Consider the following 140,892-nt stretch of genomic DNA (forward strand, 5'->3'; position numbering starts at 1 on the left):
GGGTGCCAGGGTGGCTTAGTCAGTTAGGTGTCTGACTCTTGATCTCAGCCCAGGTCTTGATCTCAGGGTTGTGAGTTCAAGCCCCACCACATAGGGCCCCGAGCTGGGCATGAAGCCTACTTTAAAAAAAAAAAAAAAGGCTACCTCTGGCCTGAGTTTGTCCTGCTTTATCACATTGTCACATGGTACAGTATTGTCACAGTTTTCTTGCCAATCTCACATTTTAAACTTCTTGAAGGCAGTCTATGTTTCACTTATCCTTGTTTATTTCACTCTGCAGTTATCTCAGGGCCTGACATAGAACACACCTCAAAACAATTTTGTTAATGAAAGAACAACCCCTGCTCTTCCAAAACCTGATCTTGAGTACAGAGCTTAATTACTTGCTCAGTATGGAATGAGACTCACTTGTCTGTAGGAACACCCCCCCTCTAACGACACACCCAAAATCTGCCCTTTGAATGAAGATCACATAGCATTCTCCTGATCCCACAGGAGATCATCCATAGTAACTTTTTAGGGTTAATCCTGAATGGAATGACAAAATACAGAAAATTGGTTTTCACAGGTTCCTTGCTCCATCCTGCGTCCTTAACATGCCATTCACTCTGTCCACCTCCCAGGACTACCTTGTCCATCCCATCAAGTCCCCCAGGAGCACCTAGTGTTTCTGATCCCTGCTGTTGTAGTACTTACCCATTGATGCATAACAAATCTCAAAACGTAGTGACTTAAAACATGAATCACTTCTCATGATTTCTGTGGGTTAAGAATCTTGGAGTTGAGGCACCTGGGTGGTTCTGTAGGTAAAGCTACAGGTCTTGATTTCGGCTCAGGTCACGATTTCACAGATCATGGGATCGAGCCCCACATCAGGCTTTTTGTGCTGGGCATGGAGCCTGCTTGACAGTCTCTGTCTCTCTCTGCCCCTCAAAAATAAACGTTTTCTCTCCCTCAAAAAATAAACGTTAAAGAAAAAAAGAATCCAGGGTGCCTGGGTGGCTCAGTTGGTTAAGTGTCCGACTTTGGCTCAGGTCATGGTCTCGCTGTCTGTGAGTTTGAGCCCCGTGTCGGACTCTGTGCTGACAGCTCAGAGACTGGAGCCTGCTTTGGATTCTGTGTCTCCCTCTCTCTCTCTCTGCACCACCCCACCCTCGAGCTCCGTCTCTCTCTGTCTCTCAAAATAAATAAACATAAAAAAAAAGATCAAAATCTAGGGTGACTTGGTGGCTCAGTGGGTTAAGTGTGGGACTCTTGATTTTGGCTCAGGTCATGATCTCACAGTTTGTGAGTTCCAGCCCCACATCGGGCTCTCTGCTGTCAGCACACAGCCTGCTTCAGAATCCTCTATCTCCCTCTCTCTCATGACCACTCGCTCTCTCTCTCTCTCTCTCTCTCTTTCAAAATAAATAAATAAACTTAAAATCATCAATGATCTAAGTTCCTACTTTAAAAAGTTAGAAAAAAAAAAAGTAAATTAAACCCAATGTAAGTAGAATAGAGAAGAAATCAATGAAATAGAAAACAAACAATAGAGAAAATTAACAAAGCCAAAAGTTTGTTCTTTGAAAACACTAATAAAATTCATAAATCATGAGCAAGACTGATAAAGGAAAAAAAGAGGAAAAAGCAAATTACCAATATTATTAATGAAAAACGGGGGCACAATAGATCTTTAGACAGCAAAAAAGTAATAAGGGAATATAATGAAAAACTTTAAGCCAACAATGTCAACAAGTAGGTGAAATAGACAAATTCCTAGAAAAACAATTTACCAAAAATAACAAAATAAAAAATTTGAACATCCTTATCTATGTAACAAATTGAATTTGTTGAAAGCCTTCTCACACTTTAGTTAATAAAAATGTATTGACATTGGTGACAAAGATTGACATTGGTGACAAACGTTACCATATTAGTGTAAGATGTCAGCAATAGGATCTGGGTGGGGTTAGGAACTCAGTTACCTTCACAACTTTTCTGTAGATCTAAAACTATTCTAAAACAAAAAGTCTATTTAAAAAAAAAAGTCTCCCTACAAAGAAAACTCCAGTGTCAGGTGGTATTTTGGTGAAATCTATCAAATATCCAAAGAAGTAATACTAATCCTACACAAACATTCAGAAAATAGAAGACGTAAGAGTACTTCCCAATTTGTCTTATAAGGCAAAGATAACCCTGATTCCAAAATCTGATAAAGACATTACAAGATACGGGGCGCCTGGGTGGCTCAGTCGGTTAAGCGTCCGACTTCAGCTCAGGTCATGATCTCGCGGTCCGTGAGTTCTAGCCCCACGTCGGCTGACAGCTCAGAGCCTGGAGCCTGTTTCAGATTCTGTGTCTCCCTCTCTCTGCCCCTCCCCTGTTCATGCTCTGTCTCTCTCTGTCTCCAAAATAAATAAACGTTAAAAAAAAAAAAAAAAAAGACATTACAAGATAAGAGTTACAGGCCTATATTCCTTACGAATATGCATACAAAAAAAAAACCCAATCCTGAACAAAAATATCAGTAAATACAATCTACCTATGGGCGCCTGGGTGGTTTTGCCTCAGGTCATGATCTCCGGGCTTTGTGGATTTGAGCCCTGTATGGGGTTCTGCACTAGCAGTGTGGAGCCTGCTTGGGATTCTCTACCTCTCCTCTCTTTCTGCCCCACTCCTACTCGTGCTTTGATCTCTCTCAAAATAAACTTAAAAAAAAAAAAAAAAAAAAGAATCCACACAAGAATGCAAGGTTAGCTTAACTTTACAAAGATCAAACAATGACATAAACCTCATGAACAGACTAAAAGAGAATAACTATATGATCATCTTGATCCAGGAAAAGTATTTTATAAAAAATGTTTAATAAAATTATTTCATAATAAAAATGGTTAGCAAACTAGGAATAAAAGTGAACTTGGTGGGGGGGGGGGGTGCCCTGCTGGTTCAGTTGGCGGAACGTGTGATTCTTGATCCCAGGGTTCTAAGTTGAAGCCCCATGTTGCATGTAGAGATTACTTAAAAATAAAATCTTAAGGGGCGCCTGGGTGGCACAGTTGGTTAAGCGTCCGACTTCAGCCAGGTCACGATCTCGCGGTCCGTGAGTTCGAGCCCCGCGTCGGGCTCTGGGCTGATGGCTCAGAGCCTGGAGCCTGTTTCTGATTCTGTGTCTCCCTCTCTCTCTGCCCCTCCCCCGTTCATGCTCTGTCTCTCTCTGTCCCAAAAATAAATAAACGTTGAAAAAAAAATTAAAAAAAAATAAATAAATAAAATAAAATCTTAAAAAAATAAATATAAAATAAAAAAAATAAAAATAAATTTTTTTTTAAAAAGTGAAACTTCTCAACCTGTTAAAGGATATCTCTCAACAATAACTAACACTATACTTAAAGGTAAAAGGTAAGATAAATCCTTCCCCACTAAGATAAGAAACAGGGCAAGAATACCTTCCCACCACTACTAGTAAATATTATACTAGAGAACTTAGTGAAATAAAAAATGAAAAATAAGGCATAAGATTGGGAAGGAAATAAAACCATCACTATTCATAGACAACATGAGTGTATATGTAAGAAAATCTAAAAACAAGGCTACACCCAAAATACTAGCACTAATAAGTGAAATTAGCAAAACGAAAGGAATCAAGATCAATACATAAAAAGTTGGCTTATTGTATAACAAGCAACAAACAATTGGAAAATGAAATTTAAACAAAATACCATTTACAATAGCATCAAAAATGTCAAATATCTAGGGGCACCTGGGTGGCTCAGTCATTTAAGCAGCTGATTTTGGCTCAGCTCATGATCCCACATTTGGGAGTTGAAGTCCCACATCAGGCTCTGTGCGACTGCTCAGAGCCTGGAGCTTTCTTCATATTCTGTGTCTCCCTCTCTCTGCCCCTCTCCTGCCCACACTATCTCTCTCTCTCTCAAAATAAATAAACATTAAAAAAAAATTTTTAAGTCAAATATCTAAAAATAAACCTAACAAAAATCGTGTAAGTCCTGTATACTGAAAACTGCAAATATTGCTGAGAGAAATTAAAGAGGACCTAAATGAATGAAGGGAATGTATCATGTTTATGGATTAGGAAACTCAATATTGAAAAGAATCCATTATCCCTAAGTTGATATATATATTCAGTGCAATTTCTATTTTAAAAAAAAATTATCAGATTATTTGGAAAAAGTAGGTATAGTAATTCTAAAACATACATGGAAACAAAAAGGATGTAGAATAGCAAAAAAAATCTGAAAAAAGAACAGAAACAGCATTGATATTACCAAATTTTAATACTTACTGTAAAATGACAGTAATCAGGATTGTGGAATAACAGTGTAAAGACACACTAATAAATAAATGGAAGAAAATAGAGAACCCAAAAATAAACCCACACTTATATGATTATTTGATTTTCAGCAAAGACACCTGAGCAATTCAGTGGAGAAAGGACAGATGTTTTAACAAGTGGTGCTGGAATAAATGGATATTCATGTGAAAAAAATGAACTGTAACTCTTACCTCACACCATATGCAAAGATTAATTCAAGACGGATTGTAGACATTAACATAAAAGCAAAACCCAAAAAGACTTGTGCAAAACATAAAATATCTTCATTACTCAAAAGGTAAACTTAAAAAAAAGCAATAACCATGAAAGGAAATTGATAAGTTAGACTTCATCAAAACTAAAAATTTCTACTCATCAAAAGACATCATTAAGACAATTAATAGATAAGTCATCAATGTGAAGAAAATATTTATAAAACATATCTGACAAAAGGATAGTATCCAGGATATATTAGTAACTACTACAACTCAGTAATAATAAAGACACATAACCTAATTTAAAACTGGGAAAAAATATAGATTTTCCAACAAATGATGCTAGAATAATCCATAACAAATAAAAAAGAAACTCAACCTAAATTTCATACAAAAATTAATTCAAAGTCGGGGCGCCTGGTTGGCTCAGTTGGTTAAGTGTCGGACTTCAGCTCAGGTCATGATCTCAGGTCATGAGCCCCGCATCAGGCTCTGTGCTGACAGCTCAGAACATGGAGCCTGCTTCAGATTCTGTGTCTCCCTGTCTCTCTGCTGTCCCCCGCTTGCACTCTGACTCTCTCTCTCTCTCAAAAATAAATAAACATTTTTAAATATTTTTTAAAATTAATTCAAAGTAGATCATGGATTCAAATGTAAGACATAGGGGCACCTGGCTGGCTCAGTCAGTAGAGCATCTGACTGTTGATCCCATGGGCATAGAGGCTACTTAAAAAAAATGTAAAATATAAAAAACTATAAAACTTACAGGAAAAAAACATATGGCAAAATCTTCAGATCTAGTGCTAGGCAGACTTCTTAGATTTGACAAGAAAAATATGATCTATAAAATTTTTAAAAATGGCGGGGCACCTGGGTGGCTTGGTCGGTTAAGCATCCGACTTCGGCTCAGGTCACGATCTCACGGTCCGTGAGTTTGAGCACCACGTCGGGCTCTGTGCTGACAGCTCAGATCCTGGAGCCTGTTTCAGATTCTGTGTCTCCCTCTCTCTCTCTGCTCCTCCCCTGTTCATGCTCTGTCTCTCTCTGTCTCAAAAATAAATAAGCGTTAAAAAAAAAATTTTTTTTTAATTTTTTTTAAAATGGTAAATCAGACTTCATTAAAATTTAAGTATTTTGCTCTGTGAAAGACCCTATTAAGAGTATGAAAAGACAAGCTACAGACTGGAAGAAAATGTTTGTATATCACATGTATGACAGAGGACTAGTATCTACAATAAAGAGTTCTCAAAACATAGTGATTAAAAAAACACACAATGGGGCACCTGGATGACTGAGTTGGTTAGGCATCCGACTTCAGCTCGGGTCATGATCTCACAGTTCGTGAGTTCAAGCCTCACACTGGGCTCTGTGCTGACAACTCAGAGTCTGGAGCCTGCTTCACATTGTGTGTCTCCCTCTCTCTCTCTCATGCTCTGTCTCTCTCCCAGCTCATGCTCTGTCTCTCTCAAAAATAAATAAAAAACATTAAAAAAACTAACACCCCCCCCCACACACACAATTTGGGGCGCCTGGGTGGCTCAGTCAGTTGAGCATCTGTCTTCAGCTCAGGTCACGATCTTACTTTTCGTGAGTTTCAGCCTCACATAGGGTTCTCTCCTGTCATTGGGGAGCCCACTTTGTATCCTCTGTCCCCTTCTCTCTCTGCCTCTCCCCTACTCATGCTTTCTCTCCCTCTCAAAAATAAACATTACAATTTTTTTTCAAAACCCATACAATTTAATTAGAAAATGGGCAAAAGACATGAACAGACATTTCACCAAAGGGGTATACAAATGGTAAATAAATACATGACAAGACATTCAGCACCACTATCCATTAGGGAAATGCATATTAAAACCAAATGAAATCTCGCTCCTCACCAAGAGAATGGCTAAAATTAAAAATAGGATTAATATTAAATGCTGGCAAACACGCAGAGAAACTGAATCACTCATATGTTGCTGGTAGGGATGTAATTTGGTACATTTTACCATATTCTCTGGAAAACAGCTGGACAGTTTCTTAAAAAATTAAACATGCAACAACCATATACAAACCAGCAATTGTAACTCCTGGGCATTTATTTCAGAGAAATGCAGATTTATGTTTATTCAAAAACCTGTACATAGGGGCACCTGGGGGGCTAAGTCCATTAAGTCTGACACTTGATTTTGGCTCAGGTCATGATCCCAGGGTCGTGGGACCCAGCCCTGCACTGGGCTCTGTGCTGATCGGCACATGCATATTCTCTCTCTCTCTCTCAAAAAATAAACATTAAAAAATTAATCTTTTAATTTTGAGATATTTGTAAATGTGTATGTTGTAAAGAAAAAAATAGTACAGAGAGACTGTACTTTTATCCAATTTCTCCTAATGGTAACATCAACATCTTGCAAAACTACATCTTTTTTTTTTTTTTTTGAGAGAGGGAGAGAGAGAGAGAGAGAGAGAGAGAATCTCACGCAGGCTCTATGCTCAGCACAGAGCCCGACATGGGGCTTGAGGCTTGATCCCATCACCCTGGGATCATGACCTGATCCAAAATCAAGAGTCAGTCACTTAACTGACTGAGACACATGGACGCCCTGCAAAACCGTATCTTAAAAATAAAATATTGCAAAACACTATCACCACCAGGATATTGATATTGATACAGTTAAGATATAGAGTATTTCTATCACCATAAGGATCTCTCTCTTGCTCTTTATAGGTCACACCTACTTCCCTCCAACCCAATATCCTTCTTAACCCCTGGCAACCATTGGTACATACTCCATTTCTACAATTTTGTTATTTCATAAATGTTATATACAGGGAATCATATAATATGTAACCTTTTGGGATTGGCTTTTTTCACTCAACATAATTCTCTGGAGATCATCCATATTGTTTCCTATTTCAATAGTTTATTCCTCTTTATTGCTTAGTAACTAACATTCCATGGTATGGATACACCAGAATTTATCTAACCTGTCATTCATTGAAGGACATCTAGACTGTTACCAGTTTGGGGCTACTGGAAATGAACATTTCTAGTACATTTCTATAAACATTTATGTACAGGTTTTATTTTTTTAATGTTTATTTGTTTATTTTTGAGATAGAGAGACAGAGAGAGAGGGAGGGACAGAGAGCGAAGGGAGAGAGAATACCAAGCAGGCTCTACACTGCCAGCACAGAGCCCTATGCAGGGCTCCATTCCATGAGATCATGACCTGAGACGAAATCAAGAGTCGGACGCTCCAGTGACTGAGCCACCCAGGTGCCCCAAAAGATTAATTTCTTGAATGTTCAATTTTATTTTTTTCCAGCTTTGTGGGAAGTATCATTTTAAAAGCTTTTAAAGTTTAATTTTTTTTTTAATTGGGCAAAAGGTTTAACAGATATTTCATTTAAAAAAAGATGTAAGGAATGGCCAATAAGCACCTTAAAAAAGTATTCAGGGGCACCTGAGTGGTTCAGTTAAGCGTCTGACCTCAGCTCAGGTCATGATCTCGGGTTTCATGAGTTCGAGCACAGCATCAGGCTTTGCTGAGAGCTCAGAGCCTGTAGCCTGCTTCAGATTCTGTGTCCCCCTCTCTTCTGCTCCTCCCCCCGCAAAAAATAAACATTTAAAAAAAAATTCTTTTAAGTGTTCAACATCATTAGTTGTCAGGGAAGTGCAAAGGAAAACCACATGAAATATACCAGCATGGCTAAATTTTGAAATAGTTAAATGAAAAAGACTGACAACATGTGTTGTTGGGAGAATGTAGAGCAACTGCAACTCTTATCCATGGTTGGTGGAAACGTAAAATGGTACAACCACTTGTGAAAACTGCATGAAAATTTCTCAAAAAGTGAGAAATATACCTACCACATGACCCAACAATTCCACTTCTAGGTATTTACCCAAGGGAAATGAAAATATATAGTCCCCGAAAATTTGTATAAGAATGTCCATAAAGCCAGGGGCACCTGGGTGGCTCAGTCGGTTAAGCATCCACCTTCAGCTTGTGAGTTCAAGCCCCGACTTCTTGCGGTTTGTGAGTTTGAGCCCTGCATCAGGCTCTGTGCTGACAGCTCAGAGCCTGGAGCCTGCTTCAGATTTCTGTGTCTCCTCCTCTCTCTGCCCCTCCCATGTTCATGCTCTGTCTCTCTCTGTCTCTCAATAATAATAAATAAACGTTAAAAAAAATCTATATAAAAAAAAAGTTAGCGACATCCCAGAAGGATGTTGGCAACCATCAATAGAAGGGTGGGTAAACAAATCAAGGTGTAACTATACGATAGAATATTATTCATCCACAAACAGGAATGCATTATTGATAGATACATCAACATTGACGAATCTCAGAAACAGTAAAAATAAGCCTCATACAAAAGAGTCATACTGTATAATCCCATTATAGGAAGTCCTAGAACGGGGAGGACTAATCTAAGGTGAGGAAAAAAAACAAACAAAAGAGAACAATGGTTGCTTTGTGGGTATGGATGATGGGGATTAACTGGGAAGAAGAATGAGGGAACTTTCTAGAATGATGGTAAAATTCTATTTCTTAGAGGTTTGGGTTACACAAGTCCTGTTTTCACAACCCAGTGAACATATTCTTAGGATTTGTGTTTTTCACCTGTGGAAATAGTATTGAGCTATAACTAATAATATCCATGCTGAAACATTTAGGAGATATAGCACTTTTTTTTTTAATGTTTATTTACTTTTGAGAGAGAGACAGAGCACAAGCGAGGGAAGGACAGAGACAGAGAGAGGGAGACACAGAATCTGGAGCAAGCTCCAGGCTCTAAGCTGTCAGCACAGAGCCGGATGTGGGGCTCAAACCCATAAACCGTGAAATTATGACCTGAGCTGAAGTCAGATGCTTAACTGACTGAGCCACACAGGCGATGTGGGGACAAAGTACTACTATCTGCAGTTTATTTGGAAATGAATTTTAAAAATAAGATGTAAACAGGGCACCTGGGTGGCTCAGTTGGCTAAGTTGACTCTTGATGTGAGTTAAGTGACTCTTGATCTCAGCTCAGGTCTTAATCTCAGGGTCATGAGTTCAGGCCCCACACTGAGATCCACACTGGGCATGGAGCCTACTTAAAAAAAAAGAAAAAGAAAGAAAGAAAAAGAAGATGTATTAATGGATGGATATATGGATGAACAGATGGAAGGATAGCAATAAGTGAGAAAACATAGTAAAATGTTAATGGTAGAATGTAGGTAGTGGGAATATAAATATTCAATAATGGATTTTACAGTATGTGGCTAGATTTTCATAAAATGTTGGTTAAAAATGGACCTCGACCTCTATGCCACTCCATACACAAAAATTTATTTGAGGTCATAGACCTAAACATAAAACCAAGACTCTCAATACTTCTAGAAGAAAGTATAGGAGAATATTTTCATGACCTCAAAGCAGGCAAAAATTTCTTAGAGGCCACAAAAAGCACAATCCATAAAAGGAAAAACTTGATTAATTAGTTATAGCCTGCTCACCAAAAGACACCATTAAGAAAACGAACAGACCAGCCTGGAAAACACATTTGTAATACATATATGTGTGACAGATGATTGGTATCCAAAATATGTTTTTAAATTTATGCAAATTGGGGCACCTGGATGTATCAGTTGGTTAAGTGTCTGACTTCAGCTCAGGTCATGATCTCATGGTTCATGAGTTCTAGCCCCGAGTCAGGCTCTGCACAAACAGTGTGGACCCTGCCTGGGACTCTCTCCCTCTCTCTCTGCCCCTCCCCTGCTCGCTCTCTCATTCTCTCTCTCTCTCTAAGTAAATAAATAAACTTAAATGGAAAATATAATTAAACAGATGCTTCCCAAAATAAGACATAAAAATGTCCAGCAAGCACATAAAAAAAGTGCTTAAGACCATTAGTTATCAGGTAACCATCAACAAAACTACAATGAGATACAAGTTCACACTCAAATAGGTAAAATAAAGACGACTCAAAACAGCAAATATTGACTAGCTAGGATATGGAATGACTGAGACTCTCAAATAATTGTTGTATAGTGGTTGTACAATGAAACTGAGGAAGTATTTAGAACATTCTTATTAAGTTAAAAACATGCCTAGTCCTAGATATTTTATCCAACAGAAGTGAAAACAAATTTACACACACACACACACACACACACACACACAAATTTGTACAGGAATGTTTGTGGCAGTCCTATTCTTAATAGCCTCAAAATGGAAGTAGCCCAAACATACATCACTAGGAGAGTGAATAAATAGCGGCATATTCATTCAATGGAATGCCACTCAATAATAAAATAAAATGAGCTAGGGAGGAGGAGGAACAGGATAATGGAGTACTGAGCTCATGTCCTCCCACAGACAGGACCAAAGCTACAGCTACATGTAGAGCAACTCTTTCTGAGAATGACCTGTAGACTAGCAGAACAGCTCTTCCACAGCTAGGGATATAAAGAAAAAGCCACATCGAAAGGCAGGAGGGGCAGAGATGTGGTCTAGTCAGGACCCACAGCCTGGGCACAGGGACCCACAAACAGGAGGGATATCACCAACGCAGAGGTCCTCCCTGAGGAGCAAGGAGTTCAAGCCCCACGTGAGGCAGCACTTCCTGGAGACCTGCACCAGAAAGAGCCCACATAATATCTGGCTCAGGAAATCAGCAGGGCTTAATTCTGGAAGAGCAGGGGGCCTTAGGAAACCAAGACTCTGCCCTTAAAGGTCACGTGCACAAACTTAATCATTGTGAACCCAGCAGTTCGAAAAGTGTCTGGGCCGTATGAGAAGGAAACTTATTGACTAATTTTAGGGCATGCGCCAGAGGGGCAAGGATCGGTAGGAACTTTCTCTGGGAATGGAAGCACTGGCAGGCACCATTTTTCTTACTCTCTTTCTACCTAGCTGGATTGGCACTGGTAGGCACAATTTCTCTATCTACCTTGCTAGTACCTCTCACCCTGCTAAGTATTCCACAGCTTCAGGCGGGACTGGCTTCTGTGGGGAGTAGGGGGCCAGCCCCACCCACCAGCTCACTCCAGCACCAGCATCCAGGCATCACAGCCAGCCAATGGGGGGCCAGCCTCATGAGCCAGAGCACCTGGTTCTGGTGACCAGGACGGACTGAACTTCTGAGCCCCACAGGATGCCTTCTACATAAGGCCACTCCTTCAAGACCAAGAGACATAGCTGATTGGCCTAATACATACACACAAACACAGAGAGTCATGCAAAATGGAGAGACAGAGGACTATGCTCCAAACAAAAGAACACGATAAAACTTCAGAAAAAGAACTAAATGAAAAGATGAACAATCTACCTGATAGAGTTCAAACTAATGGTCATAAATGCTCGCCAAACTCAGGAGAGAAGTAGATGAACAGTGAGAACTTCAACGAAGAGACAGAAAATATAAAAAAAACTAGTCAGTCAGAGAAAGACAAACATCATATGACTCCACTTATGTGTGGAATTTAAGATACAAAACAAATGAACAGAAGGGAAGGAAAGCAAAAAAATATAGAAACAGGGAGGGGGACAAAGCACAAGAGACTCTTAAATACAGAGAACAAACTAAGGGTTACTGGAGGAATGTGGGTGGTGGAATGGGCTAAATGGGTAAGGGGCATTAAGCGGGACACTTGGGATGAGCACTGAGTGTTATACATAGGGGATGAATCACTGGAATCTAGTCCTGAAATCATTATTGCATTATATGCTAACGTGGATGTAAACTAAAAAAATAATTTAAATAAATAAATAAGGAAAAAAAAGAAAATATAAAAAAGAACCATTCAGAGCTGAAGCATACAATAACTGAACTGAAATATACACTGGGGCGGGGCACCTGGGTGGCTCAGTTGGTTGGGTATTCGACTCTTGATTTTGGCTTGGGTCATGGTCTCGTGGTTCATGGGTTCATGCCCTGCATCAGACTCTGTGCTGACAGTGTGGAACCTCCTTGGGATTCTCTCTCTCCCTCTCTGCCCCTCCCTCAATCTCTCTCTCTCTTTCTCTCTGTCTCAAAATAAATAAACTTAAAAAAAAGTTATAAAAAGAAAAAGATACTGGAGGGAATCAACAGAAGATTAGAGGGTGCAGAAGAATGGATCTGGAGACAGGGTAGCAGTAATCACCCAAGCTGAAGAGCGAAAGGAAGCAAGAATTTTACTTTACTGTTTTAAGTGTTTATTTTTGAGAGAGAGAGAATGCAAGCAAGGGGAGGAGCATAGAGAGAGGGAGATGGAGGATCCAAAGCAGGCTCTGCACTGACAGCAGGTAACCTGATGTGGGGCTTGAAGTCATGAACCGTGAGATCATGACCTGAGCCGAAGTTGTACACTTAACCGACTGAACCACCCAGATGCCCCAAGAAAAAAGAATTTTAAAACATGAGGATATTTATTGTAAGGGACCTCTGGGACAACAAACATCGAGTGCGCTGACATCGGCATTATAGGGATCCTAGAGGAGAAGATAGAGGGAAATGGGCAGAAATAGCTAAAGGGAATTAAGAGGTACAGACTTCCAATTTTATTTTTTTTAATTTAATTTAATTTTATAATCGTTATTTTTTTAGGGTTTTATTTTTAAGTAATCTCTACATCCAACGTGGGGCTTGAATTTACAACCCTGAGAACAAGAGTTGCACGCTCTACTGACTGAGCCAGCCAAGCACCCCCAGACTTCCAATTTTAAAATGAGTAATGGGGATGTAAGGTACAGCATAAGAAATACAGTCAATCATATTGTAACAATTTTGTATGGTGACATATGGTAACTAGACTAGGGGCGCCTGGGTGGCTCCATCAGTTAAGCATCCAACTGTTGATTTCGGCTCAGGTCATGATCTCATTTTCATGGGTTCGAGCCTTGTGTTGAGCTCTGCTCTGGCCACATGGAGACTTTCTGGGATCCTTTCTCTCCCTCTCTCTCTGCCCCTCCCCTGTTCATGCTCTCTCTCTCTCAAAATAAATAAACTTTAAAAAATAAAAAATATATAATACATAATTCCACTTATATAAAATCTATATAGAGAGGTGCTTGGGTGGCTCAGTTGGTTGAGCACCTGATTCTTGATTATGGCTCAGGTTATGATCCCAGGGTCATGGGATGAAGCCCCATGTCGAGTTCCACATTCTTTCTCTCTCTCTCTCAAATTTAAAAAATATTAAAATATCACAAAAAAATGGGAATAAATTTAACAAAAGACCTTGCACTACAAATTACAAAATTTTGTAGAGAGTGAAGAAGATCTAAATAAATGGAGAGAGATGTCATGCAAGTGGATTGAGAGACTTGATTGACATGGTTAAGGAGTCACCTCTCCCCAACCTGATCTATGTATTCAAAGCAATCCCAATCAAAATCACGGAGAGCTAATTGGTTTGGTTTTTTTTTTTTTAGAAATTGACAAACTGATTCTAAAATTTACATATAAATGTAAAACGTCAGTAGCCAATACAATCTTGAAAAAGAAAAATGCTGGGGGACTTATCTGACTAACAGTCTAAAGCCAATAGTAGTCAATGCTGTGATTCTGGTCTTAGGAAAAACATGAAATTATACAGAAGAGAGTCCAGAAATCGATCCACCCTTATACAATCAACTGACTTCAATGAAAAGGAAAAAATTTCAACTAACGGTGCTGGAACAACTGGATATTTGCATAAAAAAATAAAGAGCCTTGATTCCTACCTGACACTATACACAATAATTAATTCAAGATGGATCATAAACCTAAGTAAAATTTAAAACCATAAAACTTTTAGAAGAAATCATAGAGAATATTTTCAGGGCCTGAGGTTAAGCAAAGATTTCTGAGTAGGACCCAGAAAGCAATGACAATAAAAGAAAAATATGATAAATTAGACTTCACCAAAATTTTAAAATTCTGTTCATCAGAAAATGGATAGCCATGGGGCACCTGGCTGGCTCAGTCGGTTGAGCATCTGACTTCAGCTCAGGTCATGATCTCGAGATTTGTGGGTTCGGGCCCCACGTCGGGCTCTGTGCTGACAGCTCGGAGCCTGGAGCCTGCTTCAGATTCTATGTCTCCTTCTCTCTCTGTCCCTCCCCCCCTTGTCCTCTGTTTCTCTCTGTCTATCAAAAATAAATAAACGTAAAAAAAAAAAAATTAAAAAAAATAAAAATGGGCAAAATAGTGGAATAGATACAAAGAAAAATATATAAATGGCCAACAAGCCCCAGAAAAAGTGGTCGACATAATTGGTAATCAGCAAAGTGCAAATTAAAACTACCATGAGAAGCTACTACATCTATTTTGAATTTGCATAATCATGCAAATTCTTTATAATTTCTCACTTTATACACCTCTATTAGAGTGGCTAAAATTAAAAAGACTGGCAGTATCAAATGTTGAGTTAACGGGAACTCTCCTACATTGCTAGTGAGAATACAAAATAGTACAAACACTTTGGAGGGCTGTTTGGCAGTGTCTCATAAAGCTAAATATATATCTACCTAGTAACAAGGCAATTCCACTCCTGGGTGTATTTACCCAGTGTGGTAGGCAGAATCATGGCCCCCCGAAGAGGTCCACATCCTAATCCCCAGAACCTGTGAATACATTGCCTTACACAGGAATAGAGATTTTGCAGAGGTTAAGTTAAGGATGTCAAGTTGGGGATATTGTGTATTATCTGGGTGGGCCCAATGCAGGTCCTTAAAGGGGAAAGAGGGAGACATGAGATTCAGAGTCAGAGATGTGGTGATGAGAGTAGAGAGCATAGAGAGAGATTTAAAGAGGCTACTCAACTGGCTTTAAGATAGAGGAAGGGGCCACAGTATGCAGGTGGCTTCTAGAAGCTGATGAGGCAAGAGAACAGATTCTCCTTAAAGCTGCCAGAGAAAACGCAGTTCTGCTGACCCATTTTGGACTTCTGACCACTGGAACTGCAGGACAATTTTATATTGATTTGTGGCCACTAAGTTTGTGATCATTTGTTCAGCAGCAAATTAAGAAACTAATACACCTAGCAAGAATGAAAACATGTTCATAAAAAAACTTTACAAAATGTTCACAGCAGCTTTATGCATAACAACCAAACAACACGTGTGTCCATGGGACAGTGAAATGTTCTGGATCTGACAGGGGTGTCAGTGCCCTCCAGCCAAAGACCAAGAACACACTTGTAGTTGAACAAAGTTGGGTTTTTTGCTTGTTGCAATGAGGGAGAAATACATACCATTGAAAACCATGGGGTGTCTCTGGAAGAAGATATTAAGAATGACTTATTACAGGGGTGCCTGGGATGGCTCAGTCCATTAAGCATCTGACTTCGGCTCAGGTCATCATCTCACAGTTCATGAGTTCGAGCCCATGTCGGGCTCTGTGCTGACAGTTTGGAGCCTGGAGCCTGCTTCAGATTCTGTGTCTCCCTCTCTCCCTGCTCCTTCCCCGCTTGTTCTCTCTCTCTCTCTCTCTCTCAAAAATAAATAATAAATATTTTTTTTATTTTTAAAAAAGGATGTATTGTAGGATTTGGGTTTATGCTGGGTGATTTTGGGGGAGGTTTTAAGGAAGTAGGGCTTTGCTCTGGATCAGATGCTTTCAGGAAGCAGGATGATTCTGTAATTGGGTATCTTCAAAAACCTTACCTAGAAGGAGGCTGGAATGAACACAGCTAATGTGATAACTGGTAGAGAAGCAGTAGTCACTCCTGTTAACTGGGAGAGAGGATCTTTGGTATTTCAGTGGTTTTCACAGTGAACTTGTTTTTGTCTGTCTTTAGATAAGATTATAAAAGTCTTGATTTTTTGTCTACTTTATCAGAGTCACAAAGCGACCTTGTCTGATGTTGTTGTTTGATGATGCTATTGATGTCCAAGAGAATGACATGACCTCACTATGAATGCCAGGCCAACTTTAAACATACCAAGACCCAGCTGTAAGGGTGAGGCCAGTTCCTGGATGTCAAGGGCTGGTTTTCTCTTTCTCAGGGGTGTGAGTTACATGGTTATAGCTATTTGTCAAAAGAATGGAGTTAAGATTGGCTTATTTCAATTTTTACCCACAAATGTCTGCATTAAAAAAAAAAAAAAACAACTCACCATGACTGGGTGCTTGGCCTGGCTGGCCTAGTCGGTAGAGCACGCAACTCTTGATCTCAGGGTGATGAGTTCAAGGCCCAAGTTGGACGTAAAGCTTACTTAAAAAAAAAAAAAAAAAATCAAGATGACTACACAAAGCGTAGAACATCCACTCAATGGAATAGTACTCAACAATAAAAAGGAATCAACTATGGATACATGCAACCTCATGGGTGAATCTCAAAACATTACATACACTGAGCGAAAGAAAGAAGACATTAGATAAATGGTTGCATTTGTTTCTGTAATATTCCAGAAAACTCAAAATTGTAGAGACCAAAACAGCAGTTGCCAAGGTGTTGACCACAACGGGTCAGCATGGGGGATCTTTTTAAGGTGATAGAAACGTTCCATTGCTTCACTATAGCAGTGTGGTCACTGTGCAGAGCTAAATTCAGTCTACTATTTCCTGCAGGGATTCGACTCCTTGCCACGTGGCCACCATTTCTGGTCACTCCTCTCTCTCTGCCCTCAACTTCCGTCATCGCATCTCTGTCTCTGACTCTCCTGCCTCCCTCTTTCCTTATAAGGATCCTTGTGATTGTACTGTGGCCACTCAGATGATACAGGATAATACGACTGTATAGGATACACAACTATCCCTGTTTATCAAAACTCAGAACTGTACCCATATAAAGGATGGATTTTATTGCATGTAAATGATCTCAATAAGCCTGACTGTAAAAAAACAATTGAGCTACGGGTGAGAAGGCCTGGGTGTGGGGATGGATATAACACAGGAGGCAGAATGTTGAAGCTCAGTGGTGGGTATATGGTGGCTTATTATACTCATATGTTTATGTATGCTTGGAATATTCCATAATAAAAAGTTGTTGCTGTTAATTTTGATGGAAGGGGAAATTATGTGATGGAGGCAAAGATGTCACAGAAGTCAGCTGACTATTCATCCCCCCAGGACACTTTTTGCACATTAATGAACTGATGCCCCTAGATTCTCAAACTGACTTCCTGCTTTTCATGCACTTAAATAAGCTAGAGCTTATTTACTTGGACATTTTTTGCTGGTACTCCTCAAAAATGTTTAATGCCATTTGATTCTGAGCTTTCACAATTTTTCACCCTGTTTTAAGATCTCCTTATTCCCTCGGCTTGGGTATCCTCTGCCATTTAATATTTATTTATTTTTAAAGATGCCCTTTTCCTCACAATGGCCTCTTTGATATGTCAGTAAACCATTCAGGGCTTATTTTTCAAGTGGCTGTTCTTTTGGAGTTGTGCCATGCATTTATCACAGGCTTCCAATAAAGCACTTTTAAAAAGAAATAGGCTCCAGGCTTTCTATGGGCTGTAACTTTTTAAACAATTCCTTTCATTTCTCCCCCTTAATGCCCTCCTTCTGTCCTAGTTTCCCTTTCTAAAACTGAGCAATCAAATGATGGAGTTCCCCCCTCCCTTTCCCGTTAGCAGGCTGAATGTGTATTGTGGTCACTATTGACCGAGTGGTTTACCCATGACCACTCAGTGCCCCAGTGTGGTCACTGTGTAGACCCAGATTCAGTCTACTCTTTCCTGCAGCAGGTGGTTAAGTATTTGCCAACCAGCCAGCATTCCTGGAAGCATCAGTCCTCACCTTTCTATTGTTAATTGGCTCTCTATCATCTACAGGACAAAATCCAAACTCTTGATAGCTATAAGAATGGCTAAAATAAAGACTGAACAGACTAAGTACTACTGATGAAGATGAGAAGCCGCTGAAACTCATACACTGTTGATGGGAAATCCACTTTGGAAAAGTCTCGCAGGCCCTCAAAATGTTAATCATAGAGTTACCATATGACCCAGCAACTCCATTCCTAATTAGATACCCAAGAGAACTGAAAATACATGTCCACACAAAACTTGTACATGAATGTTCGTAGCAGTGTTAGTCATAATAGCCAAAAACTGGAAACTGCTCAAATGCCCACCAACAGGTGAACGGAGTAAAAATGTGTGTCTGGAGAGTTCGGGTGGCTCAGTTGGTTGAGTGTCTGACTTTGGCTCAGGTCATGATCTCAACAGTTCGTGGGTTGGAGCCTCACATCAGGCTTTGCACTGACAGCGCAGAGCCTGCTTTGGCTTCTTTGTCTCCCTCTCTCTGCCTCTGCCCCGCTCGCATGTGCGCTCTCTCTCAAAAATAAACAAACATTTAAAAAACGTGTGGCATATCCACACAAGGGAATGCACACAGCAGTAAGTACTGATGCAAGCAACAACACTGATGAATGTCAAAACAATGATGCTAAGAACCCAGACTATACAAGAATGCATACTGTAAAATGCCATTTTTATAAACCTCTAGAAAATGCAAACTTCCCTATATGACAGAAAGCAGATCACCGTTTACCTGGAGATGAGTGTGGGGTAGGGTGAGGGATTACAAACTAACAGAAGGAAACTCTTAAGAGTGATTACCTTGATTTCTTGGGCATATACGTATGTAAAAATTTATTGGATTGTATGTCCAAATATATGCCCTTTATCAAATGTCAATTATACCTCATTAGAGCTGAAAAAGAAAAGAATTGAAAATAAGGCAAGTCCTAGACCTGGCCAAGGAAGCCCCAGCCTTCTCCAATGCTCAATGGGGCACCACTTGGGTCAGCCACCATCATTGCCTCATACTGTCTTAGTCCAAACTGTAAGATTCAGTTCAGATGGTCATGGGGACCCACTGGTCACAGAAGACCCACTAGCCTTCCCCTGAATAGTGTTTGCTTCCCTCCTCCCTGCAGGCTACCAATTAAACTCTTGCCATTGCCACCAGGCCATTTACTATTTGGTATTTATTTCTAGGTCTGCCTTCTCTAATTCCGGCAGAACCTCTGTAGTAAGGCTGTGTTTCAGCTACTTTCATATTCCTAATTTAGGCTTGCAGAGATTTTTGTTTTTAACTTTACAAGTGTTCTTTGCACATAAGGAGACAGAGTCTCAGAGACAACTCTTTAGGGACATCATTCATACAGCTAACAACTACAAAGGAGCTACTGCGTGTGAGGCCCTGGGCTGGGCCCCTGGAGCAAGGCTCAGTGTCAGAGAGGAAATGAACAAATGTCCAAGCAGTTGCAACACAGCCTAAGTGAGAGATGACGCGGGCACTAACAAGAAGACACCAAACTGGATGTTGAAGTAGGGGTGGGTTCTGTCAGGAAAAGCTTCTTGGAGGTGGTATTTAATCTGAACAATGAAGAATGAATAAGAGTCCTGAGTGGGGTGGGGTGGGAGACTTTCCCTGTAAATGGACCACTGCATGCTGAGAAAGAGAGCAAGCTAGTTTAGCTGGATGCTGAAATTTGGAGGCTTGATTTGGTAGGCAGGTGAAGTTGTGAGGGATCCGTCAGGCCATGTGAGGAGTTTGGCATTTGTTTAGATTCTAGAAGACTCTGGAAGGCAACATAGAGCTTTTGAAAGATTTTAAGCTGGGGAATATCTCATTCACATTTGTGTTTCCAAAAAATAACTTTGGTAGGGCAAAGCTAGGGGCAGGGGACCTCTTGGGAAGGGACTGCAGTGGTTCTGGGGAAGTTATTGGCAGCCTGAGGCACCAGCAAGGAGGGAAAGCAGGAGGAGCTGTTATACTTCCACTCCCACTCCCGGCCCAGTAAGCTACTTGCCCGTAGACCACCGGCTTCCTTCCATAGCATCCTAAGACCAAGTTCTTGTCCTGAAAGCCTAACCAAAAAACGCCATCTCTCCCCAAAGTCGCTGATACTTCCTCTGGGAGCCAAGGGTGCTTCACACTCCTTGGAAATAGGCAAACCTTGTCCCAAGACTGATCAAACCAAGATCTCCCTCACCTGTGGGCTTTGATACAAATGTCCTAATTAGTGCTTTCAGCAAGACTTTCTCCCATCTTTCTCCAAGGTCTAAGAAGTAAAAGGGCTGATAAATCCATTCTAAGGGTTCAGCATTAAAGCAGCAGCAGGAGCCCATGACCCCTCATTACTGTGGGGCTGCTACTGGCTGCTACCTTGGGGCACAGTCTGGGCATTAAGCGGGCCTTGGCTTCTGGATGGGGCTTGGGATGGGGGAACTCCTAGCCACGATGGACTCATGCTGCCCTACTGGAGGCCCATCCATCCATGTAAGGAGTGTTCCAGCGGGTCCTCATGTCTTCAGGATGCATCCTTCTCAACATCTTTGTCTCCCAGCACCTAACATAGGTATACGATAGATCTAGTTAGGACTTTAAAAGCATCACAGAGACTTAAAGCTGCTGTTGGCACTACCACAGGGGAACTATGCTTCAGGGAGAGGTGGTTTGTGTATCGGGAAGTTTGTGTTAAATTGGAAAATGTCTCTTCAGCCGCGTTTCCAAAATCCCTTACAAATCCTTTGAAACCTTTGTTGGTGGCAGTAGTGGCGGTGGGGCTTAGCTGGTGAGCTTCGGGGCCAGTGGGCAGATGTGAGGCCATGATGGAAACTGACCCCAAAACTGTCCTAAAGCTTTCAACCACTGATAGATGTGGCCATGGAGGCCTCTCCCTGCACCACCCCCCCGCCTTTTTTAATGTTTTTATTTTTGGGAGAGAAAGAGAGAGCACCCTCGGGCGAGAGGGTGAGGGGCAGAGAGAGGGAGATACAGAATCCAAAGCAGGCTCCAGACTCTGAGCTGTCAGCAGAGCCCAAGGCAGGGCTTGAACCCATGAGCCCAAGTTGGATGCTTAACCGACTGAGCCACCCAGGCATCCCTCTCTCTGTCCCTTGTAACCAGCCACCCCAGATGACCTTCCTAGGCACCCGTAATAATCAACATCCATTTTTACCCCAAAACCCTCAAGTTTTTATAGGAGTTTCATAACCTGACACCATCTGACATCTTTATTTTCCAGTAAATCCTCAAGATGCCCCGACTGTTCTGACCCTTCCCGATCCACAAGCCCACCTGTGTGTCACTTCAGCTGACATTCATCCGTCCTGCCCTGCACTTAGCTCTGGACATAAACATTTACCTCTTATGTAGTACTTGGCATAGGGACTTCTTTCAAAAAGTAAGCTCAATGCCCAACATGTGGCTTGAACCCAAGACCCTGAGAGCCAGCTGGGTGGTGTGCATATGGACTTTTAAGGCTTAGCTTTGGTTTTGTTTTCCTACTTAGACTGTGAAGTTCTTGAAGGCAAATCTTGAGGCTTCTGTTTCCCAGAGCACTTAACACCGATCCTGAACAGCTAATCAATGATTATTGGCCGGCAGTAGCCAATCTACCAGGGGAGGGGGGAGGGCGCTGGCCGGCAGCAAAAGAGCTGCCTCCAACAGCTTGTTTTTATCCACGGGCTATGACTCTACTTTGTAGAATCTTTGGGTTTTCCCAGAGTCCATGGGTGATCTTGGAGAACACATCCTAGGACTAATTGAAATCATGAGGGAGAAGGTTGGCAAGGAGCCCCAGCTGAAAAAGTAACATTTAAGGGCCAGGAAATCACCAGGGCTATAATGGAAACCCATCTGCTTGCTTGCTGGCTTGGGTGGGAAACAGAAAGGCCGGGAGCTACTAACATTTCACAGTGGAATCCAGGTTAAACAATCACAAGGCGTGTGAACACGGGCAAACCACTTGACATCACTTGAGCCAGCAGAAAAATTGGATAAAAAGCAATCTTTGGCTAGGCAGCCAAGGCCGCACTGAAACAGCTTCCCCAAACACCACCTCTTTCTGCCAAGGCAAGCTTCTACTCATTGGTGCTTCAGAATACAAAGCTCATCTCCCGAAACTAAATGCTAAGTGCACATTGGGAGTTGCTTTCGGCTGCCACCTTGTGGTCCAAATTACAACTGCCTATCAAGACTGAAATAGATGGCTACCAGCACAAAACCACTCCAGGAATTTTAAATGTTTACATCTCTTTAAAAAGTTCATTTCTCTGGAGAGAGAATCCCAAGCAGGCTCTGCACCATCAGCAGAGCGTGACATGGCGCTCAAACCCACCGAGAGATCACGACCTGAGCCGAAATCAAGAGTTGGACACTTAACTGAGCCACCCAGGCACACCCCTTCAGGATTTCAAGGTTACAAATCTCACTTGGCTAATTACTGTCCAAATCCACACAATGCTTGGCCTGTAGTAGCTCATAAATACGACTCCCAAGTGTCCACACCCCCTTAAGGTCCACTATTAGTTACCAGTTCTGCTGACTGAAAAACCTTACCTCAGTGGGTGGGCACGTCCAGAAATGCTAGTTGGCCCAGAGCTGCTGCCTCAAACACTTGGGACTCTGTGCCGTGTGCTCACTGCAACCGTCGTCAGTTGTGGTTCCAACTGCAAGCCAAGCCGACATCTCACCCAGCAAACCTGTCTGCAGTATCGTCCCCTTTCACAGGTTGCACCTTCACGGCCCCTGCCCAACACCGAGCCGGCTGTATTGCAGTGCAGGGCCAGACATGGTCCCCAAAAAGCCCTCTTGGTACCAAGATGGCACTTGGCCCTGTTGGAGAACATTGCCGCTCTTATCCATTTACTCATGTCATATGCAGGGTCACCACTTTCAAAGGCTCTAAAGGACTGGACAAGTGTTTCCTCCTTGAAGGAGCCCTGCGAGAGCAAGAGCTCCAATTGCGGTTATTCTGATTACGTAAAGACCAAAAACTCCCAGGGGTCTTCATATTGCTGGCAGTCTCTTTCAGAGGATTTTGTGCAATCTTGACGCAGTTTTCTCCTGATTTGTGTAAGCCCTAAGCTTCGAGAAGGTTGAGATTCGTTAATTCCAGGGCTAACAAAACAGCTACCTTCCTGCCACACAGAGTAGCACCAGCATGGCCCCGTCTAGTGAAGATGCTAACTTTCCAACTACCCCCCAGTATGGTAACCACGCTGGATGGGACTCAACAGGGGAGCACGTGCTGCAACAGACGGCCCATGTCTCAGCCAAGTACTGCAGCTCTAACAGCCACAAGTGATGCCACCCTGGATGAAGACAACTCTTTAGACCTATACTGTCTTGTCCCATTTACACTCTGATCCTTATATCATTCCTGTTCAGCCCACAGAATGCAAACCAAACAGGACACACAAGATTAACTTTTTTCTGGCTACAGATTTATTCAACACAAAACAATCTCCAACTTTACTGAGGTGGCTGACCACGTCCACGACCAAATCCGCCTCTCTGCAAGAGAAAACATATGACATCAATATTAGCAGGATGCCAGACAGGCCTCATTATCCAATGTAAGGGCTCAAGACTTCAAGCTTTAACTCCCAGCCCTGCTCTTTACTAGCTACAAGGCCACCTCCTAGGCCTGTTTCCACATTTGTAAAATGGGAATATGGAGACCCATTCAAGAGTGTGCTCCAGCCACACACACACACAGAAGCACCCCCGGCATGGGACAGCTGTGGCCTCAACAGTGATATGCCAGCACCTGCCCCAAGCACTTTACCTAGATCAATTAATCTCACAAGTACTCGCGACAGCTAAGACCATCACCTCTATTTTAAGGATGAGGAAACAGGCATGGAGGGAATGTGCCCAATATCACACCACCAAAAGGAAGGTGAAGGACCTGATTCCACACCATCTTGGTCCTGGAGCCCAATCTCCAGTTTGTAGTTCTTAACTGTAAGTTTTAGTTCACAAAACTACTTACGGCAGTTAGAATTATGATGCTCATCAATAAAGAAATCACTATGCTCTATGTCGTATTGATTTGGGGTCTTAAGGTTCCAGTAACTTACATATTTATAGAAGTTTGTATGCTGTATCTTAATGTAAAAACCTGGTTCATATTTCTCTGGGAGGGGGCTCCACTGCAACAAGGGGTGGGACCCACGACACTACACCGTATCCCCAGAACTTGCAGACCCCCAGGGCAGAGGCCAGAACAATGACTGCCTATCTACGGAGAGCAAACAGGGGGATACTCACAAACTGGAATTCAGTTGCTGACCCAGCCCCGGCTTCAGCTTTCTTGTCGGCACCAGCTGGAACAAGAAACATCACTTTAGAACCATCAGATGAGGCGATCTACTACAGACCGAGAGAAGCCATTTCAACAATTGCACACCATGAAGTGCAGGTACATTATACCCAATGGTGAATCACTTCTGCCCCGTCCCTCTCCTGTGGCAGCTTTCCTTACGTCATCCTTCAGAACTCACAGTCCAAACTACCGCCTCCTCCAGGAAGGCTGCCCAGACCACTAAGTCTGAATTATGTGCCCTTCATATAGGCCCCCACTTCCCATCGAGTTACTTACATGCTTTAGATCAGCACCTAGCTTACAGACACAGCGCAATAAAGAAGGAAGAGATAAAGAACATAAAGGCTCACAGAAGGAAAAAGTAACTTCATTATGACCACGGTAAAGAACAAAGATGAAAAGATCCGGTGCTGCCCTGTCCTGTGTGGCAGCCACTGGTCCAAACTGAGGTGTGTGCAGAATACATCAGACTTAAAGACTTGAGAGAGTGCAAAACAATGTTTATACAGATTACATGTTAAAATAGCACCGTATTTTATTTTTCTTAAAATTTTAGTTTGAGAGCAAGAGAGAATCTCAAGGAGGTGCCATGCTGTTGGCACAGAGCCCAATGCAGGTCTCAATCTCATGAACCATGAGATCATTTACATGAGCCAAAACCAAGAGTCAGACGCTTAACTGACTGAACCACCCAGGTGCCCCTAAAATAACATTTTTAAAAATACTGGATTTGGGGTACGTGGCTGGCTCAATCAGGAGAGCACACAACTCAATCTCAGGACTGTAGGTCGGAGCCCCACGTCGGATATAGAGCTTAAAAAATAAACAAATAGGGGCGCCTGGGTGGCGCAGTCGGTTAAGCATCCGACTTCAGCCAGGTCACGATCTCACGGTCCGTGAGTTCGAGCCCCGCGTCCGGCTCTGGGCTGATGGCTCAGAGCCTGGAGCCTGTTTCCGATTCTGTGTCTCCCTCTCTCTCTGCCCCTCCCCCGTTCATGCTCTGACTCTCTCTGTCCCAAAAATAAATAAAAAAACGTTGAAAAAAAAAATTAAAAAAAAAAAATAATAAAAATAAACAAATAAAATCTTGCTTTTCTCCCCTCATTCCCCCGCCCCTTTGACAAGCAAGCTATCGTGCTCCCAATGCTGTACTTTTGTTCATGTTGCTCTCACCCGAAATGCTCATTCCCACTCAAACTGGGGCTCAGGCCCAACCACATCCTCTGGAGAACCACTCCCATTCCCCATGTGATGTGACTTTTTAAAATATTTTTTTTAAATGTTTATTTATTTTTGAGACAGAGAGAGACACAGCATGAACAGGGGAGGGTCAGAGAGAGAGAGGGAGACACAGAACCTGAAGCAGGCTCCAGGCTCTGAGCCATCAGCATAGAGAACAACACAGGGCTCGAACTCATGGACCGCAAGATCACGACCTGAGCGGATGTCAGAAGCTCAACTGACTGAGCCACCCAGGTGCCCGGTGATGTGACATCTAATAAGAGCAACCATTAACTTTCTCTGAACTAGGGGCTGGAGAAATTCTTTCTTACTATCCAGTAACAAATTCAGATCAGGTGCTCATGTCTATTTCTTTTATGAAGAATCAGGAACCAGGACACGAGGCAGGTATGTGTGGAAGAAGCTGTCGAAAATTCCTTTATAACCTGCTTTCGTATTACAATTAACTGCTTCTCAACAAAGATAAGGACTCTTTAAGTGGCCCACAAAGCTATGAGACCTACACCCTCATCTGACTCTCCTGTCTTCTGTGGTTTAGACAAGCCAGACCAGGTGCCTTAATGCTCACCCCACAGAGAGCTACTGGCTGACTCCCCATACCTCCTTCAGATGTTTGCTTAAATCTCGCTTCTGTGACTGAAAACCCTATTGAAAACTGCACCATCCCCCTGCTTTATTTTTTCCCTGAAGTATCCACACCAGAGGCAGACTATATACTCATTTTTGCTTACCAGTCTCCTACTACAAAAATGCAATTTCAGTGAGAAAGACCCTTTATCTGTTACGTACGCTACTGTCTCTCCAGCTCCTACAACAGTGCCCGATACGTCACAGAAATATATGTATATTGGTTGAATGAACAAACACCTGTTATTCCAAGACAATGCAAACACCTATTTAAAGACAAGGTTTTGAACCATTTTTGCAATAAGAAGAAAAAGACAATTTGAATGGGCCCTGCCCGCAAGGAGCTTGTGACACAGGAACACAACCACCAACTAACATGTTGCTTTCTTAAAAGTTTTCAGTTTTGCTCTACTTAAGGTCTTCAATAAAGTCTTCCGTGTCCCCAGTGAAAAGGTCTTTTCTCCTAATCCCATCTATCCAATCCCCGGCAAGAAACATAAAGGACTCCAGCTAAAAATGACCTAAAGATTGAAACCAAGAATCTTTCCTGGTCACCTTGGCATTTTTGAGGGCTGAGCCCCAGCCAAGGTGACTGAGAATCCAGAGATCCCACCCCAATACCCCGATACAGATGATGCATTACTCACGGGGCACAGCGCTTCGTCTGTAGGTGTCTCTGTCAGCTTCCCCTCGTGTGAGTCTTGCAGGCCGCTCTCCTTCCAGACCTAGACAAATGAAACCACACTGTGAACATAGAGCAATGTGGGAACCCTGCTGCCTCCAGGCCAAGAAAAGTGAAATTGCTCTCCTGTTCTCACTGGCAACTTAGTTACGATGAGTTCAAGGGGGACAGAACTGACACAGAACTACTGGCCAGAAGTTTTGTCATCACTGACACTGGCTCCTCAAATGTGATGGAGAAAACTCACAATTAAAATGCCACCTATCTGCAAAAGTATTGCTTTCTTCTACTGCACTTCTCAACACAGACACACATCTTCCAAATACTTGGCAAATTAAGCAATCCGACCATTTCTACAAATCTCTGAAGAGCCAAAATTTTGAACTTGACCCATCTCTGAAGTGGAAAATCTCCTGTGCAAATGGGAAAGGAGGTGCTGAAAGTCCCACCTCCAACAGTCAGCATATAAATATACAGGCCACCAAGAACCCTTTAGTCCCTGGGCTGTGGGATATATGTTAAGCCAGATTAACTTATTTCAGAGTTTCTTTATTTTGAGAGAATGAGAGAGACAGACAGAGAGAGAATGAATATGAATGAATATTCCAAGCAGGCTCTGCACCAGCAGCACAGAGCCCAATGCAGGGTGTGAACTCACCAACTGGGAGATCATGACCTTAGTAGAAACCAAGAGTCAGATGCTTAACTGAGCCACCCAGATGCCCCTAGGCAGATTTAAAAGGTACTTTTAAAACATTCTCCAAAACACTAGAAGTTAATCTCATTCTCTCTACCCAGCACCTTAGAACTTTACCTAGAATCTATGATTAGAATATAGACTATAATTGATCTGAAACACATCTGAACTGCAGGGATCTACCCAGACACAATTTCTTTTCATAAACTAAGAGTACACTACAGTAAATACAGAGGCACCTCTAACCTCCACATTGTTCCAAAGGTCCTGTATTTTTTTTTTTTTTTAAGTACAAGAAGTAAGACAACCTGTAGTGAGTGGCTAAAATGCATGCCAGCTCTCATTTATGCCAACTAAATCAGAATCTGTGGGGGCACAGACTGTTCTTCCCCCCGCCGGGGATTCCAAGATACAGCAGAGAACCTTTGCTCTACTGATACATAATCCCACATAACCACCAGAATCCCCTAGGGAACGTTCACAAAAAATAGATTCCTGAGTGCTAAGAAGTCTCTCGTCAGGGGAACCTGGACAGTGTGGTGATTATCTGGTTTTAGGACACTGCACCTCATTACCCAAGCCCACAAACTGCTCCTCCCACAAAATCCCTATGACAAGTTCTTCCATAACCTAAGGAAAGAAAATCATAACCTTGACAAAACACAACTGTGAGCCAGCAGTGATCCCCAGCCAGGAGGTAATTCACCACCCTTCTCACCAGCACATCCTTTCACACTATGATTAGTAGTTTGAATTTTGATTATTTTAATTTTTTTTAAACATTTATTTATTTTTGAGACAGAGAGAGACAGAACATGAACGGGGGAGGGGCAGAGAGAGAGGGAGAAAGAATCGGAAGCAGGCTCCAGGCTCCGAGTCATCAGCCCAGAGCCCGACGCGGGGCTCGAACTCACTGACCGCGAGATCGTGACCCGAGCCAAAGGCGGACGCTCAACCGACTGAGCCACCCAGGTGCCCCAGTTTTGATTATTTTAAATCAAATCAACCAGAGCCCAACATGGGGCTCGAACTCTGAACAGTGAGATCGTGACCTAGGCTGAAGTCGGATGCTTAACCGACTGGGCCACCCAGGCACCCCTTGATTATTTTTGCTCCCATTGCCAAGAGACTCTATAAATAAACTCTCCATTTCTTTCACATGTGGTAAACAGCTTTGTTCTGGACTTTTGGAGACTGGCACAATCTCTGTCCTGGAAAAGTTATTCCATGTTCTACCACATATGCCTGGCCACAGACTATATTCTGTTTAATGGCATCACCTGGAATGGCCTGAAGACCTGGCATGATTGCAGTTCCATTACGAGTCCTACGCCAGGGGACAAAGGTTCCAGGACTTGGCCCATGGTCCAGCTGACACCAATGGTGTATTATAAGAGCCCTTTCGCTCCCCACCGTTTCACATATACCCTTCCTCTGAGAGAGAGAGAAACTTCAGGGCAGGCCTTCATGTGGGCACCATACCTTTGGGCCGCGGCCTGCCGGTCTCAGGACGGCTGCGACGCAGAGTGGCAGGCACGATCTCAGGGGGCAGGTGGAGGTAATCACGAAGATACTGGATACCCTCGTTGGTAAGGTACCAATAGAAATGTCTCCAGGCAAACTGTTCCTTTACGTAGCCTCGTGATTTGAGAGACTGTAAAACAGAAAACAACTGTCAAGATGCAACTAGAGACCCGAATCTAGAAACTTGGTGCAAAAGGAAGCTAAATTATGTAGACAAGCTTTCAGGATGTATCTACCTCAGCGCCCTTCAAGGCAGCAAGCAGCTCTGGCTGTCCTGACCTCTCCTTGGAATCTGCCTCCAACATTTAGTGGAAAATCCCTCCATCTGCACCCCACTCCAGCAGCCCCCAGGCTACCTGCATGGCTTTCATGACGTGAAGATTGGGCACATTCTTGTCTGCCAGCTCAGGGTGTTTAGGCATGTGGACATCCTTCTTGGCCACCATCACTCCCTCCTTGAAAAGGAGTTCATAAATGGCAATTCGGTTCTTCTTGGGCATCAACATCTGGAAGGAAGTGATCCATCAAGAGCATTTCTGGGCAAAATAGCCAGGGTCCAGCAACAAAGTTCATGACCCCAAAACGATCACACAAAATTATCATCCAGTGGGTTGAAATCTCAAACCACGCACTTGAAAATATGCAGGAAAGAGAAGTTCAAACTCCTCAAAACTGACACCCACCAGATACCCTCCTCCACCTGCCAAAAACGCTGGAGGAAGAAGGTGCCGGGACGTTTGGGCAAAACAGATGTGGGGTGGCCCTTCGCGCCAGACTTCATTCTCACACTCACGGAAGCATAATAGGGGGCGCGAACCCTGTACTCTCGGCAGTATTTGGGGGGATTTGGGGAACTGTACCTAGCGCGGAACGGCGAGGCATGCTTTCAGGGACGCAGGACCCCAAACCGAAGGGCCAAGGCCTTCCCTCCCTCATCTCCTACCACTCTTCCACTAGAGCTGCAAGGCTAGGCAAGGAGGGAGCCCGGAAGAAAGAATTCAGGATCGAAACAAAAACGGGCAAGAGGAGCACAGTGTCCTCAAACTCGCCATTAGGGTCGCCGCGACACAAGGGCTTCCATCCTCCCCTCCTCAGCCTCCGCAAACGGGACGCCAATCTTCTTTCAGCGCCCCACTACCCGCCAAAAAGCGCCCGCGGCCCCTCTCGCGACTCAGAAATAGACGCGCGGGAAGCAGGAGAGTGGCCCCTCCGCCCCGACTGCGGGGCGGAGCGGCGACTACGACAACTGGATGGCCAGGATGGAGGCCGATGGAACCCGCACCACGGAGAAACTCACCTCTGCAGCTACTACGTCCGGGACCGGGGCCGAAAAGAAGGGGCATGCGCGGCGCGGCGTCTCTTCCGGGCTGACGTGCCCCGCCCCCTGCGAGGACCCGCGGGCTGCCTGGGGTGGCCTCGGCGGTGCCTGAGGGACTGGTTGGCTCTTTGCAGCTCGGAACCTCGACCGCCTGGGGGACTCCACGCACGTGGGAGCCGACGCCGGAGCTTGTGAGCCTGCGTGTTTTGTCGGAAAATGATCCCTTTTATGCTTGCGCAGTACCTTCAGAAACACGCTAATTCTTTATTTCCCACCGATAATTTAACTTCTTATTGTGGAAGTAATACATGTTTTTTGAGCAGGTAGAGAACATATAGGCGAAACAATAACAATAATATAAGAATAAATACAGAATCCCATGAGCTAAAGGTAATGACTGTTGACATTTTGGTATGTATGCTTCTACACTCAAACGCACCCAAGCAAGTATCTAGATAGATAGATAGATAGATAGCAACAATGGGATGTCTTGTATGTACATTATGTAAGATATGGTGGTGACCTGTGTTTTTCTGCTTATCACACATCATGAATCTCTTTTCATGTAATTGAGGGGAGTCCACTGGTGGATAGTTGAATCAACACTGTGGGTATGGTTTTTTGTTGTTGTTTTCTTTTTTCTTTTTTTTTCTTTTTGAGAGAGAAGAGGGCCCAAGGGAACGAGGGGCAGAGAGAGAATCCCACGAGGGGCAGAGAGAGACAGAGAGAGAAGTGGGGCTCGCCCGGAGCTCGTGTTTTACCCGAAGGGGGACTCGTGCTCATCTGAAGTGGGGCTGGAGCTCCCCTGATGCGGGCCTCGAACTCACGAACTGTGAGATCATGACCTCAGCCGGAAGTAAGATGCTTAACAACTGAGCCACCCAGGTGCCCAGGGATTTTCTTTTTTTTTTTTTAAGTTTATCTATTTATTCTGAGATAGAAAGAGCAACTTGGGGAGGGGCAGAGAGAGAGAGGGGGACAGAGGATCCGAAGCAGGCCCTGTGCTGACAGCAGAGAGCCCAACGCTCGACCTGAACTCATGAGCTGTGAGATCATGACCTGAGTGGATGTCAACCCAACGTTTAACCAACTGAGCCACCCAGATGCCCCTGGATATGTATTTTTAAAATCCTTCACTGTTATAAGTAACAATACCACACACGTATTTGCACCATTGTCCAGTATTTTCTTTAGGATAAATTCCTGGAAGTATAATTGTTGAGCAATAAAGCACACATTTTTTAAAAATTTTTATTTTTTGACATTTATTTTTGAGAGAGAGAGTGTGAGTGGGGGAGGAGCAGAGAGAGAGAGAGAGGGAGACACAGATCCAAAACAGGCTCCTGGCTCTGAGCTGTCAGCACAGAGCCTGAAGCGGGGCTGGAACTTGGGACCTGTGAGATCATGACCTAGGCCAAAGTCAGATGTTTAACTGCCTGAGTCACCCAGGTGCCCCTAAGGCACACGTTTTTAAAAAACTGTTTACTTACTTTTTTATTTGACAGAGAGCGGGTGAGGGAAGAGAAAGAGGGAGAGAGAGAATCCCAAGCTTATAGCACAGAGCTTAGAGGGTGTCCATCTCACAAACCATGAGATCATGACCTGAGCTGAAATCAAGAGTGCCATGGTTAACCGACTGAACCACCCACACACACCAACAAAGCACATTCTACATTTTTGACACATTCTACACTGACTTTCAGGAAGGCATTATCAATTTCATTCTAGCCAGCAGTTATTAACAAGACTCACTTCCCCATTAACCCTGCTGGGATTGGGTAATATTGTTACTCATTTTTGTCAGTTTGATAGATGCTCTTTTAATTTATTTTTATTGATTACTTCTGTGGTTAAACAGTTTTCTTTTTAGGCGTTTGTGTTCCTTCTTTTATGAATTGTTCGTTTCCATGATCAGTTTTCCTATTGAAAACTTTTTTTTCTATTGGTTTGAAATCACTCTTTACATATGAAAGCTATTAATCATTTATCACATACTTTTTCAAGAATTTCCCCATTTTTTTCATTTGTCTTGATTTTCATGGTATTTGGAAGTAGAAGTTTCACGTTTCTTTATATCCAAATCTTTATGATTTGCAGACTTTGGTACAATGCTGAAAACATCACTCAACATCTCATGATTATATAAATATTCATCTAGTTTCTTCAAGTATTTCTGTGGTCTTATTACCTAAAAAATATTTGTCACTTTTTCAAGATGGAAAAAATTTTGGAGATTGGTTGCACAACAATGTGAATTACTTAATGCTACTGAACTGTATACCTAAAAATGGGTAAGATAGTGAATATTCTGTTATGTATATTTTACCACAATTTGAAAAATAAGTATTCATAACATGTTTACAGAAATTTTTTATTTTGGGGTCACCTGGGTGGCTCAGTCGAGTAAGCATCAGACTTTGGTTCAGGTCATGATCTCACGGCTTGTGAGTTCGAGCCCTATGTTGGGCTCTGTGCTGACAGCTCAAGAGCCTCGAGCCTGCTTCAGATTCTGTGTCTCCTTCTCTCTTGGCCCCTCCCCTGCTCCTGCTCTGTATCTTTCTCTTTCTCAAACAGAAATAAACATTTGAAAAAATAAAAAAGAATTTTTTTAAATTTTTGTTTATTTTTTCAAATGTTTATTTTTGAGAGCACGAGTGGGGGAGGGGTAGAAAGAGAGGAGGACAGAGGATGCGAAGCAGGGCTCTGTACTGACAGCAGAGAGCCTGATGTGGGGCTCAAACTCACCAGCCATGAGATCATGACCTGAGCCAAAGTTGGACGCTTTACTGACTGAGCCACCCAGGCGCCTCTGAAATTTAAAATTTCATTTAAAAAAGAATAAACAATAGATTTGACACACTTGAAGAACAGACAATAGATTTCACACATTTCAGTGAAATGGAAGATGGAAGTGAAAAAAATTGACAATGTAGTTCAGGGAATAAAAGAGATGGAATATTTGAAAGAAAGGATAAGAAGTATGACGGATAGAGTGAGAAAGTCTACTATCCAGTGAAGTCTCATAATAGAGTATGTAAGAAGGAAACACTGTCAGAATATTTTCCAGAATTATTGGAAAACAACACACTTCAGATTCCCTGAGCTCATCGAATCCCAAGGTGGATTGCCTAAGAACATATCCATGCCCACAAACAAACAAACAAACAAACAAAAAACCCGAAAACATAAAAAATGTATACATCCGTGCCTAAACATGTAATGAAATTGCAGCGCATCAAAAACAAAGAGAAGATCTTAAAAGCTGGAAAAGACAAGGAGGACTGCTCTCTTCCCAGAGCAGCAATAGAATGCCCTCTGCTGAAATGGAGTCTCCCAGGTCACCTCCCTTGTAATGGCTAGAGTGATCCCTCTATTATATCAGACCATATCATTCCCCTGCGTAAAACCCTCCAATAACTCCCTAGTTCACTTGCAAAAATACTCAGTCTTTTTTGTGACTTAACTGTTTGTGTTTAGATCTTTTATTCTGCAATGTTTTCTGATGTAAAATTTTTAACTCCAAAGGGTTAGCTGCTATCTCAACATCATTTCCTCCATAAGCTACGCTTCTATTTCTCTGAAATCCCGCTGAATTGTTTATGAGAGATGAATTCAGTTTCAGGTTTTGTTGCATTTGTGCCTATGAGACGCACTCATTTGAAATGAGACGCACTCATTGAGACGCACTCAAATGAAATACCAGTCTCATTTTCTTTTAAAAATTTTTTAAAGTTTTTAATTCCCGTTAGTTAACATGCAGTATTATATTAGTTTCAGGTGTGGTTTCAGTAGAGTGGTTCGACCCCAGTATAATTTTAGATAAAAAGCTCAGAATTTGTTCTGTGGGTTAGAGTTGGGTTAGATTACGTAAGGGAGTCATCTAAGACCTTGTAAGTATCTGAGATCATCTAGAGAGGGTGTGGGTGAGGAAGGACCTCACAGAACTTCTCAGCTCACCTGGGAATACCTGTGGATGGTATTCCTGTAGTTGTCTCCTTCCCTGGGTAGATCCCTTCTGATGGGCAAGGACCATGCTTTTCTCTCTGTGTCCTCTCCAGCAGTGAGCACAAAGTCTCACACGTTAGGTATACTTAGTAAATGTTTCCAGGGGCGCCTGGGTGGCTCAGTCCGTTAGGTGTCTGACTTCAGCTCAGGTCGTGATCTCACGGTTTGTGGGTTCTAGCCCGTGTGGGCTCTGTGCTGTCAGCCCAGAGTCTGGAACCTGCTCTTGATTCCGTGTCTCCCTCTCTTTCTGCCCGTCCCCTGCTCATGCTCTGTCTCTCTCTCTCTCTCTCTCAAAAATAAATAAACATTAAAAAAAATTTTTAAGTAAATGTTTCCAGAATAAACAGCAACCTCATGGGGAAGGAGGACGAATAATAATACCCTCTGACTTTATAGAAGACTTCTCTGATGACAGTATATCCTTGATTCACTGAATTCCATGCATCAGTTAGGCACTGAGCGCCTGGCGCTGGGCCAGGTGATGGGGCAAGAGTCAGGGCAGGAACACACATGGATCCAAGCAACAAACACGTCCATTATCTGCTGGAAGCTATGAAGAAAATGATCAGGGTGTGGTGACAGAAAGCAATGGGGAGTAAGGAGGTTAACACCTATGGAGGAGTCGAGCTTGGGTTGAGAACAGGCTAGGGGAGCAGTTCCTACAACAGGTTCTACTGCAGAAGAGCACTTGAGTTGAAAGGCAGCCAGCCTGGCTGGGACAGACAAGGCACAAGTGGCCTCAGGAAGGAAGTAGGATTTTATTCAAAGGGCAGTGAAAAGCAACAGCTTTCAAGAAGAGCGACAGGGGGCTCTTGGTGGGCTCAGTCGGGAGGGCATGTGACTCTCAGGGTTATAAGTTCAAGCTCCACGTTGGGTCTAGAGATTACTTAGAAATAAAACGTAAAAAAAAAAAAGAAAGAAAAAAAGTAGTGACAGGATCAGATGTATGTTTTAAGAAGATTAACTTTTATAAAGATCAACACCATTTTTACCACTGCCATGCTATACTGTGCATAAGGTGTAATTACGTCACCTACCACATGTTAAAGGTTCAGAAACCACAAAGAACCAAAAGCCCAAAACTGAGGCTTAGAGAAACAGATGCTTCTTTCTAGGTTACAAGACTTAGGAAGTGATGGAAGTGGAGTCTCACTGCAGAGCCCCAAGCCTTCCCTGTTGCCTTAGGCTGTCCCTCTGCAACGGGGTCTTTCTACTGGGGTCAAGGTCAGGGCCAGGGAGCCAGAGCCCAGGACTTAGCACAGTGAGAGGAGGGACTCTGGCTCTCCTGGGGTTTGGTCTCACCCCTGCTGCGCATCAGAATAGCTTGGGAGGCTTTTAAAAATCCGTTCACCCAGTCCATACCCCAGACCAATTTAGTCAACTGCTCTGGGGGTGGAGCCCAGGCATCAGTATTTTATTTTGTCATTTTTCTTGATGTGTAATATACACGCGGTAAAGTGCACACATCTTAAGACTACAACTCAATGTGTCGTTACGTGTGTGTACATGTGACTCCATGTTACCTACCATCCAGATCAAGAGACGGAGTATGTGGGGCACCTGGGTGGCTCCGATGGTTAAACGTCCAACTCTTGGTTTCAGCTCAGGTCATGAATTTGTTGTTCGTGAGTTTGAGCCCTGAGTTGGGCTCCGCACTGACAGTGTGGAGCCTGCTTGGGATTTTTCTCTCTTACCCTCTCTCTCTGCCCCTCCCCTGCTTGTGCTCTCTCTCTTTCTCTCTCAAAAATAAATAAATAAACTTAAAAAAAATAAAGAGAGAGAATGGGGTATGACCAAAACCCTAGTCTTGGTCTCCATCGATGCCCCACCCCAATTCCCACATACACACCATTCTGACTGATGGCACCACAGATGTGTCTGTTTGGGTCTGGCTACACCCCCCCCACCCCCCCACCCCCCGCCACCCAACTCCCAGTCACTAGGTCTGTGAGGATCCGTGTCACAGGTATGGGCAGTCTGTTGCTTTTTGTTGCTGAGTGACATTCCGTTGTATAGATAGATCACAATTTGTTTATCTATTTACCAGTTGATGGACATCTAAGTTGTTGCCAGTGTTTGGCCACTATACATAAAGCTGCTGAGGGGCGCCCGGGTGGCTTAGTAGGTTGAGTGCCCAACTCTTGATTTCGGCTCAGGTCGTGATCCCAGGGTCATGGGATTGAGCCCTGCGTCGGGTTCTGTGCTGGACATGGAGCCTACTTGGGATTCTTTCTCTCTCCCTCTCCCTGCCCCTCCCCCAGTCTCTCTCTCTCTCTCTCTCTCTCTCTCAAAGAAAAAAAGTAACAAAGCTGCTGAGAATGAATGGTCTTACACACGTCTTCTGGTGGACCTGGGTGCTGAGTAGCAGCGGTTTCTAAAGCAGCAAACCTTGAGAACCACTGACTTTGAGGAATCTATAAACTCCTTTTGCTATTGCAAAAGATGAAAGTCAGGGTCGGGGTCCCTGGAGCCCCTGGGAGCTCCAGGTTTGAAATGAGGTAACTGTGGCTTGTAAAGATTTTTTTGGTTGCAGTTCCTTTCCTTTTGAGGTTCTGGAGCCTTTAGTAGAATCTGTGTCACAGCAGGAATGGAGGGAGACCTGGGGAGCAGTGCCCCCTATGGCCCGCAGGGTGGCCTCTATTTCTGAGCCTCTGGGAACCCGGTGCACACGCTCTTTCATGGTCCAAGTAAGGTGATGCACTGGCTGTAACAGCAGTGAATCACATGTCACCAACAGACACCTTGGGCTTCACCGGTTCCCTGCATCTCCCTTCGCCACATCTAGAATAGCTTTCTAATCCTGTAGCCTGTTACCTCCTCCCACTTCTGAAGAAACCTCCTCAAAAGAGCCATCTGTGCTGCGAATTTTCATTTATAGCTCCCACAGCATATGTGAGTTTGTGATATGTAGGTAGATGGCTGCAGATACATTCCCGGACACACACACACACACACACACACACACACGCACACACGTACACACGCACACGCATGCATACATGAGTTACCCACATCTGGCACCATGGGGCTGATGGTAGGATTTCTCCTCTAAATGGAGCCTGAACATGCCTTCCACATGTGCCTTATGGACAACCTCTCCCTCAGGGACTGTCATCTCTTTGTATGTCACTGGGGCAGCTCCTCTGACCTCACCTGCATGGAGCAGCCATGATTCGTTCCCCAAATTATTTGATAATGATCAGTGTTGAGACAAAAACGGTAGACAGAGTTCAGGAATGCCACATTTTTTGATTAGATTTTTTTAAAACATTTATTCATTTATGAGACACAGAGAGCACGAGCAGGGAAGGGGCAGAGAGAGAGGGAGACACAGAATCTGAAGCAGGCTCCAGGCTCTGAGCTGTCAGCACAGAGCCCGACGTGGGGCTCGAACTCAAGAGCCGCAAGATCATGACCTGAGCCAAAGTTGGAGGCTTAACCGACTGAGCCACCCAGGCGCCCCAGGAATGCCACATTTTTATAGTCTGTTGGGTCTGTTGCCTTGAGTCCCTGCTCTTGTTGCTGCTGCAGAGATGATCCACATTGCTGTCAAGGTCTGGTTCATCCACTGTCACCTGTAAACCTCTGAGCATTTCTCATATTCCCGTGTTTTCCTTTAAACTGCCTAATTATAGCTTTGAGTACCCGTTTATGGCAGGAAAAACTGATGCTTCGGAAGCTTTGGAATGTCAGCTCCACAAGGGCATGGATTTCTGCCAGCAGTGCTTACAGCTGGTGAGCTGCTGTCCCAGCAGCCTGGACAGTGCCTGGCACACAGGAGGGGCTCAGTAAAGATTTCTTAATAAACGAAGCTTGTGGTGCATTTTGGTTTTGGAATTCCTAACTCAATATCCTCTTCCTACTGAACTTCCTTCCTCGGCTCAGTCCAGTAGGATGAGCAAGGTAGCCACGCTCCTCTCTGGAGTTTCCTCTCCCCGCCCCCACTGGAGCCTGTCTTTCCCTCTATCCGGTCCGCTGCAAATCTCGGCTCTGCCACTGTCACTGTGGGGCCTTGGGCAGATCGCTTCGCCTCTCTGTGCCTCAGTTGCCTCATCTCCTTTGTGGAAATAACAGTCGTACCAACCTTGTGGGGTTGTGGGAAGGATTATAAGAGTTCACACAAGCGATGCATTTGGAGCAGTGCCTCGCACACGGCGTGCACTCAAGACGTTAATTATTTAGTATTTTAAATTTTTCATATTTATTTTTTACTATTCCATTATAAAATAAAACCATACAGGAAACCACAGAAAATAAAGGTACAGTTTCACGATTTTTTTTAAAAAGATTTATTTATTTTGAGAGAGAGAGAGAGAGAGAGAGAGAGAGAGAATCTCAAGCAGGCCCGCTGCTGTCAGTGTGGAGCCTGGTGTGGGGCTCAAACTCACAAACCCTAAGATCGTGACTTGAGCTCAAACCAAGTGTCAGACGCTTAACCGACGAAGCCATCCAGGCTCCCCTAGTTTCATGAATTTTTGTAAGGCAAATGCTCTTGTGACCACCATCCATGTCAAGAACTAGAACTTTGCTGCGCACCCCCCCATCCAGAAGCCCCTCCTTACCTCATCCCGAGTACGGCCCCTGGCTCCCTCCAACAGTGCCCACCAGCCTGGCTCGTAGTATTCACTTCCACGGAGCATCATCACCTATGTGTCCATCTCTAGATGCTGTAGTTCAGTGCCCAGTTTAAAAATGAACTTAATGGAGGTATAATTTATACCCAAGAACGTTCACCAATTTGAAGTGTGCAGTTGGACGAGTTTTGACAAATATATAGTCATATAACCATCAATCATGATAGAAGAACATTTCGATCACCCGAAAAATTCCCTTGGGCCCCTTTACACTCCTCCCTCCTTCCCACTCCTCGATCCAGGCAACTACTGATCTGCTTTGTCACAATAGATTAAATTTCCCTTTTCTAAAATTTTGAAACAAAAATAAAATTTTATATACATGAAATCATATATGGTATATTCTTTTTTGCAAATGGCTTCTTTCACTCAACATAATGGTTTTAAATTTTATTCACATGGGGGGCGGTGCCTGGGTGGCTCAGTCGGTTGAGCATCCGACTTTGGCTTAGATCATGATCTCACAGCTCATAGGTTCGAGCCCCACGTCGGGCTCTGTGCTGGCAGCTCGGGGCCTGGAGCCTGCTTCAGAGTCTGTGTCTCCCTCACTCTCTGCCCCTCCCCCACTTGCACTCTATCTGTCTCTCAAAAATAAATAAAACAATAAAAAAATTATTCACCTTGTAGACTGTATCAATATTTTCTTCCTTATTGTTGCTGTGTAATATTCCACTGAACAAATATATTGAATGTGTTTATGCATTCCGTTTTGATGGGCACCATCAAAACACCATCAAAAACATCAATTTTTCTCTATCTGACTAAAGCTTCTGTGAACATGAATGTACAGTTTTGGTACAGACATATGCTTTTCATTCCCTTGGGTAAATACCCAGGAGTGGGATTGCTAGGTTGCATAAGAAGTGTGTGTTAAAATCTGCATGAAATTGTCAGATTATTCTCCAAAGTGGAGAACATTCTCATCAGCAACGTACGAGAATTCTAGTTGCTTTGCATCGCTGCTAGCATTTAGAATCATCAGAGTCCTTTTTAAATCCGTTGGTTTGTTTCTTTCTGTTTTTTTTAACCTGTTCTATGGTATGTAGGGTATATAGTGGTATCTCACGATAGTTCTAATTTGCATTTCCCTAATGACCAATCATGTTAAGTATCTTTTCATTGGCGTATTGACCATTCATCCGTCTTTTTCTTTTCCCTCCCAGCTTTACTGAGGTATGATTGACAAACAATCATTGCCTATATTTAAGGTGGACACCTGGTGTTTTGATACCTTCTTTTCTGAAAGGTCTTTTTATCTTTTATCTTTTTATCCTTAAATTGTGGTAAAACGCACATAACTCACCACCATAACCATTTTCAAGCGTGTGATCAGTCTTTTGCCTGTTTCTAAGCCTGGATCGTTTTTTCCTCCTATCATTGAATTGTAGGAGTTATTTATATAATCTGGATACCAGTCCTTTTTGCAGATATATGTGCTGTGAATGTTTTCTCCTATTCTGTGGCTTGTCTTTTCATTTTCTTAACAGTGTCTTTTGAAGACCAGAAGTTTAAAATTAATTAATTAATTATTAATAGACTACGTTATTAATTTTTTAACAACCGTGCTTTTTGTGTCCTAGCTAAGAAATCTTCGTCTACCTGAAGTGCACAAGGATTGCCTCCTATGTTTTCTTTTAGAAGTTTTGTCGTTTTTACCTTTTACACTCACATCTATGATCGATTTCAAATTCAATTTTGTGTGTGTGTGAGGATTGAGATTCTTTTTGTTTCCAACGGCCATCTAGTTCTCCCAGTGTATTTGTTGAACGGACCATTCTTTCCACGTTGAATAGCTTTGGCATCTTTGTCAAAAATCAACAGACCATAAATTTCTGGATCTGCTTCTGGATTCTCTTTTCTCTTCTACTGCTCCCTAGGGCTGTCCTGACACCGGCATGACACTTCCTGGATGCCATTGCTTTGCAAAGTCTTGAAATCAGGTAGTGTAAGTTTTCTAACTTCTTTCCTCCTTTCTTTCTTTCTTTCTTTCTTTCTTTCTTTCTTTCTTTCTTTCTTTCTTCCTTTTCTTTATTATTATTAAAAAAATGTTATTTATTATTTTTGAGAGAAAGAGAGAAAGCACATGATTAGGGAAGGGGCAGAATGAGAGAGAGAGAGAGAGAGAGAGAGAGAGAGGATCTGAAGTGGGCTCTGTGCTGACAGCTTTTTGCTGACAGCAAAAAGCCTGACGTGGGGCTCTAACGCATGAGCCGTGAGATCGTGACCTGAGCCAAAGCCGAATGCTTAACCGGCTGAGCCACCCAGGCACCCCACTTTGTTTTTTGTTTTTTTTTTTTTTTAATTTTGTTTTGGTTTGCTCATTAAAAAGATGTTTTTGATAAGCATCATAAGGACAAGGAAAGACTTATACATTCAAGGAGATTAAGGAAAAATAACAACTAAATGCAGTGTGGGGTCCCGGATCAGATCATGGAAACAAAAAGGGACATTAGTAAAAAAATTCATGAAATTAAAGTCAGGTCTGTAGTTTAACTAGTGTTGTACCTGTGTTACCTCCCTACTCTTAGCGACACAGAATAACACTAAGAGAAGCCGGGTGGAGGGTATAAGACAACTCTGGGTACCATGTTTTCAACTTTTGTCTAGGTCTGCAATTAGTCCAGAATAAAAAGGTTTTTTGGGGTGCCTGGATGCTCAGTTGGTTGGGTGTCTGACTCCAACTCAGGTCATGATCTCCAGGTTCATGGGTTCGAGCCCTGCGTTGGGCTCTGTGCTGAAGCTCGGAGCCTGGAGCCTGCTTCGGATTCTGTACTTCTGTCTCTCTCTCTCTCTGCCCCTCCCCTGCTCATGCTCTGTCTCTTTGTCAAAAATAAATTTTAAAAAACCTTAAAAAAAAGATGGAGTCTTAGATAACAAAACATAGTCATGGTAGTGACATCCCATCACTTTGCCATATTCTCTTGGGTAGGAGCAAGCCATAGGTCATGCTTGTACTCAAGAGGAAGGGATTATACAGGGACATGACTCACTCGGGGTCACTGAGGCTATGTTGGCCAAACTCTTCACTCATTTTTTTTTTTTCTTAACGGTGAATTTGTTGAAGTCCTGGGTTGTTACTGTCGAGTTTCCCAGTCTAGATTTTCTGATCGATGCACGGTGCAATTCAACATGTCCCTCTGTCTCCTGTGTTTATGGCAAATCGGCAGCTGGACCCAGAGGATTGATCAGACTCAGGTCAGACTCCTTTGCCAACATTTAGGTGGTGGTGGGATACTTCCTTAGAAGGCGCATGATGTCTGGCTCTCTCTCTTTTTGTGATGTTAGCAGCCATTAGTGCTAAAAAATGCCTATATCAGTTAATTCACAGGCTGTAGCAAAATGATGATGTTCAATTTCTATGATTTCATTTATTGGTTCAATACTTTTATAAAGAGATGCTTCCCCTTATCTGTTACCTGGCTACCCAGTGACATAGTTCATCTTGGGAAGGCAGGATCAATGCTTGGGTCATTTCTTTCATTTACCAATTTCCAAGACAATGAATGGATTCCCTATCAAGGAGGCCAATTATTTTTTTTTTAATTTTTTTAACGTTTATTTATTTCTGAGACAGAGAGAGACAGAGCATGAATGGGGGAGGGTCAGAGAGAGGGAGACACAGAATCTGAAACAGGCTCCAGACTCTGAGCTGTCAGCACAGAGCCCGACGCAGGGCTCGAACTCACGGACCGCGAGATCATGACCCGAGCCGAAGTCAGCCACTCAACTGACTGAGCCACCCAGGCGCCCCAAGGAGGCCAATTATTGTGAGGGTGGGGGGCACTCCACTTGTATTCCCAGAGCCACGGCCACTCAGTGATTTTGTGTGCCAACCCTTTTTCCTTTTTCCTGTAAAGGAAAAAAAACCAACCCCTCTTTGGCGTAAACTTTCAAGAGAAGTGGAGACGCACGTTTTTGGGGTTTCCCAAACTGGCCGGTGATGTGCAAGGAAGGTCAGGTCGTTCGGAGAATCAGGGCATGGCCGATTATTTTATTTTATTTTACTTTATTTAAAAAAAAATTTTTTTTACATTTTATTTATTTATTTATTTTTTTTTTTAATTTTTTTTTTTCAACGTTTATTTATTTTTGGGACAGAGAGAGACAGAGCATGAACAGGGGAGGGGCAGAGAGAGAGGGAGACACAGAATCGGAAACAGGCTCCAGGCTCTGAGCCATCAGCCCAGAGCCCGACGCGGGGCTCGAACTCACGGACCGCGAGATCGTGACCTGGCTGAAGTCGGACGCTTAACCGACTGCGCCACCCAGGCGCCCCACATTTTATTTATTTTTGAGGGAGAGAGAGAGAGAGAGAGAGAGAGAGAGAGCACAAGTGGGGGAGGGGCAGAGAGAAAGGGAGACACAGAATCTGAAGCAGGCTCTAGGCTCCAAGCTGTCAGCACAGAGCCCGATGCAGGGCTCGAACCCATGAATCGTGAGATCATGACCTGAGCCGAAGTCAGTTGCTTAACTGACTGAGCCAGCCAGGCTCCCCCCAATTATTTTTTAATAGCATTGTGAACCCATGGATTTAAGCATATTTGATTGATTTTAATCCATGGTATTTCTTATCCTCATTAGAGCTCACAGGGTCCAGTGGGAACCTCTTCAGACTGGCTCTGAGTCCTTTTGACACGATCCTCTTAGTCTTTGGAGCCTCTGGCTAGTTGGTGCATCAAGGCTCATCACGTACCTTGCACTTCCTACCTTTCTGCTCCAGCCTTGAAGCCAGGCATTTCTCCCATTTTCTTGGGAAATGATATTTCAAGACCACAATCTGGGCTTTCGGGAAGCTCATTGCTGTTGGGTTGATCACTGCATCTAGCCTTTTTGGTGGACAGACTAGGTGCTCTATGTGCTTCCTTGTGAGCTCAGCTGGTATGGAGAAGAAACGAGGTGTTGGAGCCAAGAGGCAAGTAAACTCGTAACTGGCACATCCACTTTTTGTCTGGCCCTTCTCCCTCCATTTCTGTCATCCCTGTCCCACAAGTCAGTTTTATTCCATGACCAGCAGTTTCTCCCCAGTGTGAGATAAATCCCGCCCAGATTCAAGGAGAGGGACACAGACTCCACCTCCTGAAGGCAGCAGCAGGCGCACGCAGAGGGCGATGGATGGGGCCATCTTTGGAATCCCAGTCTGACCCAGAGCCCAAGCAAGTACCATCCCCAGCCCTTGGGAAACTTGCCTGGGGCTAACAGAAGCCTGTACCTGTCACTGTCACTAAGGGGTAACCCAAGGAGGGAGGAATGGATGGCTCCCGGCCTCCAGTTCCAGAAGGGAATCCTGCTGTTCCAACTCCACCGTCCTCCACCCTTTCCACCCAGTTGGGAGTTTCTACCTGGGGCTCTGGGGAGCACCAGGATGGGTGGACCCTCCTCCTGGGGGCCAGCACGGTGAAAAGGGAAGGAAAATTAGCTCTCATCTTCCTCCCCGCCCCTGGCACTCACAGGCCCCCTGAAGGCTGGCAGGACATATGGCCCTGCCGGTGGTAAGTCAAGGCGGGAGCCCTGCCAGGGAGGGCCAGATGGAGCAGGAGGAAGGCACAAACCAGCTGGCCTGGCCGGTGCCATAAATAACACTGCGGGCGTGGTGGTCGCCCTGCAGGCCCATTTCACCGGCCTTGGAGTATCCTGGAGGCGCCCCCTCCCTCGCCTCTGGCCTGAAATGACAAACTGAGCAGCCTGACCCCAAAGCTCCTTGCAGCCTGCAGGGCGAGGCCAGATGAAGGGGAAGGCAGATAATTCCACGTATCAGGGCCACTCCAAAAGTCATCATTTTGTTCCTGCCTTGCTGCCCCTCCCTGTGTGGGACGGAGCCACCTGGCTGAGTGTGGAGACGAGTTACCTCCTGGAGCCCCGGCATTCTGGTGGATGGAATGGCCGGTCATGTTCCCCTCTGATGCCTCAGCTTTTGTTCTGGGGCTGGCTGGGAGGGCTGGCAAGGCTGATGCCATATGGTGGGTCCACTTCCTCAACAATAGAAGTGGGTTTTTGCAAATTGGGAGCAGGCGCTGAGCCGTGTTCCAGCTGCCTTCTGCGCCTGGCTTTTCCCTTCAAGGTGACGATTTGACTTTCTGCCTCCAGTCAAATTCCACAGACTGAACCTTTCATCCTTAAGAATCAGAAACAGGGAGTGGTACCTTCCAGAATTCCCCAAATCCCTTTGCTGTCGGGCTCCCGGTGAGCTACGGTGTCAGGAGGACCGGAGGGGACAAAGATGAGCCAGGCTGGGTGTGGAGCCCCTACCAGCTGTGGAGGCTCTGAGCGTCCCTGCTACTGTCATCTCCTGGTGCCTGTTGTCCCCCTGTGCTTGATGTCCTTGGGTTTTTTTGAACTGGGAAACCTCTTAGCGCTCAGATTCTCAGAGTGTAGCCCTGGTCCCATGTGGGAGTCACCTGGGGAGCTTTAGAAAATGTCAGGTTCCAAGTAAAAATGCAGCTAAATATCACTTCATAGACATTAGCATGGCAATGATAAAAAACCCAGAAGACACCAAGTGCTGGTGGGGATGTGGAGAGGTTGAAACCCTGCACGCTGTTGGTGGGGATGGAAGATGGTGTGACCACTGTGGAAAATAATATGGAGGTTCCTCAAAAAATTAAAAGTAGAATTGCTATATGGTTTGGCAATCCCATTTCCTGGTATGTAACCAGAAGAACTGAAAGCAGTCTCCAAGAGATATTTGCACATGTCATGTTCATTGCAGCCATCGTTCCCAGTAGCCAAGAGGCAGAAGTAACCCAAATGTCCACGGTTCAATGAACAGGTGGAGAAAATGTGGCGTCTACACGCGAGGCAATATTACGTGGCCTTAAAAAAGAAAGAAATCCTGTCCTATGCTACAACGTGGATGAAACTCAAGGACATTATGCCCAACAAAATAAGCCAGTCACAGAAGGACAAATTCTTTATGATTGCACTGATATGAAGTACCTGAAGTAGTCAAAATTATAGAAACAGAAAATAGGTGGTTGCCAAGGGCTAGGGGAGGGAGAAGGGGAAATTAGTGTTTAATGGCTATAGAGTTTTGTAACATGAAAAAGTTCCAGATATCTATGGTGCAGTAATTTAAATACACTTAACACTGGTGAACCATGCACTTAAAAATAGTTCAGATGGCGGGGCTCCTGGGTAGCTCATTCGGTTGAGTGTCCGGCTCTTGATTTTGGCTCAGGTCATGATTTCATAGTTCGTGGGTTCAAGCCCCGAATCGGGCTCCACGCAGACAGAAAGGAGCCTGCCTGGAATTCTCTTTGTCTTCCCCTCCCCTGCTCATGCACTCTCTTTCTCAAAATAAATAAATAAACTGTAAAAAAAAAAAAAAAAAAAAAAAAAAAAAAAAGGTTTAACAAAATAGTTAAGTTGGAAAAATATTTTTTTGGAAAACAAATTTTTCAGTTTTATTTTTTATTTTTTAAAATTCATTTATTTATTTTGAGGGAGAGAGAAAGCTCACGTCAGGGAAGGGCAGAGTGAGAGGGAGAGAGACAGGATCCCAAGCAGGCTCCGCACTGTCAGCACAGATCCTGATGTGGGGCTTGATCTCACGAACCGTGAAATCATGACCTGAGCTGAAGTTGGATGCTTAACCAACTGAGCCACTCAGGAGTCCCTTGGAAAAAATTTTTCAATATTTTATTTTGTTTTGTTTTATTTTATTTTATTTTATTTTATGCCTTTATAAAAAATGTTTATTTATTTATTTTGAGAGAGAGTGCATGAGAATAAATGGAAGAGGGGCAGAGAGAGATGGAGAGAGAGAATCCGGAGCAGGTTCCATGCTCAGTGCAGAGCCCAATGCGAGGCTCGCTCTCAAAACCATAAGATCATGACCTGAGCCGAGGTCAAGAGTTGGATGCTTAACCGACTGCGCCACCCAGGTGCCCCAGGACCAATTATTTTCGAGTAATTAAAAAAAAAAATCCCATGGGGCGCCTGGGTGGCGCAGTCGGTTAAGCGTCCGACTTCAGCCAGGTCACGATCTCGCGGTCCGTGAGTTCGAGCCCCGCGTCGGGCTCTGGGCTGATGGCTCAGAGCCTGGAGCCTGTTTCCGATTCTGTGTCTCCCTCTCTCTCTGCCCTTCCCCCGTTCATGCTCTGTCTCTCTCTGTCCCAAAAATAAATAAAGGTTGAAAAAAAAAAATTAAAAAAAAAAATCCCATGTGATTTATTTTTTTAATGTTTATGTATTTATTTTTGAGAGAGAGAGAGAGAGCTCGTGCATGTACAAGCAGGGGAGGGGCAGGGAGAGAGAAAGAGAGGGAGAGAGAGAGGTGGGGAGAGAATCCTGAGCAGGCTCCGTGCTGTCAGCACAGAGCCTGAAGCGGGGCTCCATGTCACAAACCATGTGATCATGACCTGAGTCAAAATCAAGAATTGGACACTTAACAGACTGAGCCACCCAGACGCCCCTTCCATGTGATTTATTGACTTTTTTTTATGGAAGGAAAGTACACACCAGGTGTTACTATCTAAAGCTCCTATGTTTGTGAATTTTCTTTGTGCTCCTATTTTTACCAAGTATGATTTCCCTGATCAGATTTTGCAGATGTGAATTTTGTCAAGAAGTTTTGATTCTGGGGTAGCTGGGTGGCTCAGTCAGGTAAGCATCTGCCTCTTGATTTCAGCTCAGGTCGTGATCTCACAGTTGTTGAGTTTGAGCCCCAAGTCAGGCTCTGCGCTCACAGTGCAGAGCCTGCTTGGGATTCTCTCTCTTACGAAAATAAGTAAGTAAATTAAAAAAAAAAAAAAAAGAAGTTTCGATTCTCTGAGTCATTTTCATGTTGTTTTGATGACTTTTTGGGAACTTTCATTGATCTTCCTTATTAAAGATTATCCTTGTTAAAGATTATCTAACTCTCAGGTCCTATTATTCTCCATAGTACCATCACTCACCTGACATGACTGTGTATTTGTTTATCTGCTTATTATCTCTCTTCCCACTGGGCTGGGAGCCCCAGGAGGGCAAGGATTTTGCCTCACTTGTTCATGGCTGTATTCCCAGCACCCAGAACAGTGCCTGGGACACAATAGGCCCTCCATACTTGGAATGAATGAAGAAACGAAGTATGGCTTGGATAGAATACTGCCGGTCTGTATTTGTTTCTCAGTGAGTCCGTGAGTGAAACCACGAGGAACCTTATCAGACGGAGAGGCAGAGAGTAAGAGAGAAACAATGCGGGACTGAGAAGGGTCCGGGGCCCAGATGATGGGGCCAAGCCGTCCCACTCCACACTGAGGGTGAGCCAAGTTCCAAGGAGCTCCCAATTTTGCCAGGAGACAGATACCCGACAGAGTAGCCTGTGCCCCACTGTGTGATTGAGCGGTGCTATGAAGTGGTGACACGTGGCTTAGGGACAGCAGGGCACATTGTCAGCACAACCGGAAATGGTGCTGCCGGCGCCTCCCAGGCCATCAGGGCAAAAGGAGAGACGGAGACAGACAAGGAGGTGGAGGTGTGACAACACTCAAGCCGAGCTTCGAGCTTCGAGCTTCTGATGGCTGTCGTCGCTGGAGGCTGTCACCGAGGAGCCGTCCAGAGTCTCTGCCTCTCTCCCTCCCCTCTGCCAATCGAACACTACAGTGCAACAGTGCCGCAGCCAAGAACTGGGCGGCAAGAAGAGCGGGCTCACCGTAGGGCCTCCATTCTGGTTATCCACTGCTGGATGACAAACCAGGCCAAAGCTCAGTGGCTTCAAACAAAAATGTGTTACGTGGTCTCCTGACTCTGTGGGTTGACTCAGCTCAGCTGGGTGGTTTTCTCACTCCCGATCTCTGGTGTGTCTGCAGTCAGACTGCTGCCCCGGGCTGGAGTCTTCTGAAGGCCTGACTGGTCTGGAAGACCAGGACCGCTTTCTCACGGCTGCTCGTTGGTGCTGGTTGGTGCCGGCTGTCAGCCAGAGCAGTGACGGGTAGCAGGGAGCCGAAGATGCAGATTGGTTCAGGGCTACACTGGGAGCTAACAGAGCCTCGCTCCTGCCACGTTGCGTTGGTCCACATAGTCCCTGGGCCCCCGGATTGAAGGCTGGTGGAGAAATAGACCCCACCTCTTCCCGGGGAAACATGCAGGAGGGCATATGGGTGGGAGTCATCGTGGGGCCATCTTTGGGAAGTGCGCTCTGTCACAGCTTCAAAATGCATTGTGGTGCGGTTCTGCCCAGATCGGCAGGGCACTCTCGACTCTTAAAGGGCTTGCATCCCACGTCCATCACGATCCCTGCGGGGGACGAGGACTGGCAGTGCGCAGGAGGCGGTATCACAGTGGGCGGCCAGGCCACCTGGGTCCGCACCCAAGTGCCACTGCTTCCTTCCTTCCTTCGCCTCTCTAAGCCTCAGTTTCCTCATCCGCAAAATGGGATAATAAGGATGCCTCCCTGGTAGCTTCATTGTGACAAGAGAGGTATTGGCTGTGGGGCTCTTGTGAGCGGTGAGCAAGCCCATGTGAGTGGTGATTATGATTATTGCCCCCCCCCCCCGTATTTGTTTCTATCTTCGGGGCGCCTGGGTGGCTCACTCCATTAAGTGTCTGACTCTTGGTTTCAGCTCAGGTCATGATCGCATGGTTTCGTGGGTTCAAGCCCCGTGTCGGGCTCAGCATTGCTGGTGCAGAGCCTGCTTGGGACTCCCCCTCTCTCCCTCTCTCTCTCTGCCCTTTCCCTGCTCATGCTCTCTCTCTCTCTCTCTGTCTCTCTCTCTCTCTGTCTCTCTCTCTCTCTGTCTCTCTCTCCCTCTGTCAAAATGAATAAACTTTAAAATATGTGATTTAATTTTTTGAATTAAGTTAAATGCTTAAATAGTTCACCCATCAGAGAGGAATATGAGGGTCCACAAAGCGGAGTCTTCCTGCCTGGTATCCAGCCACCTTCTTTTCTTCCCAGGAAGAAGACTGGGAAGACTCATTCCAGGTCTTGTGTCCTGCCAGAAATACCCTCTGCATTTACAAGCAAACATGGGTATATATTCTTCCACCACCACTTAAAAGAATACACACACACACACACACACACACACACACACACACACACAATGGTAGTGACTATACTCACAGCCTTGCACCTTTTTTCCCTTAAAGTAGATATTTGGTGATTGTTTTGTATCAGAACATCAAGAGCTGCCTTGTTCGATTTTTTTAAGTGGTCTCCTCACCCAACGTGGGGCTCAAACCCACAACCCTGAGATCAAGAGTCACATGTTACACCAACTGACCCGGCCAGGTGCCCCAGCCCCACTTTTTTTTTTTATCAGTTGCATCATATTCCATTGCTCGAGGGGTGCCTGGCTGGCTTAGTTGGTAGAGCATGCGACTCTCGATCTCGGGGTCGTGGGTTCAAGCCTCACGTTGGACTCTGTGCTGGCCTGAAGCCTACGTAAGATAAAATAAAATAGTTTTCCTTTACTTAAATGCTTATTTATTTTTGAGAGAGCGCGAGAGAGAGACAGAGCATGAGCAGGGGAGGGGCAGAGAGAGAGACACACACACACAGAATCCGAAGCAGGCTCCAGGCTCCGAGCTGTCAGCATAGAGCCCGACGCAGGGCTCGAAATCACAGACCACGAGATCATGACCTGAGCCAAAGTCAGACGCTCAATCAACTGAGCCACTCAGGCGCCCCAAATAGCTTTCCTTTAAAAAGGAACAATATTCCATTGCTTGGCTATGCCATGGCGTTTCTAATACATCCCGTGTGGAGGAGCACTTGGGTAGTTTGCAGTCTGCAGCTCTAACACACTATGCTGGGATCCATACCCATTGTGTTGGTGAGGAAACTGAGGTTTGAGAGGCCACCTGGAGAGTTGGTGGCAGAACCGGGATCAGATTCCAGTCCCCTGGCTCTACATCCCATGAGGGTCTTTTCCTCTTGGCTTGGGCTTCCTGGCTCTGGAATGGGGGGGGGGGGACCAGCATGAAAGGGGACAAGTGGCAGGAGGGTGGGGGTGGCGAGCAGACAAGTCTACCAGTGTCATTTTTTTTTTCTCTTCCTCGGCCTAACACTGGCTGCATGATGAAAGAGAACCAGTTGGAAGGAAGACCCCAGACCCTCAGCCTGGAAAGCAGCAAAGCAGAGACCATGGGCTGAAGGGGGTGTTTTGCAGCAGCGAGCCTCATGCCAAAGCCTTTGCATAAACCTTGGTTTTCCTTCTAGTAGGGTTTGCTTTGGAAGCCAAAACACAGTCCAGGGTTGGAAAGGAACTCAGCCCTATCATTCAGGAGACCTGTGATCAAGACTCAGGCCTGCCACTGACCCATGAAATCCTTGGGCAAGTCTCTGGGCCTGGAAGGTGGGAGTTTGACCCAATGGGGCTTCTCCAATCATAAGATACAGGTTCTGGAGCCACTAGGATTAGGTTCCAATGCCAACTTAATCAAGGCTCCCTTGACAAATCTCATTTCCTCATTAAAAATAGTAAGAGTCAAGGGACGCCTGGGTGGCTCAGTTGGTTAAGTGTCTGACTTTGCTCAGGTCACGATCTCACAGTTCGTGAGTTCAAGCCCTGCATTGGGCTCTCTGCTGTCAGCACAGAGTTGGATCCAAAACCTCTGTCCCCCTCTCTCTCTGCCTCTCCCCCTCCCCCTCAAAAATAAATAAACATTTAAAAAATAGTAGGAGTCAAAGTAGTACCAAATGTGGTAAGAGTCAAAGGAGATAATATATACAAAAGCCCTTAGAAAACTAAAAAATCAACACACCATATACATTCCTCTCCCCTAGGTATTAATTTTGAGGCTGATATTACAAATGGTGAACTCTGCCCATTACCGCATCTTCAATATCAGAGTATTAGTGAACCACGTCTCTCTGTTGTTCAGGACACGAATTAAAAACTAAAGCCAGAACACAAAATCTTTATTGGGTGTTGTTGAACTTGATACCCAGCATCCAATTAGGTAACCTGCCCGCATTTAAGGTACACTGCCACTAGGTGGCGATGGTGTCCAGGCCACTGTCGTGTGTTCCAGAGCAGAAACCCTATGGACCATATCAAAGATCTCCTTTTTTATGCTTTGAGGCCTCATGGAAAGACCTGGCGAAACCTCAGTTTCCTTATCTGTAAAATGGGGATAATAGTACTAAATGAGGTCATGTAAAATCCTTCTGTGCACAATAAGACCCTCAGTAAGTGTTTGCTCCTTTCCTAGCTAAATGATTAAAAGCCTGGCTTTTGGAACCAGATTGCCTGGGTTTGAATTTCAGCTTTGTTGCTTACCAAACTGTGTGACCTTGGGCAAGTTACCTAACCTCTCTGGGCCTTCGTTTCCACGTCTGTAGTAATCGAACCTATCCTCATAGTTAATGTGTGTAAAGTGCTTGGAAAGTGCCTGGTCTAAGAAAAGCGCTCTGACTTTGCCATTGTCTGTGTATGTCCTAGGGTGAGCCCTCTCTCATGCATAGTCTGGGTCCCAACTCTGGGCACCTCCCAAGATTGAATGTCTTGTCAAGACAATAGGTCTTCGGGACATTTTTAACCCCCCTGGCATGAGTCATGAGCAGAGAAAGCTACAATTCCAAGACTCCTGACACTTTGGTCTCCAGATTCAGGGCACAGCTGGCAACAGCCTCTGTCCACCCAGCAGGTGATGGAAACCAATTTGCAAGTGCGAAGCCAGCTGGTGGGAAGATAAGGAGAGGGCAGAAGGGGCTGTGAGGCTGTTTTTACAGTACTTTTGTCCCTTGGGGGTGTCTTGCTCACCTCCTTGCGTGCTGTTGGGAGGCAGCTCAAAAAATAAAACACCATGGGCTCCTGGGCCAATGGCTTCCCCGCTCTGTCCTGCCCCACCTCCGTGCAGGTTTGCGGGGGAGGTAGAGGAATCTGGTGACGACAGCACCTGACCAAAAGTCAGGAGATCTGTTTTTAGCCCAGCTCTGTCACCGATGCGCTGTGTGACCTTGACGAGTCACTTTTCCTCTCTGGGCTTCAGAGTCCTGCTCTGTCAAAATTGGGACACACTTCCTGCCCTTCCTTTCCAACCAGAGATGTGGGGAGTATAGAGAAACTCTTCAAAACTTCACCTCCTCCTTGAAGCCTTCCATATTGGATGGAACAAAAAGGGAATCCAAATCTTTCCCATCTCCCCTCCACCGTTCCCAGGCTAACCATGTGATGTTGATCACTAATCCATTATTCGCTCATTGGTGAATTCCACAGGATTGTTCAGTGCCGGTCTGAACATGTCCTTTTTGTCTTGTCTGCATTGGAAACTCATCCGGGGAGGGCTGTGCCTGCCTCCTTGCTCTGTGTGGCATGCAGAGTCTAGCACAGGAGGCTAGCATGACCGAGGCATGGCTTGGGGCTCTCAGTGGGGAGAAGGGTCCCATTGAATCCCTGTATCTGGAACTTAATGGGACTGAGAACAGTGAATTGTTGGGGAAACAAGAGATGTGAAAAGTGCCTTGAAGAGTGAAACAGATAAATGTATTATTCTCTGGATGGGGCACAGAACAATAAGGGGGGAGAGAGATAGGGGTGGTCAGCTCTGATAAGCATAAGTTTTACAATCAGAAAATCGAGAAGGAAGCTAGTTCAATTTTAAGAAGCATGGAAATTCTGTGTCAATTTCCAAAATAAAATGTTATTTTGTTTACACATGGACCAGTGTGTGTGTGTGTTTTCCACTCCCATTCCCCCCCCCTCCCCCCCCCCCCCCCCCCCGGGCTTGGGCTGCTAGGGTCTTAATTCTAGGCTGGGCATATCTCAACTTCAGGGGGAGTAAGCCCAGCCTGTCAGCCTCTTCACTTCCCTACTGCTCTCTCCATCATCTGCCCCATCAGGTCTAACCCTCTATTCTCCTTCCCACAGCTGCCCTAACTGGTTTCAGCTTCTGTCAACCTCCAGCCCCCTAGCCCTTCTTCCCCTCTGCATTATGACCCCATCCCCTGGGAATACCCATACCCTTCCCACTCTTACCATCCTCCACTAAATGCCTGGCTGCCAAGGGACACCGAGCGTCTTTTATCCGTCAGTGTCCCATGCTCTGGATTTTACTACCTTTTTAAAACATACCAGTCCTGGGCTCCATTCCATCTACATCAAAGCAGGCTAACGTAGGGGAGGGGCAGGTATTGTAGTCTATCCATCCCAGACTGTATTTTAAGAGCTCTTGGGGAATTAGCCTCTTCACATTAAGAAAATTCTAACAGGAACGTCACAGCACCATGGTAGACCAAAAGGGGAGAGATTTGGGGGTACATGTAGTTAATGGTAATAATAGTCACGATTTATTTCACACCTGTTATGTTCCAGGCACTAAACTAGGTGCCTGACATCCTTTGTCTAATTCCAACAACCCTGTGAAGCAAGTGTAATTATCGTGATAATAAAAACAAGAAAAGTCTCTGAGTACTTACGTGCTAAGCAATTCATCTTTATTGTCTTGTGTAACATTCACAGGACCTGTGAGGCAGGTGTTGTTGCCGTGTCCATTTTCCAAACAAGGGAACCAAGGCATAGATCAATTAAGTAAGTTGTCACACAGCTTATTAAGATAAGGAAGTTAAACCTCAGAGGGGTTAAGTAATATGTCCTTTTTTACCCAGCAAACAAGCAATTGAGTGGAGTCCATGATTTCTTCTCTACATGCTCAACACATCTCCTCCTGGCAATGGGCAATTCCAGGTTGATGGGAGGGCAACTGGAACCAGGAACTGCTAGGGTGTGGAAGATGGTGGGATTTCATCAGCTCCAGACATGAACGTATTCCTTACATGGAGGGTGTCCATTATGCTCTGGGACCCCAGCCCAGCCACCTGCCAAATGTCTCCTGGTTTTGCTGGCCTGTCTCAATAATCCTTTGCTGCCTCTTGCCCCATCTGGCTCATCAGAATCCCAGCACACTCATCGGGATACTGCCTCCTTCAGGAAGCCTTCCTGGATGACCCTAAACCAGAGCCCTTTGACCTTCTCTGGGACGTTGTGCACTCACGTGGCTATCCTCTTCATCCTTGGGGTAGGTACTGTCATCTGGCCCCCCTAACCGGGTGTTGAATTCCTCCAGGCTCTAACACCTAACAGGAAATCAGTACTCAGAGAATTCTCATTGAACAAATGCTGCACGTGGGCATTCCCCCTGGTCACTAGGGTCATGAATTTCATTCGGTGCCTCTGGTGAGGGAGGATGGGAGAGGGATGGCAGGAAACATGTGTGATCAGCCCAGGTACAGACAATAGGGAGTGGTGAGGTCTGTGGCTAAGGAGAGTTTGCAGGACCACCTGAGGGGCTTACAATCAAATTCAGCCACCCCCGTTCCCCATAAATGCCTAGTACCTAATCACCCTGTGAACACTCCCATTATCTTCCCCTTTCCCTAGCTTTATTTTCCTACTTTGTGCATACAATCTTAAAACATATTCTTTATACTATTTATTGTACTCAGCATTTTCCCCTCACACATGCTCTGCCTGAGGGTAGAGATTTGGTCTGTTTTGCACTCTACTGGAGGGAGCCCAGCCCTGGTGGTGCCTTGCACAAGATAGGCTCTCAACAGATCGGTGTTGAATAAATCATCAGCCCCTTGCATCTATCTACAGTGAGAAGAGCTGCCCCAGTCTCCCTGCAGTGTCCACGCTCCCCGAAACATTCCCGGTTCAGGGCAAGAAGAGCGAGGGGTCAAGGCAAAGCCGGTGGGGGTTACAACAACCCTCCCCCCACTCCCCGCCTCCCCCCCCCCCCCAGCCCCAAGGAGATGGCCTAGGGTCTATCTTGGGGACAGCACGTCCAACAGGAACTAGGGCACGAGGTTTAATGCCTGCCCCATGGGGTCAACGGGGGCACTTCTGGGCGAAGGTGATGTGGGGGCGGGGGAGGATGGGATGGGGCAGGAGGGGCCGTCCCTCCAGAGCGCGCTCGCTCACACACACACACACACACACACACAAACACACACACACTCACTCTCACCATACACGCACCCGCTCGTACCAGAACACGTAGGATTAGGAGAGGCCAGAAACCGACAGACGGACGGTCAGGGCCGGAAGAATGTCCCAGAAGGTGTGGAAAGGGCAATGAGGGGAGGGGAGCGACGCCCCCGGCTCCGGAGAGCCGTTGCAGGGGGGCTGGGGCGGGGGGGACGAGGGGCGGGCGAGCGCCATCCGGGAGCAGCCCCTGGAGGCGGGCGCCGGCCGGGGACCTGGGGGAGCGGGTCCCCCCTCCGCGGGCGCCTGCTAAGCCGGGAGCTGCCTCCTCGGCACCTGCGCAGGCACCGCGCCGCCCTGCGCCGAGCTGCCATTGGCTCGCTAAAAATGCCTCTCTAATCTGCGCCCATCTGTGCACGCCTCCTCCTTCCTCCCCCCGCCTCCTCGGCTCTGACCTTCCTCCTTCCCGCAGCCCCGGCGCGGTCCGGAGAGACGCGGCGGCGGCGGCGGCGGCGGCGCAGCCTCCTCTTCCCCCGGGAAGTCGTCCGGGCTTGAGGCCGGCCCCAGACGCCCCGCTCTGCCCCGTGGCGCCGCCGATGGTGCCGGGCCCTCCTGCCCCCAGGTAGGGGGTCTGGCCCTGGGAGAGAGGGTGCGGAGGGAGGGGGGGCAGTTAGGGATGCGGGTCTGCGGTGGGCGCAGAAGCTGATACCTCGGGGATTGGGCACTGGAGAGAAGTGGGCGCGCGCCGGGGCTGCCTTGCAGGCACCGGGGCTCGCGGGCATCACCCAGGCAATGCCAGGATGCCCCTGCGCCCGGCCCCTTGGGAAAGGCAGCTAGCAGCGGAGGCCTTTACCCTGGGGAAAACGCAGGAAATAGGTTCCTGGGGAAGCTGGGACCCAGGCCCGGGGGTTCCGAGTCTCTGGCCTGGGGCGGTGTGGTCCCAGCAGGGCGGGTGGGCTTGTGCCAGCTTGGTGCGTAAGCTATTTATGGATCAGAGTGGGCTGGGAGAAACACAGCAGTTGATGCGCCCTATGCCGTGTCTGGTTTACAATTAAAGACATTTTCTTCTGTCTCTCTACCCCTTCCCTCATAGCTGGGATGGGAGTGGGGAGGAGAGAAGGAGGTGATGCTAAGTAGCCTGTAAATACAGCAGAAGCCATGGTCTTTCTGACACTGCTCTCCACCCTATCCCCCAGGCCACTTGCTGCCGGTTGGAACCCTCTCCCTCTTATTTTTGCCTTAGGAGGGCAGGAAAAGATTAAAGTCATCAGGGTGTGAGGGGCACAGTGGCAAACCCCAGAGCTTGGCCAGACCCAGCTTCAAGCCCCGGCTGCCCCCTACCCCCACAGCCCAGCTCTGCACCCCACGTGCAGTGACACATGTGGCCGCTTTTCTCTGGGCACAACCATAAATAACCTACATTGCCCTGGCTCTGGCACAGCCGGGGTGCAAACAGAACCGTCAATGATTTTGGAAGTTCTGTGCCTTCCAAAGGCCCACCTGACCTTCCCATCACATGCAAATCACCACTCACAAACCACCCCCTCCAGGAAGCTTCGTGATACCCCAGGTGAGATCCTTGCCTCCTGCCCTGCATTCTTCAACCTAGTCTGCCTTGTGGTTTAGTTATTTATGTCTTGTCTGTCACCCTCTGGACCAGAGGTGGCTTCAGGGTAAGAATCTGTTCCATTCACTTCTGCCATTGACCCTGAACCTGACCAGGGCCTGGCACCAAGTAAATGTTTGTAGAATGAGTGAATGAATGAATTTGGACTATGGGAAATAGCTGGCAACCTGAAGCTGGGGAGTGAGCCTCCTCTGGGGCTTTCCTTCCATCCTCCAGGACTAAGAGCCACCAAAATCAGACAGTCCCATTTAGGCCCTTTCTGGTCCTGCGGCTGATGGATAGTGATGACATTTGGAGATAGACGTCACAGTCCCAATGGCTTCAGAGGGTCTTTTTGGGCCCCTGGTTTGAGTGCCCTGGTCTAATCTAGGCTTGGTAGAAGGCCTGGTGGAAGTCTGGCTTCCCTCAGGCCCCTGGGTTGGCATTTTCTTCCTGGGGTGCTCAGCTCAGGGGTCTCTGTCTCTGTCTCAGCCTTTGGGAAAGTTCTGGTCAGCTTCAGGGAGTTTGGGAAGTCCCAAGCCAGGCCATCTTCAGCTTCTGGGGTCCTCGTGGCGAGCTCAGAGCAAATCTCCTGATTCCACCGTGTGGAGGAGGAAACCCAGGCCGGAAGAAGAGGCCAGGGGTTCTGAGGTCTATGACGGATATGGACATGTGCAGAGTTTCTTTCTGGCCTTTGTTGCTCCTTTGACAGCCAAGACATCTGCAAGATGTTCTTGTCCTGGCCTTACAGAGGGGGAGACTGAGGCCCAGAGAAGGTCAGCAGCAGAGCCAGGGATGGCACTCAGTTCCTGGCTCCAAGTCCAGTGCTCTCTCCACTGGGCTCCAGGGAGCTGGGGTGAGGCCCCAGACGCAGGTCAGAGTGTGATTGTTCTAGAACCCCAAGGATCCCCCTCCCTGGCTGTCTTGGCTCCTAGTAATGGAGAGGGTAAGGAAGCATGGAGGGGTGCTTCAGGGGTAGGGAGAGGCGAGGGGGGGATGTGTTAGTGCCTGGAAGGGGTTGGCCCTGGGCAGGGGCGGGGGGGTCTCGAGAAGAGGGTGCAGTAATAACAGTAGAAACTACCAGCACACAGCATTCGTCATGTGCCAGGTCCTATTCCAACTATTAACTCATTCAATCCTCACAAAAGCCCAATGAAGTAGGGACGCTATTATCCCCATTTTACAAAAGGGGAGACTGAGGCACAGAGAAGTGATCTGTCCAAGGTCACACAGTCTGAAAGTGGAGGAGCTCGGATTTGAACTTTGGCTCCAGAGCCCATGCTCTTAACTTGTATTCTCTATTGCAAGAGCAAGAGGGCTGTGAAGCTGGCTGCTGGGGTCTTGCTGTCTCCACGGAGATGCAGGTTTCAGGTCCTCAGTGGCTAAAGTTCAGGCGCTGTGGGTGGGAGGTGCAAGATTAAGTGTGACTGGGGGGTTGCGGCTGCTGAGAATACTAACCAATCTCAAGGAGCAGGAGGGTCACCTTTGTAGGATGCACAGCTGACCCTGCTCTGCATCCTTCAAATGGACAAAGGGCAATCTCCTAAAACTGGCACTGTTGCCCTCCCCAAGCCTCTGTTTCCTCTTTCTTTTCACCCTCCCTCTGCCCTCCAGCTGCTCTGAACTGCTCTCAGTTCCTGAAATAAGTCACGCTTCTCTCACCTGCAGGCCTGTGCACAGGCTGTTCCCCCCCACCCCCCCCGCCACTAGAACACTCTCCTTCCTCCTCCCTACACATTTCTTCTCACCCTGGGGTGGCTGAGACTTCGGTTCCTCCCAGAAGTTTCTCTACCTGGGCCTGCTGCTCAGCGCCCCCTCCCCCATAGCACCCTCTGGGGCATTTGGTTGTTGCCCCGCCTTCTCCCACCCCAAAGGCCATGAAGTCCAAGGGCAGGGTCTGTGTCCTGTTCCTAGTGTCCCCAGTGCCTGGCACCGGATAGCCCTAGCTCCCTTAGGGAATGAGTGAATGTGGCCCCTCATGCCACCAACCTCGGGACACATACAGCATTTTTCTTCTCCCCCACAGGAGTTGAGGAAACCACTCATAAATTTGCGTATAGCCCCACAGCAGGGATAAGCTGGTGGTAGAAAGCCTTCACTGGAGAGGTGAAAGGGCCTGTGGACCTGGTGGGACAGGGGAGAGCACTTGGGGTAGGGGAGTTCACCCATTTGGGGGAAGCTTACCCCCGGGAAACAGGATGAGGGGGCAGGTTGGGGGGGTGGGGAAGGAGTGGGTGTGCCAGGTGGAGGAGGGGTGCTTGATTTGGTTTTACATTTTTCTTAAATTAAAAAAAAAAAAAGCTTTTATTTTCTTATTCCCAAAATAATATGTGTTTATTGTGGAAAATGAAGAATGTACTGGAAAGCCAAGCAAACTCCATTAGCCAGCATCAGACCCACCTGATGTAGGCACTTTGTGGCTGGTTTCCAGTCAGGGGGGCAGCAGACTGGGGCAGGGGTGGGGGGAGATGGGGACTGAGGACAGGCCGGGTAGAAAGTGAGGGGGATCAGTGTGTAGGTGACGGGGGGGGGAGGGTGTCCCTGAGCCTTGCCCATGGACACCAGGGAAGGAAGCAGGCAGGATGGGGTGGAGGGAGAAGCGGAGCTCTGATGCAGGCGGCCACGGACAACCTCAGGGACCCACCATGAGCTCTGGAGCTAGAGCAACCCTTTCTTTTTTTTTTTTTTTTTAATTTTTTTTTTTTCAACGTTTATTTATTTTGGGGACAGAGAGAGAGACAGAGCATGAACGGGGGAGGGGCAGAGAGAGAGGGAGACACAGAATCGGAAACAGGCTCCAGGCTCTGAGCCATCAGCCCAGAGCCTGACGCGGGGCTCGAACTCACGGACCGCGAGATCGTGACCTGGCTGAAGTTGGACGCTTAACCGACTGCGCCACCCAGGCGCCCCTAGAGCAACCCTTTCGAGCAGAACTTGACGGTCAGGCAGCTAGACCTCAGCACCCATCAGGCTCTGGGTGGGGCCCTGGGCTTGGCCTTAGGCAGGTGGTTCTGCAGCAGCAGCAATGAGGGGCTGCTAGCCAAGGGTCATGTGCTGGCATCACCCCCCCCCCACCCCCCCCCCGCCCCGGCAGCTGGGACCAGAGACAGAGCTTACCACCAGAAAGGATGGGTGGGAAGGAATCCACAAGGGGAGAAGACCAGCAGGAACCTGGCTCTGAGGGGGGAGGTTGGTGGGGCCATGGGGGGGGGGGGAGGGAGAGGTGGGGAGTGTGCCCGTGGGCGTGGCGGAGAGGTGCCTCCCTAGACCTCTTGGGTGGCAGGGCCAGTGGGCTGCCTGATGGCTGGGAGGGCAGAGGAAGCCTCGGGTACTCTTTAAAAATCACTTGATATTGGGGCGCTTGGGTGGCTCAGTCAGTTTGCCGCAACTCTTGATTTCAGCTCGGGTCATGATCTCACAGTTCGTGAGATCGAGCCCCCTGCCAGGCTCTGCGCTGACAGTGAGGGCCCTGCTTGGGATTCCCTCTCTCTCTGCCTCTCCCCTGCTCTCCCCAAGTAAATAAATACACATTAAAAAAATAAATAAAGTTTAAAAATCACTTCATGTTAAAATGCTGGGGGCAGGGGGTGCTGCGGTAGGCTTACTGGATAAAGTAAATCCAGGATGCCCAGTTACATTTGACCTTCAGAGAAACCACAAATTTGTTTAGTACAAGCGTGCCCTAAATATTGCGTGGAATGCACTCGCACTAGGAATTTTATTTGTTGTTTATCTGGAAGTAAATTTAAGTAGGTGTCTTGCATTTTTAGTTGCTACATCTGGCTACCCTATAGAGGGAATGGAGAGGGGTAAAGAGAAAGAGAGGTGAAGTGTGGGGGGGGGTCCTAATTTTCTCTTCTTTTGTACTGTGGACGGGCTCAATCGCTACTTGTTTGAAGCTGACAGTTAAAAAGAAATTAAAGTATCCCTCTTTTCGAAATCAACGAGACGGTTTCGAATTTTGTGTCCGCAAACTGTTTGTTTACTGTCGAGAGAATAACTCCTCATTTGTGGCGTTTGGTTCTCTGGTGCCGCTCAGAAATACGGGGCCGTGCTCTCATTTATTCAGGAGGCACAAAAGGAGATTCGATGATCAAGGGTGGCGTCACTATAATAATGTTAATGCATTCGAGAAATCAAAGTCCTCATCATACTAAAGCTCTTAGGTGGCAGAGAGTGTGGGAAACAGGAAGTCTCACCTCAGCCGGGGAGAATAGGTGGGCCATAGTAATCAAAGCTTTGATCTGGCAGTTTCTCCCCCAGGTGCCCTCGTAGTGGGGTGCAAAGACAGCTGGGTGGAGACGGTCAGTGTGGCAGAGCCACATCAGGAGGGCCGGTGGTGTAGTTAGGACCTCTCCGGCCCGTGTGATTTTAGGCAGCTGTTCAGTTCTTCCATTTGGTCAGTGAGTCTCCACTGAGTGTCTCCTGGGTGCCAGCCACTGTTTTAGAGGCTTGGAGATCTGACCAGAAGGAACAGATGGTCAGCAGGTATGGCAGGTTGAGGCAAGTGACTTTGTAGAATAGCATATTTAGTATGAGTCCGTTAAAAATATATATACATGTGTACCTCTGTGTCCACACTGCATAGAAATGTCTGGAAGGCTGTGTACCCCGTCGTTATCAGAGCTTACCTCTGGGGGCAGGTATTAGGAGGCTCAGTGCCAAGCAAGATGGGGAATGTTTCCTTTTCGTTTCAGCCATGCCGTGCTGTTTGCCTTTTCTGACAGCAAATGTCATTAGTCATAAAAACATAATTAAGGGGCGCCTGGGTGGCGCAGTCGGTTAAGCGTCCGACTTCAGCCAGGTCGCAATCTCGCAGTCCGTGAGTTCGAGCCCCGCGTCGGGCTCTGGGCTGATGGCTCAGAGCCTGGAGCCTGTTTCCGATTCTGTGTCTCCCTCTCTCTCTGCCCCTCCCCCGTTCATGCTCTGTCTCTCTCTGTCCCAAAAATAAATAAACGTTGAAAAAAAAAATTTAAAAAAAAAACATAATTAAAATTATACTTGATGATATCTGGGGTTTTTCTTAGAAATCTTAAAAAATGAGCGTTTGAATTGCTTTCCCCTTAGTTTGACGGCGTTTGAGTCGGATGCTGCCACTTGGGTTTAAATTTTTGTTTGTGGCTGGTTTTGAACTGGGCCCCTCATGGGACCAGTTTCTCCTGGCCTCCTGGGACCCCTCTTTCTCCTTTCCTTCCTTGTCTTCCTGGGGTGGATGCAACCTGGTGGGATGGGCAAGGGGCTAAGGGAAGTCTGGGTGTCAGGCAGGCAGAAGCATTGCAGAAGCCAAGTCTCCATGAAAGTGGTGTTGGGCACCCACCGTGTGCGTGGTACTGAGGTCTCCTGCGGGGGAGACGAAGGAGGGAGGCAGGCCCTGGACAGCAGTGCCAGGGGGCCCAAGGGGGCCTGAGGTCCACTGACATGTGCCGGGCACTATTTTCTTCATCGTATTTTTTAACTCATTTAGTTTCCTTAGTGACCTTACAAGGTTATACCCATTTTACAGATGTGGAAACTGAAGTTAAGTGACTTGCCTGAGGTCACACTGCGAGTAAGTGGCTGAGGCAGGATTCACACCCATGCGGTCTGGATCTAGAGGCTCCGCTCTTGACCTCTACGCCACGGCACCTGTCGTTAGGCAGTGAAGAAGAGGCATGCTCCCGAAGACCATGGAAGGTCTTCTGCGGGAGGTAGATCCGGAAGGAAAAAGATGGTAGGTTCGTAGAGGTGGAAGGTGCCTTCCAGGCAAAGTGACAGCAGGGACAAAGGTGCATAGGCTGGAGAGGTGGGTTGTAGGGGGCTCTGGGGAGGAAGTCAGTGTAGGAACCTGAGGGAGGAAGTGGGAAGTGAGGCTGGTGGGGAATATGCCAAATATTTGACGCCATTGGCCTCATTGGACTTTCTGGGACAGGTGGCCCAGAGCCCCTCAGCTCCCTTCTGTCCCACCTGGGCCCTCCCAGGGCCACCCACCCTGTCCTTGGCCTGCCTCAGTCCAACCTTGACCAACCACTGGAGAAGAGAGACAGCTGAGGGAGGGCAGGAGCATGGGCTGGGGGCAGGGGCGAGGGGGGGGGCGACAGGGTGAGGTCCTGGCCCTTATACTGACTCATGCAGGGGCCTTGGGCCATTCAACACCTTGCCTTGGGACTCAGTTTCCTCTTCTGTTCTTTACATTTTGAACTTTTTATTATGGGAAAATATAAGCATTTACAAAAGTAGAGAGAATAGCTTCCCGAACCACCATGTACCCGTTGCTCAGCTACAACTCCTATCAATTCATGGCCAGTCTTGTTTCGTTTCTGCCCCCTATTCTCCTTTTCCCCTAGTAATTCAAACTGGGTGGGATCACTCCAAGGCATCAGTTCATTACAAATATACCAAGATGTATCTCTAAGTGATAAAGACTTTTCCCAACATAAGCACAGTACCATTATTATACCTAAGAAGAAACTTTCCTTTCCTTTATATTGTCACATATCCATTGAGTATTCATGTTCCCAGTTATTGCAGACCTTTCTTTCTTTCTTTCTTTCTTTCTTTCTTTTTCTTTTTATGGCTCATTTGACTCAAGATCCAAATAAGATTTACATATTGTTATTGGTTGATGTGTTAGTCTCTTTTTTTCCCTTTTAAAAAATGTTTATTTATTGTTTAGAGAGAGAGTTGGGGAGGGGCAGAGAGAGAAAGAGAGAGAGAGAATCTCAAGCAGGTTCTGCACTGTGAGCACAGAGCCCAATGCAGGGCTCAAACTCACGAACTGTGAGATCATGACCTGAGCCGAAATGAAGAGTCAGACGCTTGGCCGGCTGGGCCACCCAGGCACCCCTGTGTCAGTCTCTTTTAATCCATAGGTTCCCTCTCCATCTTTTCCTTCATCCTTGGCAATTTATTTATAGGAGAAACCAGGTTATTTGTCCCCTGGAATTTCCCGCAGCCGGATTTTGTTGGTGGTATCTCCGTGGTGTGGATTAACATGTTCCTCTGTCCCCTCTGTAAATTGGGTAGTTGGATTCATCTGTCTTCTGACTCCCCTTCATGCTCTGTTCAGTAAGCCCTCCTGACTCTACCTTCATGACGCCCAGAGTCTGACCACTTCTCACCACGTTGTCCATTGCCGCCCTCCCTTCTGAACCGCCACTGTGGCTTTCCCGGATTATTGCAGCAGCCTCTGCCTGGTCTCCCTTGCCTCTCTCCTTGCCCTAGCAGCCAAAGAGACCCTTTCAAAACCTCAGTCAGATCATGTCCCTCCTCTGCTCAAAACTTCAATGACTCCCTCTTGTTTGGAATAAAACCCAAAGTCCTATAAAAAGTCCTGTAACAGTCTACAAGGCCCTGCATGGCTTGCTACTCAGTACTGCTGACCTCATCTCATGCCACTCACTCCTTCCTCACTGGGCTCCCCGCCGGTTTTGGATGTATCAGATATCCTCCTGCCTCAGGGCCTTTGCACTGCTGTTCCCTGTGCCTGGCTGCAGAGGTCAGCATGGCTTCTGATGTTTCACATCTCTGCCCTCGTCACCTCCTCAGAGAGGCCTTCCCAGAGCATCTCACCTAAAGTAGCTGCCATTGTTCTCCACCCTCTGCCCCCTGCTTTAGTTTCCTTCATAGCACTTACCTATCCCTGATGTTACGATGTTGTTGGTTTCCTGTCTGTCTCCCCTGCCTCCCTGGGAGCTCGTGAGGGCAGGGCAGCATGACTGCCCGCAGAGCAGACCTCCTCTTCCCCTTACATGATTCTTGGTCAGCTCCTCTCTCTTCAGCATTTCCTGGAAAATAAAACAATGCTTCAGAGTTTACAAAATACTTCCTGTCCTAGGTCAGATGCGGGAAGCATAGGGAAGCATAATCGGAGACAGAGATTCCTGGGCAAGTGATTTATTGCAGGCAGCTCACAGAAGGGCAGGAGGGAGCCTGCAGAGTGCTCGAGAGGGGTGCAGCAAGTGGCAGGGGTGGGGTTGTCCCGCCTTGAGGCAAGCAAGGAGCCAGGCCACTGTGTACCCCCTTACCGGGCAGTCATTGGCTGCTCCCCGGGGGAGGGCATGACCTCTTGGGCATCTCGGGTGAGGAGGCGCCTCACCCAGAAGCCCCGGCCAACCCCCCGAAGGGGGGCAGCGGTCTAGGGCATCGTGCACACCTCCTCCGTTTTCATACCCATTTGCTGCTCCCCGTCCGGCCATCGGCTGTGAGGGAGGGATCTATTAGTGACCATTATTCCTGTTTGATAGATGAGGAAGTCGAGGTCCTGGGGGTGGGATCGTGGAATGACTTGCCTGGGGTGGCACAGCCAAGAAGGGACAGACCTGGGATTGGAGCTCAGATTCTTCCAGGGGACCCTCTGACTGGCTGGTTAACGTCTTAGTGGCTGCTGGTTCCTAGTTGTCCTCTCACACTTCCGTTCAGCGAGCAGGTTGCTGGCCATTCAGTGACGAGCGAACCCCCTCTCCTGTTGTCCGCACCCTGCTGACCCCCCAGGAGCCCTGAGCCCCAGCCTCTGCAATGACAGCATGGACAACACGCGGTGCCCGTTGAGCACTTCTTGTGTGCTGGGCACTGTGCTAGGCTCTTCGTGTGCATTCACACACCGCAGGGTCACAGCACCCATTTCAGATGGGCAAGCTGAGGCTGCAGAGGGGCCTCAGGCTTCGGGCCAGGGTCCCTCGCGAATGCGTGATAGAGCTGGGACTCCAACAGGGTCTGAACGCGACTCTCACTCCCACCTCCCCTCCCCCAGCTCCACCCACAGCGGGATATCTGGTGTCACCTCTATCAGGAGCTCCATCGGACACCAGGCTGTTCCCCTTGCCTGCTCCCCAAGTGTTGGGTGACCAGCTGCCATCTCACCTGCCCCACTTGGCCGGGCCCCAGACGGGCACTTCTGAGGGGAGGTCTCCCCGACCCTACAGGGCCTAGGGTTCCTGCATCTGCCCTGCATTGCCTCCCAGCCCCTTTGTCACCGTCCCGACTGGCCGGGTGGGCCCTTGGGCCAGTCCCAGCTGGCCTGGGCATTGGGGGCCCCTCCCCCTCATACCAGCTGGCCTGGTAAGCTGCAAAGCTGGCTTGGCCTGGGTGCCCCTGGACAGGACTGGGGGTTGGGCGACAAATCACAGCAGGCTTCTTTACGCCTTACCACCCCCCACACAGGGTCAAGGCGAGCCCAATAGGGAGAAACTGAGTCAATGCCTGAGGGATGTTAAGGGTGGAGAGCCCCCCACGCTGCCTTGGTGATGCGGGTCTGTGAGGCAGTAGGATGGGGGTGGGTGCCCCAACCTGCATCAGCTCCAGATCCTTGAGACCCCTGCTCCCCCTAGGGCCCTTTTTCTACCCCATCCCCAAGCCGCTCTGAAACATTGTTCAGCTAAGCTGGGCACTGGAGGCCAGGCTCTGTCTCAAGCCTCACGCCTAGAGGCTCCCTCCCGGGGCTGCGCCAAGGAGAGGCCTGTGGCCCCCTTGGCAGAGCTCCAGGCATATTTGCGCAAATTCTGGACATGAAATAGCATGCAAAGCACATGCAAATTAGCCTGTCACCCAGTTGGTGTAGCCAGTGGAGCCGTTTCTCTGCTTCCAGCGTGGCCTGCATGGCTGGAGAGCTATGGTCTGCAGGCAGGTGAGGTGCCCCCCACAGCAGCTGGAGGGGTGCAGGGGAGGTGAGAGCCCCCAGAGCCGTGGCCACCCCACCTTTACTGCAAGTTAACGTCTGATTTCTGTCACATTTTCCTCCTCACCAGATGGTGATTTTCTAATTTGATCATTTTGTTTGCATAAGCTAGACTTCTGTAAAGAACTTTGCCTCTTCGTTTATTTCGTTCTTCTGAAATATAGTGTGTTTAGCAGGATAAAGGCTTGATTCTTTCCCTTTGTTTATCAGTTATAAAGTCAACGAGTTCGTGTTCTGGCAACCTCCAAAGGAGACCAGTGAGTATTTTTCCCATTTTAAAATATAAAAGTGTATAAAACAGGTTATACATTTTAACAGATCAATACAAAGCCGGGGCGCCTGGGTGGCTCAGTTGGTTGAGTGTTTGACTTTGGCTCAGGTCATGATCTCATGGTTCGTGGGTTCGAGCCCCGCGTCAGGCTGTGCTGACAGCTCGGAACCTGGAGCCTGCTTCAGATTCTGTGTCTTCCTCTCTCTCTGCTTCTCCCCTGCCCACATGCTGTCTCTCTCTCTCAAAAATAAAGATTAAAAAAAAATTTAATACAAAGCCAACATCCTTGTCACTACCATGTAGGTCAAAAAAAATTGCTATATTTCTAAGAGACCCCCCCCCCCGCACCCCTGTCCCCCACTGGGCCCCTCTCCCAGAGGGACCACCGTTCTAAATAGTTAGTGTTACTAGCTGCTTGGTTTTTGTTTTTACCATGTAAGTATGCATCCAAAACCAAATAGTTATGTCTCTCTTTGAATTTTAATTAACGGAGGGGCATCTGGATGGCTCAGTTGGTTAAGTGTTCAACTCTTGATTTTGGCTCAGGTCATGATCTCACGGTTCGTGAGTTCAAGCCCTGCATCGGGTTATCTGCTGTCAGCGGGAAGCACACTTTGGATCTTCTGTCTCCCTCTCTCTCTGCCCCTCCCCCACTTGTATTCTGTCCCCAAAATAAATAAACGTTAAAAAATTAAAAATAACAAAAGTGAATTTTAATTAACGGAACTATTATTCTTTCATGGCTGTTTTTTTTCAATTAGCATTTTCTTTTTACCATGCATCTAGAGTGTTCTTTGTAGTAGTAATTATTTCATTTTTCTTTGTTGTATAGTGTTCCAATATGTGAACAGACCGTGATTTAATTCTCCAGGCTAGTGTTTACACGCATCCGGGTTGTTTCTGATATGTGGCTATGGTGAAAAATGCCACTCGGAGCATTCTTATTTGTTTTTTTTCTTTTTTTAATGTTTGTTCACTCTTGAAAAAGAGAGAGAGAGAGAGTGCAAGCAGGGAAGGGGCAGAAAGAGAGGAAGACACAGAAAGAGAGGAAGACACAGTCTCAGCATAATGCCTAAGTTGTCCCATCTTTGGCCTGTGGGATGCCTCTGGCATCCTTTTCACACAAAACACACTGTGTTTAGAAGTGTCCTTGCTTTCCGCAATGAAGATGTTCTAGTCTCCGCAGAGCTGCAATCAGCCATTTCTTTGAAGAGCTGTGGGGTATAGATATATATTTTCTAAATTGAGATATAATTCCATATCTATACAATTTTATCCCTTTTAAAAAGTATAATCCGGTGGCTTTTAGCACATTCACAAAGTTGTGCAACGTCACCACTATCTAATTCCAGAACATTTCCATCACTCCAGAAAGGAACCCCATACCCTCAAGCCAATTACTCCTCAGTTCCCCTCCCTCAAGCTCTTGGCAACCACCAGTCTCCTCCCTGTCCCTGTAAACTTAATTTTCCTGGATATCCAGTAAGTGGACTCCTTTGTTTTTGTTTTTTTAATATTTTTATTTATTTTTTGAGAGAGCAGAGTATTAGCGGGGGAGGGGCAGAGAGAGAGGGACAGAGGATCCAAAACAGGCTCTCCGTTGACAGGCTGACAGAGCCCCCAGAGCTCACAAACTGTGAGATCATGACCTGTGCCAAAGTCAGACGCTCAACCAACTGAGCCACCCAGGCGCCCCTGGTAAGTGGACTGCTACAAGACTTTTCTGATTGGCTGCTTTCATGTAGCGTAATGTGGTTCAGGGTCACCGGCGTCATAGTACAGAGCTGCTTCATTCCTTCTTATGACTGAATAATATTCCATCGTGTGGATATACACGTTTTATTGATAAATTAACGGACTTTAATCCATCAATCCATTGATGCATTAATGGACATTTGAGTTGTAATGGCTTTTGGTTGTAATGGACTTTTGGTTGTAATGAGTAATGCTTCTGTGAGCATTTACGTATAAGTTTTTGTGTGGACATATGCTTTCGTTTTTCTTGGATATGTACCCGGGGTCACACGATAAATCGACCTTTAAGTTTTTGAGGAAACTACCAGGCTGTTTCTCAGACTGTGCCGGTTTTCGTTTCCACCAGCAGTGTGTGAAAGTTCCAGTTCCTCCTCATCCTCACCAGCGCTTTTTATCATCCGTCTTTTTGGTCATGGCCACCCTAGCGGATGTGAAGTGGCATCTTATTGAGGTCTTGATGGGCATTTTCCTAATGATTATTGATGTTGAGCATCTTTTCATGTGCTCATTGGCCTTTTGTATATCTTCTTTGGAGAGATGTCTTCTCATATCCTTTCCCATTTTGCCATTGGGTACTTTGTTTTTTCATTGATGAGTTTTAGAGTTCTTGATATATTCTAGATACTAGACGCGTAGCAGATATATGATTTGCCAATATGTTTTTCCCATTTCCGTGAGTTGTCTTTTCTCTGCGGGTCCATTTAATGAGGAATGGCCATTAGAGTCTCAGTCTGGGTGTTAGAGGCTTTATGCTTTATGAATTCTAGAAACCCACCAAAGAACCCACCCATAGCCTCAGAAGCTTTGGGCAGTAGGGCCTTGGGCTATAAGGACCAGCCTTGCCTGATCCCTTCATTTCTCAGGGATACTGAGAGGCAGAGAGGGGAGGTGGCTGCCTGGGGGCCCCTAGCTGCTGTGCGGCTGTGGGGCACCAGAGTCAGGTCCCCAGTTTAGTTCCCATTACTGCTCTTGGAGTCCCTGCCTGGCCACATCCCCCAAACCTCCCAGCCTCAAGCATTCCCTTTACTTCAGTGCCCCCCAGCTCTGCTTTATTGCTCTCAGCCTCTCTTCCTTCCAGGAGAAGCTCGTCCTCCTGGGATGAGCTCCTGTGGCCCCAGGGGGTGGATGGTTGCATTGTACAATGCATTGGATGCATTGTCAATGGTCAAATTTGGGAAAAACCAGGTACACCCAAGGTAAAGAGTCTCCTTTATGCAGGACTCATCCGTGCCTTTAACCTACTATTTTTTTTTAATGTTTGTTTATTTTTGAAGGAGAGAGAGACAGAGTGTGGATGGGGGAAGGGCAGAGACAGAGGGAGACACAGAATCCGAAACAGGCTCCAGGCTCTGAGCTGCCAGCACAGAGCCTAACACAGGGCTGGAACCCACAAACCATGAAATCATGACCTGAGCCGAAGTCAGACGCTTAACTGGCTGAGCCACCCAGCCGCCCCAACCTATTGTTGTTTATTCTGAATGTCACTTGTCAAAACTTAGAAGTAACCAAGATGTCCTGTAAGAGGTGAATGTGGAAATAAGCTGGTATGCCCAGACAATGGAATATTAATCAGGACTCAAAAGAAATGAGCTGTCAAGCCCATGAAAGACATAGAAGAACCTGAAAGACATTAATAAGTGAGAGAAGCCAGTCAGAAAAGGCTACTTACTTTAAGACTCCAATTATATGACATTCTGGAAAAGGCAGAGCTCGCAGAGACCATAAAAAGACCATGATTGGTTGCCAAGGCTTTGGGGAAAGGGAGGGAGGGTGAGAGAGGAGTGGATGGGTGAATGAATAGGTGACTTTCAGGGCAATGAAACGATTCTGTAGTGGTGGGCACACGTCATTATACGTTTGTCAACATCTCTAGAATGTACAATGCCAAGCGTGAATGCTCGTGTAATCTATGGACCATGCTTGGTATTGATGTGTCAGTGTTGGTCCGTTGATTTAACAAATGTGGCACATTGATGGGATGTTGATGGCAGGGGAAACTGGAGGCAGGGGTAAGTGGGGTATGTGGGAATCCTCTGTATTTTCTACTCAGTTTTGCTGTGAACCTAAAACTGTTCTAAAAAGAAAGTCTGTTAATTAAGAAAGTAACATTAGGGAGTGATGAGTGTTACAAAGGAAAAATAAAACGGAAGTAAGGGGCCAGGGAGTGACAGGGCTGGGCTGGCGTTTTAGATGGGTTGGAGGTCGGAGACATGAATTAGAGGCCTGACAAGGCAGGGAACTGGGCCTGTGGACACACCAGGGGAAGAGCATCCCAGCACAGGGAGTGGCACATTCAAAGGCCCTGGGGCAGGAAAGAGCCTGATGTGTGTGAGGGACACAGAAAAGACAAAGTGCCTGGAGGGGAGAAGGGGCCGGGGGAGTGGCCGGGGGTGAGGGTCAGCAAACAGGTTGGGGTCCTGCATGTTCCACCTGCAGGCGGGGCAAGCCCTGGGATCTTTCTCAGGGAGACGGCGGGTCACTGGAGGGCTTCGGCAGGGGTGTGACATGTCAAAGTTAGATTTGTGATTTAAAAGGAGAAGCATCTGGCAAACAGATGGTAGGGAGCCGAGGTGGAAGGGGGACCTGTGAGGGGGCCACACGGTCCTGCAGGCAAGAGGTGATGGTGCTGACACACCGTCTGTGGCAGAGGGGGCGCTGAGTGGCTGGGTTCTGCATATGTTTTGAAGGGAGAGGCAGTGGGATGTGGGGGTGAGACGAGGAGAGGAATCTACATCGTTGGTTTGAGCATTTGGGTGAACAGTGGTGTCATTTTCTGGGATGGAGATGGCCAGGCTTGGAGCTGGTCCCAGAGCAATCAATAGTTCCATTGGGGTGGTGCCTGTGGCTCAGGCCGCTGAGCATCTGACTCTTGATTTTGGCTCAGGTCATGGTCATAGGGTCCTGGGATCGAGCCCTGCATTGGGCTCCATACTGAGCATGGAGCCTGCTTGGGATTCTCTCTCTCTCTCTCTCTCTCTCTCTCTCTCTCTCTCTCTCTCCCCCTCTGCTGCCTTCCCTGCTTGTACATGCTCTCTCTCTAAAAAAAAAAAAGAGTTTCATTGGGGACAGGTCAACCTGTTAGATATCCAAATAGGATGTCGAGGAGGTGGCTGGATATATGAGACTGGAGTTCAGTGCCAGAGTTGGGGCTAGAATTATAAGAGGGGGACATTTAAAGCCACGGGCCTGGAAGAGATCACTTGGAGAATGGGTGCACCCAAGGAAGAGAAGAGGCCGCAGGGCTGAGTCCTGGGTGTGAGGGCACATAGAAGTCGGAGAGCCAAGGAAAGATCGAAGTAGGAGTGTGATGTCAGAAGCAGGAAGGCCACAGATGTGAGGGCTCATGGGGTGGCAGTCATGTGGCTGTGGGAGGGGGTTTGGGGGGGGGGCTGGGGCTCTGGCACTGTGGGAGCCAGCGATGGCCAGTGAGGGCCAGAGCCTGACTGGAGGGTTGGGGAAGGAGTGGCAAAGGGACATCCAGACGGCCTTCCCAGGAGCGTCCTCTATGACCCAAAGGAGCAGGCTCACAGGGCAGACACTGACGATGGTGTGCAGCTCCGGGGGGACCTTTTTTTGTTTTATTGTTTTATTTTTTGTAATTTTTTTTAATGTTGCATTTATTTTTGAGAGAGAGAGACAGAGCACAGGCGGGGGAGGGATAAAGCGAGAGGGAGGCACAGAATGCGAAGCAGGCTCTAGGCTCTGAGCTGTCAGCACAGAGGCTGACGCGGGGCTCGAACCCATGAACCATTGAGATCATGACCTGAGCCGAAGTTGGACGCTCAACTGACTGAGCCACCCAGGTGTCCCCCCCCTTTTTTTTTTTAAATGAGAGAAACAGCACCTTGTTCCCCCCTTTATGGGAGAGATTCTGTATGGAGGGAAACCCCGAGCCCACGGTCGAGGGGGATCATTGCAGCTGGAGAGCCAGGAGGGCAGGGGCTGGTGCCCGGTGCGAGGGAGGCAGAGCCTGGGCTGGGTGGGGGCCGAGCGAGTGCGGGGGTGCTGCCTGCAGACTGCTCGCTCCCATTTCCTCCCGACGACAGCACAGGCGTCAGCTGGGAGTGAGGAAGCGGCAGGTGTTATGAAACATTGGTCTCCGTGGCGGTTCTTACAGCCGCTGTGTGAAGTAGGTGCCACCATCCCCGCTTTTGCAGAAAATGAGAAATGAGAACGCGGGCCCAAGGGTGACTTGAGATTTGAGCGGGGCCTGGTGGATTCCAAGGGCCTTCCTCCAGGGGTGGACACCGGGATGTGAGTCTATACCCTGCCCTTCCAGCCTCGTGGCCTGTACGGCCCTTCACCTGCAGCGTGGACAGCAGGGCCCAGACGGGGGAGGTGACCGCCCCAAGGTCATACGGAGTGACACTGGGTGGGAATGCATTTGTCATCCGGCCTCCATATGTTCCCCCTGAACAGGGGGCCATGATGACTGTTTGGGTCCCTGGGACCTATATCTATCTGGACCCTGTGTCTAACAGTCCTTGAAAGGCCTGGGTGTTCCTCCTTCTCCATGGCTGCTTAGCCGAATAAATGATTGCGTAAGTCCCTCTGGGGAGGGATTGGTAACATTAGCACCACATACATTTGGCCTGGGGTTACCGGGCCCGTCCTCCTGGGGACCTGGTCTCTGCTTCCGTCACTTGGATCCGAAACCTTGCTCGGGTCTGGAAATTGGGCAGAGGATCACGACTTCTGTTGATCGTCAGGCCTTGGTTTCTTTTGATTGTATAGAAGGGGCAGCGTCCTTGTTGGCTGCCCGGGCGGCCTGGCCCTGGGGCCACCATGAGCCACTTCCAAAGCTCTCCGGGCCAGACTGTCCCGGCTGCCGCTCCGACCTTGCTGGCGGTTGTGGTGACCTCACCCGCCTCACTGTTGACGACCCCGCACTGCCCCCTGGCCTTTTATCTGGGGATCCTATCATCTCATCGCTGTTAGGGCGCCTAGTCCCGTAACAACAATTGTAGTCGGGTCTCCAGAGGACACTCAGCCCTGAGCTGGTCAGGCTGCCGGGACCCCTCCCAGCACTGCTTTTCCTTATGGCCTTGGCAAAGCAAGGGTCCATCAGTCCTGCAGGAGGTAGACATCTGGTGGTTTTCTGGCCTGACTGGCATGTCCACCGATCGTGCCCACTTGCCTCAGGCTCTGGCCCCCTCTTCCGCCCTCTGACACGGCTGCCCCGGCCTTTCTGATTCTCAACACCGTGGCCGTTGCCTTCTCCCCATAACCCTTATATGTGGGATTCGCTCTCCCTTATCCAGCCCCGTGGCCCACCTCACCCCTTGATCCAGCCCTCAGATGGCACCCCGCGTGCTCTCCTGGCTTCCTCCCGGGCGTGGTGGCTCTGTCCTGCAGCCAGGCTGAGGTGTGCCTTCTCCAGTCACTGGTCTGGTGGCCGGGGGATTTGGGGGCAGATCTGAGGGGGGATCCGCAGCGTGGTCCTCAACGTGAAGGCCCTGAGGGCTCACGTCCAAGTCCTGCTGTTTCCCAAGCCAGGCCTGACCTTGGTGCCACAGACTCATCGTGGGCTGAGACTTCAACCTTCTCTGACATTCTGCTCCCCTTATAATTAAGCTGTATCTCTATTCCTCAGCTAGTCCCTCCCCTCCAGCTGCGGGGGAGAATTTATATGCAGCTAAGGAGGCCCTCGGCTTTCACCCTGGGCCTTGAATTAGTGATTACTCGCTCTCAGCTTTTCACTGTCTTTCTCCAGGGCACGAGAGCGCCCAGGAACAGCCGCCCCGTTCCGTGGGCTTTATAATGAATTACTGCTCCCCCAGCCTCTCACACTCCAGAGGTATTGCCCTGGCAGCGTGCTCCCTTCCACTGCCAGCCCGGGCAACTGTGAGCAGCTTCATTGCTGCCAGCTCTCTGCCTGCCCAGCCCTGGTCCTCACTGCCAGCCACCGGTGGGGACCCAGCTCCCCACCCCCGCGTTCAGGGGCTGCTTCCTAGAACCACTGTTGGCACCCACTGGCCAGGTTGGGGTTCTGGGGAAACAGACTAAAATGGTCTGTGGACGGTCACTGGGAAGTGTTCTCAGGAACACCCCTGGTAAGAGGGACGCGGGACTGGGCAGAGAGGGAGAGGCTGAACTCAGGCCTCCCTTGATCCCCGGGGGGGCGGGGGCGGGGGGGGGGGGCTCTGAGGCTGTGGTGGCACATCACAGGTGTCCTGCATTCAGGCGAGGGACCCAGGCCTGGTGGCAACCAGTTCGTTTTTGGGTGTGAGTGCCCGCCGGGAAGGGTCTGTAGGTGGAGGGCGGTTCTTGGGGAGGGACTGAGAGTTCAGCAATAAATACTCCCCGCAGCGGGGGAGGGGACCTTTGTCCTGAAGCAGGGCTCTGGGCAGGGTAGCACCATTTATTTAGTCTTTCCGCTGTTGATGGACATGGGGTGGTTTGGGGCTAAAGAGAGTACCACCCCCGTGGGTATTCACGCACGTGTCTTTGGTGGCCGCGTGCACTCATCACTGTTGCCTGGGTACCCAAAAGCGGGAGCGTTGGTCTGAGGCACGCGATGTGGTGAACTGCGGAGGGCACTGGCAAACAGTTTCCCAAAGTGGCCATTTTCGACCCCCACCAGCTGCATTTGCCAGTTCTGGTTGCTCTGCGTCCTTGTTAACACTTGATATTGTCTGTCCTTTAATTTTAGCCATTGTGGTGGTCCAGACAGCACGGATTCTTTTTTCTTTTCTAAAGATTGTTTTTTTAATTTTTATTTATTTATTTATTTATTTATTTATTTATGTTATTTTTTAAATAGAGACTAATAGTTTTTTTTTCATATTTATTTATTTTTGAGACAGAGCACAAGCAGGGGAGGGGGCAGAGAGAGGGAGACACAGAATCCGAAGCAGGCTCCAGGCTCTGAGCTGACAGTACAGAGCCCGATGTGGGGCTCGAACTCACGAAACGCAAGATCGTGACCTGAGCCGAAGTCGGCCGCTCAACCGACTGAGCCACCCAGGTGCCCCTCGATTTATTTTTTTAATTTACATGCAAGTTAGTTAGCATATAGTGCAACAATGATTTCAGGAGTAGATTCCTTAGTGCCCCTTACCCATTTAGCCCATCCCCCCTCCCACAACCCCTCTAATAACCCTGTTTGTTCTCCGTATTTAAGAGTCTCTTGGGGCGCCTGGGTGGCGCAGTCGGTTAAGCGTCCGACTTCAGCCAGGTCACGATCTCACGGTCCGTGAGTCCAAGCCCCGCGTCAGGCTCCGGGCTGATGGCTCGGAGCCTGGAGCCTGTTTCCGATTCTGTGTCTCCCTCTCTCGCTGCCCCTCCCCCGTTCATGCTCTGTCTCTCCTGTCCCAAAAATAAATAAACGTTGAAAAAAAAAAATTAAAAAAAAAAAAAAGAGTCTCTTATGTTTTTGTCCCCCTCCCTGTTTTTATATTATTTTTTCTTCCTTTCCCTTATGTTCACCCGTTTTGTACCTTAAATTCCTCCTATCAGTGAAGTCATGATATTTGTCTTTCCCTGACTGACTAATTTCACTTAGCATAATACCCTCCAGTTCCATCTATGTTGTTGCAAATGGCAAGATTTTATTCTTTTTGATTGCCGAGTAATACTCCAATATATATATTGGAGTATTACTCGGCAATCAAAAAGAATATATATATATATATATATATATATATATATATATATATATATACTTATATACACACCACATCTTCTTTATCCATTCATCCGTCGATGGACATTTGGGCTCTTTCCATACTTTGGCTACTGTTGATAGGGCTGCTATAAACATAAGGGTGCGTGTGTCCCTTCGAAACAGCACACCTGTATCCCTTGGATAAATGCCTAGTGGTGCAATTGCTGGGTCGTAGGGTAGTTCTATTTTTAGTTTTTTGAGGAACCTCCATACTGTTTTCCAGAGTGGCTGCATCAGTTTGCATTCCCATCTAAAGATTATTTTTAAATGTTTGTTTATTTTTGAGAGAGAGAGAGACAGAGCACAAGCAAGGGAGGGGCAGAGAGAGAGAGATACAGAATCTGAAGCAGGCTCCAGGCTCTGCACTGTCAACACTGAGCCCGTCGCGGGGCTTGAACTCACAAACGGTGAGATCATGACCTGAGCCGAAGTCAGACACGTAACTGACTGAGCCAGCCAGGTGCCGCGGACAGCACTGATTCTTCTGTGCAGTCAGGGTGGGAGACCATTGCTCCCTGGCAGGTAGGTGGATGTGAGATTTGGGGAGCCTTGGACCACCCCCACCTGACTGTACCTGGCATCCATTCCCTTCTTCAAATCCTGGCAGACGCATTAAAACGTTATCAGAAAATAAATGACATCCTCATGAGACTTTGGTTTGTCCAATTTCTTGTAGCCTGAGATCAGCTTTCACCATTTTGGGTGATGGAAAGGAAACAGGTAAGCCGGGCTTATGTGGGGTCTCCTGAGGACACCAGGACGCAGCGACGGTGACTCACTCTGTTTAGCGTTTCACAGTTTCCAAAATGCCTTTTCATCCGAGCTCCTTTGGGCCTCACCACAGCCCTCCAGTTAGTGGCAAAGTGAGCCATGACCCCAGCGATGGATCCCAAGTCAAGGACCCCAACTTAACTTCTGCATCTTATTGGCCTCTGCCCACCCCCCTTCCTTTAGACAGCAGCTCAGAGCCAGCTCATTAGCGGGGTTTAACCCCTTCTGCCCAGTTCTGCATTCCCCCTGCTTGTTTTATGAGGTCCTCCTGCCTGTTGCCCATTAATGTTCTCTTAGAAGCAGGCAATTCCCAAGGGTCTCCGGGGCTAAGTGCTAATTGGACCAGAGCTTCTCCAACCTTGATGCGCTCTGGAGTCTCCTGGGAACTTTGTTAAAAGATTCAGGGTCAGGAGGTCTGATGGGCCCAAGATTCTGCATTTCTCACAAACTCTCAGGTGATGCCAGTGCTTCTGGCCCGTGGACCACACTTTGAGCTGTGAGAAGTTAGACCCCGCCCCAGCTGTGGGCTGTGTAGAACGGTCCTTATGACGTGCCTGGCGTCCCCCATGGAGCTCAGGCAGACACTGGTTAGTTACTGCCTGGAATCTGGCCTGAGCATCAGTTACTACAAGTTCAAGCCTCTCTCTGGTTTTCCCGTTGTGAGACACACTCATCAAGCCATTTGGCTCATTTCAAAGCCTGTTACTCTTCATACGTCTCTGGGGAACATCTCTGTCTCCTCCCTCTTCCTGCTCTCTTCTCTTTCCTCAACACTCCTAATTCCCATCCTCCTCTTGCCCCAAACGGGCAGAATCTCAGCTAGACATTCGGCAGAAAGCTGGCTGAGTAAACTTATTTATACTAAAGTGTGAATGACTCACATCTCTTCCCTTAACTCTTCCAGGGGTTAGTTAGACGTGAAAGAGAAGGAGCTGTTGGTTGTTAGAAAAGTTGACAGTGGGGGAAGGAACAGAAGATACTCAGGAATTCTTTCCTGCACGCCCTAACATCTCCCAAGCTTGGGATTATTATTGAAATCATACGAGGGAACTTTAAAAAATAAAACAAGCCAGGAACACTTGGGTTTTACCCCAGATTAATAGACTCCAGAATCTCCAGAGTGGAAACCAGTAATGTGCATTTTCTTTGAAAGAGACCTCATTACCCATCCAGGTTTAGAAACGACTTCCCTAAATTATACCATGGGTGCAACTCGTGATTCCATTTCTCCTCTGTTTCTAGAGGAGAACTGCTCAGAGGGTCCTTCTGTCTCACCCAGGAAACTGTTGAGTGGGGGAAGAAAATGGGGCCCAGATGGTGTGTTCAGGGCTAGCTCCCGCCAGAACTCAGCTGCTTACGGGCCACTCGTCCTCAGTGAGGATGAGCCTCTGTCTCCTCATCTCTGCAATGGGATGGAGCCAGCCATCTGCAGCCCACCCCTGTGGTTGCAGCTGGGGAGTGGAGATGCGGCAGATTATGCCACGGGGACAAAAGGCAGCCTGGGAGAGGGGGAGGCAGGAGCCAGGGCATGTTGGGGGGCCCAGCACCTGCGCTGAAGCCTGGTCACAATGGCTCAGTGGGAATAATTGCTGTGGTAATTATGAAGATTGCACAGGCAAATGGAGTCCACGTTACGTTCTGCTCCTTTGCAAAGGTCATCTATAATTGCCTGACTTCCTCCCCAGGGCGGGTGGGTAGGTGGCTGCGTGGGGGGCCTGTTAGGGGGTCTCTGGGATGCAGGCCCAAGCTGAGGGGGAGGGGGCCTGGGAGCCTCCGGGGCGACCTCTGCCAGCCTGGGGTGGGAGGCAGGCGGGTGAGCTCCCAGTGCAGAGCTGTTCTGGCCCCCCCTTCGGGAAGACGCCCTGGCTCCCTAACTGCTCTGCCCCCTCCTCCAGGAAGACGCCCTGGCTCCCTAACTGCTCTGCCCCCTCCTCCAGGAAGACGCCCTGGCTCCCTACTGCACTCTTAGTTGAGCTGGCTGCAGTTTGGGGCACTCGGTGCTTACTGACTCACAGGGAGACTGAGGCCAACGTGGTGATCTGTCCTGTCCGTCTGGAAGGCTCAGCCCCAGATGCCCCTCAGCCTGATGTGCTATGGGGCTTACACACTGTCACCAACCTTCTCTGGCTGTCTTTCTCTACAAAGCGAAGGAGACACAATGGTTTTGGAAGGCCCTTTCCAGGTCTGGGTTGTAGGGATCCAGCATTTGCCCCCAGGTTCTGTGGAAGATTCGTGCACGGCTTTGGAGTCGGACAGAATAGAGTTTCAGTCCTGGCTCCTTCCTGCTGTGTGCTGTTGGGCCGCTGACTTTACCTCTCTGAGCCCCAGTTTCCTCTTTGAAAAAATAGAGATAATAGTGTACATCTCTTAGGGTTGCTGTTGAGATCAAAGGAGATAGTATTGATGAAATATCTAGTTGGCGTTATTGACCACTGCTGCTGTGTCAAGCATGGTTCCAGGGGCTTTGTCTGTCCCAAGTTGCGTGATCGATCCTCCCAGCTGCCCAGTGAGCCAAGTGCTGCTGCTATCCCCAGGTTAAAGATGAGGAAACGTAGCAATGGAAAGCACGGGCAGACGGGGCCCCCAGCATGTCAGCTGCTCATACAATTACTTCTGTCCTTCTTGGGAAGCTTCTCCAGCAAGGCTTCCCCATTTGCCCCAGGTGTGCTCACCTATATGCCTCTGCTGGAGCTCCCCCTCCTATGAACTCCTCTTCTTCTCTGGCCCTCCAGACTGTACCCCAGCCCTGCCCCCAGGCAGCCCTCCCCAGCAGCCAAACTTCTGATTCTGTGGTGTGGACGTCCTGGCCCACACTGTCTGGTGCCCTGTTACCATCTAGCTCTGTGGTCTCTCCTGAGTCTACCCACGTTTCCCTGGAGCTGACCCATGGCCGGTTCTCGCTTATCTCCTTAGATGCTCCCGGCATAGCGTGGAAGGTGCCGGAGAACCATGTGTTTGAAAAGTTCCGGGGCCAGAATCTCCCGCAGTCCCCCGAGGCCCGGCGTGAACCCCATTGAATACCTCCGTGGGCCACACCTGTGCTAGAAACTGGGCCGAGAGCGATACAAGATGGCCTGGGACTGAGACTTCAGGGCAGTAAGACAGCGGTTCTCAGCCCAGGATGTGTTTGGGAACCACCTGAGAGGCTTTGTTCTCACTGATGCTTGCCCCCCCCACCCATGGAGAGTGGTGCATAGAGAGGGGTGCAGCCTGGCCTTGAGGAATTTTTTAAGTGTCCTCAGTAAGAAAATTGGATATCCACATGCAAAAGAATGAAGTTCAACCCTTACCTCATATCATATACAAAAACTCACTCAAACAGATCAGTGACCTAAGTGTTAAGAACTAAAACTCTTAGAAGCAAGCATGAGGCAGGGGGAGTCTTCATGTCAGCGAATTTGGCAACGATTTCTTGGAAATGTACCAAAAACACAGGCAACGACAACAAAAAATTTAAGTAAATTGTACTTCATCAGAATTTAAGACTTTTGTGCATCAGAGGATACTATCAAGAAAGTGAAAAGAAAACATACAGAATGGGAGAAAGTACTTGCAAATTATATATCTGATATGGGATTAATATTCGAAATATATAAAGAACTCCTACAACTAGGGGTGCCTGGGTGGTTCCATCAGTTAAGTGTCCGACTCTTGATTTCAGCTCCGGTCATGATCTCATGGTTCATGAGATTGAGCCCAGAATTGGGTTCTATGCTGACAGTGTGGAGCCTGCTTGGGATTCTCAGTCTCCCTCTCTGCCCCTCCCCCACTCGTGCTCTCTCTCTTTCTCTGAAAATAAATATTGTTTTAAAAGTTAAAAAAAAACCCCAACAACCTCCAACTCAAAAAACAAAGAACCAAGAACCTGGTCAAAAAATAAGCAAAGTGGGGGTGCTTGGGTGGCTCAGTTAAGCTTCAGACTCTGGATCTCAGCTCAGGTTTTGATCTCAGGGTTGTGAGTTCAAGCCCAGAGTTGGGCTCCACTGTGAGCGTGGAGCCTACGGAATAAAATTAAAAATAAAAATAAAAAAACAAGCAAAGGGCTTGATATTTCTTCAAAGATGAAATGCAGGTGGCTAATAGGTACTTGAAAAGATGTTCAACCTCATTAATCATTAGGGAAATGCAAATGAAAACTACAATGAGATACCATTAGGATGGCTATTATTTAAAAAAAACAAAAACAAAAACCCAGAAAGTAGCAAGTGAGGATGTGGAGAAATTGCAACCCTTCTGCATTGCTGATGGGAATGTAAAATGGTACAGCTGCTGTAGAAAACTGTTTGGCATTTCTTCAAAAAAGTTAAACATAGAATATGATAATTCTACTTCTAAGTATCTACCCAAAAGAAGTGAAAGCAGGAACTCGAACGGATACTGAAACCCAACGTTCATAGCTGCGTTGCTCTCAATGGCCCGAAGGTGAAAACAACCCAATGTCCCTTGGTGGGTGACTGCATTAGGAAAATGTGGCATACGCATGACAGTCGAATATTATTCGGCTTTAAAAAAGGAAGGAAATTCTGACACGTGCTTCAACATGGATGAGCCTTGAAAACATGCTGAGTGAAAGAAACCAGACACAAAAGAACGTATATTGGGGCGCCCGGGTGGCTCAGTTGGTTAAGCGTCTGAGTTCGGTTCAGGTCACGATCTCGCGGTTCGTGGGCTTGAGCCCCACATCGGGCTCTGTGCTGTCAGTGCCGAGCCCGCTTCAGATTCTCTGTCTTCCCCCTCTCTGTCCCTCCCCTGCTCTCTCTCTCTCTCTTTCTCTCTCCCAAACATAAACATAAAAAAATGAGGTTCCTAGATTAGGCAAATTCAGAGGTACAGAAAGGAGAATGGTAATTACCAGGGGCTGGTCGAAGAGGGGGCACGGAGAGTTTATTGATGGGGACAGAGTTTCAGTTTGGGATGATGAAAAAGTTCTAGAGGTAGATTGTATGTAGTGATGGTTGCCCAGCAATGCGAATATACTTAATTGCATACTTACAAATGGGTGCAATGGTAAACTTTATGTTATGTGTATTTCACCACGATTAAAAAAAAAAAAAAAAAAAAAAGTGTTCCAGGCAATTCTTCTGTGCATCTGGATTGAAAAACACTCTAACGGGGCCAGCAAATTGGCATGAAAAGTGAAAGTTACAATTAAATCTTGCAGGTGCTTTGATAGACATGAGTGTGTATGTGGAAAGAATGGGGACGTCTGTGTAGAAAGGTCAGGGGGTCAGGGAAGATTTGTTTCCCATGAGGCAGGCTGCTGTAAGGATTAGGAGGTCAGTTCTAGGGCCGGACTATTTGGTTTCAAATCCCCCCCTAGCTCGGTGAGTTTTGTGCAGTAACTTGGGCAAGTTACTGCTGTGTATCTCAGTTTCCTCATCTGTAAAATGGGGATAATAATAATGCCTGCCTTAGAGGAAAGCTCTGAGTTTAAACAAGGGAATTCATGTAAAGCATTTAAGGCAATATCTGTCCAATAAATGTTAGCTAATGTCATGGTAATATGATTATACCATAATTTATCAATTTCCCGGACTATGGACATTTAGGTTTTCTCCCTTTTCTGATGTAACAATTGCCAAGGACATTTTTGTGTTTGTTTTCTTGAGCATATGTAAGTTTTTCTCAAGAGCCTATGCCACTAAGTGGAATTTCTAAGTTGTAGGTACGGGCCTGGTCAACTTACCAGACATGGCCAGTGTTCCGCAGTGTTGGGAAGACTGTTAGGGTCTCTCTTGAAAGAATGATTTCAATGTGATTTAAATATGTGGATCCTGTCTTCAGGCGTGTTAGCCCTGTAGATGGTAACAGTTGGGATGCCAATAACAGAAAAACCAACTTGGGGCGCCTGGGCGGCTCAGCTGGTTAAGCGTCCGACTCTTGCTTTGGGCTCAGGTCGTGATCTTGCGGTTCATGGGTTTGAGCCCCACATCGGGTTCTACACGGACAGTGCAGAGCCTGCTTGGGATTCTCTCTCTGGCCCTCTCTCTGCCCCTCCCCCACCCACACTTGCCCTCTCTCTCTCTCAAAATAAAGAAGTAAACTTTAAAAAAAAAAAAAAAGAAAGAAAAGAAAAACCAACTCAAAATGGCTTATGCAGACTCTGAATCAGTAGGTCCCAGAGTGTGAAGTGGGACCCGAGAGTCTCCATTTCTGACAGGCTCTCAGGTAATGCTGATGTTGATGGTCTGTAAACCACACTTGCGGTAGCAAGGGTTCAAAAACTTGGCTACACATTGAAACACCTGGGGAAACTTTTAAAAAACACCGATTCTTGGATCATACATTTAGAGGTTCTGACTTCATTGATGTGGGGTGAATTTTAAAGCTTCCCACGTATTCTAATGGGCAGTAAAGTCTGGGAACTACTGGGGTGCCTGGGTGGCTCAGTTGGTTAGGCGTCTGACTTTGGTTTGGATCATGATCTCACGGTTTGTAAGTTCGAGCCCCGCATTGGGCTCTCCACTGTCAGCACGGAGCCTACTTCAGACCCTCTGTCTCCCTCTCTCTGCCCCTCCACCGTGCAAGGGCTTGTGGGCACACTCTCGTGCTCTCTCTCAAAAATAAAATAAACATTAAAAGAAAAGTTCAGGAACTACTTGCTTAAATTAAAAGAAAAACTTGCTATTTTGCTCACCAGGATCCCCTGAAGACAGCTCCAGCATTAATTCTGTGACACAACCACCTCCAGGAACAAGCTTTCCATCCTCAGTGGGTAGGTTTGGCCCTCAAACTAGCTCCCCCCGGGAGCACAGAATGGCTGCCACAGCTCCAGACACCTCATGCAGATCCCACAATGTCCAAGAAGACAAGCGACTGTTTCTTCCCAAGTGCCTCTTATCATCAACAAAGAATACTTTCCTGGAAGCTCTTTCTCTCTGGGCTGATTGGCTGGGGGAACAGGAGTGCCACAAATGACTTAAACCAGTGGTTCTCAAAGTAGGGTCCCTGGACCGGGAGGATAAGCATCACCTGGACACTCCATGGAAATACAAGAGGCCCAGCAATCTGTGTTTTATCATATCAAGTCCTTTAGGTGATCCTGATACATGTTCAAGTTTGAGAACCACTGGATTAGAGTTTGTGCGTTAGTCCTGTAGTTCTCATCCTGGGATGATTTTCGCGCCCACCCCCCCCCCCCCCCCCCAGGAGGCATTTGACAATGTCTGCAGAGTTTTGGGTTATTATAACTAGGAGTGGGGGTGCTACTGGCATCTAGTGGGTAGAAGCCAGGGATGCTGTCGAACCTCGTATAATGCACAGGACAGCCCCGCAGAGAATTACCAGCCCCAAATGTCAGTAATGCTGAAGTTGAGAAACCCTGCCTTAGCTCATTCAGCCTTTCTTTTGAGTCCTTTGTAATCCAGTGGGGACCCTTGTCAGCAAGGGCGAAGGAGGACTGGCTATCGGCTATCGGTTGGACAACCAACAGTGTCTGCTCCTAAAAATTACTTTCACAATAAATCAGACGGCCCACCATCTTTCCCACTGTCCCCTTGCAGAGCAGGCCTTTAGAAATAGCCCCATGGGGCTTGCAGGGTCAAGGAGGTTTCTATTTGTCAGGATGAGTGAAGGCCCCTGGCTCTCTCCTCTCTGAGGGTGGGGGGAATCCTAGGGGATGGGTTACGGGTAGGGCTCACACTTGGTGGCTTACTCCAGATATTATTGGTCATGCTACCAGGACCTTAATTATCTTTCTTTAAACATAGTACGTGATTTTTTTTTTAATGTTTATTTTTTTGAGAGAGGGAGACAGAGTGGGGGAGGGGCAGAGAGAGAGGGAGACCCAGAATCCAAAGCAGGCTCCAGATTTAAAATCTTTTTAAAAATGGTTGGATGCATCCCTGAGCGTGATTTTTGCACTGTTTTGGAGCCTTTTTTTTTTTTTAATTTTTTTTAACGTTTTATTTATTTTTGAGACAGAGAGAGACAGAGCATGAACAGGGGAGGGGCAGAGAGAGAGGGAGACACAGAATCGGAAGCAGGCTCCAGGCTCTGAGCCATCAGCCCAGAGCCCGACGCGGGGCTCGAACTCACGGACCGCGAGATCGTGACCTGAGCTGAAGTCGGATGCTTAACCGACTGAGCCACCCAGGCGCCCCGGAGCCATTTTTTAATTAACTAATTTTGTCCAAGAAGTGTGGCTCCATCATTTACATGAGCAGTGGAACGGCCAGAATTTGATGTGTGAAAGCTCTCCTTTGGGGCCCCATCAAATGTGTAACGTTGGACATGTCTGCATTTGTGTGTGTGTGTGTGTGTGTGTGTGTGTTTTAGATTTTACTTTCAAGTAATCTCTCCACCCAGTGTGGGGATCGAACTCACAACCCCGAGATCAAGAGTGTCCTGCTGCACCGACTGAGCCAGCCAGGCGCCCCTGCGTCTGTATCTTTGTTGACACCTTCCGACCCTGTCGGGCTTGGATTTTCTGCAATGATGGGAATGTTCTGTATCTGCACTGTCTCGTATGGCAGCCACGGGTGGCTGTGGAGCACATGAAATAGGGCTAGTGCAACTGAGGAATTGATTTTTTTTTTATTTTTTCAGGAATTGAATTTCCAGCTTTATTTAATGCTATTGAAGAACTTAAATTTAGTCAAATGGCACTAATGACTTCTATAATGGACGGTGCATCCTTGGACACCCTGCATTTTTCCCAGGGTGCTCGGCAGGGTGCTGGCTTGCGCTGGACCTCGAGAGTCGCTCAGCACCCAGGCTGCTTAGAACGAGATGGGCTCTGGCTCAGAGGATGCCCTGTGCAGTCCATTTCAGCTGGAGGCCTCCGAGATTCCAGAGAGGAGCTCGGCTCTTTTGAATATTACCAAAACTGTACCCACAATGGGCATTTCCCAAACTGAGGCAGTCCAGTCCATCCAGGACCTCCGAGTGCTTTGCTTTTGGTGGGGATTTTATCAGTTCAGCGTAGAAATGTTGGTAATGCCATGCCGATCAGAAATTCTATCAGGTAATTGAGTAACAAGTAATTTGTTGTATAGTTTAAAAAAACAAACAAACAAAACTTCTGGGGCACCTGGGTGGCACAGTCAGTTGAGTTGAGTCCATTGACTCTTGACTTCAGCTCAGGTCGTGACCCCAGGGTTATGGGATCGAGCCCTGCGCCGGGGTCCACGCTGACTGTGGAGCCTGCTTAAGATTCTCGCTATCCCTCTGCCTCTCCCCTGCGTGTGCTCTCTCTCAAAAATGAAATAAAATATTTCTTAGCTCATGCAGTTTGGTAGACAAAAATCTTTCCAAACGTGGAATTGGGTGAAGAAATATGTAAATGGCCCCCCAGTGGCACTTAGGTTAGAGATAGTTAATCTGGTCCACCCCCCTCACTTTGAGAAAGGCAAATCAACACCCAGAGAGGGAGTGACCTGTGTAGGGCCACCTGGCTGGAATGGGGCTGCATCAGGACTAAAAGCCAGGGTCCCACGCTTTTTGGAGAAGCTGATGTCTGAACAGGGTTCTTGTGACCCAGGGTGTGTGTGTGTCTGCCCTGGGCTGTCTGCACCCCCGAGACAGTGATTGTGCCTGTGACATTCCCTTTGATCAGTGATCGGAAGACATGGAGGTTTAAAAACCTCTTTGATCTTGGAGTTCTAGAATAGGGGTAGGAATAGGATTGGACCAGTTCTTGCAAAGCAGTCACTGGAATGTCTGTGCCCTCATCACAGTGGGGAGCTACCTGGAAAGAAGGTCACGAAAAATGCAAATTTGGGGGCCCCACTGCTGACCTTGCTGTGGCGGTCTGGCACACTGGTGCTCCCTGCCGTCACCGTGAACCCCACCTCCTGCTGTGCACATCCTGGTGTAGCACTCTCCCCCGCCATTGACCATTGACTCTGCACTTGCTATGTGACCTGCTCTGGGCAATGAGACGTTGGCCAGCATGAGGGAAGCAGAGGCTTGATAGATAAGATAACTTGAAAGACAAGTTACACGTTGGAATTTGTCCTTTTGGAATGTTTGCTCTTGGAGCCCTGAGCCCTGAGTCCATGTAAGTAGGTCTAAGGTACCCTGCCGGAGAGACCACAGCCTGGGGGGGAAAGAGAGGGAGAGGGACCGGGAGTGGCAGGCCAGCTAGCCCAGCCGACTCAGCCGAGGGCCAGTCATGTGAATGGAGAAGCTGTCTCGGGCACTGTAGCCCCAGCCGAGGCCATTGTAGAAGAGATGAATCACCCAGGTGAACCCAGCCAACCCCCAGAATTGCCAAATATAATAAATCATTGTTGCTTTACGTCACTAAATTCTGGGGAGCTTTGTTGTGCAGCCACAGACAACTGAAACCCCCTGCTGGATCAGAATCTCCGTGGGCCATGGCCAGACTCTCCATTTTAGCCAAAACTCCAGATGGTTCTTGGGCTTCCTAAAGCCCGAGAACCCCTGGAAGGGGAAAGGGCCTGATTCAAATCACCATGAGCTGTGTGACTTCATATAAATCCCTTCGCTCCTCTCCTTCTCCTTTTCCTTGTGGTGCCCCTTGTGGTACACAGACTCCATAGATTCTTGGGGAGGAGGGGTGTTTCTTTAGCCATTTCTCTGAACACTTTTCAGCCCCACATCCTTTCTCCTCTCCTCTTGGGACTCGAACAACATGAATGTTGGCTCTTCTGTTGGGGACCCAGAGGGGCCTGAGGCTCTGTTCTTTTTTTTTTTTTTTTTTTAGTTTATTTATTTATTTGGGGGGGGGGTTGGAGAGAGCAAGTGTGAGTGGAGCAGGTGCAGAGAGAGAGGGAGAGAGAGAATCCCACGTGGGCTCCATGCTTAATGTGGAGCCCAATGCAGGGCTTGAACCCACGAACTGTGAGATCATGACCTGAGCTGAAACCAAGAGTCGGATGCTTAACCAACTGAGCCACCCAGATGTCCTCATTTATTTTTTTTTTTTTTTTTAGGTTTATGTATTTATTTTGAGAAAGAGAGAGAGAGAGAGCGAGAGAGCATGAGCGGGGTAGGGGCAGAGAGAGAAGGAGGAAGAATTCCAAGCAGGCTCTGCGCTGATGTGGGGCTTGAACCCACAAATTGTGAGATCATGACCTAAGCCGAAATCAAGAGTCTGATGCTCAACCGACTGAGCCACCCAGGTGCCCTGCCCATTTTTTAAAAAATACATCCTTTCTCTGTTATGCAGATTGGGTAATTTCTATTGTTTTATCTTCAAGTTCACAGATTCTTTCCTCTCTGTCTCCACTCTGCTGTTGAGCCCATCCAATGACCTTTTGGTCCTAAATTTTCAGTTTGACTCTTCTTTGTGTGTTCTATTTCTTTGCCAAGGCTTTATATTCCTCATTTGTTTCCAGGGTGTTCCTAATTGCTTGTTGAAGCACTTTTGAGACTGCAGCTTTAATTTCCTTGTCAGATAATTCCAGTGTCTGTGCCATCTTGCTGTTGGCCTATGTTGGTTGCCTCTTCTCCTGCCGATTGAGATTTTTCTGGCTCTTGGTACGACAAATGATTTTTCTATTGTATTCTGGACATTGGAGTATTGTTATGAGACATTGGCTCTTGTTCAAATCTTCTGCCTTAGCAGGTCTCCTCTGGGACTGCTCCTGCGGATGCCAGGTCAGGGTAGAAGCTCAGCTTCCCCGGAGTGCCTGGCTAGCTCAGTCGGTTACGCGTCCGACTTTGGCTCAGGTCACAAGCTCACTGTTCGTGAGTTCGAGCCCTGCGTCAGGCTCTGCGCTGACAGCTCATCGGAGAAGGCTGCTTCCTCACTGCTGAGCAGGGATGGGAGTTCTGGATTCCCACCAGACAGACCTCCACTGATACCTCCCTGCCTGGGAAGGCAAAGGTAGCTCATTACTGCTCCCCATGTTGTCTCTATTGACCTGTTACTTCTAGGGATGGTGACAGTCCTCCTAGGCCTCCTAGGCGGCCTCCTAGGCCTCCTAGGCCTTCTAGGTCCCCACCCAGTGTGGAGAGGGTGGGGTACCTTGATACCACTGGGTGGGGATGGAAGTTCCAGCTCCCCACCTGTTCTCTGTAACCACCTGGTGGAGGGGGAATGGGCCCTGGTTACACCCAGGCACAGCTCCCCACTTGGTCTCTGCCCATGCAGAGGGGATGGGGCTGCAGTTTTTTTCCATGGTGTTTGGCCAGAGCAGGGCATTTATTGTTTTAAAGGTTTTGATTTGCCAGACCGTACCTTTCCTAGTCCTTCCAATTAGGGAGGAGAGGCTTTTCTTGGGGCTGTTTTTGTCCACAGTCATTGGTATTTCTGGGTTGCTGATTTCTCCAGCTCCAAATCTGAGATATTTTGGGCAAAAAGAAAACCCAGAGAACTCACTGCTGTGTTGTTCCTTGAGCCCTGAGATCCCTAGTCAGTCCGCCTTCTTCTCTCCCTTTTTAGAGTCTTTGTAGGTTTGTTTTATATATAATGTCCAGGACATTAGCTGTTCTTTCCAAGAGGAACAGGGAGAAGTATATCTACTCCATCTTGCCCAGGAATCAGAAGTCAAGATTTACCGTTCTTTTTCTTTCTTTCTTTCTTTCTTTCTTTCTTTCTTTCTTTCTTTCTTTCTTTCTTTTCTTTCTTTTCTTTTCTTTCTCTTTCTTTCTTTCTCTTTCTTTTCTTTTCTTTTCTTTCTCTCTCTCTCTTTCTTTCTTTCTTTCTTTCTCTTTCTTTTCTTTTCTTTCTTTCTTTCTTTCTTTCTTTGAGAGAGGGCAAGCACGAGCACGGGAGGGGCAGGGAGAGAGAGGGGGTGGGAATATTGAGCAGGCTCCACACTCAGCATGGAGCCTGATCCAGGGCTTGATCTCACGACTGTGCGATCATGACCCGAGCCAAAATCAAGAGTCGAACACTTAACTGACTGAGCCACCCAGGTGCCCCAACATTTACCTGTTCTTGAACTTCATATAAACAGAATCCACTACCTAAATCTTTTTAAGGTTGGCTTCTCTTGCTCAACATGGTGTCTTGAGGTTATCCATGTGGTTGTGGATAGTCAGCTAGTTTTCATTGTTCTGTAGGGTTTGGCTGTGTGAACAAGCCCCAGTGTGGAATTTGCTGCGTGGAATCCTGTATAGCCACGAAAAAGCAGACCTACCTCTGCTGTATGCAGTAAACCACACAGTTTGCTTACCAATCCTTCTGTAGATGGTATTCGCATTGCTTCCAGTTTGGAGCTACTATGAACAAAGGTGCTTTGAAGACAATTTGCTGTGATGAACAGATATTCTTGGACATGTGTTTTAGCGACCACAGCACTCACTTCTGTTGGGAATAAATATTTCAAAAGCCTCTTAACTGGTCTGTTTCTTCAGCCCTTGCCTCCTTCTACTTACTTTTCCGTATACAAGTCACAGTGATCTTTTGAAAACATAAATTGGATCCCTTCTCCCCCTCGCTCGAAAATACCAATGGCTTCGGGGCGTCTGGCTGGCTCAGTTGGTGGAGCGTGTGACTCTTGACCTTGGGGTTGTGGGTTTGAGCCTCGTGTTGGGTGTAGAGATTACTTAAAAATAAAATCTTAAAACCAATGGCTTCTCTTCATCTTTAGAATAAGATAGTAGAGGGGCGCCTGAGTGGCTCAGTCGGTTAAGCGTCCGACTTCAGCTCAGGTCATGGTCTCACGGTTCGTGAGTTCGAGCCCTGCGTCAGGCTCTGGGCTGATGGCTCAGAGCCTGGAGCCTGCTTCCGATTCTGTGTCTCCCTCTCTCTCTGCCCCTTCCCCATTCATGCTCTGTCTCTCTCTGTCCCCAAAATAAATAAACATTAAAAAAAAATTAAAAAAAAAAAAACCTTTTAAAAAGAATAAGATAGAAGAATCCTTCCCATGTCCTACAAGGCCCTGTAGGATCTAGCCCCTGCCTGCTTCTTCTTTGTTCCGACCTTATTTACTGCCTCTCTCTACCTGCCATTCCTCTGTCTACCCACCCGTTCATCCATCAAAACATCCATTCAGTTTGGGGGTGCCTTCAGCGTGCCTAGGTGACTCCCGCTTTTGCCCTTGCTTTTCCCTCTGCCCAAAAGCACTGTTCCTGCAAATCATCACCTCCCCTTCCCCCTTTATTTAAGTGTCTGTTCAAATGTCATCTCTTCAAAGAGGGATTCTAAAATGTCCCCCCATTCATTCTCTGTCTTTACCCCACATTATTTTTCTTCTCTTTAAAAAAAAAATTTTTTTTACCATTTATTTATTTTTGCGAGAGACAGAGTGTGAGCAGGGGAGGGGCAGAGAGAGAGGGAGACACAGAATCCGAAGCAGGCTCCAGGCTCTGAGCTGTCAGCACAGAGCTCGACGCGGGGCTCAAACCCATGAACCGTGAGATCACGACCTGAGCCGAAGTTGGACGCTTGACCGACTGAGCCACCCAGGTGCCCCCACATTATTTTTCTTGACAGCACTGATCACCACTTGAACTGCTATTGTTTCTTTGTTGCGTGTCTCCCGCTTTGGCGTGAAATGTCCAGGAGGTTAGGGATGTTGTCTCGTTATCTCCTGGGTCCCGCTCCCTAGAGCAGTGCCGGGCATAGTAGGTACTCGGGAACTATTTTGGGATTTGTTCAGACACGCCTCAGCTCAGATGGGAGGGCAAGTCCCTTAACTACGTACTTCCCCCACTCTAGTCTCCTGGGATCTCGTGACAATGCAGATTCTGATTCAGGAGGTCTGGGGTGGGACCTGAGATTCTGCATTTTCCTCCCAGCTCCCAGGTGATGCCCAAGCTGCTGGTCCTGGGATTCAGGTGTCGGATAGCCAGGGCTGCATAGCTCTGAGCCTCCGTTTCCACATCTGTAAAATGGCTCATTGTGAAAAACAAGTGAAGCACTGTGCATGGTGCCTGGACTTAGGAGGTGCTCGGTACATATTTACTGCTTTTCCTCTCGATGCCTTTCTGCGTCTGAGACTTGAAGTTGCCTCCGTTTTCTCTTTCCCCATCCCTACAGTTTAGCCCCCTACACAGACCCTCGGTGGAATTTTCTGAGCTGGCCAGCCCTGCCTGTCATGGGCAGGGGTTTGGGGAGGATTCTGGCATTTGGACAGTCGTGAGAACATTATGCAAATGAGATGCAAAGCAGCAGCTAATGAACCCTGATTGCATTGGCCCTGGCACTGGGGAACTGTGTGCTGGGCTGGGAAGGGGGGGTAGTGAATGTTTTCTGGGTTGGACGAGGAGGTAGTGACAGAAGGGGTCAGCTTCTCCTGGGTCGCCCGAGGCCCCCTCCTCCTATATTGACTGGTCCGCCTGTGGGACTGGAACCTGGTTAAGGTCCAGGAATAGGGCTGAGGACAGGCATGGTGTGTGTGTGTGTGTGTGTGTGTGTTGTGTGGCGCGGGGGTGTCCCTGAGCCCGCCTGAGACCTGCAGGTGGGAGACTACAGGGCTGCATACTCGTGGCTTGGGGGCCCTCTCAGTAGCAGAGGAGACTGGATCAGGCTGACAGTGGGAGTGGGTGCTCTGCAGGCTTGGCACAGAGGGGGTGACAGGGGTCAGCTCCTCCCACAGAGCCTGTATGAACATGGGAGGGCAGCACTCGGGGTCTGCCAGGCAGTAGGTGGGCTGGATCAGGCTCAGGAGGGGTGGAGGTGGGGGGCAGCTATCTTTGGAAACCTGGGATGGAGCTGGCTCTTTAGGAGAAAGATGATCCGGGGCTGGGGGACTGGCAGGTGGGCAGGGGGCTCTGCTTACAATGCCTGGGAACTCAATCCCTCCTCGCCCTCAGCTGAGGTCTCCCCACTGTCTCCAGGGAGCCCCAGCTCTCAGGTGCCAGGCATCCCCACCCTCTGGCCCGGGCCTTGACTTGACCCTCTGCTGAGGACCTCCAGGCCTGTGGACAAGTGTCAGGCTTCTCGCTCAAGGATGGTCAGGCTGGAAGTCCCCTCTGAGGTGATTTGGGGGAGGGGGGGGCGGTCTTCACTCGTGCTTCTTGACTGGCCCTTCAAATGCATGTAGTGACCCTGTCCTGCCTTTGATCTAAGGACGAGAAGCAAACTTGGTTATGAAACTTCCAGAAAATGGGTCGCTGTTGCCACGTGTCCTAATCAGATCTTAATGGAACCAATGCCGAGCGTTGGAAAAAGCTTGGCAAAGCAGTGGGTTCGAATCCCAGCCCGGGGATTTACTGGCTCTGTTAACTTGGGCAGACTGCTCAGCCTCTAAAGCCTCTGTTTCCTCGTCAGTTCCGCGCCCTCACCTGCAGGGCTGCTGTGACAGCCAGAGGCGCTGCAGGAGAGCAGGAGTTAGCACATCCACGAGCTCCGTACCCTCGAGGGCAGGGACTCTGTTTTGCCCACGGCTGTGTCCCGGCACCTAGAACGATCCCTGGTACACGGTGGGTGCCTAGTAAGTATCTGCTGAATGAAGGAGATTCCCTATTTCATCTGTTCCCAGGATGATTTCCCCCTTCGCAGTTGACAGCTCTGAAATCTGGATGTGCCATGTAGCTCATAGCCTTGGTTTAACTGGCGTCAGTCTCATCACTGAAGGGATCTTGCGTGGGATGAAATGTGGAAGAGGCTATTACTATTATTGTTATCGTTAACACTTTTTTGCTTGATTTTTGGTTGGCTTCTGGGTCTTTCTGACTGCATCTGCCTTCTCTGGGCTGCGTGGGGTCCCTGAGAAGCACCCTGGGGCACCGGGGCTGCACTGATCCTTGCCAGGGTCCTTCTGAGGTGGTGCTGGGCTGGAGACAGTGCATCCCGTGGGGGCACGCTGTGCGTCCTGGGCCCCAGTCCCCACTTGACGTCCTCACCTCGCCTCCACCAGATGCCACCCCTCCTGGGGGGCTGACAGGGTTCTCTGAGCCTGGAATCCCCTCTGAGGAGGAAGGGCCCATTTTACTGGATCTGTCATAACTCCCAAGTCCCAGGACCTGGCCGGGGGATGGGTGGGGATATCTGTGAGCCTCCTAGGCAGAGGGGCCTCTAGGTGGGATTTAGTGTGGATCAGGCAGGGGACTTTAGGAGGGAGGGGGTCGCCGGAGGGTGGGTCCTATGTCTACCCCCACCCCCGACCCCTCCTGCAGCAGGGCTGAGACAAGGTGGGCAGATTCGTGTCTGATCTCTAGAGGGCAAGTGCAGAGCAGAAAGGTCCTCTCCTAGAAGTTGATTCTGGTTCAGTCTCCTGGTTGGGACACATGCTTGTGTCACCGATCCCCTCCCATGGGGCTAGGGGCTCGTGTATGCATCTGTTGCTTTTGTGTAGAAAGGGTTTATGTGTTGCACGTTCTGGATCCGTGTAGATGTGCATGCATGTGTCCTAAAGATGTGTAAATGCTGGCATTACTCTTACCGTGTCTGTTCCCTCTGCACATACGGGTGGATGCACAGACTTGTGGAGACGCATGTAGGCAAATACATGTCATGGGAGTTTGTATTTATAAGTGTGTTGTTGGGGTGCTCATTTGCGTAGACACACATCGGAGCATGGAGGTCACATGCGTGTAGCGCGAGCCTCGCTGTTTGCTCTGAGGGGTGGGTGACAGCTGTGGCCCGTGGGAGTTGGAATCACAAGGCCTCCCTGGCAATAACCAGCCCAGGAGCCTTAGATGCTCAGACAGGTTGTTTTACTACCGTGGGCCTCAGTTTCCCATCTGTAAAATGGGTATGGATTCTCAGAGGATGAGACTGTAGACAAGCATCTCATACTCGGCCTGACCCAGAAAAGGCTCAAAATAAAATTGCGAGGGATGACTGGGTGAGAATAAATGATCGAGTAAACAAATGTTTACAGAGCAGCAGGCAGTGAAGTTTAAGGACCTGAGGCAAGGGCAAGGGCAGGTGCTGCTTGCAGTGTCTCGAAGGGATGTGGGGAGGGAGGGTCTTGGGGAGAAAGAGAGGAGAGGGGCTGGAGCAGGGTCCCCCACACAGTCAAGGGTGGCCTGGCGAGCCCCTGTGCTCACTGGCATCTCCAAGGTGAAGTGTGTGCGCCCGGCCCCGGTTGATGTCCTCTCGAAGAAGCAAGCGTGGAAGGCGGGCGTCCCCTGGTGTCTGGGAGGGAGGGAGGCTGTGCGGCATTGCCTGGTTGCCATAGAAACGAGCAGAAGGAGGTGGGTGGCTGGAGAAGGAGGCGGGTCGGGAGGAGGGAGGGGAGGAGGCAGCGATGGGGGGCGGGGAGCTGGCTTCTGCAGTTCTGGCTCTGCTGCCTTCCTGAGCCAGCGGTGGAGGGAACCCGGGAGCACAGAGCCCCCAGCCCGGGCACCAGGCCCCCTCCCTGCCCGCCACCACGGAGAAGGAGGAGGACAGCCAGCCCCTCCGGCCCTGGCCTGGCCCAGCGGGGGCAGTGAGCTCCTACCTGCCCCTGGCTTGGTGCCCAGACAGGCCCAGGTAGGCATCCCCGATGGGGACAGCTGGAAGAGGCTGCATGAAGAGTGCCCCCCCACCCCCACCCCCAGCTGCCCCTGCCTTCCTACCAGCCGCACCTGGCAGGAGGCATACAGGCAGAGCCAGTGGACCTGGGTGGGAGCAGCCTGGATCCTGGGAGGCCCTCTTCAGAATCAGGATCCTCCTCAACAGGAGGACCGTCCCCACTGCCGCCTCCCTCCTCTGCCCCTCTGTCCCTCTCTCCACCACCGCCACAGGTCCAGACTGTAGAAATGTTCCCCTCTCTGGGGGAAGTGGGCTGAGGGGGGCTGGAGCTTCCGGGGACCCACAGTGCTCCCCCCTCCCCAGGCTGAGGCTAGAGAGGTAAGAATGCCCCCTGCCCCCACTCAGGGCACTGCTAGGCCCTGGCCATTTGGGAACAGCGTACCCACATCCCACCCTCCACACCAGCTGCCTCTGTGCCGGCCCCGGATGATCTCAGGCGTTGGGCTCAGAGCCCCCTGCTCAGACAAGAGGCGTGTTTCTCCTTCTCCCCCAAGCTCGGGCCTTTTCCTTCCTTGTTCTCCCTGCAGACCTAGATCCCTAGATCTCCCAAGGGACCCTTGTGCCATCCTCAGCAAGCCCAGGGTCTCCATGTTGGGGGACCGGGTGGGGGTGCCTATGGCTCTCCCTCCCCCCCACTCTGTCCCTCTGCTGCATTGCTCCTGGGGACAGACTCAGCTGCTGCTGGGGAGCTCGGGCACTGCGGAGGAACCTCTGCCCGGTGCTCAGGAGGGGGCGGGGCTGGGGCCCAGGGAGGACCTGGGCCACACTCTAACATCTGGGCACTGAAAGGACAGGGCAGGGCCTGCGCCAGTGCAGTGGGTGAGTGGCACCCGGTCCAGGTTTGCCCTGGGATAGAGCTGAAGGGCCTTGGATGCCATGGGGAAGAGATCCTAGCCTGAGAAGGGCAGGAGACTGGTGTATGTGACCCTGAGTCCGCCTCCTTCCCCAGCACACCCTGAGAGCGGGTCCTTTGCTGGGACCACATTATGGGGCTCCCCATTTCCCTGGGCCCCTGGGGGTCAGAGTAGCTCGTGCAGGGGCCGAGAAGGGATCCTTGGGCCTGTGACGGGGTGGGGAATACTCACCAAGAAGCTGACATGGCTCGTTCATTTCTGCAAACGTTAGTTGCACCTGCTGAATGCTAGGCACAGGGGGCTTCTGCTTTGGGGTGAAGGGCCTGGGAATGAGAAGGCCAGACAAGGTGGGGAATGTACATCTCCCCTGGAGCCAGCAGCCAAGTAACCCGGATATACTGTCTCAGTCTGCTCCCAGCTCCTCTGAACCCCACCACCCCTCTGCTCATCTCTCTCCTTTGGGGGGAGCTAGAGACCCTCCCTCCCCACCAGGGTCTGGGACAGGCATCTGTCCTGCCTTACCTTCTACAGCTGGGCCGGCCTCCATCCCAGCCAGAACAGGGGGACCGGTGAGGCCTGGAAGGAGCTGTCCCTTCCCCCAGGCCGTTCACACCTGGCCCTGCTCTCTGGGAGGCCACGGATGCAGAAGGCTCAGGACAGGACCGACCCTCTCAGAGGAGCCGAGTGTGGGATGACCGGTCTCAAGGAGAGAGAGGTACCCAGAACAGCGAGGGCAGGGGCCTGCTCATCAGCAGCCCTAGCTCCTGCCTCCTCACCTGTGGGGTTTCCGTTTGGGCTCCCCAGGAAGCTGACCCTGAGATAAGGATACCATGTGAGAGGCTCATTTGAGAGGTGGTCTTTGGAAAGACTGCGAATGTGTAGGCGAGACAGGGAGCCAGTTCTCACTGTGGATAGCTAGGGCTCAATCCCACTGGGGACCTCTGGAGCCACCCCAGGCTTAGCCCACGGGGAGGGTGGAGGGCTGGTGCGTGTATACACCATCTCCCCTCCCCCACACCACCCCACCATCGCTTGAGGGCTGCTCCTGCCCCCTCATACCCTGCCTAACTTTTCTCTTAACTGTTGTCACCACCTAGCGAGCAAGGAGACACCTCCCTGTGGAGCCTGCTGCGCGACACCAGCACTGGAACAGTCCTAGAGGCTCCCTGGAGATGAACAGGCCGAATGAGATGCTTCCTCCTCTTTGCCTGGAGAGGGGCAGGGGGTGTGGTGCAGGGTGGCGACTGCCTTTAGGGATGAGTTTCTGGAGGAGAGAGAGGGGGTCTGGGGCTGGAGGAAGAAGGAGAGGGTAGAGAGGGTAAAGGCCAAAGGTTGGAGTCGAGGGAGGAGGGGAGGAGAGGCCAGCCACCATGGCTTGTTGACTTTAACCATTTTCTGGCTTGGACGAGCCTACCTGGTCCCCTCTGCCCTGGGTCTCTCTGGGGCCCTCCAGCCTCAATTGAGACCCAAGCTCTGTCTCCTCTGGTTTCCTGCTTTGTGTTTCCAGCCTCTTCTTTCCTCCCTACCACCTTACCATAGAGGAGATGGAACTTGGGGTGGGGGGGGCTGGATTTTATACCCAAAGAGAAAGCAAGAGGCAGGCCTGGGGTCTCCTTTTCACAGGTCACCTGGAGACCTGGGGGTCCCAGGTGAGTCACAGAAGGGTATTGGAAGGGTGTCTTAGCTCAGGTTGCCATAACAAAATACCATAGACTGGTTGGGGGGTGGCAGGGGGTGGCGGGGCTTAAACAATGGGTATCTATTTCTCATAGTTCCAGAGGCCAGAAGTCCAAGGTCAGGGTACTGGCCTATTGGGTTCCTGGTGAGCTTTTCTTCCTGGTTTGCAGTTGGCTGCCTTCTCGCTGTGTCCCCCCATGGACTGTCCTCAGTGTGGGCATGTAGGGAGAAAGTGGACCTCTCTTTTCTTCTTATAAGGACACCAATCTTATTAGATCGGGATCCCACCATTATGACATTATTTAACCTTAATCACCTCCTCAAAACCCTATCTCTAAACACAGTCACGTTGGGGAGGAGGGTAAAATATTAACATTTGGATTTGGTGGGGACACAAGTCAGTCTTCAGGAAAGGTCTACGGGGATGTTAGCCCACAGAGAGGAGAAGGGGGTGTGAAGTCATCCAGGGAGCTGAGGGTCTCCTGCTTTGGAAGAAGCATAGGCAGTAATAATACCTGTGACAATAATGCTTCTGGCACAATAACCCCATGGGGTAGCTGGTATCATCACCTTCATTTTGGCGATGGGGAAACTGAGGCACAGAGCGGGTAAGCAACTTACCGAGGTCGCACAGCCAGCAAGTGGCAAAGCCGGGTTTTGAACTCCGTTGTTCTGTCTGGCCCCACAGGCAGTGCTCTCAAACCACCGTGCTAATATAGCAGGATTTCCTCTGCGCGTCGGGAGAGAACCAGCAAGGTGCGCTTCCTGGCAGGGTGTGACCAAGAACTGCACCAGGGTGTGGGGGTGAGATAGGTGAGGGCTGGGGTATTCAGGGAAGGCTTCTTGGAGGGGGTGGGGCTGAGTTGGCCCTTGGGGGAAGCAGGGTTATTTTGGTTTGGGAAGTGATGAGCGATAGGACAGCTGCACCCCAGGGCAGGAGGGAAGGTGTGAGCCAAGCGGCAGAAACTGGAGTGAGGAAGGGGGTATGCATCACAGGGAGGAGGAGGAGAAGGACAGCACGATACAGCTGACCCTGAGCCCTCCTGCTGCAGCTGAAGCCCCAGGAGAGGCTGGCAAGAGTCCCGGTGTGGCCCCAGGTCAGGCACCGTGAGCCCGTCTATCTCGGGCTAACGTGAGGAGCAGGGCTACAGCCAGGAATGTTCGCTCGTGGGGCCTGAGACCCCCACCCTGCGTGAGGGAGGAGGCGGCTCTGGCTTCCCATGGCCCCGCCCAGGTTTGAGCTGAGCCGCTCCCTTGGGAGAATGTCTTAGGCCAGGGGGACTCGGGTGACACCCATGGAGTGCTGCTCTGCCCCGGGACAGCTGGTGGTGGGGGCGGGGAGGGCAGGGGAAGGACTCATCCCCGGGTCTGGATCTGAACTCTGTGTCCTCCCTGCTGTGAGAACTTGGACAGGTCATTTCACCTCTCCGAGTCTCAGAGAAGGCAGGGGAGTCACTGCCCATCTCTGTGGGCTGTGGTGAGGATGGGGGCTGGGGGCTACAGTGCACGAAGAGGCTGGCACATAGCAGGTACTCAATAATGGCATCATTATTGATATACAGGGAGAGTGAAGAGAGGGATAATGGAACAGCCTCTTCTTTTTAAAAAAAATTTTTTTTAATGTTTATTTTTGAGAGACGGAGACAGAGTATGAGGGGGGAGGGGCAGAGAGTGAGAGAAAGACACAGAATCTGAAGAAGCTCCAGGCTCTGAGCTGTCAGCACAGAGCCTGATTCGGGGTTTGAACTCACAAGCCGTGAGATCATGACCTGAGCCGAAGTCGGATGCTTAACTAACTGACTGAGCGCCCCTGGAACAGCCTCTTCTGTCTGTGGACTGTGGCTCCCTGAGGAGGGAGTGCGCCACCCTGAGGGCAGAATCGTCATAGGGGATCAGGGAGGAAGAGACTCTGGAACTGGACCCTGAGGGTTGGCCTAGAGGACAGGAAGGGGATACCAGGAGAAGCACAGGGCCTGGGAACAGAGGACAGGTGGGATCTGGGAGCCCTCCTGTTGTGAGAGTCTGGCTTTTGGTTGTGTCACCATCATTATCAACATATATTGAGCACCTACTGTATGCAGGGGACTATGTTTGGCTCTGAGGTACAGAATTCAGTGTTTCTGCCATTTAATGAATGAATAGAATGTGCTTTCATTCATTCGACTGAAACATAGTGTGCACTTAACTATGTGTCAGGCACTGCTCTGGATGCTGGAAATACAGCAGAGAACCAGACAGACAAAAACCACTGATCTTAGCAAGCCGACATTACAGTGAGAGAAGAAGACACAAATATGATGAATGCTGTAATGTTGGGAGCCTGGCATATGGTAACATGTGCTGTGGAGAAAGAACAATAAAGAGAGGAAAGAGAGGAGAATGCTGGAGAGTGGGAAAGAGTGTCAAGTTAGATAAGGGAAGGTCATGACATTTGAGCAGACCTGGAAATCTGTGTGTGGGGGGGTGGCATTCCTAGCAAGTGCAAAGGGCCTGGGGTTAGAACAGCAAGGAGGTTGATGGAGCAGGAGGAGTTGCAGGGCCTCCTGGGAAGGAATTAGACTTTTACTTGGAGGAAATGGGGAGTCACAAGAGGATTCTGAGAAGGGCAGTAGTGGGATCCGACCTAGGTATTAGCAGCGTCCCCCTGGCTGCTATAGCAGGAAACAGACTGGAGTGGGAGCGGAGGTGAGGGACACAAAGTCAGAGGCAGGAAGGCCAGTGAAGAGGCCACTGGGGACAGTGATGAGGGTGGGACCAGGGTGGTTGAGAGCAGAGGATCTGCTGATGGGTTGGCTGGTGGTCGGAAGTGAAAAGGGCTAGGGTGACTTCAAGGCCTGTGACTGTTAGTAACTCGCAATGTAGGAATCCACATGCCACCTTTGGCCACAGCAGGCCTGCCCTCTCTGGGCTTATGCTCTTAATTCCTCTGTCCCTTATTCAAGCCAGGGGCAGACAGAACATGACCGAGGCCCCCACCCTCCAGGGTCTTTTAAAGGCAGCTGGGGCCTGAGGAGGGACCCCTTTCACCCTGGGGCTCCTCTCTCCCTAGAGGAAAGGTCAAGGCCAACATGAAAACTTCACACTTCCATAATGGTCTCTATGTTTCAATAAGAGCTTACTCCCCCTTTATCACTTGAGTGTCACATGAGACTCGAGTATTGTTTTCCCATCATGTGAGTTAGAAAAACAGACCTCGTGACGGGACTCGACTGAGATCCCCCTGGTAAGTGGTAGGGCTGGAGCAGAGGCCATGCCCCCTGTTCAGCATGCTGAGGGCTACACCATCTTTGTGGGCGAGAAAGACCCGGCCCCTTCCCTGGCTCTACAACAGCAGCCTCCCTTCCTCCCCGTGGGACTACCGCCCCCTCTCCAGCAATGGTGACAAATCAGTAATGAGAGTCGACAAGCTTTTTCAGCTCCGTCCCAGCCTCTGGGCTCTCTCTGAAACGTGGGGGCCATAGTAGCACCTGCCGTCTAGGGTTGCTGGCAGGATTTGATGAGTTAAGACACATGAATGGTCCTTGGCACCAAGTATGTGCTCCATAAATGCCAGTTATTATTATCAATGATAAAGGGCTTGCAGGGCCACGATAGCTTTACAGCCACTGGGGAGAAAAGTCAGACGGGCATCGTGCCCATTTGGTGGGTACTTCTAAGAGCGTATCGCGCTTGCCCACGGGCACAACAGATGCCGGCCACACCGGCTTCCTGACTCTAGGAGATGCACCGTTTTCAGTGATGGCAGCTACTGATATCATCTTCATTTCCCAGCAGGCCCAACAAAGTCACGTGAATTGCCTAGGGTCACACAGCAGTTTGGTGACAGAGCAGGGACCCCCGAGGCTAGAGCTATTTCTGTTATATGTGCCACCTCAGCTGGGACCCCGGAGACCTGTGACTTGCCTGCACTGAGGGAGGGACCCCAGCAAGTCCTCCCCGCTGCCCCCAGGTCTGGACAAAGTGGAGATTGGTCTCCACCATTGTGTATTCCCGTCTAGCCTGACACGCCAGGTCTTAGCTGTACTGTCCCCTTGCTCTGTATTTCCAGCGCCCTCTGGGTCCTGGCTCTCAGATCCCTCAGCTCTCCTCCTCGACAGGGGCCGGAAGGTTTAAAAAAAAAAAAAAAAAAAGTGCAATTTATGCACACAAGGCAAAATTTAAAAGGCATAAAGGACCGACTTAAAAATCTCCTTCCCATCATGTCCCCCAGCCACCCAGTTCCCCGAAGGCAGCCACCACTACCAGCTTTCCAGAAGTGTTCCTTGCATATGTATTTCCTCCTATACAAATGGAAGCATCTGCAGGCTCACTGTTCTGCACCCTTCTTGGTTTGTTGCAGTGCCACAGCTTGGGGAGGGTTCCCTGGCACGCCTGCACCATCATTTACTTACGCAGTCCCCTGGACGAGCATCTGGGATGTGTCCAGCCTTTGGCTTTTACAAGTAGGGCTGCAGCACATGAAATTAGGCGTCATCGGTTTGCCCCGCTGGCTGGAAGGTGACTTCCTGGGAGCAGCATTGCGGGGTGAGGGAGGTGTGCCTCTGGAGTGGGTAGAGGAGACGCCGTCACACCCCCCATCCCCTAGTCAAGGCTAATCAAGTCACTTCCCCACTTCCTGGGGTGGACTCTCATGCAGACACGCCTGCACCCTCACCCCCTGCTCCCACCGCCGCCCTGCTGATGGCCGTGCTTTATCTGGATCCCGAAGAGCATAGTTCTGTATGACTTTACGGGTTCGAGGTGGGGCTCTGGCCCCAGGGATACTTACCTAACCTGGCTGAGAGTCCTTCATTAAATATCCCTGCCTTTTGCTTTCCCATGTCTGCATGCAGTGCTCTTCGTGAAGGGAGTACTGCCTTGTAAGTGAACAGTGCCCAATTCAGAAGGAAAAAAAATTCAGACACGTTTCTTTGTCCCTTGATGAATTCTAAGCACCTTTCCTCCTACCCGCCCCCACCATGCACGAGTTTGTGGGGAAGTCTGAGGTTTTGCTAAGGGGAAAGGAACAAAATCTCCTTAGTGTGTAGGGGGAGCAAGGAGGAGGCAGCACTGGGGAACAGGGCCCTGGACAGATAGGGAGACTGAGGCCAGAGAGGGGAGGGACATCCTTGACCAAGGATCCTCGCGTGTTGGTGCCATCTGCCCCGGGCCTGAGGGTCAGCTGCTATAAGGGCTGGGCATCCCCTGAGCCCCCAGGTTGGACTGAATTTTCCAGAGGCCGGCCCTCCCCAGGATCCTCATTGGGCAGGGTCCCTGAGACTGCAGTGCAGAGACAGGGAGGCATCCCCCGGGCGTCCCCTGTCTGAGGCTGGCAGGCCTCACTGCCCCTTTGAAGACCAGGTGCCTGGCCCTCTGGGCTCTGTCTCCTGACTACTGAGCTATTCTTGCATGGGGTGGCAGTGAGGCTTGGATGGGGGATGGGAATCGGGCAGCGTCCCCAGCCCTGGGGCAGCACACGGCCTAGATTGGACAGCCGTGATGCCTGCCGACAGATCCAGGCCACACGTAGCTGCTCCGATACTCACACAGATCACAGTGGTCTGACCTGTAGGGCGGGAAGCCACATGTCTGGGACTCGTAAGGAGACATGTAAGTGGCTAATGGAGGCTTTTGAAGCTGGGCATCAGGGCAGCCAAAAGAGCGATTTACAGGGGCCCAGCCTGGACCAGAGATGGGAGGAAGCTGTGTTGCCAGCTTCCCAGGGCACTTAGGCCCGGGCTCCGGGTAAGGGATTTGGGGAGGTTCTAGGGGCTGAGACCAGGGACTCTGCTGGGTGGGAGAGCTTGGGGGTTGCTATTTGGCCTGGTGCAAGGGTTTGGGTGGATCAGGGTGGGGTCAATGCCAACGTGGGCAGATTGAGAAGCCAGCTGGGGTTCATTGAGCCTCAAGTGGGCCCTACAGGGTGCCAGGCCCTGGGGAGGGGGTGCAGACATGCCTGAAGACTAGCCTCATTGCTGGCTTTGAGGAGCCATGTGTGTCTATGAGGCAAACTGCAGGTTTATATAAAGCAAATATGTAATCGAGGGGCTCTAACTTTTAGCACCGACTCCAGGAGCACGAAAACAGTTGTGCGTGCCTTGGTTCTGGTGGTGGGGGCAGGCTTTTGAGAAGAGGTGCCACACTGGAGCTGGAGGATGGATTTGGGGGAGAGGGAGGGCGAGGATATGGAGTGGAGGGCTCGTGGAGGAGAGGTTGGGAGGGGTGCGCACGAGGGGTGCCACAAGGTGACTCTTGGGGTTACCCGAGGGACGGTGAGCCAGTCCCCGGATAGGAAGTCCCCATCCCAGTGCGAGGCTCAAGCCTGTGGAGCCCTCATCCTCACAGCAAGTTGGGGGCCCAGGCCTAGAATGGGGCCCGTGGGGCGCTTTGCCCTTCTGCAGGGATCTCTCTCCTGCCCTCCCAGCGCATGAACAGCCCAGCCTGCTGACCACCGCTGCACTCCCACCTGTCCCCCCCTCTCGGCTGCACCATGTCCGGCTCCTACGACGAGGCCTCGCTAGCTCCGGAGGAGACCACTGACAGCTTCTGGGAGGTGAGGCTTTGATGCTCCCCAGGTCCTGGGGACCAGACAGCCTGGCCTTGTGGCGGCCCAGGCTCCCACCCACCCACAACCTCAGGGCTTGCTCCCCAGCCCCTCGGGTCCCTCCAAAGCCCTTGGTGTTCAGTGGGCCGGCTGTAGCCATGAAGTGGGGTAAGGCTACTGCCCACCAAGCCCAGAGCCCCTCTGCCCCACACCTGCACCCGGAGAGATCCTATAGCGTTTCATGATGTGGAACAGGCCCCCTCCTGACCGTCTGCTCTGGGGGCCTCGCTCAGAGGCCTGACGCTTCACGAAGGCAGGTACAGAGCTCTACAGCTTACGCAGGCTTTTACAGCTGCCCCCTGCCCTTACCCTGTGGCATGCGTTCCCGAAGCCCCCCCCCCAGCAACAACGACGTGGAGGCAAGACTAGAGCCAGCGTTTCAGGAGCCTCCCAAACTATTTGAGACCAAGAAATAAAATGTTTCGATTGGCTTCCAAAACCCAAAGTGAGAACTGCCAAACCTAAATTAATAAGTGTTTAATGAGATGTCTACAAAACATAATATTATGTCAAGAAGCTGCAGCTCAACTCAACACTTACATGACTCTATAAATATGATACATTGAGCTCACAAGAACAAGATGAATAATTCATTCTAGTCTGGGTCCAAATGATCAAAATCCCGCACTTTGTGGCAGCGAGGAAATTATGTTTAGAGTGGGGTGAGGGAGTGTCGGGTATGATGCAGGGTGCTGGGGCCCCCGAAAATGAGAGGGTGGGGGGCCCCCAGTGCGCTCCCGCGGGGCGGCCAGGCGGCGAAGGTGGGAAGGTGGCCGTGGCGGGCGCCCCCTGCAGGACGCGGTGTCCTGGGCGGGCGGGGCGGGGAGGCGGGGAGCCCGCGGGAGTCGTGCTCGCTCCTTGGCCGCCAGGTGGGGAACTACAAGCGGACGGTGAAGCGCATCGATGACGGACACCGCCTGTGCAACGACCTGATGAACTGCGTGCAGGAGCGCGCCAAGATCGAGAAGGCGTACGCGCAGCAGCTCACCGACTGGGCCAAGCGCTGGCGCCAGCTCATCGAGAAAGGTGCCCCCATGCCCACCCCGTGCGCCTCGCCCAGGCCCTAACGGGCTCCCCACAGGCCCGGGTTCTGGGAGCGCCCAGCCACCTGGATGCCCTTGCACCCCCCGGGCCACGGGCCCTTTGGAGGCACCGTCCCCACACTGCACTCTGACCCTCCCAAACGAAGCCAGGTCTTCCCTGTCCCTGTTCAACACGACTTTGTACAATTTTAGGTTGGATTAAACAGAACAAAACAAAACAACCTTTTTATTTCAAAATAATTTTAACTTAGGGAAAAGTTGCAAGAATAGTAGAGAGAACTCTAGTCTTCAACCAGATTCGCCAGTTAAAATTTTACTACATTTGTTTTCCCAGTTCCTCTTTCCGTTGTGCATATGTGTTCTGAATCATGTAAGTGGGACGCATGCCACTTTACTCTAAATCCTTCACGTATCTCCCAAGAGTAAGAACATTTGCTTACATAACCATAGTTCAACTATCAAATTCGGGACATTTAATATCACCCATATGCAAATTTGTTTGTGCTGGTCTGGGAGCCAATCCAGAATCACATTACCGCATTTAGTTGTCCTGGCTCTCAATTCCTTCAATCTAGAACAATTTCAGCTTGGGGTTTACATGTATTTGTTAACATTTTTTTTCTCTTCCACGAGTCTCTAAACCCCATGAGGGCAGGGGCTGAGCCCACACTGCCCAGCACAGTGCCTGGCACAGAGTTGATCCCCAATACACAGAGGAACAAATGACTGGCATGACTGGTCCCGGTGGCCTCTTGGCACCTGTCACCAGCTGGTTCTTCAGTTGTAACAGTCAACATTCCTGAAGCACCTACTGTGTGCCTGGTGCTGTGCTGGGCTTGTGAGAACTCACGGGGTGCAGGCTGCCCCCATGGGACTCACGGGCTGACAGGAGAAGATAGGGAGTAGGCACAGAGGTAGATGCTATAAGAATTCTGTGAGGGCTGCAGGCCGAAGTCTGTGAGAATAGAGCAGTCAGAGAAGGCTTTCCAGAGGAGGTAGTTGGGCCCTGAAGGACAGGAAAAACTATAAAGAGGGCAGAGGAGGGCATTTCTGCGCCCATGGCGTGTATGGGGAAAGCGTCAGAGAAAAGAGGCATGAAGGACGCCTCTGGGCAGGGGGCGATGAGGGCCTCGTGACCCCATGACCATTTCCTCAGGCCCACAGTATGGCAGCCTGGAGCGGGCCTGGGGTGCCATCATGACGGAGGCGGACAAGGTGAGCGAACTGCACCAGGAAGTGAAGAACAACCTGCTGAACGAGGACCTGGAGAAGGTCAAGAACTGGCAGAAGGATGCCTATCACAAGCAGATCATGGGCGGCTTCAAGGAGACCAAGGAGGCTGAGGACGGCTTCCGCAAGGCCCAGAAGCCCTGGGCCAAGAAGATGAAGGAGGTGCCCAGTGGGTGGCTGCTGCAGAAGGGTCAAGGGTGGGCAGCTGAGCTCAGAGGGACGATCTGATCAGAGGGAGAGACTCTACAGATGGGGCGGGCAGTGCACCGCCCGCTGGGAGCCCCACAGCCTCGTAGGAAGAAATATCCACAGGTGGGGTGGGCACCTCAGTGCCCAAAGGGAGGGCGTCCGTAGGGGCAGCAGGCAGTGCCAGGTGGGGGTACATCCACGCATGGGTGGGCACTGCTCCCCATACCTGGAGCTAGGGCCTGCACCCCTCCTGCCTCTTAGGAACGTGTGTCCACTGCTCCCGGCAGGTGGGAGGGCTTGATGAGCGACCACATTGGTTCCTGCTTACAAGCAGGAACTGTACCTCCCCTCCCCCCGTCCCCACAGCTGGAGGCAGCAAAGAAGGCTTACCATCTGGCCTGCAAAGAGGAGAAGCTGGCCATGACCCGGGAGATGAATAGCAAGACGGAGCAGTCGGTCACGCCCGAGCAGCAGAAGAAGCTGCAGGACAAAGTGGACAAGTGCAAGCAGGATGTACAGAAGGTGCCGACGGGCTGGGGTCCGAGGGGTGGAGTCGGGGGTGGCCGGGAGCTGCAGACGTGGCTCTCACCCTTCCTTTGCCCTGGGGCCTGTAGATGCAGGAGAAGTATGAGAAGGTGCTGGACGACGTGGGCAAGACCACACCCCAGTACATGGAGAGCATGGAGCAGGTGTTTGAACAGTGCCAGCAGTTTGAGGAAAAGCGGCTGGTCTTCCTCAAGGAGGTGCTGCTGGACATCAAACGTCACCTCAACCTTGCCGAGAATAGCAGGTAGCTGGGCGTGGCAGCGCGGTGGGCACAGGCACCCACAGCAGAGGGGAGAAATGGTGTGCCGGGCATCCTGGGCCCCATGTTATTGGAACAGGAAGGGTGGGCAGAGCCGCAGGGGCCAAGAAGGAAGAGGCGCCAAATACAGTGGCCGCCTGGGTGCAAGCCAACACAGATTAGGCACTAGAGAAATGCGCTTGGATGGATGGATTTGTGGCTAAGGTGACGATAGGGGAGGGTGCCTGCTGGAGCTGACCACAAGGAGATTGCTCCCAGCTGATTCCTAGCTGGGGGCATGCCAGCACCCTGGTCCCCTGAATGGGCTCCCTCTGGCCATTGAGAGGGACCCTGGTCCCCTGAATGGGCTCATCCTCTGGCCAGGATGAGAAGGGGCCATGGTGCACCTTGGCCCCCAACTCCTGATCTCCCCTGTGCACAGCTATGTCCACGTGTACCGGGAGCTGGAGCAGGCTATTCGGGGGGCTGACGCCCAGGATGACCTCAGATGGTTCCGCAGCACCAGCGGCCCCGGCATGCCCATGAACTGGCCCCAGTTTGAGGTGAGGAGGTGTGGGGATGGGGAAGGGAAGACAGAGAAGGCTGGAAGGGACCTCAGGGGGCAGCCCCCCTGCCTCACTGCTTCCCTGGTGCCCACCAGGAGTGGAACCCAGACCTCCCTCACACCGCCACCAAGAAAGAAAAGCAGCCCAAGAAGGCAGAGGGGGTGACGCTGACCAATGCCACTGGAGTGGTGGAGTCCACATCCCAGGCTGGGGACCGTGGCAGGTGAGTCCCTCCTGGGGAGCTTCCTGGGGGCCAGAGGGGCCCACAAACTGGGGCACATGAGTTTTACCTCAGAAGACCAGGAATGATCTAAATCACGGCAACCCCGTGGTCCTCTCAAAGGTAGTGGTGGGTCATCCTTTGAGAGCACCTACTGTGTGCCAGGCACTGTTGTAAGCATGTGCCATATATTAAGCCACTGAAGCCTCCCAACACTCTGAGAAGTGTTTAGAGTCCCATTTTGCCGATGGAGAAACTGAAACCCAGAGAGATTAAGTGACTTGCCCAAGATCACATAGCTAGTTAGTAAGCCTCAGAGCCAGGATATGATGTCCAAGAGGTCAAGCTCATTAACCACTAGTGCCCCTCTAAGATGATGGGTCAGATGTTCTCAGGGGTCCCTTTCAGCACCCCCTCACTCAAGGTCTGAGTAATAATGCTAATAGTCCTGCCTCACATTTGTCCAAAGAGCTGTCAGTGAGGGTCGCTGGCCCAGGAGCCCCTCTTACCAGGCCCATCCTTGTTCCAGTCTTCGTGAAATTTGGGGCCAGGGCTCTGATTGGAGGAGGGGGCAGTTCATGCTGGGTCCCCTCGCTGTGTTTCAGCGTTAGCAGCTACGACAGGGGCCAGCCTTATGCAACCGAATGGTCGGACGACGAGAGCGGGAACCCATTTGGGGGCAATGAGGCCAATGGGGGCTCCAACCCCTTCGAGGACGACGCCAAGGGAGTGCGTGTGCGGGCACTCTATGACTACGACGGCCAGGAGCAGGATGAGCTCAGCTTCAAGGCTGGTATGGCGGGCTGGGCTGGGCTGGGGGGGTGGGGCGTGAAGGCAGGAGACGCCCGGATTTGCTGGGAACGCGGCTGGGGGCGGGGCCTTGTGCGTGGGCGGGGCCAAACCTGGAGGGTGGTCCTGGCCCCTGAGCTAAGACACGAATTAGGGTGCAAGGGCAGGGCCTGAGAGCGGCAACCGGGTGCCAGGGGTGGAGTCGGGACTTGAGAATAGGGTGGGGGCGGGGCCTGAGGGCTGGGGCTGCCTGGAGAAGGGACAGGATTAGAAAAAGGGAGCCAGAGGCGGGGCCTGGGTTTGGGAGGCAGGACCGAGACCCAGATTAGCTCTTTGGCTGGGGGCAGCACCAGGTTAGGTGTTTGGGTGTGGGGGTGTGGCTGGGGCTGATCTTCAGAGTGAGCTTGGGGTAGTCATGGGAGGGCATTGGGGTGGGCCTAGAATAATAGTATTGGAGGGTTTACCTAAACTCTCTCTAAGCGTTCCCATTCCTCCCCCCTCCCCCCCCCCCCACCCCCGTCAATGAGCTCCTCTGTGTCCCCTTCCTAGGAGATGAGCTCACCAAGCTGGGCGAGGAGGACGAGCAGGGATGGTGCCGCGGGCGGCTGGACAGTGGGCAGCTGGGCCTCTATCCCGCCAACTACGTGGAGGCCATCTAGCTGCCCTGCTCCCCTTCACACCACCCCTCACTCCTCACCTGCCACCTCCCCTCCCTTCTCTCTCTTGTCCCTCTTCCCTCGCCATAGAGTTCCAGACATATTTTCCGATCAAGCTTTTATTTTTTTAAAAGTCAAAACAGAACAAAACAAAAAATACAGAGACAGAAGCATTTGCAGGGCTGCCTGGAGGCCAGGGCGGTGGTGGGACTTGGGGTGATGGCCCCAGGGTAGGCGAGGGTCCTAGTACTTAGCCCAACAGAGACGTTCCAACATTGCTCTTCAGATCCCACCAAAGAGTCTCCTGAGCCCTGAGGGATGTCTCCCGGACCATTCTCTCCTGCCTCACTCCCCCAGACTACACCCCTCACTCCCACCCCAGGCTGCCAGCACCTGTCCCCCTCCTCTTCTCTGGGCTCGGTTTTCTGACCTCTTCCTTCTGCCTCACGATGCTCCCCTCTCTCCACCACCCTACTCTCAAAGGCCTCCCCTCCAGACCCCAGGGAAGGGGGGCCTCCCAGTCTTTAGTCTTCCACTTTGCCCCGGGGAGTGCCCTTCTTCTCCTGGCCTCGCCCCTAATGACTGGTGGGGGCTGGAGGAGGAACCGTCATTCTCTTCTCCCCTAGATGCTTCCCGGGATCCCTGGACTCCCCCAGACATGACCAGGGGTGAGCTGGAGTTGATGACAGTGTCACTGGGGTGAGGCTCAGCTGAGGGACCAAGACCCTGCTAGGGCCCTTCTTTCCAGCTGTTGGCCATTTGGCCGCAGGCTTTTCCTCAGGGCCATACCTCTTGGTCACCTGCGGAGACCCTGCCTCCATCTCATGAGTCCTCAGGCAGGGAGAGGGGCCTCAAAGCCCGGGGCAAAGCCGGCAACTGTAGCAGCCTCCTCCCATTTCCTAGGGGGGGGGGGGGAGGGGAGGGCACCTTGCCCACCCGCCTTCCTCCCTCCATGTCCATCTGAAGCCCTAGTTGCACTAGGCTCGGCCAGCCTGCAGGAGACTAAGCCTTGTGGCCTCCCATCCTGCCCTTCCCCACTCTCGCCTGTCTGGGAAGACACTGGGGGAGGGGGGCGGTGTCTGAGGGAGCTTCCAGCCTGGCACCATCAGGGACACTGCAGCCAATGGGAAAGACAGGGGTTTGGCAGGAGGGAGGGGCCCGGGCCCTCAGGGGCAGGACAGTCACCCTTTCTTCCTTGTCCCCTCCTCCTCAATCAGCCCCTGCCCTTGGAGCCGCCCTTGCCCTTGGAGCGGCACCCCCCCTGCTGGCAGCCCCTCCTTATGTCTAAGCCTGGGTAGCAGTTAAAGGACATTTGGGGGTGGGGGGGAGGCAAAAGGCTTGCCCAGAGTCGGAGTGTTTCCTGTGTTTGGTGAAGGAAAGCTGTGTTGGGTTACTAAATACTAGTACCAGGTACCAGCCTCTCCCATATGTGGGGGCCCCTGGGAGGCTCGGGGAAACAGACCAGGGCAGGACAAAACCTCGAGGTGGGAGGACATGGCTGGAAGAAGGATCTCTTGGGAGCCTCAAGGGTGAGGCCTTGGGACTCCCGGTAGTGCCGGCAGAGCCCTGCTTCTGGGCCTCAGTGCTGCAGACACCCACCCCCTTCCACAGCACCTGCCCCCCGCCCCCCGCCGTCCTCCCTCCCGGCCTCCAGGTAAAGACAGTGGGATACCCAGCCCTCTGGCACCCCTCAGTCCTCTTTTGCTCCCTGCTTCTTCCCCCGACAGTCTACTATTAGGTCATGGACCCCATCCTCCAGGCCCTGACCCTTGTTCACAGTGCAGAGATCCTGGGAGACTCTGGCAGGGGCCTGAACTGGGCCAGGGGAGTTGGAGGGAGGGGGGGGGGTGATGGCACCCCCAGGGACAGGCAGACTCCCCACCCCCAGCACCCCATTTCCTGTCACTGTCTGCTCTCTGGGCATCCGCTGCAGCCTGAGATGTGCCCTAGGCCCCCTCGGAGCCTGAAGCAAGATTTGGGAAGCCCTCCGCCCTCCCAGTTCCAGAACAAAACCCTCTTGGGTCTCTCCTCCAGGTGGGGGAGTTGGGGTTGAGGCCTCTGCCCCTCACCACCCTTGGAAGGCAGGAAACTGGCACATCTGCGCCTTGGGGCCTGGGCTCCCCCTCTCTGTGCCAGTGGCTTTCTAGCACCTGGGGAGGGTCTGTGGTCCTGGCTGGACCCCAGACCTGTCCCCTTCAGCACTCCAGCTGCCCACCCCCGGGGCAGGGACTTGAAATCCCATCCTTTCTGAGCAACCACCTCCACAGCCCAGTTTGGGACCAGTCTCCCTCGGTCCCCAGGCTCCTCAGGACCCCGGAGACAGAGGGTCTCCTACCTGGCGGTCCCCCCCTCCTCCCCCGAGCTCTAGGGGCCTGGCCCCGCCTGTCAGTGCTGGTGTCAGGGCACTCACCACGGAGCGTGGGGGCCGCGCCCCCCGCCGCGCCCACCACCTCCTGTAGCCCCCTACCCACACCCTCAATGCTGCACGGGCCCCGCCCTGTGGGGCTCGGCGACTAATGTGTTTTGTCCCCAGTTAACCACCGTTCTGCAGCCCGGCTCTGCAAGGGACCAGGGCTGCCCTGCCGCCCGCCATCTGCTGCCCTAGGCTTCCTGACTCCATTAGTCCGACACTTGTGAAACTCCGAGAAGTGCTGTGGTCTCAGCAATGCACCTGTTTTGTACATGATTGTGTAATTTAAAGGTATATAAATACAAATATATATATATCAGTTGTGATTGTACGACTGTGGATAAAATCCAGAACTGTGTCAACCTGGCTGGATGTGGTCCTCTTGAGTCTTGTGTGTCTCTCGAGCTGAGAGTTCTCTGTGGCAGGGACGTCTGTCAGGGGGGATGGTGCCCAGCATGCTGCGTGCTGTCCTGGCTGACCACCAGTGGGCTGGCGGCTGGTCTCTTAACCTTCCGGGGCCCCGGGTCCTGCTGCACAGGGAGGGTGACAGATGGTGTGACCCTACTGTTCTGGGTGCCTGGTGATGAGCACTGACCAAGAGCACTGGGACACTTGGGGTCCCAAACTCAAGTTCAAGGTTTGACCTCTAAATAGGTTTGGATTTTTTTTTAAGTTTTTTTATTTTGAGAGAGCATGCATGAGTAGGGGAGGGAGACAGACGGGGAGAGAATTCCAAGCAGACTCTGTGCTATCAGAGTCATGGGGCCCAGTGCCACGAACCATGAGATTGTGACCTGAGCAGAAATCAAGAGCCGGATGCTTAACTGACTGAGCCACCCAGGTGCCCCAGGTTTTAAATTTTTATTTATTTATTATTTTTGAGAGAGAGACAGAGCGTGAGCAGGGGAGGGGCAGAGAGAGAGGGAGACACAGAATCTGAAGCAGGCTCCAGACTCCGAGCTGTCAGTACGGAGCCTGACGCGGGGCTTGAACTCACGAACTGTGAGATCATGACCTGAGCTGAAGTCACTCAACCGGCTGAGCCACCCAGGCGCCCCATTTTTTAAAATCAAAATTGTAAAAGTGACTGCCGAGGCCTGTGGTTCCTGGTTGTTCACAGTCCCAGGCTCTCTGCGGTGTGATACCAGGTCATGCCATGTTTTTCTGTGTCCTGCCTGTCCTCTGACAGCATTTCTGTGTGGGACCCCTGGGAGGGCTCCTCCTGGAGGATCGCTCGAGGGAGTGGGCAGGACCGAGGCTCTGGACCCTTGGCTGTGCCCTGCCGGGCCCACACCCTGCCCAAGCCCTGCTCCAGCCTCCCCACCCCCAGCTAGGTCCCCTCTGGGCCAGGGCTGGAGTTCTGCAGCCAGTTCGCCACGTCCTCACCCGCACCCCGGCCTTGGCTTCACCCAGTCAGGTCGGATGTCTCTCTGAGGCCCCTCTGGGCCCGGCAGCCTGGCAGGGCCCTGACACAAACCCATTATTCAAGGCAAATATACTGCAGCACCCCCCCCCCCCCCCGTCTCCCCTGCCCCTGCTGCTGTCCCCTTGGCCTCTGGACAGGGAGAAAAGGTCAAGGTGGTGGGTGATCTGTTCTCCACCTTGTGTCCTTTATCCCCCAGATCCACCTCCAGTGACAAGCCCCTGGTTTTAGCCAAACAGAAGAGCCTTCAAGTAAAGACAAGAGGTTGCCTTTTGTGCAGGTTCCTCCATGCAGCTGCGGGGAGCACTGCAGGCAGAGTCCCGGGAGCAGGGTCAGGGAATAGCAGGCTGGAGGGAGTTCTGCCGGACAGGTGTGCGGAGGAGGAAGAAGAGGACTCTGAAGTTTGCTGTCAGCACACAAAGTGTCACCGGATGGGTGTGTGTCTGCCAAGGGGATGTGTGCACTGTGGCAGACCCACACAGCAGGGTCCTGCCTCAGCCCCCAACAGCTCTCCTTTCTGGAGTAGTTCCTGCGCCCCGCTCCTGGCCCCTAATTCCCCTTCCTTTCCTCCCTCCCAGCCCCAGCCCAAGACCCCAAGCCACTCCAGGTTCGGGTCGAGCTGGGAACCTGCAAGCAGGTGGCTCCAGGGACTCTGCTGGGGCAGGTCAAGAAGGCTGGAGAAAAAACCAGTTCAGCAGAGCTGAGCTGACTTCTGGCCAGGGTCCCAGGCGGCCCCCTCCCTGGGAGGAGGCAGACGGCCGAGGCACAGGCCTGGGGCAGGGCCCCCTCCTCCTGCCAGTCCAGTCCCAACTGACAGATGCCAAGGTGGTGTTTGCTCACTGGCAGAAGTAAACTTTCTTCTGGAGACAATAAAATTGCTGAGGGCAGAAGGCAGCAGAATAGGGCAGCATTTAACCCCCAGTGGCCTGGGCAGCACTGACAGGCTCCCAGTCCTGTCTCCTGGAAGCCTGTCATCAGAATCTACGGGTTATGGAGGCCAAAGGTGCCGACCAGCCACAAAGCAGGAGACACGGAGGGGCAGAGAGCGCACTGTCCTTGTGGGTCCAGCTCCTGGTTCTGCCGCTGGCTGGCTGTGTGGCTCCGAGTAAGTTGCTTAACTGCTCTGAGCCTTAGTTTCATGGTCCGCAGAATAGGGGAGTCACGCCTACCTCACAGTTTTGTTGGGAGGGTTCATGACAAAAAAGCAGTAGAAATACCTAGCACGCAGTCGGCCCTTAGGTCACTGTTGAGCAAATGTGAGGAAGCTGAGACAGTTGATGCCCCCAGGAGAGTGGGTGGTAGGTCCCCCTCTCCCCCACCCAGCACACATACAGACCTTCTGAGCCCTACCTATCCCCATCCCGTGGGGTGTTCGGCAGAGGGCATGGCAGAGGTCCGGGACCCTCCAAGAGAGACACCACAAACAAGTGAACCTCTCTTCCACCCGTTTGCTGTCAAGCCAGGGTCTCATAGTGGGGGCTGAAGTGCCCACTCTCTCCTCACCCCTGCTGCCCCATCCCAGAGCCATTCTGGTTGGCCAAGCAGAGACCAGGGCTCAGGGGCCCCTCGCAAGAGGGTTAGCACCCTGGCCACTTAAGGCAGAAAGCCCCCGATCTACAGCACAGCAAGAGGCCGTGGAGGACGCCACCATCTCCCCCTGCCTAAGTAGGTAGACCCTCTTCAGCCCCAGCCCTGCTCCTTCCTATGGGCCCCCATGTGGGTGGGAGGAGATGAGGGTGTTTCTAGCCCCTCCCAGGCCTTGAAGGCTCACTGCCTCTCTCCCACGGCCTCTACCAATTAATTACCCTTTTCCGTTTAGACTCCGCTCAATGCCACCTCCCCCAGGAAGCCCCCTGTGACCACCCCAAGGCCACTGTGACAACCACTTTGAGCAGTGGTGGCCTCGGGGCTGTGCCACTCACTCGCTGCACAGACACTGGGGCCACGGTAGTTCTCTAGTATCTTTATTATCCGTTCCCAGGAGCACCCCAGGCTTCCCGACTCGGGGGCACAGACGTCTCCTAGCACCACGCCAAGCATGGTGCAGGATGGGGCAGCAGGGAGCACTGGACTGCTAGTGGCCTTGGCTAAGTCACTGTCATTCTGTCGGCTCTGCTCTGGAAATTCTGGGGTCAGAGGCTGGGGTGGAGGGATGGCCTTCCCCGGGGAGCCATGAACGCTGAGGACAGCCCTGTCTCCTTCCATCTTCCAGGGAACTGGGCATGTGAGCAGTCAGGCCCGAGGAGGAAGCGCTCCACCCTGGGGTCCCCCGGGCCCCGGAGAGCTCATTTATGCCCCTGGAAGCAGAAGGCCGTCCCCTCCAGGACCTTAGACTCCAACGCCAGGAGATTGCAGTCTCCCTCAGCTCAGGGTCCGGCAGAGGCAGGGGTGGGCAGGAGGGAGGTCTGGCGAGGGTGAGTTTCAGGCCTAGGGCCTGGCCTGCAGCCCTCAGATGGGGTGCACGAACTGGTAGACGAGGCGTTGGGAGATGTCTGGCTTCCGGATGATGCCCTTCTTGTAATACTGGCGGATAGAACGGCTCAGCTTGTCGTAGTTCATGGCCGGCCGGTTCTTGCGGATGCCCCACAGCCGGGCCACCTGAGCGGAGTCCTCAATTTTGAAGATGCCTGGGGGAGCAGGTGGGCCCAGAGAGAGCCAGCAGTGCAAGGCGGGGGTGTGCCAGGAGGGAGAAAGACCAAAACCAGCAGGTCAGTGTCGGCGGTGGGGGGTGAGGGCCAGGCTGGGGGCGTGGGGGGGCATACTATCTACTCCCAAGGTGGCAGTAAGGGTTAAAGAAATTTGTGCCCCAGTAAGTGATAAATGATACTATGGGGTCACAAACCTGCTGAGTGCAGGGTGAGCCTGCGTACTTTAGCGGGTTATTTGGGGCCCCGAGGGCCTGGCCCCTGCCAGCCTCTGCTCCTACTGTGGGGTTTGCACACCCTGCGCAGAAGCCCTGTGGGGCTCTGAGCTGTGCCTACAGCTCATTTGTCAAGGTCATCCCCACTTCCGCCCCCGCCCCCACCACCTTGACCAGCAGCCCCCAAGCCTGAAAGACCTCTTTGCCATCCTCAGCCGAAGCCAACACGGCCCTTTCTGGTAGGATTAATTCAGAGCAGGTGGGGAAAAGAGTGGATTTGGAGACAGGCTGCCTCGGGTTTGAAGCCCGTCTCTGCCATGTTCTACCTCGAGAAGCTGTTTGAGGCCCCTTTATCGTGGGGGTGGAGGGGGTTGTAATGACTACCGTTTGTTGAGTGGCGACAGAAAGTGCTTACAGCGGAGTCTGACAGAAGTGCCCCTTGGGAGGAACTATGACATTGTTAACAATCCCAGTTCTCATTCTAAACCCTCCTGGCAAAACCCAAGCCAGCACACCCCTTCCAGGGAGCCTTCCCAGACCACTTTGCCCTCCCTGATCTCCTCTCCCTAGAAATCTATCATGGAACCGTCTTCCTGAGGACCGGGCTCGCGTTAAGTCTCAAATAGACACGAGGGTTACCGTGCCTTGTGCAGGAACTTCTCTCCACCCCCTCTAGCCCCTATTTGTCCTTCACACTCAGCCCAAGTCACCACTCCCCGGAAGTCCTCCTGCACAAGGCACAGCTGCCCCCACCGCCCTGTCGCAGCCCCGGCACGCTCTGTACCCCAGCTCATTTCACTGCTGGTTCTCCTATAACCTGCAGGTCCCTCGAGGACGGGGTGCAGCTGAATCCGCCCTGCACCAAAGGGACACTTATTCTCCGTAAATGTTGGCTGGGCCGGTGTGGAACCAGAGGATGTACTCAGTGAAGGTTTGTTGGAGGAATGAACCCTGTCCGTTTTACAGAGAAGAAGACTGAGGTCCCAGTACCCATAGCCACTAATGACAGGATGGGGCCTAGAACCCGGGTTTCTTGGCTCTGAGTCTTTTCCAACATACACACACACACACACACACACACACACACGCACACACACGCACACACCATCTAGTCCTGCACTGTCCAGTGAGGTAGCCACTAGCCATATGTGGCCCTTGAATACTTGAAATGTGGCTAGTCCGAATTGAGATGTACTATAAGTGTAAAATACTCACCAGTGTTTGAAGACTTAGTAAAAATGTCTCATTAGTAATTTTTATATTAAGTGTTGAAATTTTAATAATCTGTAATATTAGATTAAATAAAAGCTTATTAAAATTAAATTCACCTGTTAAGGGGCACCTGAGTGACTCAGTTGGTTAAGCATCCGACTCTTGATTTGGGCTCAGGTCACGATCTCACGGTTTCATGAGTTCGAGCCCCACATGGGTTCTGTGCTGACAGCATGGAGCCTGCTTGAGATTCTCTCTCTCTCTCTCTCTCTCTCTCTCTCTCTCTCTGCCCCTCCCCTACTTGCACTCTCTCTCTCTCACAATAAATAAACTTTAAAAGAAAAGTTCACCTGTTACCTTTTTTTTTCTTTAATGTGGCCTCTTGGAAATCTAATACTGCCTATGAGGCCCACGTGGTATTTCTCACCGGACACATCAGTCTCCCTGAGGGAACTATGATGTTGTGTTTTTTTTTTTTAATGTTTATTTATTTTTGAGACAGAGAGAGACAGAGAATGAACGGGGGAGGGGCAGAGAGAGAGGGAGACACAGAATCAGAAGCAGGCTCCAGGCTCTGAGCTGTTGGCACAGAGCCCGACGCAGGGCTCGAACTCGCGGACCGTGAGATCATGACCTGAACCGCACTCAGACGCTTAACTGACTGAGCCACCCAGGCCCCCCAACAATGGGGGGAAGCTATGATGTTTTGAAGGGGAAGACTGTGTCCAGTTCTCCGCAGAGTATTAAGTCCCTAGCATGTCCCCGGCCCCGTGTGGAGCTGGGGGTCCTGTATAGGACAGAGCTTGGTCAGGAGACACAAGCTGCACGCAGATCCTAACGCTCCAGTGACGGCAGCGTGTCCGGCATTCGGGGCAAAAGCGGGGGGCGCCCCCCCCCCCGCAGCCCCCAGCCGTCCCTGTGCCTGGCACCTGGCAGGAGGCCGGCAGGCTCCCGCCAGCGTCAGTGAGGCCCGATCCCCTTGCGGCTCGCGTGGGGAACCTGGCTCACCCTTCTCCTTGTTGAGCCACCGGATGAAGCGGCCGTAGCTGTGGGGCTTGAGCAGCAGCTCCTTGAGGAACTGCCACAGGTGGATGGGCTGCCCGGAGCAGGAGGAGTCCACCTCGCTGTCGGTCCAGCTGTCCTCGCTGGTGGAAGCTGGGCAGCCAGGGAGGGGGGCGGTGAGTGGGGCGCCACCCCTCGACCCTGCACCCCAGAGCCCTGGCCCCTCCCTGCTGGCCCTGGCTCACCGCAGTAGTGGATCGCCCCAGGAGAAGTCCTCTCTTTCATCCAGGCCGCTGCGGAGCAAGGAGAGAAGGTTGAGACCCAGGGCAGACCCAGAGGGCAGAAGAGGGTGTTCGGGTGGGACTGAGGCCAAGCGGCGTGGATGGAGGCAGCCAGCTTCTGCCCCCATCACCACCTGGCTCTCTAGCCAGGCACTTGCCAGCTACTGGGCGGGGGCAGGACACCGGTCTCTACTGGTCATACATATGAGTGGGTCCCATGCCTTTATTGATCCCAGACCCCTAAGGGCAGGGGCCTCGACTCGTGGGGCAAGCACTGCCTCCCCCAAAGCATGCAGCTCCGTGCAGGGCACGCAGTGGGATGCAAGGTGATTTAAACATTAAGGGGTTGGCACGCAGCCATTAGAAATAGGGCAGCTGTAGAGATGCTGTTGGGGAGCCAGGTCCAAGATAAACCAAGAGTGGAACAGTGTGATACTCTGGCACGATCCATGTTACAAAAGGGTGAAAACCACGCGTGTATGTTTGCTCGTTGTGTGCGTAGACTCTCTCCAGCACGTACCCAAGAAACCAGTAACGGTGGTTGCCTCTAGGCAGGGGGACTGGAAGGCAGGGGGTCAGGAGCGAGGGGGGAAATTCCTTTTCACGGCACTATTTCCATTATGGTCTTTTGAGAACTCATGCACACTGATTACCTCATTACTCCTTTAATGGAAGACAACACAGAACAGACAAACACAATTTCAAAAGGACAAAGGAGGGGCGGCTGGGTGGCGCCGTCAGTTGAGCGTCCGACTTCAGCCAGGTCGCGATCTCGCGGTCCATGAGTTCGAGCCCCGCGTCGGGCTCTGGGCTGATGGCTCAGAGCCTGGAGCCTGTTTCCGATTCTGTGTCTCCCTCTCTCTCTGCCCCTCCCCCGTTCATGCTCTGTCTCTCTCTGTCCCAAAAATAAATAAACGTTGAAAAAAAAAAGATTCAAAAGGACAAAGGAGGACTTCGTGGTCCCCACGGTCCCCATCAGCTATGCCGTCCGCGCTCTCACAGTCCAACTCCTACCTTTTAACTTCCCACACGCTCTGGCCCTAAGTGCTGTGGGTTTGCCCAGGGCTGGGAGTGGGTCAGGGCTGGTGAGTCGGCCCAGGATCTGGGGAGGCAGCAGCAAGTGGGGCTGAGATTTAGAACAGAGTCCGGACTGGGACCGACCAGCTGCTTCCCCAGCAGACAGCGACCCTGGCGGGAGTCCCAGCCTAGCGCCCCCCTCAGGGTCCCTGGCTCGGAGCTCGGGAGGCACCTCTCTCACCCATGCCGCGTCCCACCTGATTTCCAGATGTCCAGGTGGGCGTGCAGCACGTCCCCACCCAGAGGTGAGCGCTGGCGGAACTGCTCCTCCGACATGGCGCACAGCTCCTTGCCCCCCAGCTCCTGGAAGGCCTTGCCCACGGGGGGCAGCCGGTACTGGTGCTCTGTCCACAGGAGCCACTTCTGCACGTTGCCAGGGCTCCAGTCCACGGGGTCTGGACAAGAGACACTCCCTCAGTTCCACGGGCTGAGGCCACCGCCCCAAATGTGGCCGGCTCTGCTCTGGTGGGGCGCCCGTGGGAACTGGAAGCTTGTGGCCCGGATTGTGTGCTCCTGGGGTGAGAACAGGCCAGGCCAGAGAGAGCCTTGAGGGGCCCTGTGGAGGGGGCACCCAAGAAGAGAGGGGACTGAGGCAGAGGAGCCGGGGTCCTAAAAACAAACTTGGCTCAGGGCAGGGTAGCCTGGGGCCTCTGCACCCCCCACCTCACCCAGACCTCGGGTCCCCCCGACCCCTCCAGTCCCTTCAGAAGGCCTTTCAGGAAGCCCCCTCCCCGGAGGGGGGCGGTGACATTAAACCAGAGACACCTGAGCTTCTCTCTCAGCTGCCTCTTGCCTTCCCCAAACCCTTCAAGGAACCAGGAAAAAAACCCAACCAGGAATTAGTCCTGCAACCTGAATCCTAATCTCCACCGTATTTTACAGATGAGGAAACTGAGGCACAGAGAGTTGTAGCCTCTCGTCCAACAGCTAACAAAGGGCCGGGTACGTACTAGCTGCTCAGTGCACGAGCACTGAGCGAATAAATGGCAGGGCACCGGGCAGTCATGATGCGGCTCTCCAGGCCGCAGAGGCTAGGAAGAGAGTCACTGGCTAGGTTCCCCTGGGGAGCTGCTCTGGGGTGAGGCTGGCGGGGCCTGTGGGTGGAGGCTGGGCTGGTGGCACAGTCACAATGGGGCCTCCAAGTGAACACTGTGGCCTAAGCTGGTGCCCTAGATGGATGACCTGCAGGCTGGGCTGCCCCCACTTCACAAACCCATTTTCCTTCCCAGGGTCAAAGCAATTTGTTTCTGTCTCCATTGTTCAGAGGGTAGGCCCCTCCCCAGCCCGGTGTGGGAGAGGAGGCAGAACGGGGAAACCTCCAGGGGCAGGACGGGCATGGGGCACCTGCAGGGATGGTTGGGGGCGGGGGCCGGGCCTGGATGACTCTGAGGAGGAGGGGCTGGGCCTGAGGGACGCCTGAAGACTTTTTGTGTGACAGCAGCACGAGAGTGGGATGCTCAAACGCCGGGATCCGGGGACCCAGGAGATGGGTCAGGCCTGCCCAAAGCTGGAGAGACGATGTGGGAACAGGAGGCTGGAGACCCCGCAGCCCCTCAACTCACAGCATCAGCCCCACAACCACACCTTCCAGGCACACACATGTGCCTGGACTCCTAATGCCCCCTCCTCATCAGAGCCCTCATCACCACCGGACCAGTGACACACATTTATCTAGTTATCTACGATCCGTTTCCCTCACTGTAATGTCTGCTCAGTGGATAAAGGGGCTTTTGTGTTGTGTTCCCCACTCTATTCCCCAGTGCTAGAACACAGCCTGCCATATTCAGAAGTTACTGTTTATTGAACATCTATTATGTGCGAGGCGCCATCCTAGAAACTGGGGATATAGCAGGGAACCAGACAAATGAAAATCCCTGCCCTCGGGGTGTGTACATTCCAGTGGGGGAGACAGAGAGCAAATAAAATGGATAAATAAAATATGCAGGGCATCGGACCGTCCATGCGACGAGAGAAATAAAGCAGGTAGGAGGAGTAAGAGTTGGCAGTGGGGGCAGGGAAAGCCTCATCAAGACAGTGCCATTTGAGTCAAGATCTGAAGGAGGCACGGGGTGAGGCGAGGAACTCTTTGGGGGAAGAACGTTTTGGATTGAGAGACCAGGAGATGCAAAGGTCCTGAGGGTGAGGGTCGTGGGCACAGCAAAAAACAGGTGTGGCTGGAGCAGAGTAAATGAGGCGAGCGTGGAGATGCCTCTGGAGGGGGGGGGGTAGAGGGTCAGATGGTGTAGAGCTTGATTGCATTGCCTCCAGCAGTTGGGGCAGAGAGGGTAGGAACCTTCCCAGGCTCATAGCTGCTGTGTGCCGTGGGCTGACTGTACGTGCAGAATCCCCAGCATGCCTGGTGTTGCTGAGGCCGGGCCAGGGGTGGCCAGAGTGCACCTTGCGCGGCCCCCCACACCCCCAGCGACCTCAGCCCTGCTTGCGGCCCGCCTTACGGAGGGGGACGTGCGGAAAGGCTCACCTGCAGTGATGTTGAGCAGCTTACAGGCTGTCTCAATGTCCTTAAGCACCTCGCCCACCACCATGGACTGCACCTGCTCCAGCGAGTGCTCCTCCAGGGTCAGACTCCCCGGTGCCAAGTCCAGGCTGCCCCCGGGGGCTTGGCTGTCGATGACAGGGCACTGCTCGGGCTCCTCAGGTGGCTCCTCCCGAGAGCTGGCCCCGGGGCCCTTGGTGGCCCAGTTGCCATCCTCAGGGTACAGCATGTCAAAGTAGGAGAGGTAGAAGGCAGACAGGCCCTGGTCAGGCGTGGCAGGCGGGCTGGGGCTCCAGTCCCGTCTCTCGGGCCCCACCGCCCCCGCGGCCGCCTTTTCCACGCCTGTGCGCAACACAGCGTCGGGGGGCAGCAGGAGGCGGCCGGGGGCCACGCTGCTCAGGCCCGGGCTGGCGCTGCCCATGCCGCCGTTGCTTGGGCTGGTGGCTGTGTCTGCAGAAATAAGAGAGGAAGGCCAATCAGGGTCTGGCTGCTTCCCCATCCCCGTGGGGGCCACTAAGCTCGTTATGGGGAGGAGGGGCCCACTGGGCCAGGGAGAGAGTTGGGGCTTCCGGGTCATTGGGCAGTTAGGACAGGGCTGGGCAGATAGGCTCCTGGCTGGGAAAGAAAGTGAGGTGTAAACAGCTTTCCCCAAGAAAGCCAGGTTGGCTGAAAGCAGCAAATCTTTACCCACGTGGTGTGCTTACCACACCCTTCTGAGGTCCTCGACCTCATTCAAGCCTCACAATGGAAGGCATGAGTAGCCCCATTTGGTAGATGAGCACACTGAGGCCTGGACAAGTAAACTTTAGTGTCCGGGCCTCTGGCCCCAGGCCAGCCCATGCCCAGATCCCCCGTCCACTGTCCTGTGGAGGAAGTTCCTTTTGAGAACTAACCCAAATCTCTCTTTCTGGAGCAAAGCTTGTTTTCTTTTATTCTTCTCCTAAAGAGGACGGTGGGGAAGGGAGAAGGTCACCATCACCTTCACCTGGCGGTTAAGGAGCGAGGAGCAGGTGAGGGGAGTGGTGGGGTAGAAGCCACTCACAAGTCAGGGAGGCGGGCCCTCTTCCCCTCCACCACCATTTGGGGGATGTGAACAAATTGACAGTGCTGAGGCAGTCACTGAGTGGCGCCACACTGGCTCAGGACTGGGTTCCTTGTACCTACCCACCTCTTCCTCCCCAAAGGTACTGCCCCCTGCCCCTCCCAGCTCCCAGGGCCCTCTCCTTTCCCCTCGCCCTGGAGGAGTGTGCCCTGAGGAGGCCGTGCCCACCTGCAGGGGAAGAGGAGGGGGAGAGAGGGGAGGAGGAGCATGCTCTGGGGAACGACGGAGGCCCCCAGAAACTCAGACCCCCACTCTTCCTGCCGCCCTGAGGCCCCCCAGGGGGCTACCACTTGGCCTCAAAACAGGAGCTGGAGGCCTCTTTCCACAGCGGTCATGCAGGCCCTGCTTTGCCGAGGGCCCTTTTTCTCTGCACCCCCTATTGGAGTAGGCGGATCGGGTGAGGCAGGGGCCTCAGGAGATGTACAGGTACCAAAACCCCAGGGTTTCTGGGCTATTTCTGTGATTTGTGGGCCCGGGACTCCAGCACGACTCAGGACAGAGGTGGGAGATTATCAACAAGTACACGCTCCTAATGAAAGTCAGCAGGAAGGAAAGGAGCAGACGAACCCGTTAAGGGCAAGTTCACATGGGCCCACGTGTTCCTCACGACGTGGTGCCTGGGCCAGCAGCATCGGCACCACCTGGGAACGTGGCAAAAAATGCAGATTCTCAGGCCAACCGCAGAGCGACCGAGTCAGAAGCCCTGGGAAAGCCTGGCAGTGTGTTTCAGCTTTGGGGTGATTTTTTTTTCTTTTTTTTTTTTTTAATTTTTTTTAACGTTTATTTATTTTTGAGACAGAGAGAGACAGAGCATGAACGGGGGGTCAGAGAGAGGGAGACACAGAATCTGAAAGAGGCTCCAGGCTCTGAGCTGTCAGCACAGAGCCCGACGCAGGGCTCGAACCCACGGACTGCGAGATCATGACCTGAGCCGAAGTCGGCCGCCCAACCGACTGAGCCACCCAGGCGCCCTGCTTTTGGGTGATTCTGACACAAGCTCACGTTTGAGAATTGCCACTTGAAAGGCATCGGGCCAGTGAGAGGGAGAGGCATTAATCAAACGACCGGTAGACTCTACTGCTGACATGTACTGTGCCACACCGGGACAGTGGGGGGCTCCCCGGCCCATCATGGCTCCCCCCGTGGGACTGACCTGGCTGCCCGGTTAGCCTCGGTGTGCAGTGGCATTTACCCCTCCCTGGAGGGGGCGCAGGGAAAGAACCCAGCTGGGAAGACCCTTCTGGCTTCTCTAGGCCTGCAGCTAGCCCATTCCACACCTTCACATATCTCAGAAAACAGCGATCTTTCTCTCTGGAGAGCAGAGTTTGGTGAAGGGGGCCCGAGTGGAATTCCAGCTCCGTCTCGTCCCCTCCCTTGTGCAGTGCCCGACAGTCCCAACTTTAACATGGCAACCCTGCCACTTCCTGTGGTGGAGAGAACGCCAGCAAGAGAGAAGGGTGTTCCCTTTGCTTTCGACTCTCCCTTTCAAGAGCTCCTTTAAGTGACAAGGAAGGAAAGGTCAGGGTGGGGTGGGGCTGCGGGGGGCAGAGGGCAGGCCTGGAATCATTTCAAGGCCTTCTGTGCAAACACACATGTGTGCTGTGGGCCCAACATTATTTACCCAGGCCGTGCCAACAGCCCCCTCTGCTCCCCGGTCCCCACCCTGGCCTATGCCCACGCCCTACCCCCTAGGAGGCCCCACCCCTGGACAGCCCCTCTCAGCCCCCCACCTCGTCGCCCCTTCCTGCCTCCCGCCCCATCCACGTCCCCAGGGCTCCTGTGCCTGCCACGTTAGGATAGTCTCTGCCAGCACCCTGGGCCATGTGCCAGGGAGACAGAAAGCTTTTCCGAGAAGCAGAAGAACTTGCCTCCCTCGTGGCGCTCCTGCTTGCGTGGCTGCAGCCACAGGTGGGGTGGGAGGCAGCTGCTGTTTCGGGGCACGGTGGCATGAGGGGTCAGTGAGGATGAACGGGTGGGGCAGGTGGCAGCATTTGCTGGGCCGGGATGTGATGACACATCCCTGACTCACTGAGCGAGCACCCCTTGCATCTGTCCTTCCTCAGAGAGCGGCAACCGGGCCTTACGCTCATTCCCATTTTGTGGATGGGCAAGTGAAGGCGCAGAGATAAGTGACTTGGATCCAGGTCTTCTGACTCCTGGTCCAGGCGAGTTCCCGCCTCCGCCCCACCCTGCATTTCAGCTCCCCCTCACCTTGCTCCTAAATGCCAGGGAACCTGCTCTCAACCAAGGCTCGGTCCCAGCTCCCAACACCTCCCTGGTGAAAAATAATAATTGTGCGGTGGGAGGAAAGATCTGACTGTCCACAGGTGGGGAGGTGGTGGGGAATGCTCTGACCCCCGCAGCCCAGATCCGGGGGGACCTTGGTTTACTGGTCAGGGAGCTGGGGGTTTTAGTGTCCAGCCTGCAACTCCGGCGTCTGGCTCTGGGGCCAGACTCTGGCTGGAAGAGAGAACTAACTGCTCAGTGAGCACTTCCCCAGGCCCAGAGCATTCACGCCTGTCACTCCTTTACTACCCACAGCCCCAGGGGACGTGGGCTCGGGAGCCCTATTTTATAGATGTGGACAGGGGGGCACAGAGGTCTTAATACAGCTTGCCAGAAGTCCCCAGCTGGACACGCAAAGGCTGTGCTCGTTGTGCCACATTCCCTCTGAGGCTGGCCAGTCCGTTTTCCCAGGGTCCTGCCCACCTCCTGATTGGGCAACTTGATCCTCCAAAGTCCATTCCCACCTCCTGACTGCTCACTCCACGCCACTGTCAAGTTCATCTCCCTTCGATGCTCCTTCATCAGGCACCCCTGTGCTCAAGAACCTCCCATGGCTCCCCATTGCCACCCTCATGCAATCCCAATGGCTGGTGCCCATGTCTCAGCTCACCTCCTACCCAGCCCAGATTATCAGAGTTGGAAGGGACTATATGTTATATGAAAGTTTTGTAGATCACACATGGGGAAGGGATTCATTTGCTGGTCAGTGGCAGGGTCTGGACCAAAACCAGGGATCGATCGACATTTATCCGGGTTCTAATGACAATGGCATTTCTCCCCTGGCCCCAGTGCTGTGGGCAGAACATGGCTATTTTGTGTTGCCATCCCCCTGCCCAAGATGCCACTTCCCTCTCATCACAGTTCAGCCCAAAGCCCCCTCCTCTCCCAGGAAGCCCTCCTCAACAGCTGACTTCCCAGCTCTTCCCACCTGTGCTGTGCAGTTCAACCATGATTATATCCACAGGTGATTGTTCGCCCATGAAGACACATGTGCACTGGGGAAAATGAGGCTCACAGAGTGGCAGGGACGTGCCCATAGTCATGGCAGAGCGAGGACCAAACCTGGGGCCCGCTGACCCTCAGGCTCCTGCTCCATAGGCACAGGGTCCTGGGATAAGCCCCATGTTTGCCAAGCCCGGGCCCCTGTGAAGGCTGGCCCAGCCCTCCCACTGGCCTATGCAGGCTGGGTCCGAGATGCTGCCCGTCTCCTGAGCGATGCCTCCAGCTCCCAAACCTCGAGTTGATCTTTTCTGGATTAAACCACATGTCTGGATTAAGGCTCAGCATGTCCTGGCTCCCTCCTGCCCCAGAGGCTCTGGCTCAGACTCCAAACAAAGAAAATTTGGTAACAGCTGGTGGAGGCCAAGGCCCAGTTCTAGGGCCAGACCAGCGGGACCGTGGGGCTGCGGCCAGAGGGATTAGCCTCCTCAGGGGCCCTTCTCTCAGCACCTCCCACTCCCTCAGGAAGGCAGATCAAGGAGAGAGGGCAGAGGGACCCAGAGTTGGAGATTTATAGCAGCCGTTTCATGCCACTGCCCGGCCTCCCGGGTTCTCACTGCCACCCCGACCTGGCACCGGCAGAAGATCGCCTGATATCTCCAGAGGCCACAGCCTCAGGGAAATGGAGTTACCAAGGAGGTCTTTAGGCAGGCTCTGGGCGCTTATGGGCTTGGAGCCTGTCTCCCACATCCTGCTCAGTTCAGGCTCCCAGATTGCACCCCCGGGGGGATTGCGGGTGGGATAAATGTTCTCGGGCCCCTACCTCCATCGTGAGACCCAGCCTCAGGCTGCCCAGAGCCCAGAACCCTGGCTGCAGATCCCAGCACCAAGACAAGAGCACCAGGGGAGAGTGGGGGGGCGGGGGGCGGGGGTGACAGAACCTGCCACTGAGCTCTGTGTCGGCCTTTCTCCACCAGCTGGGGCAGACCTTCTGGGGCTTCCTCACTGTGGCCCACCGTCCTGGCTGTCAGCCTCTCTCTCCCTCCATGCAAGGGCCTCCTTCAATCTGTCAGGGTCAGGGGACTGTGGGGGTGTGACTAGGGCCTGGCCAGGGGCCATGCAGAGTGGGTAGGGGCCACACGGGCCTGCCCCCCAGTTAGCTGGTCAGCACCTTGGAGAGAAGCTTGGCCTGCCCAGGATGCAGGGAGACTGAGGCCAGTGCCCAACCCTGCCCGCCTCTGGACCCAGCCTCTCCCCGTTACTTTCTCATTCTTCCACCCCTCCTCCTGCCCCCTTACTTCTCCTCAGTCACTCCCGCCCTCCATGGAACCTCAGCTCCCTTTGCCCTTTAAAACTGTGCTTCGAACGAGCTGGACCCAATAAAGGACCCAGCCTCCTCCTTACTGACCACCCTTCCCTGTCCAGAGCGCCACCTCTCTCCACCGGACAGATTTGCCTTCTTACCCAGGAAGGTGTCCCAGGCTGGCTACCTCCAGGCAGCTCTGGCCTTCCTCAAGCACCCCATTGTGGTCATCCCCAGGCACCTGCTGCCCCTGGCGACTCCAAGGACAGAGAGTAGGAAGGTAGGTCCCTCAGGGGTGACTGGGGGAGGACTTGTCTATCTTGGGCTCAGCATGAGAACAGGGGAGGTAGGTTTCTTCTAGGTCTCCTGGCTTTCTCCCACTTCATCAGATCCCAGACCCGGGCAGGCCCCTGGCCTAACTTTTCAGGAGCCCTCTTCTCTGGGAGGTTCAGCTTGAGCCTAGAGGTGTGTGTGGAGACTGGTGGGGGGTGGGGTGCAGCGAGGCTATAGGAATCAGAAGCTGGGTAGGGAGTTGGGACACAGGGCCAGGTGGCAGGAGCAAATAGGTTCAAGGGAACATCAAGGAGTCTGGTCTAGTCTGCTTTCCCCACAGTTGCCTCGGGCAGCCAGGAGCCCAAAGGCACATTTGTACCAGCTCCGTCTCCCATTTGCTCCCGCTGCACGGGTACCACTGGCGTCCACACATTCAGCCTTCCAGACACTGCTTGTGACCCTGTCCGGGACAAGGTGAAGGCCAGCTAAATAAACTGCTTCCTTGGGTTCGCGCAGCCAGCCCAGGGGGCAGCCACTATTACTCCCACCTGACAGACACGGGTGCCGTGACCCCGACCAGAGAAGTGTCTGTGGTGACTGAGCAGGGACCGGAACTCAAGACGGAGCACTTCCCTCTTTTCACACAGTGCTGTGACTCAGCACCTCCCAGCCTCTAGGGTCCCCCTGCTGCCCACCCCTTTCACCTTTGCTTAGGCCTCCCGCTGACCCAGCCCCTGCAAATGCCCCACAGCAGAGCTCTGAGTGGCGAGGACGCCTGCAGCCTGGAGGTGCAGAAACCCACCTCAGCCTCAAGCTCTCCCCTGTATTTGAGTTTGCTCCAAAGGCAGGGGGTGGGGAGGCGTGGCCTGGGAAGAACTGGAGCCCTCAGCCCCTGGAGATATGAGACCCTGTCCTGCTCTGTTTGCGCTGCGTGTGGGGCCCTGGGCAGCCCCTGGTCTCCTCCGGGCCCCAGTGTCCTTTTCTGTCCTCTGAAGGGATAAGTCACCTCTCAGGGCTTTTCTAGCCCAGACGCTGTCTGGATTCTATGATCCCATGGCCCCCATCTTGCCCCTGAGCCTGACTTGGAAGCAGGATGGTGGAGAAACAGGCGGACTCTAGGGGCTCCCCCGGCAAGTAGAAACGTGATTCAGGGTGGACATTTGGACAGAATAAGGGGTGTGGCTGTGTCTCCTCCCTGCCTCCCTCCCCTGGAGTTGGTTGGTGTCCAGAGCCTCTGAAAAACTCAGCCCAGCCTTCTGCCCAAGCAGGGGCTCTGGCAGGCTGCCTCTGGCCCCACATATGGCGCATCAGACGGACTCCCAACCCCAGCAGCGTCCCCTCTCCACTTCATGCAGGCAGCCAAGACCCCAGCCGGGACAAATCCAGGGCTTAGAGCCAGTGATGCTGGGGTGGTCAGGCCACAGCCCCGATTTCCAGCCATATCAAGTTCAAGTCTTTCCTGACTTTCAGAAACTGCGGCTCACATCTTCATTCAGCCCTTGTTGAGACAGGCCTGGTCTCAGTACCCCATCGAGCTCCTTTGCTCTCCCTTGGCCATGCATATTTCACCTTCGCTCAAGCAGTGCCGACTGGGCTGCCCTGCCTCCCTCTGGCAGAGTCTCCCCAGGACCCCACAGATCGCCACTCTTCCCTGCGCTCCTCCAGCACCTCGGCCCCATACCACCCCTCCCAGCACCTGCTCCGGGATGCAGGCTTCAATGTTTCATGGGCATCTTGTTCCCCGAGCTACTGGCCTAGCTGGGCAGCCGGGTCCCTGAGGGTGTGAGAACACGTGGCTTCGCCCGGCTCCTGCCTGTGGCACTTTGGCCCGTCCTCTCGGCCTCTGCCTCCTCATCGGTGACACAGGGACTCAAAGGCACCTGCGTCTCTGGGGTTTGGCCAGGCTTTGCGATCTCCCAGAGGCGGGTGTGCACATTTGTTACCGCCCCCCCCCCCCCATCTCTAGCCTCACGTGTCTCGGCGGCCTCCCCCAGGCCAGGCACAGCACTCCATAAACCAGGGTTGGTGAATCTATAAAGTCTTGACAGGGCTGAGGGAGAAAATGCGCCCTGAGCCCCAATCATAGGGCTGGGGAGCACACCCTGGGGTTTCAGGACAAAGTGAAGGCACTCCAACATTGCACAAAATGACAGAAGTCCAGACTGAACTGTCCTGAGAGGCTAAGAACAGAAATCGCTTCAAAAGAGGTTTAGATAGGCGGGGATGGGTTCCTAGGGAGTTACTGGGGCCCACATCCCCAACTGTGAAGTGTTAGCGGAGACGCATCGCCCTTCTGTCCTAGAGCCCTGTGGAGGGGGGTGTGGGAGTCAGAGGCGGGAAGAACTTGCTGCCCAAGAGCAGAGACACTTAGGTCCCCACCAATGTCACTAGTCCTGGGTGCTGAGACCCTGGCTGGGCAGCCACCCCCAGGCCCCTCTCCTGAATCCCAGAGCTGGAGGGAAAAGGGAGGGCTTCTCAACTCTGGTGGTGCCCAGAGAGGCCTCATTGTCCCTTTCTAAGGTCCTGAATGGGGGCCTGTCTATCTGGTCCCCAGCAGAGTCACACAGGTCCCTGGCAGGGGAGGAGCGGTCAGTCCGTCAGTCTGGAGGGATGAGGAGGCTCACCTTCCTTGGGCCTGGAGGTCCCGCCCCAGCTGCTGAAAGGTAGGAGAGGAGAATCTGGCAGGGGGCACCTCCTGAGCCAGGAGCATGCAAACGAGGCAGGGGAAGGAGCCCAGCATTAAATGTCAGGAAGAGCCCAGGGCAACTCGCCTTGTGCAAAGTTTGCTTTGGGAAGAGTTGTTCTACCTGACAGGCTGCTCCCTTGGCTAGGGGAGCAGGGCGGGGTGAAGAATGGGATGGGGGCGGGGAAGGGGCAAGGGGAGGGTCCCAGACCAGCATGGAGCCTCACCTCCCTGCTCTCTAGCTCTGGGACTGGGATAAGTGACTTGGCTTCCTCGGAGATTCAGTGATCCTGTCTGTTAAATGGGCTGTCAAGAGCATGCCTTAAGGCTTATGAAGATTGAGGGAAGGTGGATGGAAATTTCTTGCGAATTGAGATGGGTGGAACATTCAGGAAGGTGGCACCAAATTGAGATGGGTGGAACATTCAGGAAGGTGGCACCGGGGAGCAGGTGAGGGGACGGGGCTGGAGAAGAGGGGAGGGAAAGGTGATGGGGTGAGGAATGAGGGGAACAGAGGAAGAAGCAGGTGGTGATGGTGGGTGGAGGCTGGGGAAGAGTTGAGGTTGGTGTCGAGGGAGGCCTGGGCCTTACCTGAGGTCATCCTGCTCTCTAGTCCAGCCCGGGGCAGCTGCTGGCCTCACTCACCCCTCCCTGGCCTCTAGGAGGAGCCAGAGCTAGAGCCACCCACCTCTGCTGACCCGAGCCTGGGGCACAAGCCTGGGAAAGCACACATCTTAGAAAGCTGGCAAATCCAGCCAGTCTGCCTCCACCAACTCCTATATAGCCTGCAAAACCCAGCTCCAGATTGTCCCTTCCACGAAGCCTCCTTTAACAGAGGAGGCCACCTTGGCTAACCTCATTACACAGACAAGGAGCTACAAGGGCAGGGAGGAAAAGTGACTTGCCCGAGGTCACACAGGGGGCCTGAACCCACCCTTTCCTGCCCTCCACCCAAAGCATCTTTGTCCCCAGGTCGGTCTGAACTGACTTCCCCAGGTTACACTCAAGCCGCACCAAGCTGTTTAAGCACAAAATGGGGCCCTAATTGTTTCAAGGGTATTAACTTTGTATCTGCAATGACCTCAGTGGTAGAAAGTGGGTTCTCCTCTTTTTTCTACTTATTTCTGATCAACGGAACACCTGCTGAGTGTCCGCCCTCTTCCCTCAGGCTTGGTGGACAGAGAAGCTCCATGCAATTCAGAGGGTCCTTGGGAAAATCAAATGGCGTCGCATTTTACCGTGGGTGTTTTATAATTGCTAACTCACAAGAAACGAGTCCAGTAGAGACAGAGTTTTCGGCTCTAGGTGTCCTCATAGTGCCTTTTTCATTTCTCACAGGGGAGGGTGGCTCCCCACCCTGAGAGAGCATCTCCTCCGCACCTCAACCTCCCCAAGAGCCCTGAGGATGCTCCCTCTCCCCAAATTTCTGTGAGTTTGGGGGGCGGGGTGAAACTTCAAGCTGGGAGTCTTTGGCTCTAGCCCCACCCCTAGCTGGGCTGGGTCGTGTCGCTGGGGGGCAGGGGGGGCCCTGTGTGCTGGGGAGTCTCCTGCCCATCCCAACCGCCACCTCGCCACCTCGGGCCTGGGGAAGCCCGATGCCTGTTTGTTTTGTTACTCGCCGAGCAGCTGGTGCTGGGGAGATGCGGCCTTACTGGGGGTTGCCGTGAAGCAGGAAATGAGGCTGAGTCCTAGACTTGACTAAGGAGAAGGAGAAAGGCCTTTACTGTTATATAGGGAACGGGCCACTGGAGGCCTGTGGCCTGGGTATGGGCTGCTGGGTGGGTGAGGGGATCCGGGGCTGGCTCCGTGGGACTGCCCACTCCCAACATGCACACACACACACACACACACACACGCACATGCACACACGCGCACACCTGGTCCAGCCTCCAGGGGAGTCCCCAGCCATCCAGACCCTCTGGCTTTCTACCTTGTCCTCTCCACCATCACTTCCCTCTCTCCCCACAGCAGACATCTGGCAAACCTTAGACATGAGCGTCCCCAAGGACGTCCCTTTTTTCTCCTAGCGTGCCCAGACCGGGGCCCGCAGGCCCAGAACGCCCAGACCGGCGTTCTGCCTCCCTGGGTACTCGAGCCCTGTTAGTTCGCTCCGCAGCTCCCCAGCCCACCTGGGTCCTGGCCCACCACCGCCCAAACCCCGGGCTCTGGGCCTGTCCCTCCTGCTCTGACCCAGAGCCCGGCCCTGAGCCTCCAGGCTTCGGCCAGCCCCTGCCCACCGCGGCCTGTCCCCAGGTGGACCCTTCTCTTGGCAGAGCAGCTGTGGCTGGCAGCGGCAGAAAGGTCGTCTGTGTTTTGCCAGCCAAGCAGAACTGGCCATGTCTCGGGGACCGAGGCTCTGCACCTGCAAGGCTGCCTCCCTTCAGGCTGTACGGGCTGGGCTCCAGGTGGGGTCCAGACAGGGGCCATCCTGGTCCTCACCAGGCCAAGGGCTCACCCGGGCTCTGGGGTCAGCCCGGGGCAGGGGGCGCAGATGGGCAGCATAAGGAGGATCAGGGGATTCTGAGGGTGAAGGACCCAGATCACAGGCCAGCAATGCCTGGGAGATCAGTTCTGGACCCGGGGACCATGCCTCCAACTCCTGCCCTCTGTCACCCGCTCCGCATGGCTGGGAGGGGGAAGCCCCCATGGCAAAGCACTCTGCCTTCCCACCAGACTTACCCGTCGTCTGCCTGGTGCCCAGGGAGCCGTCCACCGTGGAGCCAACCTTGAGGGCCAGGAGGAGGCGTGGGCAGCGCGGGCCACCGCTGGGTCTCAGCCAGGCATCTGGGGGGGCAGTGGGACCAGAGGCCAGAAGGGCTGGGGGCAGAGGTGATACTCGGGTGGGCCGCTGGGGGCCTGGCCACCCTCGAGGGGTGGCCCTCTGAGATCTCAGGGCTGTGTGCCCTGTAAGGGAGCCCTTCGCTCCCAGCCTGGGGCCACCTGCCCGCACGGTGGCAAGACCTAGCCTGAGGGGCTTACATGGAGGCCGTGGTGGGCTGGGGTTCCAGATCTGCAGGGCAGTGTGGACACGGGCAGAGTGCAGGAATGTGCTGGGAGGAAGGCAAGCAGCCGTGAGATGAAGAGTTGGCCAGGCCTGATTTCCCATTATAAGTAATCCTTCCTTATTTACCTGAACAAATATGCTCCCTGCTTACCTCAGACCACAGGCGGACTCCTGGTTAACCCTTGCAGGCCTCCCTCTCCTTGATGGGGGATCCATATTCTGGCAGCTAGAAAACCTGCTCATTCATTCATTCGTTCACTCACTTATGCATTCACTTACTCACTCATGTTCATTAGTTGATGCGTAGCTACTGAGCTTATAGTATGTGTAAGATACAAGGAATACATCTAGAGCAATGTGGGACAGGACACTAAGAGGCAGCAGCCAAGATTGGGGAACAGACAAGCAAGCTCAGTGGAAATTCAGAGCCACCCATGCCCCCAGTGGAGGGCCGTGGAAGCACCCAGCAAGGCAAGTCAGAGAGGGCTTCCTGGAGGAGGTGCTGTCTGGCTCTCCAGGCTGGGGATGGAAGGAACTTCAGAGAACCCCGTGAAAAAGGACCTGAGGCTGTGGGCCCTCTCACCATATGTGGGACCCATGCTCTCTGTGCCCCACGGGGCCTGTGCAGGCCCATCATGCAGTGGTGTTCAGGGATGATCGGGAGCTCACTTTCCCAGCCCAGAGTGGGGGCCGGCCAGCAGCAGCTTGCTCTCTGACAGTCCCTGTAGGATGGCGACGATGAGGTGCCCATGCCTGGCTCTTCCACCTGCATGAGTCCCAGGAGGACCGCAAGGTTGAGCTCAAAGGTCTCGCCCCATTATGCCAGATGGCTTGAAGGATGTCGCCGGAGGGCAGGGGGCTGGCACTTCCTTTCTCTGGATCACCTTGGAAGGGCACCAAGCACAGCTACCCCCATTCTGTCAGATGAGGGCACTTTAGACAACGTTCATCGTTGTTTTCTAATCTCAAGAGGGCCTGTGTGACTGCCCACAGTGAGAGTATTCTAGGGCTTCTAGGAAACCCCAGGGCCTGAACTCACCTTAACCGATGCCCAAATTCTCCAACATAACATGGTTGGACTTTTCACCCCGGAGAGCCCTGCACCTGGCTGTTATCACCACTGGCACCTTGGTAAGGATGAGTTTCTACAGTGATTCGCCAGCAAAGTGGAAATCGGACGGGATGGAGGTCGGGGGAGAGAATACGAGGTCCTAAAATGGCCACAGTCGACCATCCCAGCCCCCAGGGGTCGATACGTCCCGGCAGGTCCTCCTCTAGAAAGCCTTTCCGTAGCCCACGCCCCTGCCTGGCAGGCAGCCTTCCCCTCCAGTCTCACACAATCCATGCTTATGTCAGCGCTCTGACACACCCAGAACAGCGGCCGCTGCTCAGTGAGCACCTGCTATGTGACAGGCACTGTTCCACACTCGCAAGATAAGCTATTCCCCATATTATAAGCACTATAACAGGGTAAGTACAAGGAGCACCCAACAAATGCTTATTCGGTGGATGGGGTGTCAGAGAGAGTCACTCCCCCCCCCCCAACCCCCACCCCCGTGTCTGCTCTCCCTATTTCCTTAGTAAACAAGCCTCTAATTTTTGGCTGGGAACTTGGCTACCTGGAATTAAGACTATCCAGACTCTGTGACCAAGTGGAAGTGTTATGTGTCAATTTCTAAGAATATTTCTTTCTTTTTTTAAAAAATGGCAATTTCTTTTTTTTGAAGGTTTATTTATTTATTTTGAGAGAGTGCATGAGCAGGGGAGGGGCAGAGAGAGGGGGAGAGAGAGAATCCCAAGCAGGCTCTGTGTTGTCAGCACAGAGCCTGATGCAGGGCATGATCCCACCAACTGTGAGATGACAATCTGGGCTAAAATCAAGAGTCAGATGCTTAACTGACTGAGCCACCCAGGCGGCCCTAAAGATATTTCTTAAAGGTAAACTGGCATGTACCAATTGCCCCCTTCTTCTTTATGCTTCCTTCATCCTGCTTCCTGGATTGCAACTGTGATGGCTGGAATTCTGATTGCCATCTTGGACCATGAGGTCAAGATGCTGGATCAGTGAGCTGGAAGGAGCCAGGTCTCCGAGGACTGCACAAAACCTCCATACTGGCTCTAGACTGCCTGTCTCAGGAATGTGATGAGAGAAACAGATCTTCTGCTTTCGCTAAGTGTTGTCTTTAATGCTCAAAGTCTGATCCTAGCTGAGGCAGACCAGAAGATAGACAGGCAGATGGAGACAGAGCACTCTTGCAGCCAGAGTTTTTTATGTACACAAAAAACCTTGGCCTTGGGAATGTTGCCCTCTGAATGCTGGGAATCGCCTTGTCCTTGGTGCCGGGGAGCACTCCATAGATCTCTCCAGGGATGGGTGGGCGTGAATGGACAGACCGGGTTAAGCCGTGCTGAGTGTGGACAGTGGTTCTATCTGCCCAAGCCTAGAGTGGGTGCTTCTGGAAGCTGGGAAGCTCCAAGAGGGAGCAAGGCGAGGACTTGCCATCCGCTCAGCTGGGCTCACATGGGCTGAGAGCTGTTTGGAGTGACATCAGTGGTGGGCTCAAGGCAGGTGTGGTACCCACCCAGGACACTCTGTTGCGTTCCAGGGGAAGGGAGGGCCGATTAGAAACTGTCCTTAACCCATGAAGGGACTCTGGGGGACACACCCCACCTCAACACCTCGATCCACCCAGTGTAGTGTTATGGCATCAGCTCAGGGTTTGACCCAAATACACAACCCAGTTCTGTCACCTTCCAGTTCCATGACTTCGGCTGAGTGTCTGAAGCCTGCTGAAAGTCCCCTCTCTCCATTCCCAGGGAACTCTCAGAGCTGCTGGGAGGAGGGGGGCAATGTTGGTGAAAGTGTTCTCAGAGCCCAGACACCCTGTCCCGATGCCTTGCTGGCCACCAACCACGTGCCACCTGTTTGACACGTGCCCTCTAACTCCCCACCACAACCTCTCCAGGTAGATATTACTGTGCCCATTTTGCAGGTGAAGAAATTGAGGCTGGAATGTTTAAAATGGTCTTGCCCAAGGTCATGGCTGGGAAGCAGATTCAAACTCAAAACTGGAGTTTCCTTGATTCCCCTGTGCCTGATAGGACCCTGTTATTACCCTTGTCCCCTCAGGGGAGGGGCAAGTCCCAGGTCTCCAGCATGGGTCACTGGGTCCGCTAGACCTCCTGCCCACAGTCCCCTCCCCACCCCCGCCCAGGCTGGTCTCCTCAACCCTCCCCTGGCCAGCTCCCATCAGGTGAAATGTGCCCTCTCTTTCTCTCCCTCCATCCACCCACTACCCATCTGTTGTGGGCATCCTCCAGACCTGGGGCCGGGCACGTCACCTGCGTTGGCCTGATGTCACTTCACCCTGGGACTCTTCCCTGGCCCACTGAGGTAGCATGTTCTCTCTTGCCTGGGGTTTCTGAGCCCCAGCCCCAGGGAGAGTGGGCTGCACCAGCCCAGGAGAAGAGCCCAGTAACGTCCTTTGTCTGTTGTTCAAACGGATTTGAGTTGACTCTCTTCTACTTGGGATTACCCCCCCATCCTTCAAGCTGCATCTCAAGAGCTGTGTCCTCCAGAAAGCTTTTTCGTGTCCCCTCCAGCCCTTACAGACCCCCCCCCCCCCATTTCCCAGTTCTTTGTGCTCTAATGTCTCCCAGTGGTCCTTTTCTCCCCAAGATGCAAATTCGTCTAGGGCAGGGGACCCTGGGGCTGGGGCAGCACGGGAGCCAGCACACAGGTTATGAGTCCTGGTGCCGGTGGCCTGACCCCCTCCCCAGGGTGCTCCTGCCCGCCACTCACCCATCCAAGAGTGAGAGCGCCAGATGGGGATGGGGCCCATGTACTAGTGGAGTGATAGTGAGGCAGCTCAGGCCCCCTCTGGGCCTCCTTCAGCTCCTCTGTGGAGTGGACAAAATGCTTGCCCTGCTAACCTTGGGGGTAGGGCGCTCCGATGAGTGAATGTCAACTGACAACGGCAGTTGGAGGTACTTTGGAAAGGGCAGGCAGTCTTGGTGTGTCAGTGGGTCAGATTGCGGCCTCCCTAGCTTTCTTTCTGTCCCCCGTTGCTCTGTTTCTCCATGCTCTCACCTGGGTCCTCCTAGGAGCTACAGCCTCAGGGTGATGGAAGGGACAGGGCTGGGCTTCGTGCCAGCCACAGAGAGATGGGGCTGCCCTGCCCAGTGGACACAGGGCCCTGCTCTCTGTCCCAGGCTCCAGCTCTGAGAAGGTGGGAACAGCTCGGGGGACGCCCCGGCTGAGGTGTGAGGAGCCAGGGGCTGGTCACCCAGATGGGACCATAGGGGCAGGATGGGCGGGAAGCCTGGTCTGTGGGACCCCAGACACCATGCAGCCTTCATGGCACAGGAGACCCCGAGACCAGAGAGTCTCGGAGAGTGGGAACAGGCCCAAGGCCACACAACAGGGCTGGGATACGGATCCAGCCCCCAAAGGGTGTTCCTGTGGGGCATGTGCTATCTCCTCTAATCTTTTTTTTTTTTTTATTTTAGACAAAGGATTTATAAATCAGTTTAGGAAGGTGTTTTTTTTTTTTTTTAATGTTTACTTATTTTTGAGAGAGAGAGAGAGAGAGAGAGAGAGAAGGAGCAGGGGAGGGGCAGAGAGAGAGGGAGACACAGAATCGGAAGCAGCTTCCAGGCTCCGAGCCATCAGCCCAGAGCCCGACGCGAGGCTCGAACTCACGGACCGTGAGATCGTGACCTGAACTGAAGTCAGACGCTTAACTGACTGAGCCACCCAGGTGCCCGAATGTTTACTTATTTTTGAGAGAGAGAGAGAGAGAGAGAGAGAGAGAGAGAAGGAGCAGGGAAAGGGCAAAGAGAGAGAGAGAGAGAGAGAGAGAATCCCAAGCAGGCTCTACACTGTTAGTGCAGAGCCCAATGTGGGACTCGAACTCACAAATCATGAGATCATGACCTGAGCTGAAATCAGGAGTCAGACGCTTCACCGGCTGAGCCACCCAGGCGCCCCGTCCTCTAATCGTCATGAGTCCAGCACCTGTGGGGTTCACAGATGAAGAACAGAACCTTCTTAAACTTCCCCAAAGTCGAGGCTAGGAAGTGGCTGAGGCAGGATTCAGGCAGGGTCTGTTGGTGTCTTCCAGGACATGATGCTGCAGCCAAATGGTGGACAAGGAGACCAGGACTAGCCTACGGGTGGCGCTGTGTCTTCAGGGGCCACACACATGCCAGCTGGCATTTCTACCGACCGGAGCACCTAGGGTGCCACTTGGGTCCACGGGTGGCCCTTGGGCGCCCCTGAGCCATGACATGTTGCTCTGTTCAGACCAGCATGCATTTCTCAAGCACCTACTCTATGCCAGGCCCGGGGGCAGGATGGCCAGAAATAGTCACCACAGCCACTTGGTGTGTGTCTGCCTTCAGATGACCCCCAGCACCCCTCCCTCCACAGTCTAGCCATCTGTGGGATTACGGCTTTCACAAACCCCTACTAAACTCAGTCAGCTACAGCGCGTTACCCTCTCCGTTGGAGGAGCTGAAGGCCTTCCCAGCTTGGGACTTGTTCCCCAGACCCTGGCCTTCCTCACTAATGCCATCTCCTGCTTGTTTTTAGACTGACCTCTCAGAAGGAGACCCCAAGCCCCTAAGCGGGGAGCTGAGTAGATAGGCAAGTCTTCTCTGTGTCGAATGTCTAGTTGTATACCACCCCCTTCCCTGCGGTTTTACCCCCCCCCCCCCATCACCGATTTACACCTAGGACACCATCTGAGGAGGCCTCACCCCCGCCCAGGGCCCTAGCATGGCCTCAG

At 50.8% G+C, this 140,892-nt stretch overlaps 3 protein-coding genes and 2 non-coding genes across 8 annotated transcripts; 3 read left to right on the plus strand and 2 right to left on the minus strand.

Annotated features, from left to right (window-relative positions):
- Positions 1-23,638: 23,638 nt before the first annotated feature.
- RPS10 (ribosomal protein S10) lies at positions 23,639-30,739 on the minus strand. Of its 2 annotated transcripts, none has more exons than XM_045497953.1 (6): positions 30,614-30,739; positions 29,673-29,822; positions 29,275-29,446; positions 27,061-27,138; positions 24,490-24,545; positions 23,639-23,730 (listed from the first exon to the last, which is right to left on the minus strand). In XM_045497953.1, the coding sequence occupies exons 2-6, from the start codon at positions 29,820-29,822 to the stop codon at positions 23,689-23,691; spliced, it is 498 nt and encodes a 165-aa protein (XP_045353909.1). In that variant the 5' UTR covers positions 30,614-30,739; the 3' UTR covers positions 23,639-23,688. The 2 variants fall into 2 exon arrangements, with proteins under 2 accessions (XP_045353909.1, XP_045353910.1); XM_045497954.1 differs by having other exon boundaries at positions 30,177-30,619.
- Positions 30,740-50,544: 19,805 nt separating this feature from the next.
- Positions 50,545-50,617, plus strand: TRNAE-CUC. Its single transcript has one exon. It is a non-coding gene; the product is annotated as a tRNA-Glu (tRNA).
- Positions 50,618-56,588: 5,971 nt separating this feature from the next.
- On the plus strand, positions 56,589-113,531 carry PACSIN1 (protein kinase C and casein kinase substrate in neurons 1). Of its 3 annotated transcripts, none has more exons than XM_045497955.1 (10): positions 56,589-56,745; positions 105,098-105,226; positions 106,147-106,303; positions 107,477-107,712; positions 108,106-108,261; positions 108,354-108,529; positions 108,966-109,086; positions 109,185-109,312; positions 109,915-110,102; positions 110,648-113,531. In XM_045497955.1, the coding sequence occupies exons 2-10, from the start codon at positions 105,164-105,166 to the stop codon at positions 110,755-110,757; spliced, it is 1,335 nt and encodes a 444-aa protein (XP_045353911.1). In that variant the 5' UTR covers positions 56,589-56,745; positions 105,098-105,163; the 3' UTR covers positions 110,758-113,531. The 3 variants fall into 3 exon arrangements, with proteins under 3 accessions (XP_045353911.1, XP_045353913.1, XP_045353912.1); XM_045497957.1 differs by lacking the exon at positions 56,589-56,745 and adding an exon at positions 95,924-96,121 and having other exon boundaries at positions 105,075-105,226; XM_045497956.1 differs by lacking the exon at positions 56,589-56,745 and adding an exon at positions 95,924-96,121.
- On the plus strand, positions 67,719-67,803 carry TRNAQ-UUG. Its single transcript has one exon. It is a non-coding gene; the product is annotated as a tRNA-Gln (tRNA).
- A 3,501-nt stretch (positions 113,532-117,032) lies between the features above and the next one.
- Positions 117,033-135,209, minus strand: SPDEF (SAM pointed domain containing ETS transcription factor). The gene is made up of 6 exons (XM_045497959.1): positions 134,779-135,209; positions 123,499-123,963; positions 121,217-121,414; positions 119,907-119,954; positions 119,668-119,814; positions 117,033-117,214 (listed from the first exon to the last, which is right to left on the minus strand). The coding sequence occupies exons 1-6, from the start codon at positions 135,203-135,205 to the stop codon at positions 117,036-117,038; spliced, it is 1,464 nt and encodes a 487-aa protein (XP_045353915.1). The 5' UTR covers positions 135,206-135,209; the 3' UTR covers positions 117,033-117,035.
- Between the last annotated feature and the right edge of the window lie 5,683 nt (positions 135,210-140,892).

The sequence above is a fragment of the Leopardus geoffroyi genome, chromosome B2, assembly GCF_018350155.1.
Source record: "Leopardus geoffroyi isolate Oge1 chromosome B2, O.geoffroyi_Oge1_pat1.0, whole genome shotgun sequence".
NCBI lineage: Eukaryota > Metazoa > Chordata > Mammalia > Carnivora > Felidae > Leopardus > Leopardus geoffroyi.

What these genes read in the sequence shown, in the direction of transcription:
- SPDEF (XM_045497959.1), bottom strand. Translation starts at nt 135,205, where the DNA reads ATGGGAAATCAGGCCTGGCCAACTCTTCATCTCACGGCTGCTTGCCTT. An exon ending in GCTGCTCAACATCACTGCAG is followed by an intron (nt 121,415 to 123,498) that starts GTGAGCCTTTCC and finishes TCTCTTGTCCAG; the next exon opens with ACCCCGTGGACTGGAGCCCT. An exon ending in CCTGGACATCTGGAAATCAG is followed by an intron (nt 119,955 to 121,216) that starts GTGGGACGCGGC and finishes CTTGCTCCGCAG; the next exon opens with CGGCCTGGATGAAAGAGAGG.
- RPS10 (XM_045497953.1), bottom strand. Translation starts at nt 29,822, where the DNA reads ATGTTGATGCCCAAGAAGAACCGAATTGCCATTTATGAACTCCTTTTC. An exon ending in CAGACGAAGCGCTGTGCCCC is followed by an intron (nt 24,546 to 27,060) that starts GTGAGTAATGCA and finishes TTCTTGTTCCAG; the next exon opens with CTGGTGCCGACAAGAAAGCT. An exon ending in CAGCAACTGAATTCCAGTTT is followed by an intron (nt 23,731 to 24,489) that starts GTGAGTATCCCC and finishes TTTCTCTTGCAG; the next exon opens with AGAGGCGGATTTGGTCGTGG.
- PACSIN1 (XM_045497955.1), top strand. Translation starts at nt 105,164, where the DNA reads ATGTCCGGCTCCTACGACGAGGCCTCGCTAGCTCCGGAGGAGACCACT. An exon ending in CCACTGACAGCTTCTGGGAG is followed by an intron (nt 105,227 to 106,146) that starts GTGAGGCTTTGA and finishes CTTGGCCGCCAG; the next exon opens with GTGGGGAACTACAAGCGGAC. An exon ending in TGAGCTCAGCTTCAAGGCTG is followed by an intron (nt 110,103 to 110,647) that starts GTATGGCGGGCT and finishes TCCCCTTCCTAG; the next exon opens with GAGATGAGCTCACCAAGCTG.